Source organism: Phocoena phocoena, chromosome 16 (genome assembly GCF_963924675.1).
Source record: "Phocoena phocoena chromosome 16, mPhoPho1.1, whole genome shotgun sequence".
In the NCBI taxonomy this organism is placed as follows: Eukaryota; Metazoa; Chordata; class Mammalia; order Artiodactyla; family Phocoenidae; genus Phocoena; species Phocoena phocoena.
In genome coordinates this window covers 7364328-7472914 of record NC_089234.1, presented here as the reverse complement: position 1 = coordinate 7472914, position 108587 = coordinate 7364328, and the positions used below count along the sequence as shown (strand labels likewise).

Sequence of the window (108587 nt, the reverse complement as noted above, 5' to 3'; positions counted from 1 at the left end):
CCCCAGCGGAGGGACCCGAGCCCGGGCAGAAGCCCGGGCCGGGGGTCAGCACAAAGAGTGGGCCAGCCCTGCCGCAGCGCCACGGGACTGCCCAGCGGGGACGGTGGGACGCTTGCGCCGACATCCCACGGGAAAGAGGGGGAAGGAGACCGAAACCAAGAAGCTTCTCTCCCGGCCGTGGTAGCTCCACGGAGCGTGGGTGCGGTGCTGGTGAAAGGCTGAGACCCTGCACCGCAGGCCCGGCCAGGCGGCTGGTGCTGGGCCAGCACCCCGAGGGCGGGACGGCGTCTGGGGAGGTGGTGGGCTCGCTCCTGGGCCCCGAGACCGTCCAGGAAGCGCTGATCAGGCCCAGGCGTGGGGCTCCCCCGGGGGCCCTGCCCGGCGCCCGGCGGGAGAGGGGTGGGGGGAGAGGTGGCGGGAGGCCTATGGATTCTAGCGCACCCCCTGCCCTGCCCGCTCCGCCGCCAGCCGGGGCCTCTCAGTTGTTCTCTATCTGCTCAATGTCCAGCTCGCCGTCCAGGGAGCAGGGGCTATTGCGGACAGCCCCGCGGTCCCGCCAGGCCGTGCCCGGCTCCCCATGCCCACCACAGCCCTCGCCGAGGGCGCAGCCACCCGCCTCCTCGCAGCACGGCTCCTCCTGGCAGACGGGGTGGTCGTCCAGGGACGGGGGCAGAGGCTCGGGGATCGGGGTCCCGGCGGGGGTCCTGCCCCCCGTGCCGGAGGCCGAGAGCAAGGCGGTCCAGGACCTGGTGCTGCTGACGTGGAGGGCGAAGGGGCTGTGAGGGCCGCGGTCCTCCGTCCCTGCGCTCAGACAGCTGAGGCTGCTGAAGGTCTGACAGTTCTGTGGGGGAGACAGACACACACGTCACTCAGGGTCACGTTCCTGGAACCGAAGGCCCGCACGCCCCAGCCAGCCAGGCCCAGGCCCCTGGGGCTATCTGCTGGTGGGCCCACCGGGCAGCAGAAGACCACCCAAGTCCCGGCCTCTTCCCCGACCTGGACAAGGACAAGGATAATGTATGAAGAAATACCCCTGGCCGGTGAACACCATGCTAATAAAGAAAACGCGAGGTGCAGTTATTCGTCTGCAAATGGGCAAAGAGGACGAGCTTGCTAACACCCAGTTCTGGGGGCACTGTGGTGCGGGGGGGGGCAGGGGCATGCCCAGAGCCCCTCACACACAGCCTTCCTGAAAACGATCTGAACCCTTCATCAGGCAATTTCACTTCTAGAATTTCTATCTGAAGGAAACAATCCGGACGCATGCAGAAATTCAGTGACATGAACGTTCCTCGTCACGCTGTTAAATTGAAAAGAAGTGACCCAGATTCCCTGCGATAAGGGTTCCATAAAGCATGTCTTTTCAGACAAGGGAAGCCTCTTTAGCCATTAGAAGAACACGGCAGGAGTGGATTTACTGACGCAAACGGAAACACCGCCAGGCCGCACTGCTGCACAAAGCGGGCACGGTGCCCATGCCACCCTGTCGCCGTGATAGGAGGGGACATGGGCCAGGAGGGTTGGCTTGACGTCCGCGTGGTGCACATCACAGCCACCCAGGGGGCCGGTTTCCACGTGAGCCCTGGGCTCCTGTGCCCTCGACAGGCACTCAGGTGACGGATGCTGTAGCCCTGCTGGGGAAGGGGCCGGGCTCACAGCTGGGGGCTGCGGAGACACCCCTCAGCCTCCCTAGGCCTCGGCTGCCTCATCTGTAAGAGGCGAGTGATGGTCCCTGCCTGTCCCACAGGGCCCTTTGAGGCCCCCGTGAGAAAATGTGGCTGCCCAGGGCTCCGCACCCGTAGGCTCTGCCTCTGCAAGGGGCCAGCCTGGAGGAGGCAGCCTAGGGTCTGCCCGTGGCGGGCAGAGCTTGAACACGGCCCAAGGGTGCTTGGGGCCACCCACTCACAAAAGGGGGCAGGCCCGGCACTGCGCACCGACGGGTTCAGCTACACACCGGCTCTCCTGGCTGAGCACAGAGTCGGGACGGAGAGCTATGCAGACGAGGGTGCCCACGGCCCAGCCCCACCGGTCCCCAACAGGACCAGCAGCAATGCTGTGCCTTCTCGGGACAAGACAGGAGAGACGTGTGTCGAAGGCAGCAGGAGGGAGTCTGGGCTCTGGCTTCCTCCCTGCACACGCTGGGGACTTGGGGGCGTGGGGAGCACCACACGTCTGCCAATGCCAAGGTCACAGGCCTGTCCTGAGGGCCCCGGTCCTTTCACAGGCGGCAGTGTCCGTATGTCACTTTGAAATAAAGGTGACCACCGGCTGTCACAGCGAGCAAGCTGCTGCATCAGGCTTGGCAGATGGAAAACGAAAGGCGCTCTCTCTAGAGGGAAGTGTCCGGGCCTGCCGTGCGCGCGCTCACCGTCCCCACTGGCGCCACGGCGGAAACCGCTCTGATGGGTTTGCTCGTCTTGGAATCCTTCGATTAACTGAGAAAGGGAGGCTGGGGTACTGGCGGAGTGGGGGGCTCTGGGATTGAGGAAAGAAGGGCTGGGCCACCAATCAGACCTGAGATGCTGGCCCAGGTCGTGGTGGGAGCCAGACTGGGGACCCTCGCGGTGCCCCTCCTGGGCCACGTGGGGCTCGCTGAGGCCCCAGGCCTCACAGGGCACGTTCCCTCCGCTGCCACAGCAGAGCGCCGGAGGCAGGTCCTCGTGCAAAACGGCCCCCAAGAGCCTCTGTGTCCTCAGGTCAGAACACAAACCTAACGCTGTGTGTGGGCAGAGGCCCCAGATGCCTGCGCTGGGAGGGTCCCTGGGGCCCCTTCTGCCTCCCAGCCACTCTCCTGACTGGCCTAGACCTGAGCCAGGACGAAAGGAGAACTGGGTAGAGAGACAAGAAAGAGGGAGGATGGCTCAGCCCGGGCCTATAGAAGCAGCGGTGTGTAAGGGATTTCCGCGAATGGCAGTGTGACCCGTTACAAATAATAGCGCCCAGCGTAAACCCAACGTGCTGTGAATGGGTCACAGGGGATGCCGAGACCCTGATGCCCTCAGCCCCACGAACATGTGTTAACTAAGGTGCAGGCGGGTGCCTGACTTCATGGCAAACGTGACAGCGTGTGTCTGGGCACTAGTCATGTTAAACAGCAGCCAGCCAGCAGCAGGGTACCGGGGACCCCAGTTTGCGGGAACCTTTCAGAGATGCAGCTTTTGCCTCAAGTGTGCCCTGGCGAGGGCTGAGGTCAGAGAGGCTGTTACAGTCCTGGGTTCCGCCACACACAGGCCTGATGGCTTCAGACAAGACCTTCCAACCTCTGACAAATAAGGGCTGGGTCAAGGGCACGCGGGCGACCGCCGTTCTGAATGTCTGGAATAACTGGGTCCTTTTTGCTTTGCAGCAGGGCAAGAAGCTGCAAGGTTTGGTTGGTGAATGTTGTCACAAGCAAACCCCAGGATGCCACTGAACCCCACCCTCTGACAGTCCTCAAAGGCACCTACTCCTTGGCTACAAAGCCAGTGTCACGTTGAAAACGTTGTTGACTCAAAACTCAGCTGTTTCAGCCACAGTGAAAACCTGCTGAATGTCCCAGCCGGTGGCACGCCCCACCTGCCGGGGAGGAATGTGACCTGCACAAAGGGGCAGTGTGTGTGTCCTGCCCAGGCTCCATCCCAGGAGGGCCCATCCTGTGTTGGCATCCAGGGCGCAGCCCTGGGGGCAGGGTCCCGCCCAGCCTCTCCTGGCGGCTCGCGCTCCCCAAAGCCCAGCTCCCATGCAAGAATGCTGCACAGGCCTGCTGGAGGCCTGGAGGCCTGTGTGCCCTCAAAAATGTCTGGGCAAAGCTGCAAAGCTTCGAACAAGTTCAAAGCACTGTGTGAACATCTTTCCAGGGTGAAATGGCTGCTTTGGGACAGACAGTCCCCCCTATGCCAGACCCGGCCTTGGCCCAGGGATGGGCTGCCTACTTGGGCACGAGCCTGCCCAGGTAACAAATCTCAGAGAGGACCATCCATGTGGCCTCAGGCTAGTGGCTGGAGACACTGCTCAGCACCCCAGTCCTAGAGTCTGGAGCGACTTTGGAATGGAGCCCCTGAAAGTCAAGTTGCTTCCATCAGAACTGCCAGGCCTCAGGTACAGGCAGCAGTGTCTCAGCCCACCCACCCAGCCTCCCCAAGTCAGGAGCAACGGCCCCTTCTCTGCACAGCCCTTCTGTGCAGATATCTGCTCCCATCCCCTCCTTCTGGGTGGCAGGCCCCTGGCCAGACCCTGGGCTCAGCCCGGCTGGAACTCTGTGCAGCCCTCATTGCAGACAGAGGCCCACAAGACCCGGGTAGTGAGAGCACCCCGAGGGCCGGGCCCGGCTCCCGTCCACACCCGCTGTCCACACCCAGCCCCAAGCGCCCACACTGTGAAGAGGCCGAGGACGCAGCCCCTTGCCAGCTGAGGGCACCTCTGCCTTGAGCTGCAATCTGAAAACCAAATCCCCCCTCGGGAACCTCACATTAACTTAACGGACTTGGCCCCGTCCTTCTGTGCACGCCGGCCAACAGCCACCCCGCCGAGCCTTGGGCCATGAGCTCCGTCCCCTCCCCAAGTGCCAGCCCGGGGCAGGCAGCCCGGGGCCAAGGGCAAGGCAGACTGTGGGGTGCCGTGGCCGAGAGCAGGCAGCGGCAGCCCCCTTTCTCCTGGTCGTCTTGCCCTCAGGAGGACAGGCTGTTTTCCTCACTCCCGTCTCCCTGGGCCACATCCTGCCCTTGAACCGGGAAGGCCCAGGGAGCGTGGTGCGCGTGGCATAGGGTAGGAGCGCGGGACGCAGGGTCTGGGGTCAGAGGAACTCGCCCAAGACTGGCTCCTCCACCGACAAGAGTCGCCTCATTTGGGAAATGAACAGTCGTCACTGGCCTGGCTGCCTCCCTGGGCCATTGCAAGGGTCCCACGAGAAAATGGATGCGAAGCGGGGCTGCTGGGGCCCCACCCATGGAAGCCTGTTCCCCAGCGCCTGGCACAGCTCCCCTGCCCCTTCCTCCTGGGGCAACCCACAGCCAGTGACTGGCTGATACGGGTTCCGGAGCTGACCCGGGCCTGGGGGGGTCAAATCCCAGGTGCTCTTCACACTGCTGGGCCCCCCTGGGTTAGGCTGAGGGCTCCTTCCCTGGCCTGCTTCCCTCACTTCCTACAGGTTTCTCCCAAGGGCCTCCTAATCTCTGGGCCCCGATTCCCGGCTGAAGCTCTGCTTCCAAGGAACCGACCTAAGACGGGAGATGAAAGCACTCTGTGTCACCTGCTCATCGGTACTGCTGTTCCTTCCAGAAGAGGAACGCCAGGTGCCGCTCAGAGGCTGACCGTCAGATCCCGTCAGACGGAGTCCACCTGTCAGGACCAGCCTGCCTTGCGTTTACTGGGGATCAGTGGTTGCTGGGGACCTCTCCTCGCTCAGCCCGGGGCCTCATCGTCGTGCCCACGTGAAACTTCCTCTCAACATCGTGCTGGGACAGAACACGTCTCCCCAAGGCACACGTGTGCTTCCCCTTCTAGGACAAGAGGTGTGACAGAGTCCCCCAGCTCCCCTCTTCTGGCACCATCCTTCGAGGCTGGCTCATTTGCTTCTCCTCTTCCTAATGCTATCTCCCTCTTTGTAATCCAATTCATGGATCTCTCTGTGTTACTGATTTTTAGGGAACCACCTCAGATCCCTCTAGAAAGAGGGGCATAAACAAGCCCAACCAGCCAGGGAGAACGTGCAGACCGGGGTCCACGCCTGGCCCAGGCTTCTGGAGCCTTGCAGCCACTCTGCAAGCTGCTGGGCTAGGGCCCTGGCTAAGAGGAGGCACTTCCTCCCCCAAGCAGACACTTTCATGAGAACAGAATTCTCCAAGTATCAAGAAAACAGCAGGCCATGAGAGTGGCGAGGGGCCTGGAAATTTTCTAAGTCTCGCTTGTGCTGGAAGCTGGCACAGAGACAACCAGGGCGGTGAGGCGTGTGGTTTCCTGGGGTGGCGGTTCTGTTTTGTTTTTTAAACTATCTCAGGAAAGAGAAAAAGGCACCGGCTTATTTGGGGCCTATCTTTAATCCATCTTTGGTAAATCGGAGTTTCCCATGAAGGCTGGACTGTCTCTCATAGGAAGCCCCAGAGCCCAAGGGGTCAGGTGGTGGGCTGCCCCGGCTCGGAGCTGCGGGTCTGGTGGCGGGTGTCAGGCAGGTGCTGGAGGTGGCCCCTCGCCCCCGGCATCCCATCACCGTGCTCAGGCCCTGCCCAGCTTCACTTCCTGCTCGCTCGGCTCTGTGTCGGGCCCAGCCCGTTTCTGTGACATGCTCATTACCTTTGGACCCCACAAGACGCAGCCCTTTTAAGCCCGGACTGCTTCCCTACCTCAGGAAGAAGGGCAACGCTGGCCACTTACAACCCAGATAGGGAAGCTGGGTCGCCGAGGCCTGAAAGCAGAAAATGAAGTTGCCTGAAGGGAGGAGCCTCTGGGGCCCAGGGAGCACCTCGGACTTGGCACCGGACACTTGAGGTTCTTCCCAGATCACAGGTGCTAGAATCAAACAGCCAGGGGAGGGCAGGACGTATCTGAGGGGTGGAAGGATGGCCCTGGCAGTTACTAGGAAGCCCCTGCCTTCCTGGGCCTTTTCCCTCAGCTCACTGCTGCAGAGGCCACAACTGCTTCCTGAGCACCCGTCACCTGGCAGGCGTCACCTCATCCACTAGACCCCTGCAGGAGCATCATCCCCTGCAGAAGCAAGCCTGAGCCCAGGTGTCCCCTGCTGGTGCCCTGCGGCCCCGACCCCGCACCCCACCACCTGGCTCAGGGGCCGGCTCACGGAGGGCGCTAGTGCAGCCCGGTGGGGTGGGAAGGAAGGACCCACTGGGTTAGCCCCCGGGGGCTAGACTGTGTGTCCGCACCCTAAGGTCCCGGGACGCTGTGGGCATGTGCTCTGAATGGTGGCCAACCCCGTGGTCTGGAGCCCCCCTCTGCCCAGGCCACGCTGTGGCAAATGCTGTTTCTGCACCAGGCCCCGGGTGGCAGACGGCCCGCCTGGACACAGAAGGTGCGGAAGCCGATGAATGGCAGGGGGCCTCCCGGCAAGCTCACAGTTAGAAAACAAACATTTTCTTTCTGCAGCGTGCATCCTGGCCAGCACACACTCAGGACAGGGCTTGGAAGAACACCTCGCTCTCAGCTTGCCGTGGAGGGAATTCTCTGCCTGACAGAAGTCGAGGGACCTTTCCAAAGCACACAGGGCGCTGGCGGGGGGACCAAGGCTAACGCACTGCCGGGACGCATAGGGACCCTGGGGGCGGCTTCTGCACCAGGACTGGGGGCACTGAAGGTGGCTCCAAGGCCCCAGAGGGGACAGCGGGCCCTGGGTTTTGTTCAGCTGGCTGGAGCTGGGTGCTCCAAGGGCCATGTCAAGGCACAGGGAGACAGGATTGCAGAGTATTGGGACCCTCTCAGCCCAGCCCTCCATTCTCTGTTCGGATATTGGCTTCCAGAGAGAGGGGATGCTTTTTGGAAAAACGGGCAAATTGCCAATCAGTCTAACAGCCTTAACTGCAGATAGGCAGACGGAGGCCGAGAGAAGGGAAGAGACTTGCCACAAATCCCACAGCTGGTTGATGTGCAACCATTCCTCTTGACTTCCGGGTCGAGCTCAGGAGAACATTCGATCCTCAGGCAGGATAGCGGCCTAGAAGAGGCTGGACAAGCCTGGGCTGGAACCCTGGCCCTCTGGGGGCCCTGGGAAGTCCTGAAATTTCTCAGCCTCAGTTTCTCATTTGTACAATGAGGCTAATATGAGCCCCAAATGAAGCCACAGAATTGTTTGGAGGGTTAATTGCATTGGGACCATGTAGGAGGCCAAGGAGGCGCTTGGCTAACCTGAGCTCCCTCCTCCCCCCTGCGCCCACCCCGCCGTGCTCAGGCTAAGGTGGGGGGCCCGTGGCTCTCCGTGGACAGCGCTGCACAGCCAAGGGGTCAGGGGCTCGGCTTTGGGAACAGAATCTATACCCTAGATGGTCAAACCCACTGTCCTTTTTAACCAAAACCTGCTTTCAAAGGAGCCAGAAGACATGCCAGCAACACGAAAGGTGAAATCTCTAGGAATAAAAGTATAAGAGCTAGAGAAAAGAGATAGGAAGAAAACCTTACAGAGCACAAATGTGGGCTTGAACAAAGAGAGAGACATCCTGTCTGTGGACAGGAAGACTCAACCTCAAAAAGGTGTGAATTCTCCCCAAGTTAATTCAGAAGTCTAACACAATCCCAATCTACAATGTCTACAGCAGCCCTCCCCCATCTCCAGACAAGCTGATTCTCAAGTTTTCATTGGAAAAATAAACAGGTGAGAATAATCAGGAAGCCTCTGTGAAGAACAATTAGGACAGACTAGTCTTACCAGATGCTAAAACATACTACAAAGCCTCAAAATTAGGAGTATACTACTATATGAGGACACACAGAGACTAATGAAATAGAAGAGAATGTTCTGAAATAGCCTCAGGTTAGCATATGATAAAGGTGGAATCTCAAAGCAGAGAGAAAAAGATGGAATTTTCAATAGCTGGTAGAGAGACCAGTGGGTAGACATATTAAAAAAAGAAAAAAAGGGCTTCCCTGGTGGCGCAGTGGTTGAGAGTCCGCCCGCCGATGCAGGGGACACGGGTTCGTGCCCCGGTCCGGGAAGATCCCACATGCCGTGGAGCGGCTGGGCCCATCAGCCATGGCCGCCGAACCTGCGCATCCAGAGCCTGTGCTCCGCAACGGGAGAGGCCACAACAGTGAGAGCCCCGCGTACCACAAAAAAAAAAGAAAAAAAAATGTTGGCTCCATATTCATACCACATACAGGATAAGCTCCACATAAACCAAATACTGCAATATAAAACCATAAAAACACTAGAAGGAAACATAGGAGAATTCCTTTATAGCCTTTCTAAAATCCAACATTCAGAGCCATAAGAGAAAGAATTAATAAATTTGATAAAAAATGTATACACGTCAAAAAACGCTAAAAGCACTGGTGGGATTGTAAAATTGTGCAGTCGGTTTGGAGAACAGACTGGCAGTTTCTCAAAATGTTAAACACAGAGTTACCACAGGACCCAGCAATTCCACCCCTAGCTATGTACCCAAGAGAAATGGAAACACATGCCCATACAAAAACATGCACATCAACGTTCACAGCAGTATTATTCGTAATATCCAAAAAGAGGGAACAACCCAAATGTCTACCAATTAGCAAATGGATAAATAAAATATGGCAGGATTATTTTTCGGCCATTAAAAGGAATGGAGGGACTTCCCTGGTGGCGCGGTGGTTAAGAATCCTCCTGCCAATGCAGGGGACACAGGTTCAATTCCTGGTCCAGGAAGATCCCACATGCCGCGGAGCAACTGGGCCCGTGCGCCACAACTACTGAGCCTGAGCTCTAGAGCCCGTGAGCCACAACTACTGAGCCCACGTGCCACAACTACTGAGGCCCGTACGCCTAGAGCCCATGTTCCGCAACAAGAGAAGCCACCGCAGTGAGAAGCAGGCGTACTGCAAAGAAGGGTAGCCCCCGCTCGCCGCAACTAAAGAAAGCCCACGCGCAGCAACAAAGACCCAATGCCACCAAAAATATAAAATAAATTAAAAAAAAAAAAAAGGAACGGAGTTACTGACACATGCTACAACATGGACGAACCTTGAAAACATTACACTGCTCAGTGAAAGAAGCCAGTCAACGAGAGACCACATTACTGTATGACTCCATTTATATGAAATACCCAGGACAGGCAGATCCAGAGAGACAGAAAGTAGATTAGTGGCTGCCTGAGGCTGGGGTGGCTAAGGGTGAATAGTGACGGGCAATGGGTATGAGGTTTTTTTGGGGGGATGATGAAAATATTCCAAAATTGACTGTGGTGATGATTGCACAGTTCCGTGAACATACTAAAAACCACGAAAATTGTTTGCTTTCAATGGGTGAATTGCATATAGCATGTGAATTACAAAGCTGTTGAAGAACGCCAAAAGCAAAGTCAAAACACAAAGAACAAATTAGAAATAAACATTTGCAACTCATAGCAAGGCAAAAACGAATCTAATATAGAATCGAGAAAAAGAGTGACACCTCAATTTTTTTTTAAGGGCAAATGAATACAGCAGAGGACATACGAATGACCTTTAACTATGAGATGCTCAACTGACTAGAAAAATGCTAACTAAGATGACACAGAGAAACCATCCTTCACCTTCTGGTTGGCGAAATCCACATTTGACCAGAATCTGTCGAGGCGGCGGTGGGGAACCGGACTGCCTGAGGCACCCGTCGGTGGTGTGGGGCCCCCTCAGTGTCACCTGGGCAACATCCTCCAAGACGACAAGTGCGTACAACCTGCATGCAACCCGCCACCCTAGTGGCAGGATGTGCCCACAGAGGGTACACCTGCAAGTCTGAAAGGATCCACAGGCAACACAGTTCATAGCTGAGAGGACTGCCCCCGGCTTGGGAGTCCGCAGCCGGGGCCTGGGAATGAAAGTGGGCACGTCCACACAACAGACCCTCCTGGTGCTGGAAAAAAGGCGGCAGTGGCTCGGCTCTGACACAGAAACACTTCCAGGGTCTGTTATTTAAGGCAGCAAGTTTCAGAAAACTAGACGTTAACATGCTATCTTTCATATACGAAAGGTGAATAAAAGAAGAACCTTCTTATTTGCTTGTATTTTTATAAAGGATTTCTAGAAGGATCACAGGAAACAAATAAGGAGTTAACCTGAGGCCACAGGGGATGGGAGGGATGGGAGCAACACTTTCCCTGTATACTGTTTTAATTTTTGAACATGTGAATGTACTATCAAAAAATATGTGTGTGTGTTTATTTTAAAAGGAAAGGACACTCTAAGTTAGGAATGAAGAGGATGACTCACAGGCCAAAAACTCTTACTCAAATGGTCACTCAGATTTTCAAAAAGAGAAGTCCCCCTCCCACACCATCTGCATATTAAAATCATTGTAATGTTTCTCCACCAAAGTCCTTTTTGACTTCCCTTTTCTCCTATTGGCAGGAACAAGGCTTATGCATCACACAAAAAATGGCACTTTGCAAAACTGTGCAGACCAAAAAAAAAACCCCTCTACCGGGTTCCTGCATTTAATAATCACCAAATTAAATCTGAGTTACACACGAGCACAAGACGTGAAAATACCAGGCAGGGCCAACCCTTGAACGGCAAACAGGCCACACATGTGCCAGACATCTGCCTGTGGGCAGTCGGCTGTTCGGGCCTTTTCCCGGGGCTGGTAGGCGGGCTTATAAACACAGGCAGGGGGAAATCCCTGGGAAACATCTCGCTGTTCTAAAGGTTTGCAGGGCTCCCCGCCTGCCTGGTGGAGGCTGGCCTGGGGTCCTCGCTCCATGGGAGAACACTGCCGGGCCTTGTGGGTGACCCAAGGCGGGGCCGGGGCTGCTTTGCACCCAAAACCCCAGCTTTCCCCAAACAAGGCCCGTCTCTTGGAACGCACCCACCTTGCCCAAATGGGCCGGTGCCCGTCATTCAGAGCCGCTGCCCGGCCCTGCCCCAAGGCAGGGCAAGGTGGCTGCTTGTTTGTCAGAAACAGTCTGGGGGAACGGCCCCCCGCGTGTCTGCGAGAGGCTCGGTGCTGAGGACGGGCGTGTGGGCCAGGTGTCTGCAGTTGTGGTGCGTGTGGACACAGAGTCCCCACCTCCACCTGTCAGCATATTTCCACACCTGGTGAACACACGAAAAGCAGAGAATAAGCTCAAAGTGTCAGATTCAGCTGGATTTCCTTTCTATTTGGTGCGGGGGTGGGGAGGGGAGGATCTCTTCTCCCCTCCTTAACGATAAAATATAAATCATAAAGAAAGGCAGGCAAACACTGTGGAAACACGACTGATTTCTCTGCTCCAACAGGCCTCAGCACGGAAAACCCCTACATCTCCCAGTCCCCAGGCCCCTTACAGACTGACCCTCTTCATGGACAAAGTGCTCCCCTCCCGCTGGAAAGGACCACCCGGTGCCCTGGCCTCACTCCCACCCTCTCTGGTTTGCTTCCACCCCTTCCAAGCTCTGGACCTCCAGGCCCCCAGTCCCTGACTTCAGGGAGGACCGTGTCCGAGCAGGGCCCAGAGGCCAACTGCATAGCCGGGATCCAACCCACATCACTGGCTCCTGCGTCCACATTGACATCAACGCCACTGGAGGAGTGGGCTTCACGGCCAACGGCCACTTGGCACTGATTCCCAGCTAACCGGCCCAGGCCAGAGGGCCGGAGAGGAGAAAGAAACGCACGACGTCCCCATGTCTGCTGTCTGGAACCTCGGCCGTCTCCCAAGGCCAAATGCTGGAAAATCCAAGTAGAACTTGCCACAATCAGGCTGAACTCCAGGCAAACCCAAGGCCAAGAGAGCCTACACCAACCATCTTAGGATAATCCCAGCACCCCTCAGCTCCTGGGAGCCAGGACCCTGGCCGGTCCCAGACAGCACTCGCGCTCGGAGCCTGAGGACGTAGCCAGACTGGGAGGGCAGGCTCGGGGAACAGGGATGGGCTGGAGGCCCCAAGCGCGGGGGCCTGTCCCCACCGACTGGACCACCCACAGGGCACCCTGGTCTGTCCAGATCCGCTGAGAGGGATATGGCAGGGCCACTGGGACGAGGCCCCAGAGGGCCAGTACACAATGTCTGGCTGCCCTCACTTCCACAGCATCAAGGGGGGTTCCCCTGCCAATCCACAGGGGCTCCTCATTGGGCTACAAAGCTGGCCACGTCACAAGCCACAAGCCCCACTCCCTTGCTCTGTGACTTGGTCCAAGGGCGACGGCTCCCCCAGGGAGGCACTGGGCCCACGTGGGAGAGCGAGCCCCGCTGGGACATCAAACACAGGGTCTGGGTGCAGCTCCAGGGCCTCAGGCAAACCCTGCTCCCCTCGCGGCCTCCATCTGTCCTCTGTCCTGAGACAGGGTGGTCCCCAAGGACCCCGCAGCAGCCTCAAGCAGAAGGTGGGAGACGACAGGCAAGCCCCAAGGACAGTGTGGTATCCAGGACACCCCTGAGGGGGTGTGGTCACCTGGCTCCAGGCTCCAGCCTGTCACGTACTGGGTGTGTCCTAGGAAAGTCCTGGGTCCACGTACACAACGAGGGAGTTGTTAGTCCTGCATGAGCCTGGCTGTCCCTGCCCTGCCCTGCCCTGCCTGCGCCCTCCCTGCCCACTCAGCCTCCCTGGACGCACTAAGCTCTCCTGGGGGTGCCCTCCCTCAGCCAGGATTATCACCCCCTCGATAAGCCTCTCTCCCCTCACAGCCCAGCTAAAACCACTCCCCGCCCCTACAAAGCCCTCCTGGAGCCTCCCTGCTGCACAGGCTGGCTGGCAGGGTTCTGGAGGGCTCGGCCAGGGGAGAAGTCTGCTGGCCGCACCTCTGATGCCTGGAGGAACGGGGTTGGGTGGCTGAATGAAGGGTTGAAAATGGTGATCCATTTGGGGTGGAATCCTGCATCTGCCACTACGTGTTCCCTCGGCCTCCTTGTGCAACCTGAGTTTCTCTTTCCCCATCTGTAAAATGGAGAAATAAAACTGCCCTTGTGGGGCTGTAACGGGGCTGAAATGAGATCATAACAGGGCCCAGCTCAGCGGGATCTCCACACCACATTACAGCGTCCAGCTGTACCAAGACGAAGGAGGAGGGCCGGCCCTGCCCCGAGGGGCTCAGGCAGAAGACACAGAGGGAGAGCCCTTCACCCACAGCTGTCCCAAGCGGAAGTGACCCGTGAGAGCAGAAATCCCAGGCGTGCTGGGGAAAACAGAGGCCGCACTGGCCTGTCCTGGACACCAGAGTTCTGCGGGGGCGAGGAGGGGCGGCTGGACCCCGCCAGCGTGTCCCAGCGTGCCTGGGCAGGGCAGGTGGCCACGGACGTGCCCGCTGGCAGAGGGTGTGGCAGGACATTCCTGGGCACATTCCACCTCTGTGGGTTCGGCTGTCCCTCCTGCAGAACCAGGGCTGAGTGGCAGGGACACCATGTGGGGCTCTGGTGGTCCTGAGCCCCAGAGGCCCCATTAGAGGACTGCCTCTCCTGAGGCTCGATCTCGCCTGGGGCAGCCCGGACACTCAGTTACAGGACAGGGTGGGGGGCTCACCCCGGACTCTTGCCCACCAGGCACTTTTCCTGGGATGGCCTGTCCTCTCACCCGTCTAAGTCACGTCTCTCCAGCCAAATCCGTCACTGCAGCAGGGCAGGGGCCTAGCAGAGGCCCAGGATCCCTGGATGGAGTCCCAGCTCTGTCCAGAGCCCCAGGGGTGACCTGAGGTCTCATCCCCCTTGGAGCCCGGTTCCTCCAAGCTGCAGTGAGGGACGACAGGGGACAACCATGGGAGCCAGGGAGGTTGCAAAGACCTGGGAGCTTGCATGGTGCTTGCGAAGTTCTCTGGATGCTTGTGGCCACCAGCCCAAGACTCCTCAGTCTCTGCTGCCCAGGGAAACCCTGTCAGGGAACCCCTAGTGCAGGGGCTCTTGGGCTGAGGGGTAGGGGGAGCAGGCTCGGCATTCTCCACCAGGACCAGGACAAGCCCACCCCAGCAGGAGATCCAGATTCCAGGCCAGGAGCAGGCACCCAGGAGACTTTTTTTTTTTTTGCAGTACGTGGGCCTCTCACTGTTGTGGCCTCTCCCGTCGCGGAGCACAGGCTCCGGACGCGCAGGCTCAGCGGCCATGGCTCATGGGCTCAGCCGCTCCGCGGCACGTGGGATCCTCCCGGACCGGGGCACGAACCCGCGTCCCCTGCATCAGCCGGCGGACTCTCAACCACTGCGCCACCGGGGAAGCCCCCAGGAGACTTTTTAAAAAAATATATTTATTTATTCGTCTTTACCTGGTCTTAGTTGCGGCATGCAGGCTCTTAGTTGCGGCATGCTTGATCTAGTTCCCGGACCAGGGATCGAACCCAGGCCCCCTGCATTGGGAGCGCGGAGTCTTAGCCACTGGACCGCCAGGGAAATCCCTGGGAGACATTTTCACAAAGCGCACTGGAGATGCCAAAGAGGCTGTGCAGGGCACGTCCTGAGCGGCACAGGTGTGGCCCGGAGCATCACGCCCTGTGCCACCAGACAGACACAGGAGCGGAGTGTGTGCTGCTCTGAGTGAGTCTGGATAAGCCATTGCCACTTAGAGGCGTGATGGAATCACGATGCCTACCTCGTGGAAGACCCAGCTCAGGGCCTCAGTGTGCTGACAGAATGCACTTCCCACTTGGAGGCCTGACCGCAGGCTCCGGAAGGGCTGGCCAGGGTGGGTCCCTGTTTCTTTGACTTTCCCAGGGACACACCTCAACATAACCGAATTTCCCGACAGGCTTATTTTTTCCCTTTTGTTCGTTACTGTTTAAGTGCTTGACAGGACGTGCAAATACAGCACTGGCACCCTGAAGCGTCTAGAAGCCCTCGCAGTCACCTGCCAAGTGACTACACCTGAGGTGGATGCCCGGGGCCAAGCTGGGGGAGACTCTCGCTCCATTATCTCGTCATCTAATCCTGAGAGGCGGGCTCTGCCAGCACCTCTGCGTACAGGCAGAGAGACCCAGGTAACTGGGCAGAGTCCCACGGGGCCGGGGGTGGGCCAGGCTCAACCCCGGCTCTGTCTGTGCCCTTACCCGTCACTCTGCACCTCGTGGCTGTCAGAAACGCCTGAATCCGGGGTGGAAACCCAACCTAATTTCTACCCCCCAAGTACCCCAGCAAGGCTTGCCTACTACTTGGTGAGAATTCCCAACTACAAAAGCCAAAGGCCCTTATGACAGCAAGGGCTCCGAGATGGCCCCGAGGAATGTGCAGGGCCCAGAGAAGCCCTAAAGCATTCTTCCATCCAGACATTTCTTCACATAAAGAGAAAACCGACCCACAAGGTTGCGCTACCGTAAATTCCACCTGTCATCCCCTGGAATCCTGCCTTGTCCCAGGAACGAAGTCAAGGCATTTCTGGGGGTACTCATGTCCTAGCAGCCGTGGAGCCTCTGATGGTAGTAGAACTAACGTCTACTAAGCATGTTCCCTGAGCTTCCCGGGGTTATCCCACTGAACCCACACGACACCCCCGAATGGGAACGGGGGCACTCCTGTCACTGGAGGCTCAGGAACTTGCCAAGGCCACACAGGGAGTAAGTGGGGAGGATATGAACCCCGGCAGTCTGACCCTGAGACCAAGGGCCCGAGTGCCGGAAGGCGAGGCAGCGGGAAAGGACGCGGCCTCCCCGGTGCACACGCCAGCAAGGCAGCAGCCCCGCCAGGGGCCAGAGGGAGGGTGTGCCCAGCCTGGCCTCACACGGGCCAGGCCCTCAGCCAGATGGGAGAAAGGGGCAAAGGCCGCAAGTGTATAACTGCTGCCTGGAGTCACCCCCGTGATGACGTGTCAGGGGAAATGCTGAAAGTGCCAAGGAGGCAGACCCACGAGAGAAACCAGCCAGGGCCCAGTGACAGTGCCTGGGTGCATATAGAACCTGGCATCTTCCCAAGGGTCCCAGCTCAGCCCTTGCTCCCTTCTTCCCCTTAGATGTAAATTAGTTCACGTGTGTGTGCGTGCACACCGCACCCACAGACACACACAGCTCCGCCATCTTGCAATCACTTCAAGGTGCTGCTGTTCCGACAACGTCCGACGATCGCGTGGTCGATCTGACTCCGACCCCTTCGTGGCCGTCCTCGTCCAGACGGGTGAGGCGAGCTGTGATGGTGCCGAGATGGCAAATGAGGTGCCCACCGCCAGGAGACCAGCTTCCGGGCCTGGGCCCCAGCCTCTAGCTTCAGACCATCACTGGCTGAGCCCAAGCCAGGGGATGAGCCTACTTCTCTCTCGTAAAAGTGTCTGATGATTTGGGAAACGCATAGAACCCACGAGGAAGTCCTTCACTTTCCATCTGCAAGTGGCTACCACAAAAAGGAGCCGCCAGACTCTGTGTGTCAACAGCTGAAGCCCGGGTCCACTCAGAAAGGGGAGCCTCGGGAGAGAAGGTTCTAAAATCCCCATGGGAGCCACCACCAGGCCCTTAGGAGAAAAGCAGGCCCAGAGCCGGCCCACCCCCGGCAGGCTGGGTCACTGCCCCTCGGACCACAGGAAGAGGGCCCCGTCTCTACCCTCTGTCTTCCAAGCAGATAGGCAGGTCTTATTATGAAAAAGAGAGCTGATAACATACTCCCCTGACCTGGGCGCCTACCATGTGCAGGTTCCTCCAGAACCCCTAGGAGGCAAGTGTCAGGGCTCCTACCGTACAGATGAGGAAACTGAGGCCCGAGGAGCCTGCCAAGGTCACCGAGCGAGAGTGGGAACCTCAGGCCACGCTCTGCACAAAATGGCACAGGCACACAGGCATGCACACGTGCGTGCAACGTGCTCACGTACACACACACTGCCCTGCAAACCTGGAGGGAAAATGAGGCGTGGAGGCCCTCCTGGCGGGTCACTGCAGCCGCAGCCAGGGGTTGCTCCGAGCGGGCTCAGGGCAGAGAGCAGTCCTTCTTCTGTCCACCTCGAGGACACTGACGCTGCCTGGGCTTGTTAGCAATCGGCCGCGCAAGCAGGTCAGGGGATCTTAACGAGGCTGGGACTCCAGATGAGAGGAGATGAAAGCCGGAGCCACACTTGTGGACAAATCCACAGTGACGGGTCCCCCTCTCGTGCCAATGCCTCTCCTGGCTGTTGTGGCCAAAGCAGGCCAGCTTCAAGGGGCGGGGTGGGGGGGGGGTGGACGGGCAGAGTGATTCTGCCGCGACAGAAGGGCTGCCTGGCAGAACCCAGACAGCCCCAGATGCCACCTTCTCAAGCCTGGCACGTCCTCTCTGCAGGAGAACCGGCCTGGGGTAGTGGCCCCACCCTGGCAGCCCAGCAGGCTTGCAGGCATCCCCCGCAGTGCGACAGCAGCCAGGCTGACGCCCTGTGGTCGCAAAGTCCCCAGAGGGAACAAGGGCCCTGAGGCCCTGTGGGTCAGCAGCCCCCCCAAACACACCCACCCACACATACACACACTCACAGAAACCTGGGAGGAGGGCGGCCTTCTCTCTCCTCTGCACTTAAAATGGGTTCTCACTCCAAAACTAAGTATGAGCTACGAATTTTCCCCCAAATTGTTCTGGCAGGATCGGAGAACCCAGAACAAAACTCCCTTAAGGTGCGGCACAAAGCTCTCGGGCAGTCGGCGGAACTGCTTTTCTACTTCCCGCTTTCCCTCGCGCTGTCTCCCTCTTTCATCTCCGCCATTGTCCCCTCTAAGTGAGACCTCATGGTGTTTTCATGAAAGCAAGAAAAATTGACATTCCTGAAGGTATTGTGGGACCTGTCGAGGCAGAATCACTCACATATGCTTTTTTCTCACTGATCTTAGAGAAAGAGAGAGAGAGAGACACACACACACACACACACAAACAAAAAAGTCCGTTCCTCCACTGGCCAATGAGAAAGAAAGCCGCACTCTGTCTCTCAAGGGAGAGACATCAATGGTCGGAGGGCTCAGGTTAACGGAGACGCACAGAACTAAGCACCCCACTCACCCAGCTGAAAACAAGAGAGCAACTTCCAACCGATTGGGGGAAAAAATTAATTGCAGCTTTAGAAATATCCTTTCTCTCCCGTAGGACCCCGGAGCCATGGGAGGCCATGGGAGGCCCAGGCGCTCTGCAGGGCTCCCAGTGGTTACTGCTATTCACCACTCGCAGGTGGCTGATCAATTTCCCAGGGTTTATCAGCGTGGCGATGGTGCCGTGCTCTTTCAGCGAGGGCTGCGGGAACCCATACAGGGCCACTTAAATCAGTCTGAAGCTGTGAAAGGCTCCATCACTTGAAGCCCGGGCCTGGCCGCCCAAACAGAGCCCCGGGAGGGCTGGCGGGCGGGCGCAGGGCCGGGAGGATGGTGCCAATTAAAAACCCAAGCCGATGGGCCTTTCTCTTCCTCGTTTTCATTCCTACAGCTACATTGTGTCCACTGGCAGCAGATTCCAAAAGCAAGGCAGGGGCATTCACCTCCCAGGGCTTTAGAGCTTCCATTCCCAAACTAGGCTAATTAAAAGCACAGTCCCTCCCAGGCTGCTGCTCCTGGGGAGGAGTGAAGACGGAGGCCTCAGAAGACAAGGCCTGACTGTGAATGCTGGACTCTTCCGGGGACGGCTAGCAGTCTTGGGAGGATGGGTCCCCTTCAGACCGTCACCCCATCCTCAGAGGCAGAGGGCCTCTGGAAGGAAAGGGCCCACTCCGGCATCAGTCCCCAGAAGAGCCTGGCCCCTGGGGTCTCTGGAACATTCCAGCATTCCCTGCGTGTGCCAGAGGCTCCCAAACCTGCTCAGGAAGACAGGGCAAACCTGGTGTGGGTGGGACTGGGCCGGTCTGCAGCTTTCACAGCCCTGCTACAGGGCTGACGTGCCTCTGGGATAAATTCACCATCCCATGCCTGCTCCCAGGACGCCCAGCGGACAGCAAGCTGGCCAGCCAGGGGTCACTGACTATGGAGACAGTCGTAGTCTAGGGAAGATGGGGCCCAGGCCTCGCCACTTTCTAGCTGTTTATCCAAGGCTCAGCCACTCTGCCCCTCTGGGCCTGTTTCAACTGGAAAGCGGTGACAATGAAAGTGCCCTTGCAGAGTTGCTGGGCTAGCACAGTGCATGGCATACACACAGCCTCACCCAGGGACAGCCAGCACTGCGACCACTAACCACAGCACTACCAAGTGGCCACCACCCCTCAGAAGCTCTGCCAGCAAACCCAGGAGCTTTGGCTCCATGGGGGCAAGTCAGAACCCCCAGAAATGGGACAGAGGGTCCTCCGTGCCCCCCGCCCACCCCCCACCTCCAGTGCCCTTTAGAATTCCAGGACAGCTCCTAGCCCAGCAGTGGATGAAGATGTGGGTGGCAACTCTGTTCTTTGAACAAAGTGCACGTTAATTCCAGCTGACCTACGCAGCATTCAGCAGCCCTTCTCCAAATTACCCGGGTATGTGAGCTACTGAACGAGGTCCTCCCCCAAGAACGTCTCAGAAAGGCACCGCTCAAAGGTTGCTGCCGCAGAGGGAGGCCAGAGGCGACCTCCCTGGGCTGCTCAGAGAAGCTGCGGATGCCGGTTTCCCAGATGGCGGTGGGAGGGGACATCTGGAGAGCTCCGAGAGGCCCAAGAATTTGACCTGAGAGGGCAGGCGGCCGTGATGGGAAAGGGGGAGGGACGCAGAGGAAGGTAGCCTGGGCCGGCCTTTCCAGCCAGAGCCTCCCCTGGTCGGGAGGCCGGGAGACAGAGGGGATGGTGTGTGCGGCCCCTCTGCCGTGGGATCCGACACAGCCCGGAGCATCTGCCCCTGAATGGGGTGAAGGTGGCTCCCGCTGTACCCGGAACCCATGGGGCCTGCCCCTCACTTTCTTCCTCGAATGAGAGGAAAAGGAGCCGCGTGGGTGGGAGAAGCGGCCAGCCCTGCGAGGCAAGGACCCCAGCAGTGGTCCCCTGCCTCAGGGGCGGCAGCAGAACAAGGACCAGGCTTGGGTCTCACCAGGGGAGCCCCAGGGCGCGCTGTGGCCCTGCAAGGAGCTGGGCCGAGGCCGCCGTGCAGAAAGAGACGGCCAGCCCAGGGCTCCCTGGACACCTCCGCGCAATGTGGCTCTGTGGCCTCACCTCTCCAGCGCTCAACGTCTCCCTCAAGGGAATATCTGGGACTCTGGTCCAGCTTCCTTTTTCTCTTTCAAGTTTAAAAGAAATTGAGCATTGAGAATTATAATAAAAATAACACTAATTCCAAGCCAGTGCCCCCTCAGGCCCTGCTGAGAGATGCAGTCTTAGCTCCTGAGACAGGCTCTGAGGCCAGGGCTGGCCCTGGTGTGGCAGTGTGCTCTCCAGTCTCGCTCCCAGGAGGGGCAGAGGACGGGGCCAGCTCTGAGGGCCGACAGGTGATGGTAAATCAAGTCGGGCTCGTGCCAGGCAGTTGCTAAGATCTTCCCCGAGAACCCTGAAATACTGATTAATGGGGGAGATGGCTCTGGGCTTTGGCAGGGGACTCAGGCGCCTTTTCTGATGAAAAGCAGTGGCGCACACTGCTGGCGGCTGTCTGGCAAAATGCCTGTTTGCCTGGCCTCCCTGGAGGGGATCAGGAGAGACCCTGGCACTGCCCGGGAGACAGCAGGAGCAGTGGGCCAAGAAGCCATCAGCCAGTGTCACCATCCTTCGTAGCTCCTGGGGTCTCTCCCCGGGAATGGGGAGAACAAAACTAACAAACCCGTCTCAGGGGCGCAGGCCCCGCGCTGCCTGTGTCTTCAGGTAACAGGATGTCCCGCCACCCAGCCCTACCCAGCCTGCGTGGCACTTGAGCTGAGTAGGCACTGAGAAGGCACCTCTCCTTTGCCACTGCCCAGTTCCGAAGAATAAGATTTCCTGTCCGAGGCCAGACATGTAACAGGGCCCCAGGGGCGGCAGCCACCAGGGAGGTCAAGATCTTTCTTTCACTCCAGTCTGTAGCCTCACCTATACAGTGTCGCCTCTAGGTGACTGTCATGACCTGGGGGAGGGGGAACTTTGGGCAGCTGTGGGTAGAGGCAGGGATCCTCCAGTGCAGGGCAGCTCCTCTCCCTCCAGTCCCAGATGTAATGCAGCCAGAGCTGAGAAACTGCCCTGTCTCAACAGCACATCGTTTCTCCCTGTTCTGGAAGCTCGGTTTTCCTTCTCTTAGGCATTTGCTCAGTGCCTTAGAGAGTGTTCCCACTGCGGCTTCAGTGCTGACAATGGCCCTGCAGCAGGTTCAAACATCTTCCCCAGGTCTCCAGTGCCTGACAGGACAGGGGAGGAAAAACACGCAACTCTCCAGCCAAGCGGAGAAGAAATCCTGGAACGAACGGAACCTTTCTGACTGGCTACCCCAAAGCGGGGCTCTCCCACCGTCATGCCACCAACTCCATGTCCTTCCTCGGTTCTTTTCCTCCCAGCCCTGGGCCTGCCTTTGGGACCTTAGGCCAAGGGCTGAAGGCATAAGGTTGGGTTCGCCATGGACGCAGGGGTTTATGGTGACCCAACATCCCTTCCCTCCAGCCCAGGTGGCGATGGTTAGTCCCTCTCTATGGCTCATTTCCGCAAGTCTCCTCCTGCTACAGCGAGACCAGTCTGCACCCACCCCCCTCACGTGAACTCCGACTTCCCTTCCTTCTGAGTCGTCAGCCTGCAATACCGGGGTGACTCATATGCTTACAGAAGGCGGAAGCAGGCACGGTGGACGCCCAGGGGTTTGGGGAGATCTGCGGGCGTCTTTTCCCCACTGCAGGAGGAGGGCCTGTGACAAGCGAAGAGCCAAAGTGTGAAAGCACAGACGCCGTGCTCTCTGGGTCTAAAGGGAGGCCCCATCCACGGGATGCAAGGTGCCCAGGCACCCTTGGAATCAGCCCCAGGGGCCATGACAGGGCGACACGGCCCATCTGGCAGGCACCGAGCCCCACCTGGGGGCCCAGAGCAGGAGGAGACCAGCCCGGCCTCTGAGGAGTCCAGTCGGGAAGGGCTGAGGCTGCTGAAGGGGGCTCGGGGCCAGGTCTCGGGCCAGCGTTTGCTGAGCACTTGGCTGGGATACCATTTCATTTAACGTACACTTCGCTAAGAGACTCGACTTTACTATTAGAAATGGGGAATCTGAGCCCCGGTGACGGGAATGAATGGCTGGCAGAAAGCCACTGCAGGTCCCCCTCCAAGCAGCTGTCCAGGCCCCCAGGCCTCGGCCGTTTCTCCTACTCCCAGACCCGCACCGCGACAACCCAGTGCTCAGGGCCTCGAGCTGGATGCTGATTTGTCCGTCTCGAGGCCCCTGATTCACGGGGTGCCCTTCGGATGGACAGGCGAGAGAAGGAAGGGAAGGCAGCCTGCTGAGGGCCCACCAGGTGCTGGGTCCTGACTCCCGAGCCGGCTGTGAGAGGATGAGCGTGTCCCCACACACTGTCGTGGGCCGAGGGTATGTGCCCAGTGTCCCAGCTGGGGTGTGGCAGAGCCCCGGCACCCGGCTGCGCCTCCCGAGAGATGCAGAGCAAGAGCTTTTGAACTCTGATGGGACCGTACTGGGGTCAAGGTTCCCTGCAGCACCCGGACTGCCAGGGAGGCCAACACCGAGCGCATTGGTAGCTGCACTCAGCTACTTGCCAGCAGGGCATCAGGGTGGGGCGAGGGATGGAGAGGAAGTGGGTGTGGGTGAGAGAGCATCAACAGGAAATGCACGGGACGTGCCTGTGAGCCGGCTGCCACCCCCCGGACTCCTGCCTTGTCGGTTTTCCCTCAGATGCTGAAATCCACTTGCCTCTGCAGGGCAAAATGGCGCACTCCCCCTCCTTGGGAAGGCCCTCTCTCTGGGGTGGCCGGGGGCATTGAGGCTTCTGGAAAGCAGATACTGAAGGCTCTGGAAACGTTTGCAGGAAACCCCCGCGTGTGAGAGGGATGGATGGGCACGGCTGCCCACAGACCAGCGTGCCCAGCACCCACGAGCCCACACTGTCCATGGAGAGGAAAGCCTGGGGGAGTGGGTACCAGGGGGAGGGTGGATGAGCACCAGCCTGCTGGGTCCTGGCTGGGCTCCACACCACCTGCTGTAGAGTCATCAACCATCTCCATCCGCCCTCAACACCTCCATCTCCCCATCTGTGAAATGGCAATAATGGTCTCTGGCCAGCTCACCTGGCAGCACGACCGCGAGACCTCAAGGATCATTGTCACGAGGCTTTGGAAAAGAGAACCCACTGAAACAGCGGCGGCAGAGCCCTCGACTGAACCCCAAGCAGCAGCGAGCCCGGAAGTGCTCCTCTCATCCTCACTGTGCAGAGGAGCAAGCAGGCGTAGAGAGGCTCAGTACTGCCCGAGGTCCCAGAGCTGAAAGTCGCACCGCCAGAGCTTGGGTGCCCGCCCTGCCTGCTCAGGGCTCCTCTTGCCACTGAGAGCCTGGCCGGGGTTAGCGATCGTGGGCAGCTGCCCTGGGAAGAGAGGGCAGCATCCCAGCCCTTGAGGAATGCCACCGGAGGCCGGTGGGAAGTGCCTGCCACAGGAGAGGCACTTGGAGGCACAGGGTGTGGGCCAGGGCGGCAGGAGGAAACCAGTGGGAGAGGAGAGCCCCGTCCTGCCAACTTGCAGGAACAGCTGCAGGCCTGCTGGGGAAGGTGCCAAGCAGGGAGGGCAGGCGACAGAGTGCTAGAGGGCCAGGGGCTAGTTGCCGCCCTGTTGCCAACTGACTCACTGTGTGACCCTGGGCAAAGGGCCTCGCCTCTCTGGGCCTCAGTTTCCCCAGACGCGCAAGGACGGGATTAGATGAAGGTCCCTTCAAGCCCTGAGAATTATGGGTGCCAGCTAACACCTTTGGCATCTCTTCATCCTCAAAACTGGGAGCGAGGAATCCAGCCCTGATTACTGGAAGTTCCCATGTTGTCATCCTAGAAGAAAACAGTGTCGTCTCAGGAGACACCGGCACACCGACCTCGGCAGAGGCCCCCGCGTTGTTCTTGGACTGGCCTGGTACCCTCTGACCACCCACCTGACCAACCAAGATAGGGGGACGGGTGGAGAGGGCGCTGCCCGGCACGCTGGCCCAGGCATCAAAGGCAGCGGTGGGAAGCAGGACGTGCAGTCCCGGCAGCCCCGCCTCCACGGGAGTCAGCAGCTCTCTCCCAACACACTTCTGCTCCACAGCGCACCACAGGGCACTGCCAAACCCCCAACAACTGCACAGACGTGGACAATGCCAGTTCTAAACAAACTTCCACAGTTTAAGCCTGGGTCCGTGTTCACACAACTGTGTGCAGGACGCCTGCTGTGAGCGGCGCCCAGCTGGAAGACGGCAGGATTCAGGACCAGAGAGCTGCCCCCCACACCCCCAAACGTGGCCTGACGGCATCGCGCTCTCCCCGGCACGTGCTGGGAAGGGTGCGCTTCATCCCTCCCATTCCTTCAGGCTCCAAAAGCAACGAACACTTACTGGATGTATATTCGTCCCACAAACGATGCTACATATCTCCAGTCCTCACGCTGCCTCCACAAGGCAGGTATTGTTAGCCCCATTTTTCAGGAAAAACAAACCAAAACCAAAATCAATCCAAAAAAACCCCTGAGGCCCAAAGAAGTAACCTGCCCAGGATCATGCGGCTAGTGAACGACAGAGGTGGGGCTGACCCCCAGGCCTCTCCCCGGGCTACCTCCCTCTCCGCGTGTGCTCGGATCTCTAGTCACCTACTGAGGTATTTATAGCATCAAGAGCTAAAGTCATAACAAGATGATTTGGTGACACGCACAGATGACATAATTATCTACCAGACGACTTTTCTCCCTAATGGAGCCAGAATATTTTATTCTTAGTAATAGAATTAAGTACAGGGTAATTTTAAGGTACTGTAGGCTCTGGCTTGCTCCCAGAGTAGTGCTAAGAAGCCAGCAACTGAGAAGACCTCTCTCTACAAGGAAGAACTTTCTACCAGTTGGAAGAGGCCAAAGGTGAAAGAGCCTTCTTGAAGAGGCGGAAGCCCAGGTCACACTGCAGTACACAAGAGAGGATAGGTGTATTCCACTTAGATTCAGAGATCTAGGCATGAGACAATCTTCTAAGTGTTCTCATTGGGCTCTGTATGCTAGATAATGATGAAGAAGCTGACGGTGGTGGTGATGACAGAGGTGATACTGAAGGCAATGATGGTAGCAGTCGTGATGGAGACGGTGATGACATTAGTGGTGGTGACGACAGTAACAACGATGGTGGCGATACTGATGACAGTAGCTACCATTTGTTGAGCATCCCCAGTGTGGCCGGATGTGCTAGATGCTCTACACCCTTTGGCCCACTCCATACCCTCTGGTGTGTGATCCTCACACCAACCCTGTGAAGTAAGCTATCAACCCCGTTTGCCAAACGAAGAGCCTGAGGCTCAGGGTGGTGACCTGGCTACAGTGGTGAGGCCGGGATTCAAACACCAGTCCACTGAGTTCCCAAGGCATTGCTCCTCTACGTCATGCCTCCCCAAGGGACCTATTCCAGATAAGAAACCATTGCTCCTACTGATAACCAGTTTCCAGCCTCTATCTCCCCAGTATAAATGTCCCCAATCCCCCAATCAAGCTAACCTCCCTTAGCCGTTGGTGTTTGTTTTAAGAGGGGGAGGCTGATCTGAAAGGAAAAGGCTCACCCTAGAGTGGACCTTGTGTGTTCCAGACTCTGAGCCCTCTCCTGCCCTCAGCACTGAGTGCCGAGGAAGGAAGGACAGTGGGGACTGCTGAGGGCTGGGAGGGCGCTGAGGGGTGCTGCTGGGCTGCGTGCGCCTCCCTTCCCCGAGGGCTCCCCAACCTCCCTTCAGAGGCCGCTTCCCGCCCTTTTAGCCTCAGCTAAAAGGAGCCTTGGGGGCTGCCTGTCTGCACCTCAAGTACCCCAAACACTGTCCTGCTTTGCTCCTCGAAACTACAAAGCCAAAGCCGCAGCAGCGAAGGGGGCCGTGAGGCAGGGCGGCGAAGAGGCCAGGGCCAGGCACGTAGGCCAAGCAAAGGCTCTGTCCTGCCCAGCCAGCTTCTGCTGCTGCGCCACAGGGAGAGGAGACGAGGTCGCCCCTCAGCCCACACCCGGAGCCTCTGATGGCCTCGGTCAGCCTGAAACCAGGAGTCAAGGCCCAAGCGCCCGGCTCAGAGCCCCGAACTCCATCTCCCTCGGGCACTGAAGGGCAGGAGGCTTGAGGGCAGAGCTGCCAGAGGGCGCTGCCTGGAGTCCTGCTGGGTCTGCTGCAGCCTCCACGCTGCACGGGACAGGCAGGGGTGGAGCTGAGGAGGGTGGCCGAGGGGAGAAGTACAAGACCACGGCTGCGGCCCAGGCTTGCTCCTGACCCACAAGTACCTCGACAAAAGTCCAGCTGCTGAACAACAGCACAGGACCCCAGACAGGCCCCGGGGCCCAGAACGAGCACCCCACTCTCCCGCTGCCTCCTCTACCGGCCTCCCAGCCCGGCAGCTCCCTGGCTTCTTCCTCCGGGCAGTTCGGCGCAGTCAGCTAGCTGACTTCCTGCCCTGGGGCATGACCGCTCTGGAGAAGCGAGGCCACAGAGCCAGCTGGTGAGCCCCGCCGTGGACACGTGGCTCCGGCCCCTGGTCAGCAGACCCCGCGACCCAGCTCCTCCAACACCGACCCACAGTCCCTCAAGCAGCCCCTGCCGACCGAACCCAGAATGTGCCAGCCCCAGCGTCAGGATGACCTAAGCCTGGGGGCCATTCTCAACCCAGGGAGCCTTCACTCACTGGCTCCATTATTCACCCCCATCCGTGAAGCCCCCACTGTGTGCCGGGTGCTGTCCTGAGCTCCAGGGGCTCAGGGACCAGCAAGACAGGTCCCTGCCCTCCAGGATCCCCCTCCCAAAGGACATGGCTGGGAACTGCAAACCCAGCACAATTCAAAATACGGTAAGAATGAGAACTTTTCCTAAGCTTGGAACAGTTTCCCCAGTTTCTTCATTTCCAGGCCTCTTTTCCATTTAGGTTCCGAGACTTACCCAAGTTTGTCCCTACAGAGGGGAAAAGCATCCACTTCCCAAATGTTCCTACTCAGTAGGTCTGAGCCAAAACAGTGCTTAGAGGGCTCACCACTCACACAGCACATCCGCATCCAGCCCCGGGGGCCCTGGGCGGCACGAGGACGCGCCCTGCGCACACTGCTGCCCAGTGGCAGAGGCTGTGGCCATGCCCTCTCTGCCATGGGCTCTGGAGAGTTCTCAGAAGGTGCCTGGTCCAAAGCTGCCCTCAAATCTGGTCCCAGCCTGCCAGCCCTGGTGACAAGCTGCCGGGTGACTGCGGCACAGCCGCTTCCCTCCCCTGGGCCTCAGCGGCTTCGCCTGCAGTTAAGGGATTGAAGGCGGCGAGCGAGGTTTGTTGTCTCCGGGTGCCGACACGCCAGGCTTAACACCAGGAGTCTAGTGCTAGTGGGAAAGAGGGGTGTGTGTTCCCAGGGCCACGGGGAAGCACGGTGGTGCAGGGCTGGAGCTGCTGATTCCCAGCTCCGGGCCCCAAGTCCTTCAGCGTGGGGAGCAGCAGGACTCCCAGAGGAAGGCTCTGGAAGGACACATGCTCTTTCTAGATGAGACTTGCAGCCGAGTCCCCAGGACACAGGCCCCGCCTGTCTCCCCCCAGCCCACGGCTGCACACAGGCTCAGATGCCCTACGTGGGCACGGGCTCCACCAACCAAATACTTCAAGGGTCTGCAGACAGAAGGGCTCATCCTCCCTGGGGCGCCCAGTGCCCTGGCCACGAGCAGACTCTGACGACAGCCCTAAGAGGGAAGAGCTGCGTGCTCTTGAGGCCAGGACAGCACTTTCCAGTCAGGTCCCTCCGGGGGCCCTGCAGAGCACTCAGCTAAAAGGAGCCTTGGGGGCTGCCTGTCTGCACCTCAAGTACCCCAAACACTGTCCTGCTTTGCTCCTCGAAACTACTTAGGTCGATGATTTCTATGCCCACTTTGGGGAGCAGAGCCCCCTTCTAGCTCACACAGGCTTTGATGAGTTTCTCTGAGGAAGCCCCATACTCAAGGCCAGGAAGTGATGTCTTCTGGATTTCGGGAAGAGCTGTACCTGCGGCCGGGGCGGCTGGCTTCCTCTGCACCAGGAAGGTTGGGTACGGCAAGAAGGGCCCTGCTTGGGGCCTCTGATGCCCTCTAAACAGGGGCATCTACGGAGCCAAAAGCAGATGGGCACTGCCAGGGGTCCCGGCAGCCAGGCCTCCCTCTCCGCCCTCTACTTTCAAGCGGTTCTGCCAACAGCCAAGGAGGGATGGGCTGCTGGTCCGTCGCTAGGGTCCCAGTGGGGCGGCGGCATCAGGCTAGGGGACAGGCAGACCTGGGCGCTCAAGGTCCTCTCTGCAGCCACGTCCTTCCTGTGTGGCCTTGGGCAGGCCCTCCACCTGAGCCTCACTCTCCTCATCGGTAAGCTGGGCGAGCAGAGCCCATCTCAGAGGGGTCCCACGAGGAAGAAACAGGCAAGGCGTGCGAACGTACTTTGTGACTCTAATGTGCTGGTTGGATGGGAGGGGTCCACATCAGGCCAGGTCTGGGACACCTGTCGTCCAGTTCAGGGCCGGTGCCAGTTGGATTCTCCAGCTTATGTTTTTACATTAACCAGCACTGGCCAGAGGCTCAGGTGGCAAACCGCAGGGGCAGGGTTCCCCCTGGCAGGCTTCTGGTGGTTCCAGTCAGCACCCTTCCCAGGCTGAAGCCTGCCAGGTCACTCTGTGGACTCAGGAAGGATGGATGCTCAGAACCATTAAAGAAGCCACAGGAGGGGCTTCCCTGGTGGTGCAGTGGTTGAGAATCTGCCTTCCGATGCAGGGGACACGGGTGCGAGCCCTGGTCTGGGAGGATCCCACATGCCGCGGAGCAACTGGGCCCGTGAGCCACAACTACTGAGCCTGCGCGTCTGGAGCCTGTGCTCCGCAACAAGAGAGGCCGCGACAAGTGAGGCCCACGCACCGCGATGAAGAGTGGCCCCCGCTTGCTGCAACTAGAGAAAGCCCACGCGCAGAAACGAAGACCCAACATAGCCAAAAATAAAAAATAATTAAAAGAAGAGAAAAGAACCCACAGGACACCAGGCACCAGCTAGGCTGCCACACCTTCCTTATTTGGAAAGGATGGAAACTCTTGGGTGTAATCCTAAATAAAAAGGCTCATATCATCACTAAAGGAAATAATTACAAAGCATTAAATGATAAAAACACGCTGTGAGCTCAATGCTGTGCCTGTCACCCAACACTAAGGGGCTCAGAAAAAGATCTTAGAACAAAGGACCTTAAGCCTTGGGCCCGCCTGGCCCTCCCAACCCCTGGGTCTGAGCACTGATGTTCCCTCCACACTGGGACAAAACAGGACTGCAGTGGAACTTGGTCTCTGGGCGAGGGGCATTTCTGATCAGCTGCCACACAGGGACGATGGGAAGGAAGGGATGCTCCTGCAGACAGGGCTTCTGGTTCCCGGCAGCCATAAGGATGGTGGCCGGGGCGGCAGGGTGGTGAGGGCTCATTTTCCACTTAGAGCAGAACAAACAGAAGTGAGTTACTGGAAGGCAGACTCTCCCTGATTCATCTCCCCGAGGCCCCCCTCCAGGGCCGGGGCGGCGCAGCACATGCCTGGGGGAGAAAGCTCATCCTGTTACGTGCACGAGTGCCCTTCCCAACCGGGCACCGGAGCGATGGCAGGAACTCGCTCCCTTCCGTTACCGGCATGATCAGGGCTGACGAGGCACCGCATTTTGGGTGGGGCGGCAGGTGGCCCTGACGAGATGCTCTCCGCTCTGGAGGTCCTGGGTCTGCGAGCCAGCCACTTTGTAGGAGCCCTGTGGGCCTACCCACCCATCTACGTTTGGCCCAAGAAGCCCTGAGGGCAGGTTCACACCGGATCACCCTGGCTTCTTTTAAAAGCAAGACACACAGGAAGGGCACAGAGATCACTCTGACAACAGTCAAGACTGACGTGAGCCACAGGTCCCAAAACAGAGCCCAGGTTACATGAGCCCAAGGCACACAGGTCACAGGCTTCTGGGAAATCCCATGGTCACGGAGGGTGACATGGAATCTGAGCTCCAGGGCCTGGGACTGCTTCCCCAGTCCCTTAGTCCAGCAGCCCATTCATAACTTCAATGCCACACTGGACACTCCCAGCCAGACAGGCCACTGCGTCCTGCCACATTTAGGTGACAGGGCTGTTGAGAAGCTCAAGGGCACAGTCAGCCCCCATCTCCCACCCACACCCAACGACCATCCCATGATGACGCCCCCTCCCACACGGCAGACAGCCCATTCTGAGTTCAGCGTTTGGAGCAAGACCCGCTGGGCTGGTGGGGAGCCCGAAACTCACAGACCTCTTGGATGGCAACAGGAAAACCAGGGGCTCCGTGGACTTGACACATTTCCCCTCCCGTGCACTTTGAGGCCAACACCATGGGACAGCAGATGCTGAGGAAAGGGGAATGGCGAGAACCAGCCAGCGCTGGGATTCTCAGCGACAGCCCCCTCCGTGGGGGCACCTGGCCCTCCAGGTGATGACCCATCGCCAGCCAGGGCACCACTTAGCGGCAGAGCTGGGGCTGGGCCAGGTGCGAGCCACCCCCGGCCGCAGCCCCATCAGCTACTGCCCACACAGCCAGCTGCTGGGGTCGCTCAGGCCGCCTCCCCACGGAAGGCCCTTCTGCTTCTCTGCCCACCATCTCTGCCCTGCTACCCGTGCTTCTGAGCACTGACTGTGATGTGGTTTCTTCACCCCTGCTGACTGCCCACACGAGGGGAAGCTTCTGGAGAACAGGGCCACCTGCCCCATGCTGTATGCTCAGTGCTGAGAGCAGGGCCAGGAGATAGTAGGTACACAGCGAACAGCAACGGCCCCGGAATGAATGGGATCCATCTGAAGGGAACGGGGTCCCGCCTCTATTCTTCCTACTCTGCAGCACCAGCACGCTGCCCAGCGCACAACAGGTCCCCAGAGAGAGGTGCTGGACTGAACGGATGGTGAGAGAGATACCCTTGAACATGGATCCTACGTGGGAACAAACCAGCCCGAGACCCAGAGAAGCAGACACGACGGAGGCGGCACTTTTGGGTTTTCTCACATCAGACGCACACCCTGGCTCTACTGGGCCAGCGTGGAAGCAAAAGAGGCCCCACAAACAAGCAAGTCCTGAATGAGCGCAGGGGCCGGGGGCTCCAGGGAGCACGCTGTGGTGGGTGTGCAGGCGTTCCTGGGCACCGCGGCCCTGAAATGGAATGGTTCACTTAGAGAAAATTACACGGTCAAACCAGCTCCCCGGACTCATGTGCAAGCCATTCGTAAAGAACAAAACCGCAAGAGCAGCAGGGCCCTGCCCCGTCGGCAGCCCCGCTCCAAGTCCACGGTACTGGGCTCACACTGGAAATGATTCTTGAGCTTGGATGGGCTGGAGACATCTGGCCAAGTTATGCTCGGTGCAGCCAGGCCAGCTCAGCTCCTGCACTCAGGCCAACGAGCCCCCGGAATGGATGACAGGATTGATTAAATCCCATGAGGCGCGGTGTCCAAGCTGATGGAGAGCGTTCTGTGATGCCAAAGGGAGAACAGCATCATCACAAACTCATGGTACAAGAGAATCAACACGTTCACCACAGAGGTTGGACCGAACAACCCAAAAGAATTCCATTCCATTTTGCACAGGGCCAAGAATTTTGTGGTCACCTTTTTTTTTAAACCATGTCTGCTTCTCTTATTGGGTAGAGTGAAAAACCAGTACTAGGCTCGTATGTTTCCTGTCTTAGTAAGTGGTATTTCTTTCATTATTTCTCGTCATCATTCCCCACACGGTATATGTGAACCCGTGGAATCAATGGACTCCTGGGCTGGAAGGGGCATCAAGGGTCTCCATTCAGTGTTACAGCTGTTTAGAAAAAAGACTGCAAGGATCTACACCAAACACTCAGTGACGGTATGCCTGCGGGTGGATGTCAGAGGAATTTCACTTTCTGTGTTTTTATATTTCTGAACTGTAATTTTTTTACCTTCTGAACTTCAAATCTTTTACATGTATGCATTAACTTTGTAACCAGAAGAAACAATAAATAATGAATCTGGAAATTACCTGAGTTGATATGCAAGTGTTTGCCCCCATTCCAACAAGAATATTGCTGTATGCCATGAATTGACTGTTATGTGCCATTATGTCCTCAAAGTGAGACACACATCATCTAACTCCCTATCATCATACCTATTTTACAGATGAGGAAACTGAGGCTCAGGGTCCCACAGCCAGAGCCGCACCCGGCTCTGCCTGCTTCCAAAGGCCTTGCTCTCAGCCAGCCTGCTCCACAGCCTCCTGGCAGACTTGAGGGCTCCTGTCTCCCTGCCCCCTTTTCTACCAGGCCACTAAAAGCAGCTGCCATTCTAATCACAAATGATACAGAGACCACAGGACTGGCGGGGGGCACTCCGGAGGTGTCTTGGCCATGACTGGTGACTTCTCTCCCACAGGCGAAGAACCAGGTCAATCCCTGCCCTCATCCTCAGACTGTCCAGTGCAGGGGAAAGGGGCAGGCTGGCGGGAGCCAGGGGAGAGAGCTTTGCCAGATAGTAAACTGCAGAAAACACTGGTGTGTTTAGAGATGGAGCTCCTACGGGGCAAGCACGGAGACCTGGCCATCTTCTGTGCTACCCAGCACTGTGCCACCCCAGGAGGTCTCAGGACCAGAAGCCTGGGGTCACCTCTGCAAGGGTCCTGGGCCACAGATCCCAGAACAGATGTCAGCGGGTCCCCTCCTGCCCACTGCCACAGGCCCGGCCCTGATAACACGCTGATGGTGTTACCCTCTACAGAGGGTCGGCCCCACGCGGGCACGTATGTTCAGGCTCTGAGAAGCGCGCCTCAGCGAGACCTCCTCAACCGTGCAGGACCTTTGAAACCCTTCTGCACAAGCCCGGCAGGACAAGGGTCCACGCAGCCTACCTACCTCAGGAGAGAGGCACGAAGGTGCACGCGAGGCCCCAAGAGTGGGCCAGGGGCAGGGCTACGGGGCAGGGAGGCGAGAGGCGCAGGCTGCCTGCAGCGGGGCTCCAGGGCTGCGTCCCTCCCCTCTGCACCCACTCCCTGGCAGCACCCAAGACACCTCCAGCCTTCGGAGCCCGCTCCCTGCACCTCCTGAGTCTGCGTGCGCTGGCTCAGCACACACGCCCAGCCAAACCACCTGGGCTCAGATCCCACCCCCGCCAGGGCCTGGCTCTGCGGCAAGTTACTCATCAAGCCTTTGCTTCCGTGCCCGCAGCTGCAACGCGGTGTGAGCTAGCAGCACCTGTCTCCCGGGGCTGATGCGTTAGGTGAGCTCATACACGGACGGCATTTCGAGAGGTGCCCGGAGCACAGCGAGGGTCGGTGAAGTGCCGGCAATTTCATTATCATCACCCAGTGCCTCCTAGGGGCCCCAGAACGTTCCTGGGTCGTCAGCTGAGCACGTGCCTCATCCCAGCTAACTGCTGAGATGTCTGTCTCTCCCAGGCGGGCGCCGTCTGATGCCCACACGCTCACCCCCAGCAACCTATACACGGTGGGAGCGTAGCTTAGGTTGCGAAGACTTACAGACTCTGTACGGTCTGTGAAGCTGAACGCTTCTTTGGAAAATCGTGGCCCCGCACCCCAACCCCGGTCTTCCTGCTTCTCGGACATGGATACCCTTCAAGCGTGAGCAGAGTCGCCCACTGCACGGCCGCCCCTGTGGACGAGGTGGGGACGAGAGGCCTGCACGGAGCAGCTTCTTTAAGGAAGACGCATATCTTCTCATCCTCCTCCAGGCCTCATCTTCTCCTCGACGGCTTCACAGCAAGGCTGACGCCAACAGTGATGGTGGAAGTGGCTCCTGGTTGTACTAAGAACTTTCCGACCACATTCCTGGTCCCCGAAGGTGCTCCAGCCCTGGCCGCAGCCTCCTGGCTCCAGTTGCCTGTGGATTTCTTAGGCGTGGGGCGGCTCGGCCCTGGGATAGGCCGGCCTCTGTTGACTGAGACTGAGGCGGAGCGCAGGCTAGGAACCGCGGCCGTCTGAGGCTCTTAAACGTCAGAGCCAACCTTCCCACCCTTATTTTCACAATACTGTTCCAAACCCACCTCCCCGGGCCAAGTTCTATTACCACAAAGTTAATATCCTCTAGCAACTTCCGAGTTGGTTGTCTGCCTCGGGGGCCAGAACACATCTGGCCAGCAGAGAGATTTCTGGATCCCCACCAGGGTGAACTTTCTAGGCGTTTGTCTTGAGTGACGAGAACCTCTGCTGTCTGCATCTGAGTTTTGTTCTACCATCCTGGGTGGAACAGCCTCACCAAAATTCTTCGAGGGACGGGAGAAAATCGAGGGAGGGAGTGAAAGCAGGAGGAAATGAACAAGCCTCACTTTGGTCCACACTCTCCAAGCACGGCAGCGACAGAAGGGCAGCCTGGGAAAGACGGGAGTGCCGGGAGTGCACAGGCAACCCGGCCAACACTTCCAGAGCAAGGCTGCTGGGAGAACGCAGCCTTTTCATTTTTAAGAAGGAATCGTGATTTTGTGCGCTGACACAGGAGGAACAACTTGTTCTGACGCCAGCGCCCCAGTTAGCCAGAGCTCACCAGCTCCCGCAGCTCCTCTCTGAAGCTCCCTTGCCAGCGCCTCCTGCTTTTTTGTTTTGTTTTGGTTTTTTGGCCACGTGGCTTGCAGGATCTTAGTTCCCCAACCAGGGATTGAACGAGGGCCCTTGGTAGTGAAAGCGCAGAGTCCTAACCACTGGACCGCCAGGGAATTTCCAGCACCTCCTTCTTAGTTTCCACTTGAGGAGCACGGGAAAGGGCCGCGCAGGGGCCAAGTGTGGACCCAGCAGAGCCCGAGACAATTGGGTGGCCCACGTGACATGACTGCTGGGATCATGGTGCTGGGCCCCTTCTAGGACTTGCTCTCCTTGAGAAATCGCCAAACGAATTCCAGTCGCTTTCCCGATGGGGAAACTGAGGCACTGGGTCATCTACATTAGGGGCTGGTAAAATTCTCTTGAAGGGCCAGAGAGTAAACATTTTTGGCTTTGAGAACCATGCGGTCTTTCTTGGAACATGAAAGCAGCCACAGGCAATAGTAAGAAACCGGCATGGCTGTGTGCCATTCAGACTTTATTTGCAAAAACGCATAATGGTGGTTTGCTGACTCTGATCCACATGGTTTGAGGGGACGGCTGTCACCACTCCTGGAAGGCACTGGCCATAATTGCAGAGCACCGCTGAAGCCCACTTGGGAGGCCCCAGGGGTCCACTTGGTGGAGCTCTAATTAGAATATGACATCTATTATTATAAAATATTAAGTCACACATCCCATACAGAACTCAACAGGTCTCCGTCCCCTGGGGTCCTGATCTGTCACAAGGGTGGACCCTACAGCCCCTCCTGGCACAGGCTCAAGGGCTGAGGGTCAGGGGAGGCCCAGGCGCAGAGGGGCTCACGGCTGCCCTCTGTCCCACCTAACACCTCAAGGAAGAAGAGAAGGCACCAGCAGACTGGAACAGAGGCAGATCCAGCTGCTCTGGACACCCGGCCTCCAAAGAGGCTCAGCAGGGATTCTGAAAGCTGGGGTGAGGACCACATTCTGCCTGTGTCCTTCCTTCTCCCCACTGGCCAGCTCTGGGACAAGCCTCGTGGCCACCAGCCTGCACTGCAGGGTCTCTCTAGGGCCCGGGCAGTCAGGAAGGTCCGTGGAGGGAGGGGCCCTGCTTTTCCTCCACGCCAGCCCCTCATGCTGAGCCTCAGGTGCTGCTTCAGAAGCCCAGGGCTCTTTGTGTAGGTCCCTGGGCTTCATCAAGGCCACCACTGGTGCCCCAGCTCGGGCACTTACTCAGTGCCACCACTTCGATCTTAAGTTTCAGATTTCGGTAATAATTCAATTTGATCCTACTTCATCGAGAATGGTGACAACTGTCACCTTAGACCGTCTAGACAGCTCCAACAGCTGGCACAGTGGGGACCAGATCAGGCTTCCCTGGAGATGTCACGTGAGATCCCAGCTGCCACCCCGAGACTGGGCACTGACTCCTCAGCCTGGCCACTGTATCGTGCTCAAACAGAGCCCCAGGTGCCCAGGGCCGACGTGTCCCACCAAGGGCCCACCACAGCCGAGGAGGGAAGGCTCACTCCTAGCCGACCCTCAGCTCCTGACTCTGGCCTCCGCTGGCCCTGACCCCCCACTGTGGACACCTGAGATGATGGCATGGGCCTGGTGCCCCGAGCCCTGCCTGGCCCCCTGACGAGGAATGCAACAAGCCTGGATCGCACAGCCTTGCCACACCCAGCCTTGTGAGCCTGGCTGCCACTCGGAACCTCGGTTTCTTCTTCTGCAAAATGGGAACAGCAATTCTCACTTTCCGGGACTGTAATCAAGACAACATGTAACTACGTGAACGCAAGACTCATCTCTGTTCCACAGGGCGCAGTGGAGCACGAGGACACATGGGCACAGTGCAAGCACGCTGTCGCACATGGCAAGAGTCATCTGTGTTATCTTATCATTTACGTGTTGACCAAAGTTTCCAGGGGTGGGGCCCAGGCCACACAAGGTGCAGGGCTCCGGCTAAAGGTTCTCCACATGAACCAGGCTGTCCTCATTCCTGGGGAGAAGGATCAGCGTGGGCAGGAGAATGACTAGGCAGACGACCCAAGCCAAGGCAGAAGGCCCCGCTGCCTCACTCGCTCTGCGCAGGGGTGTTATCGCTGGCCTTCTCGGCTCCTAGGAGGAAAAGGAAGCCCTTTCTGACTCAGTTCATTTCCCTAAGGACAAACTTGGTCATCTTCCTTTTCCCCTGATGAACTTCCGTGTCTGGTGGGGGAGAGGAAGAACTCACCTGAGTGGCCTGGCAGAGGTCAACTCAGCCAGCTGCCCCCCGCTTCTGCACCAGGCCCTTGACCCTCAGGCCTAGAGGAACCAGGCAAGGAATTCCCCGAAGGCTCTGGGCCCAAGCCGCTCAGCCTGCATGGGTGGGACTCCTACAGCCCCCCTTCTCCACCGAGGACCACCGAATACATGGGCACAGCCTTCTCTCTCTGTCCTGGGGGTGGGGGGCCCCCTGCAAACCTACCCCCAGCCCGACTGGGGTTCAAAACCCCACCATCATGTTCAAAACTATCCTTGGCTCCCCACGGCACACAGAATAAGGTCCCAACTCTCCGGACGGCTCTCGAGCCCCTCCACGCTGCATTCCAACCATTGCTCCAGCCCAACGGGCTGGTTTCCGGTCTGGGGAGCATCTCTGTGCCATGTCTCTCCTCTCCACTCCAGCTGAGGCGCAGCCTGAGTGGCAGCTGGGGCACCATGCCTGGGCCCACCAGAGAGCACCTCTCCCTTTCCAAGGAGCTGAGCCCTGCACACGTCACGGTGAACCCGCCATGTGCCCCTGGTCCCTCCTGCTGATTCCCGGAGCGCTCTCGTGAGTGTACCAACTGCCGGTAAGTGTCTGTCCTGCAGTCATCGTCTTATGTAACCCCGACAACAGCCACTATGGATCCTATGGAACAGGTAAAAAGACCAAGGCTCAGAGGGAAGAGCTGCGAGCGCTGGTCATACTCTCCGGGTTTCCGCGTGATGATGTGTTTGCTGCTGTGACCTCCAGAAGGTTGGGGCCGAGTGTCCTGTCTACTGCCGCACCCCTGGAGCCTACAGGGACCCGACACACAGCAGCTGCTTGCTAAGTGATGGCTGAATGAAGGGATGAGTCCAGAACTTGAATCCAAACCCTCAGAGGACACGGCTACCTCAGCAGCTCGCAGCTGGCTGCAGAGACACAGCTGCTCCCACCCGACCCCTCTGCAGCCTGCAAACTCCTTAAAGGTAAGGCCGGGGTCTTAAGCATGCTGGTCTCCCCTGAGCCCCTGGTCCAGGCACTCGTACATAGCTGGCATTCAGTCAATGCATGCTGGTTTGAACCAGCTCACGGGGTTGTTGCTGCTTGGAGTCGGAGGGCCCAGAAGGTTCCCATGGAGGGCGGGGCCGTGTCTGAAGTTCCCAGGCTGCTGAAACTGTAGACCCCACCTTCCTGTAAGTCCCTCCTGGCAGGGGGTGCAAACTAGAACCACAGATACAATTTCCAGGAAAACTGTGGTCAGGAGGCTGCCAAGCCCCAGGGACAGGACTGCTCGGGAACCACATTCTACCCCTGGGCCATTTCCCACCTGCCCTTGCACCCGCTGCTTGAGTGCTGGGGGCTGTGCAGCCCGCCCCCAGGGACAGGCCTAGAGCTGGTCAGCTGTGCAGAGCCTGGCTCGTGCTGTGCTCGGGGGGGCGGGGGGAGCAAATACACAGCCCAGCCCGGTCATCAGAGAGCAGGACGGCAGCACAGAGACGTGACCCAGGGCGGGTGGCACCGCAAAGCCTACCTCGGCATTCCCACCCGGACCCCACGGGAAGGGCCCGCCTGGCCAGCCCGTCAGGCCCCGTCTGCTGCCGTTCCCCAGCTCTCCCCCAGCTCTGCCCTGGCCACGTATCAGACCGAGCGGGGCTGCACAGGCACGATAACTCCAACAGAAAAAACACCTCGGAGAAGAAGGCAGGATCTCCCCCTCCCCACAGACCTGCTCCACGGGGCACAGCACGGGAGCCTATGATGTCCCTGGGCCATGACGGAGTGGTACCTCGAGCATCCGAATGCTCCGTGGCTCCGGGTCCCCTGGTAGAGAGAGCACAGCCCCAGGGAACTTGCACGTCAGAGCAGGGCCTCTTGCCAGCCCTTCCTTTACCAGCTGGTGCCTGGGGCCTCGCGAAGGACAGGGTTTCTGAGTGGGTGGCAGAGCCGAGCCCCTTAAACCACGGCTGAGTCCCAGTCGCATCCCTCACGTCCCCATCCCAAAGCCTTCCTGCCTACCTAGGCCATGAGCTCCGGAGGCTGACGGCTCGGCCACCTACTTTGGTGTGGCCTTGAGCAAATGCATGGTCCGCTACAGGAGCCACCTTCTGCCTGTGGCCGCTGAGCACTGGACAAGCGGCCAGTCCGAGTTGAGATGTACTGTAAACGTGACACACATCCTGAGCTTGGAAACTCGGTGTTAGAAAAAGGAAAGAAAAGCACACATCTCCACTAACGACTGATTCCTATCGACTGCACGCTGTTTTGGATATACTGGGTTAAATAAAATGTATTATTAAGTTAATTTCACCTGTTCCTTTTTTCTTTTTAACTGTGGTTCCTAGAAGATTTAAAATCATCTCTGTGGCTCCTGTTCTGTTTCTGCTGTGCGGAGCTGAGACTCAGTTACGGCCCTTAAACCGGATAAGATGCGTCGACCGCACAGGGCTATTCTGAGGAGAAAGTTCGATGGGTGAGTCTCCTCTGCAAACCCGCTCCCACCCCACTGGCCAGCAGTCAGCAGCCCCGCAGCTGCTGCCTCTCACTCCACCTGTGTGGTCACAGGCTGCCCTCTGAGGTCCCTGCGGCCCCATCCTCCGCCCCAGCCTCCCGGCCCCTCTCAGGCCTCCGGGCGGCGGGCTAGGCGGCCTGCTGCTTCCTTCACTGGGCTGCCCATCCAGCTAGTGACAATGACTTCAAGGCCACAAGAAGTAATAAGTCAAAGAAATAATAACGATGACAGTGGTGACGACACTGATCCCAGGGTCAACATTTCCTGAGGGCGTCTGTGCACCAGGCCTGCTGCAGGCGCTCCCACAAGCTCAAACCCCACATCACACAGAAGAGGACACGAGGGCCCAGAGCGGGACAGTGACTCGCCCAGGGCCACCTGGCTGGCGAGTGGTACACCAACACTCCACGCCAGGCCCAACTGGCCCCGGAGCCCAGAACCCACCCTTCCTCTCCTGCCATCCTAGGTGAGGGGCAGATGCGGGCGGGGGTACTTGCTCACAGCTTCCCCACGTGCGTCAGGCTGAAGCTCTGGTGTCTCTGCCGAGGGACAGCTAACATCACACCAGTGCACATGCCATCTCCCTTCTCTTGCCAAATACTTAATGCTGCACCATCGGCCCACGTCTGCTGAAATGCTCGCCCAAAACCCACTGCATCGTGCCGCTCCTCTTCTGGCCGTTTCTGAGCGCAACGAAAAGGGGTCTTTTCTGCCGCTGGTCCCCGGCCTGCATACTTGTTCCCATTTTTACTTGCCACCAATTCTTGGAAAATTCCATTGTCCAAGGCTGTTCCAGATTAAAGTGAGATGGAATCCCTCTAGGTGGATTAGACTTGTTTAAAGCTGGTCCCTGCTATCAAGGGGCTACGGGAGGGTGCGCTGGCCCAGAGTTGGAATGCAGTTAGGACCCTCTGCAAGACTGGACCATGGCACTGAGTCCCAGGCAGGATCCGTCCTTCCACAGGGGACACATGACGCTCCAAGACAGAACGGCATGACGGGGGAGACCACCCAGATGGCCCACGAGGGCCCTCCCTCGGTCTCAGTATCTTCCTGGGGAACCCACATGAGAAAGGGGCAGACAAGAAATTTGGGGTGATAGGGTGAGAAGAGCCCCTCGTGTGAGTGTGATCACAGCCCCCGGCCTGGCTGAGCCACTGGCACAGCAAACCCTCAACGCCCCCTTGCGCCTTGTTTGCCAAGTCAGCTCAGTAAGGGGTTTGCTAGGATTTTTTTTTTTTTTTTTTTTTTTTTTTAGGATTTTTCCTTGTGGTACACAGAAGGCCCATTTCTCATGCCTCTTTTCCCCATGTCCAGCCGTGCCCACCATTTCAGAGGGAGAGCAGGACTCCAGGAGGGAAGGGAGACGAGTGCCCGAGGGCTGCACCCAGAACAGCCTGGCTGGGGGTCAGAGGGGAGGCCGAGCAGGCCCTGGGCTCGGGCAAGTGCAGGACTGGCTGCGACCCCCTTCCCTCCCACAAGACGAGCCACTCTGGGGATGAGGCAGATGGCAGCGGCCAAGGGCTTAAGAGATCTTCTGGCAAATCACAAAAATGGGTAACGAAGGCTCTGCTTTGGGGGCTAAGAGGATTATTAGACTGTGATGTGTCCACCTGCAGGACAACTGACGTTTTCTGGGCGCCTCCCCTCGGTATGGCAGAGCCAGACTGCAGGGCCAGTCTCCCTTGTGCTCCAGCCTTGTACTATGGAAGGACCTGGAACAGGACAGCTGGGCCGCACTGCTTGGGCAGAGCGGAAACACCTTCCTAGGGAGGCCCTGGTGCCGAAACACGGGACCTCTTCAAGTCTCCGGTGCCCTGGTTTACCAACCAGAAAACTCACAGCTCAAGAAATGCAAAGCCTGCCCAGGGGCTGGGAGGATGAGTCTGTTAGATGGTCTGATATTAGAATTTCGATGCTACTTCATCAGTGCATGGGCCTAGTGGATATGATAAATAACAGTCATGCTTCCTGACAACGTCCCGAGGCCCTGGGCCAAAGCAGTCTGTGGTGAGAATGTCACCACCTCCACCTGACCTTCAGGAAACCCGAAGCCTAGTCCCAGCCTCGCCCAGGCCCATGGTTCCCCGGTGGTGGCAGGACCCACCCCAGCAGGGGTCCTCTGGAGAGGCCGTGGCCCATGGGCCGTGGGCGGCTGAAGAGTGGCTGGGGCTCCTGTCACTGCTCTGTCACTCGGCAAGCGAGCAGGCAGCCCACACTCAATTTTTCCCCCTGAAGAGGGAGGGGAGGAGCCCTCCCAGGGTGGATGAGGGAGACGGCACCCTGGAGGGGTGCCCAGAACAACCAATTCCCTCCCACCCGGGCTGCAAACACAGGCTAGTACTGTTAGGAGTGAGGACCCCGCTCCCCAGGGCCTGAGCGAGGCTGATGTGTGAAGATGTGGCAGCTGAACGCATCCCCCTCAGGGAGGCCTCTCTATCCCTCCAGTCTGAAGCCGGCCACCTCCATCTCCTGTCCCCCACCCGGCGTTACAAACCACACCAGCCTGCTTTAGTTTCCTTATGGCACACAAATCGCCGTTGGAAATTATCTGGTCTGTGGTCTGCTTGCTCATTAACCCCCCTTTCTAGAAAGTAGCGGCGATTGTGTGTGTCTTGCAGAAATACCTCTGGGCCTGCGTGCGTGCCACCCAGCAGTCACCAGGGAAGTACCTCTGAGTGCAGACGAGGTGGTGGGGAGTGGAGAGGAGAGCAGAGCGGGCCCCTAGCGTCCTGGCCCAGGACACCAGATGGTACCGAGAGCAGCGGGCTCGCCTCGGTCTGCACAGCGTGGCCCACGGCCAGGGCCTAGGACGCGGGAGCTGCGTGGAGGTGGGAGGGCAGGGGTTCCCCCAGGTGGCGAGGGTCAGCTCAGAGCGCGGAGCTGCCCATCGGCTCGGCTCCAGGCCACTCCCGCTCTGCACTCTGCTCTGGAACCAGGGCTCTGCCATCTGCCCACTGCAAGGCTATGTCCATGGGAGGGCTGGAGGAGGGGGCACGGCCGGGCATCGTCCTGTCAGCTTCCCGCGTCACTGCCCCCCAGCCCCGCTCCTCGCCCGCGGGAGCAGTGTGGTCCCTTCACAGACTTGCTGCTGGTCTGTGGCTTTTCCAGCATCCACAGAGCCAACTTCTTCGCCCTCCCTCTCCTCAGCCCCACGGGCCTGCGGACTCCCAGCTGCCGGGCCTTCCAAAGGGCAGCCTCTTCCCGGGCGGGAGCAGCTGCCGGCCGTAGCTGCCTCCGTGATACCCGGCGTTCACGCCTCGGCTTCTCGGTTCTTCAGGAACCTGGTCAACAACCGTCCACGGCGACCTCTCTGGACACACGGGCTGGTTTCTGGCCCCGCCAGGAAGGCCCTGGCTAACCCAGGCAGCCGGCCCCACTCTCCACGCACGGGCTCTGTCAAGGGAACCGCTGCGGCACGGCCACCACCCTCTCCACCAAGATGAAACGCGTTACAGGCCCCTGCGCTGTTTCAGGGAAGGCTCTGGGCCTGGTGGCCTCAGTGACATATTATGATGTGAGCTCACTGCTACTGCTCACAAATGAAGCTTCTGGTGGTTGCCTTGTATTTCAGAACCAACCATTTCTTTTGTTCTCCAAGACAGAAAAAAAAGCCGCCCCTCGCCCTCCCCAAAAGGAATTATCCAAGAGTTCTACTACGCCCAACTTTCAAAGGAGGCCTTGTTAATCTTCTCGCCATAAATAGGCAATTAACACCCACTCCGAGTCCAGTCAAACCAAGTTCCTGCCGGCTTGGGGACGTGGCAAAGGGCTCGCTGGCCCTCCTGCATGGCATTTGCTTTCTTTAGTTCTCGACTGTGGCCTGAAGCTGCAAGAAAAAGGCCAGGAATTCAGGACGGCTGATTCCGCAAAAATTTTACAGATAAATGGCTCATGTCAACGGGGATTCTATGTCGATGCCACGCCTGGGACAACGGAGGACTATGTTACAAAAGGCAAAACGGGCATAATTTCACCCTGTGCGGGTCCCCATGAAAGCCAGCGGCCTGTACAGGATAAAAGCACAGGTGCGTCACCTCAGGCCCGGCTCATAATTAGTCACACGTCCGTTCTCAGCGACCCCGCTCCGTGCTTCCCTGTCTCCGACCCTCCCAGGGGCAGACCCACAGGCTCACCGAGGGCTTGGAGCTCCTTCCGGGGAGGCGTTATCCCGCCAGCCCCAGTAAGGACGCAGGGATAAGACAGGGAGCGCTGAAATCCTTCCGGGTTTCTCTCAAGCGGCCCCTTGCCCTGCATCCTTCCAGGCTGGACTGAGGTCACTGCGCTCTGTTAGTGGATTCACAAAGGCCACCGCAGGCCCCTCGTTTTCCAGAGACTCTGCCTCAGCTGATGTAAACAGACCAGATGCGGCACAGCTTCGACGCGACCCAGTGTGACGAGCCTTCAGAGCTGTGAGGGCATCCTCCTGCGGCCCGGAGCTGCCCCGCATTCTCCAGCCAAGTCCAGAAGAGGGGACCCAGTTTCAAGCGGACAAGGACGGAGAAGCTTCAGCAAAGGAGTCGGAGGCCTGGAGGCAGGCGTGACGAGAAAGGGTAGGAATCGGTTTCCTCAGGGTGGGAAAGGGCAGCCTGGGCTGGCAAAGCACTGATACATAAGGGTTCGGGGGCGGGATGGTCTCAAGGACACTTGTGGAAACAAAATGAATCATGGTGATCAGCTACACTTCACTTCTACTGAGAACAGATCATGAAGAAATACAGCCAAAGTGAGGGCTGCAGGTGAGATAACAAAAGGGACTTATGATCAGCAAACTCTAAACACGATAGCTTAAAGACAGTTATCTCTGGGGATTAGGGTGACTGATTCTCGGCCCAGTGAGGTCTGTGACTTGGAAGCTTAATGACAAGATCAACGCCCTGGCTGGGCCTGTTGGTCGCGCCTCCAGAACATTTCAGCCCCTAACCGGAATCAGCGTGGCCCCTGCCCTGGTCTAGCCCACGGTCCTATCTGCCAACAGCTCCCTGCCTCCCCCACCCCTCAGTCCACGCTGCTCCCCGCAGCCAGGAGCGTGAGGGCGGGGCTGTCACTCCCCTGCTTAAAACTCTCGGACGCTTCCCCCTGCGCTCAGAATAAAAGACAAACATCTTCAGAGGACCTACAGAGAAGGCCCTGCACTCGGGTCCCCTGCCCCCATCATCCGCTCTGCTCCAGCCACACGGGGCTCCTCCCAGCCCCCTCCTGACTCCGACCTTGGCGCACACACTCGTGCCAGCCCCCGTAGCCACCCCACCTGCACTCTTCCAGGGCCGCCTCAGGGCTTATTTCCATGGTCACACGATTCTAAGGCACTATGAGAACACTCTGGAAGCCTGGCCTCTTTTAAATGCTACCGGGGACCACAGATGCCCAATGCACACAGCAGGTGGACAGGGCACTGACAGCCACACCGAGTTCCTGGCCATTCACTCTGCCGCCCAACACAAGACTTCAGCAGGGACGCGGAACCACCATGCGTGGGGACTTGCCTTGGAAACATCCAACACAACACAGTAGACGTTTTCCAGACGTTCCGCACAAAGCAGGGCCGGAGATGTCCTCAGATGTGCCTCCCACAGGCCCACAGGCTGTGGGCTCCTGGGGCAGGGCGTCCGCCTCCTGCCTCCATGTCTGGCACGGGAGAGCAGGGCCTAGCCAGTCGAGGGTGCCCCAAGCTCATGCGGGGAGCTGGAGGGGCTCCCACCTGGGCACCTGGGTTATGAAGCAGAGGCCCCATCCAGAAAGCCCCGGGCACCCCCAGAGCTCTGTTGCCTCAAGCACCCTTCGGCTCAGAGAGGCTCTCAATTAAAGCATGGAAAATCACCAAGTGGCGTTAAAAGCTGCCTCCCTGGCATGTCCCCAGTTGAACTCCTTCTATTTTTCTTTTCCCCAGGAGATCAAAGCTATTGTGTCAACACTCGGCCCTGATCCGAGTGACCTTAAGCAGATTGCTTATGCAACCTGGTGGCTGTGCCTGGGACACAAGGAAGGATCCAGGGGTCTGAATAGGGGTTTCCTCAAATTATGAGACCCCCATCAGGAGAGGAAGGAAGGACTAGAGAGAGCTGAAACTATTCTCCCGCCCCGGCCCTGCCCTGCTCCACGGCGGCAGGATCACGACGCCCCTGTGCCAGAAGCAGCAAGCCCAGCTGGCCGGCTGGAGCCCATGAGACAGGCCGCAGGGTGCGGCTCTGACGTGAAGGCATCATCCCTGGCTGGATGCACGCCACGTGAGTCCTGCCCACACCCATGAGAAACAGGAACTGTCATTCCCATTTTACAGACAAGAACATGGAGGCTTACAGAGGGTGACCTGCCCAAGGGCACACAGCTCAAAACAGTAGCAGAGTGGGGAACTGAGCCCCACCTGACACCAGAGCTCACACTTTCTCCTCTACGCCGCCCTCTGTGTCCCGCGAGCGTCAGCTACCTGGAAGGGGCACCTGGGGGCAGATCACAGCACAGGAAGAGCACTGAACCCGGTCTTCCCAGCCTCCTCAGGAGCCGCGTGGCTCTGCGCACATCACCAACTGTCCCGGACTCTCGAGTGAGGGGTGAACGAGAGCAGAGGTGGCAGATCACTTAGCAGTGGCTGCCAAGGTCACGGAGGGGAAGATTCTAGACTTCCTCTGAGTTCAACCAGAAGGACCACCGCAACTGACCAGCAATGTCTGTCAAGAGCATGGAAGGAGCTGCCACCCTTGGCATCCACTGCTCTGATGGCCTGGGTCTTAAAGGCTCTCTTCCTTTGTTCAAGCCCATCCTGTTTCCTCACAGGAAGCAACTATTCCCATGTGCCCACAGTGGTTCTGCCTTTACTTTCATTTAGCATTTATGTCATCCCAGTTGGAATCCCAGGGCTTTCCACGACTATTCCTCAAAGAGCTTAACACCCATCTGCATTCTGTGCTGTGAAGGGCGACCCACCTCTCAACTCCTCTGCTTGCTGTCAGCGCAGTTCCCCAGGCCAGCAGGAAGGATGCTAAGGGTGCAAAGGGGCAGGAAACTGGAGCCAGTGAGGTGGCCGGCCGCTGGCAGAGGGGACAGAAGGCCACAGAGGCTCAGGCAAGCCAGGCCTGAGCCCAGGACTCCGCCAAGAGAAAGCACAGCTGGCCTGCAGCTGCCAGGGTGTGAGGGCCACCCCTCGTTACAGGCAGGCCCCGCCAGCACACAGGCCAGAGCGGGCCTCTCCCAGGGACGACCCTGCCAGCAAAGAGGCACGAGTTACCGATGAGTGTCACCCTTCAGAGCCCACGCGGCCCTGGCCAACCTCCTCTCCTGGACTCATCCGCAGGACCACGGCTCTCAGCGTAGTTTCTACCTCACGCTTCTTTCCTACCCCAAACTGCCCCCGGCCAGCTTTCACCGGCCCCTCCAACATCTGCTAACACAACAGTTGCTGCCTGTTCTGAGGCCTGCTCTGGGAGCTTCGGGGGCTCAGTGTGTGGGCAGCTGCAGTCAATCAAACCTCTGTTCCAGCATCCTGACCCCTCCTCACAAACGTCTCCCTTCTGCTGGAAGCACTGCTGAGAAATACAATTTGTTGCTCTTTCAAGCTGACCAGCTCAGAGTTAAAAATACAGCAGGGCCTATGACAGCCCGGGCATGGCGTTCAGCGGGTAATCCTTGATTGTCGCTTTTTTGCTGAAATCTTTGCTCACACACACGCGATCCGTGTCTAAATGGCCACGCACAGCCCGGGTCGCACTGGGAGTCAACCAATGCTTGGTGGTCAAACCAGGTCTCAAAAAAGCAGTAATAAATAATGTCAGCACAAGTCCCGCTAATAAACAACTCACAGGCTCAGGCTGGGCCCTGCCCTCAATGGCACACACTGTCATTTTGCAAAGAGGAGGCTGCAGCTTCACACAGAACACCGGGCAGAAGGCGCCTCGACAGACCACGTGAGGAAAGCTGCGTGCGGAGGTCAGCAGGACCGGCCCTGGCATGCACGAGGCAAGACTGACCCCCGGGCCACCTCTGAGCACCTGGCTCTGTGGAACGAGTGGCTGCAGTCACGGTTACAGGGAGGGAGGGCCTTTCGGGGCCAGGTCCTTGCGCCATCCCTCCCCGAGGGGGCCTCCTCTCTACAGTCGCCCTCCCTCACTCAGGACCCAGCTCCCTGCCTGAGAGCCGGGCACTCAGGCTTTAAGAAGCGAAGACAATCTGAACGCAATTCTCACCAACCCCCTCCCCCACTGCTGCGAAGGACAAGAGCCACCGCTGCTGCCAGCTGGGAGCTGTGCCCGGAGACCTGGCTGGGAGGGCAGGGCACCTGCAGGGGCGTCGGGTGGGCTCCTGGGGTCCCTTCCATCCTGGTACCATGGGTGACAGACATGAGACAAGAACGCTCACACATGCCAGCCTCCTCTGGCAGGTGGCGATTCTGATTCTCTCCCCATTTCACAACCCCCAGCTCCAAAACATGGAGTTTACCGCAGGCTGCGCAGGGCTGCAGGGCAGGCCTCCTTCCCATTTTCAAAAGAGAAGGATGAGGCAAGAAGAGGAACCAGCAAGAAGAAATAAGTGGCAAGGACAGAGAAGGGAGGGTAAAATCAGAAGGAAGGAGACGTCAGATAAAGAAAAGGGGAGTCTTCAGAACGTCACCCTCCAGGCCTAGTTCTGCCTCTGGAGATGCCCAGAACGAGCCCACGCCTTCCCTCCCAAGCCCTGCCATCCAACAACCAGTATCTGTCAGCGCTCCCTGGGCCCACATGCAGGTGATGTGTGTGCAGATAAAGACTCACACGTGTATCAAAAGATATCGCAGATACACACATTTATACACAGACATCCATACATAGCTACACACGTGCACACACACTGACACATTTACACAGCATACACACACACACGCACACATGCGCACATATGTGACTTCCCCTATTCCTCCCAACAGTCCTGTGTTGGTGGTGGTGGCAGTGCCGGTATTACCTGCTGCACAGAGATATTAAGCAATCTGCCCAGGGCTGCCAGCCTCCTGCCCATCCCTGAGGCCTTCTGATTTGTCAATGCCCCGCCCCCCCAAGTGAGGCCCTAAAGGTGAACACCGTGTTCCGGAAGGGTCTGGGAAGGACACAGCCCAAGGTCACATCTACCTCTCAAGGCCTCAGCTTCTAGCTCAGAGCCCGTACCTCAGAGCGGTGCCCACCCCAGGGCCTCCCTGTGTGCACGAGGACCTCAGGGCGCTTGGCCTCTCCGGCCCGCCTGACTCTCCCGGGGTCCCTCCCCGGCCCCTTTTCTGTGGCAGCCTGGAGAGGCTCTGGCTACCATCCTTGCTCTGGGCACTGCTGGTGCTCACACAGACCCCAGGGAGGTCCCAGCCCCGGTCAGCGCCTCTGGTGGCCGGGCTTTATCAGAGCTGCCCGTTGCTCCAAAGGTCTGACCGCAATGCACTCCCTCTGTACCTTCAGCCCGAGTCTCTCATGCACCTGGGCCCAGAGCCCACTCACACAGGGGCTCCTTGACAATGGTGCTCACGCGGAACCCCTCCCGCCGGGGAGGCGAACGTATAAAGCAAGATCAAAAGACCCACGAGACAGAGTCTGCGATCCGGCTGCAGGAAAGGGTAGCAGGACACAGAGAGCAGCGCTGACCCTCGGCACAAGCCAGCTTTCCCACGGTCGTGCAGACCCGCTCGCTTCCCGGCAGCTACAGATGTGGGTAAGAGCACGCGGAGGCCAGCGTGTGGGGGCAGTAAGTCCTGCACCAACCACTGCCTGGCTGCGAGCAGGTTCCCCCCCACCCCCACCCCTGCACCCTCCTGCCCAGCAACACCACCACTCACAGGGCGCCGGCTGCAGGGCCCTACATGCTCCAGGCTGCATCCAGGGCTCTTCAAATGCATAGAGGGGGCCCTAGGCCTGGCTTTCAAGGCTCCGGGAGGAGGAAGGCCCACCTCCCGAGGCCATGAATCACCTGGTGGGGGAGCCCAAGCAGGCGGCGCCCCAGGGGAAGAGGGCTGGCTGGGTCTAGAGGCTTGGTGGGGGGCGGCTCAGGGCCCATCCATCCCCAGGGCTCTGGCCGCAGCCCCTCGGCCCACACGCTTCCCAGGGGCCCCTTCTCCGCTTTTCCGGGACCCTGCCCTCTCCAGGCCTTGGCTGGGGAAAGACAGGCAGAATGAGGGCAGACTCCTCAGGACCTTGGAGGGCTGCCTGGAGCCAGTGAAGCAGTCCATACATCTGGGCACAGTCCCACGGGGCAAAATAGCTTCAAATGGTTTCTACCCAAGTGAGGACGGGAAATGTCTCCAGTGATGCCAGTGGTGGTATTCCAACTTGTGGCTAGTAAAATACAATTACACCTGCACGTTGTTTTTATTACCTATCTAGCTTATTAGCTAATAAAATAAGCTCGGCATTGAAAATTTAACTGAAGCCATTTATCGTACCCATAACTCAGGGCTCTGGGTTTCCTTCAGCAGTCACCCAAATCTGTTACCTTTCCAGCCTTTTTGCCTATTTACATTTCTCCAGGAAGGAAAATTCCACCTGCCTGTCCAACGTGAATGAATGTGTTCGATCGTTGTCTAGCTTGGACACCCCTGGAGAGGCACTGGGAGGAAGGGAAACTGACCACGAGGGCAGGGCCTGGGATCTTGGACAAAGGTGACCAGAAAGGCTGGACTCAGGGGTCAGGTGGGTGGTCTAGACCAGAGATACCTGCACTTCTTCTTTTGGGGGGACCTCTAGGCTTAGAGGGAGAACTAGAGGAGAAGGAAACGCCATAAACAGAAGCTGTATTTTCATTCTGAAATGAAAGGAGGCCCGGCTGAAAAAGCAGCACTGGCCACTGAAGGAAGGCAGTGGTGCCCGCCTGGGAAGGGGTGGACACGACGAGCCTGCCTGCACAGACGTGGCCGTACGCTCACGAGAGAGGCCAACCTCTCAGCGCCAAGCTAGTCCCCACTCCCTCAAGCCCAGCCGTGACAGATGCTCACATAACAAGACTAGAAAAGATAATGCTCAAACCGTGGCTCTGAGCACCCGAGGAACCCCTGGACACAGAAGCTAGAGCGCCGCGTTCTACCTACCACATCCATCTGTCCTCGAGTGGACAGGTGGTCACAAGGACCAGGGCCTGCTCCCTGGGCCTCACTGTCACGCTCTGATCCTTGGGACTCTGCAGTGAGAACCAAACGCAGGCAGCCCTCAGGCTTGGAGACTGTCCTGATGATGGTGTATTACCTCCAAGTTCATCTCATTCAAACCCATACCCAAGATCGGTGCTAGCACGAGGCAGGGCTCTGAGACTCGGAGGATAAAGCACAAGCGACGGGGTGTCGCCTACAGCGAACAGAGGCCTCGCCTACAGCGAACAGCAAGGATGATTACACAGGTGGCACAGAGCAGAGTGATCACAATTTCTGGATGGTCTCACACTGTTGGCAGTTTAATCAAAAGAGTAAGTGCCTCCCCCCATTTCTCGTTCTTTAAAACTAACACCCACGGCCCTGATCTCAGGATCAACATGATCTGAGTGACTCTGAATCCCGGCCTGTGCCAGCAGTTCCTACGGCGGCTGCAGGGATGGGCCCCTGGGAGAGGCTCCAGAGAAGTGCCAGGAGGGGGACCACCAGTGTCTGGTGACGCTGGACTGCCCGATGCCCTGCCTCTCGCCATCTGTCTGCTCCTGTACCGCTAGCACGTGTGCAGAGGGAAAGAGCATTTCTGATTTTAAATGGAAAGAAATAGATGTTTAAAAACAACAAAAAAGGGAGGCTTGATTTCATCTTTCACTGTATAGAATTTTTAAAATGAGGAAATTAACCCACTTCCTGGGCATTTCTGACACTGGCACCCTGCAGGTGCCCGGGACGGGCCAGGAGCCGTGGAGGCTCCGATGAGCACCTGGGTGATTCTGCAGCATCTTCCAGCACCTTCCGGGGCTCTTACCTGCGCCATCTTGGCCAGGTCCAGGGAGGGCCTCTGCTCCTGCGCCTCCTCGGGGCGACGCCGCTTAACGCCGACCTTCTTGTCGTTAAGGACACACGGCTGGGAGCGGCTGCGGGAGAGCCCACTGGAGCGTCTGGCCAGCTCCGGCGTCGAGGCAGGGGTGCTGCTGGCTGAAGGCGGACAGTACTCCGCAAAGGAGAACTGCTCGTGCGAGCAGGAGAGGGACCGCTGCATGTCCAGTCGGGCCCCGCCCACGGGGCTCGGGTCGGGGCCCCAGATGTCGCCTGCCTGTCTGCAGGTGGCCGAGCCCGGCGCCCCCTGGCAGGGCTGACCGCCAAATCGGTGGTGAAGTCCCGCCTGGTCGTAGGGCGAGGAGAGCACGTTGGCGCGGGACGGGAGGCTGAAGCTGGAGCTCCTCTGCATGGTGCTGAAGCCGTTGGAGTAGCGCTGGACGCTGCCCCCGCTGTAACAGCGCCTCTTTTCAACAGGAGTCCAGACTTTGGACCCCAAGGGCCTCCACGATGTTCGGCAGCTGGACATCTCGTCGGAGAAGGACAGCGACCGGCACTGGCGCTTGCTGGGGGGCGCTGAGGGGTTCCCGTTGTGGTCACTGAGGCTGAGGTCTTTGATCAGGTTGGTGACCGCGCAGGCAGTCGCGGCCTCCCGGTGCCACAGAGCGCTGTCCTGACACTTGTCGGGCAGGCACTCCCAGATGCTGGCGCTCGGCTGGTCGATCTGAAGAGGGCACTTCCTGTCCAGGTCTCGCCATCTGTCATTTTCTGGTTCGTAAATGACAAAGAGAAACAGGATTTGAGAAGGCCTTCGCGCCAGCCCTCTATCTCCTCACCAAGAACCCGTCTTGAACAGGATGTTAGAGCCAGAAAGGCCCTTAAAAGCCATCCAGTCCAACCTCGCTTTACAGATGAGAAACTGAGGCTCAGAGAGGGGACATGAGTCCCACGGTGCTGAGTCAGAAGCAGGGCAAGGTCTAGGATCCAGGCAGCCCCCAGGACTCCTGAGACGGTTTCCTTTCCAACATACCGTACTGCCTCCCAGGGAAGTCCAAAGCACTACTGTTCACCCCAAAGGCTTCTCATTTTCTAGAAGGGAAACTGACTTGCCTCACCCCTGCCCTGGCCGGCAGCAGAGTGGGGGCAACGTGTCTGTTACGTCCCATCTTAGGGCTCTGCTGCTCTGGGGCTGGGACTCGACGCCCTGGCGGGAAGACCACAACCAAAGATGAGTCTATCAGAACTTCAGAGGGGCTGGAGGTGCTGCCAGGTTAGTGCATCTGAATTCCACCTTCAAAATACTTGCCGACAATAGAAACTGGGTATTTCACGGATTTACATCCCCTCCACCAAAATGTTCCACAACCAACATTAGCTGCCAATCACTGAGGACTTTCCTTGTGTTCACTCGCTCTCTGGCTGAAATCGAGGACAAAGTGGCTAAAATCTATAGAAGTCAGTCTCGGGCTGCAGAGACGTAAGGGTACAGTTTCAACTTACACATTCGGGTCTCTCCACGAATGCATGGATAAACAAGCTAACCCTGCTAGGAAATGCGGACTTTTGCACTTGAACCCTTACTTTAGAGAAATATTCAAGAACTATTTGTTATTTTTCTACTACGGAAACAGGCACTGTGCGGAGAATTTTAGGAGAACAAACTTGACACAGTTCTTGTATTCAAGTTCACGATACAAAAGCAAAGTTAAGAAATACGCTGTCAAACATGCTACCACGTTTCTATGTTTTTCTAATCTACACATATTTACAAACTGTGCAAATGTGAATATGGAGAAAAGTACGACCGAGTCAGTCAGTAGAAGGAGAGAAGTAAAACCTGAAACGACTTTCAGTAGCTATTTCACACACACAGATTCTCAGCACTGCAATCAGTTACTGCGCATCCACGTGGGTGGTGTAACCCGGCACAGTGCCCTGCACGGCTACCACGGCTGCCCAGATGGGGAGACCCAGCTTGGCGGGGGCTGAGTAAGTGGCCCCGAGCCACACACCTAACAAGTAACGAGATGCAAGCCCAGGCTGACCCAACCCAAAGCCCTTTGCTCTTTTCGCTACACTGCAGCACTGAGGGAACCACAAGGCAGTCTGACCTTGGCCCTGCCCTCAAGGAGTTTACTAGTCGTTCAGGATGAGCCATCACTCAGAAAATTGTGACGTCCTTGCTCCAGGCAGCAAGGACTGTAGGACCATCTTCTCTACCAGTGGCCACTTCTCAAAGGGCCCCGAGAGACACACCTGAGGGACTCACTCCATGCTGAGTGCCACAAGCAGCAACTACTGGACAGGTTCAAAGGGAAAGACCAGTGAGGCCCAAAGGGAGCTTCACGAGCCAAAGGAAAAGCCAAATCAGGGCTAAATGTGACGCTCCTTCCTCCAGGGCACCCTGTGCACCCATAAGACGCAGAGCCTGAGGCGCTGGGACCCTGGACAGGGGACATGGCAGGAATCGTCCAGAGGCTGTTCCCACAGGAGGGCTTAGAAGCTGGAGAGACAGGAGAGAGATCTGCCAAGTTAGGCCAGCTGGGAACAAAGCAGGACTGACGTTAAACGTCCAGTTCATCCCATCCCTGAAATCTGCCCGGGCCCTGATACGTGGCAAGTCTCGATAAGTGTTCCTGTAACTTAATCATTACTAAAAACTGACAAATCATTACCAAAAATTACTTTTTGCAAATAGCATTTATGTTGTTCAAAATAGGTCCTCACTACCTACCACTCCTCAAATATTCACCATTCTTTTTTTTTTTGGCCACACCGTGCAGTACGTGGGATCTTAGTTCCCCAACCAGGGATCAAACCCACGCCCCCTGCAGCGGAACCACAGAATCTTACGCACTGGACCGCCAGGGAAGTCCCTCACCATTCTTTTAAAAGAGTTTCAATTTGACATTTGTCAGCAGTTGAAAGTTCAGTAAACTAATACTGGAGTCAAATTTTTAAAAATACAAACTAACCTTGACTGAATCACGACCATCTCTGATTTAGAAGAAGAAAAGTTATCCTCAGAAACAAGTGAAGATTTATGTATGACGATGTTCTTCAAAATGATATGAGTGATGATGGCAAAATGGTAAACACACCTAAAACGTCCTACAGTAGGGGGCTGGTTAAATAAAGTACCGAGGAATACCATGGAGCATGAAAAAATCAGTTTCAAAGAATACTAATGATGTGGAAAAATGTTAATGATGCAATACTAAACATAAAGAAAGGATACAAAACTGTAGAGACAGCGTGATTCCTATTTAGTAAAATACCTATGTTATATATATATATATGGGAAGATAAAAAGGAAATAAACGAAAACGTTCACAGTTGATTGGCAGAGAGCTAGCTGATTTTTCTCATTTTTGTCTCCCTGGAGCTTCTACGTTTTCTATAAGGACAAATACATGGAGGACCAGGGCCTATGACCCCACCCTCCTCTGGGTTTGCTCCTTTGGTCTTTTAGGAAGTTCCCATCAAACGACGCTCGCCACCGACTCCCCTTTTGGGACAAGGCATTGAGGCGCCACATGGGCCACAAATGTGGTCGATGAGGAAGGAACCAAGGACCCAACCGAGGGCAGTGAGGGCCCCAAGATGGCGCCATAGTGGTCCCAACTTAAGGAGCCTAGAGCCCACTGGAGACGGTCTCTGTCCCAGGCCGTGGGAAACCTGGGAAATTTAAAAGAGATTGGTCCTATCCTCAGAAGATACCACTTTCTGTTCCATTTTTCTTTCACTGCCCTGGAGTTTTCCCCATCTCTAGGGAGATCATGAGACAAAGGGCAAGTGGGAGCCAGTTAAGCATGAACGTCCTGTCTCTCCAGTGGCTACCTTGTGATCTTGGTGCTTCCTGACTCGGGCCTCCCTACTCCAGTCCCATTTCCTTTCTGCCCCCAGAGAACTTTCTGAGGCCCACACACGTCGTGGGCCCCGTCTACTTGTGGTCTCCCCAGTAGGCCCTGTGCTTCCAGGCACGCCGGACTTCCTGTGACAGCAGAAGTCAGACAAGAGTCAGGGAGAGCCAAGATCATCCTTGAAAACCCCTGAAACAGCCCATAAAGCCCACTCCTCCTGCTTTTGTGTACAAAGCCCTGAAGAGCACATAAAACTGAAGTTTAATCAGTCGACTGCAGGAACGGGCACAGGCGACATCTCTGTGCAGAGGGCTGTGCATTCTACTTGCTTTGCGGTTTAACTATCAAATCCCCAGTGGGAACTGGGGTTGGATGGCTAACTCTCGCGTGCTCCTACCTGCCTACGGGAACTACCTGTCTCTGTTTTGAAGAGTAAGCCTCTATTGACCTTAATACATAGATGTCTTTGTTGTAGGGAGGAGTAAAAAGAGTCAGCTCTCAACTCAATCCACCGGTTAAATGCGGGTACAGCATGACCGACCGCCATGGACCTGCAGCTTCCCCTCCCACGTGAGTTCTTCCATGTTTTCACACCTTTGCAGAGACCTGCACCAGTCTCTTACTTCCCATTGCAGAGCCAACTCAAACATCACCTCCTCTGCAGATACGCCCTCTCATACAAGCCCTTGGGCACCTGCAGCTCTCTGCCTAGACTTTCAATCACGTGGCTCATGTTAACTGAACTTTAATGATCTGTTTACGGGTCTACATCATCTATGGAGCTAGAAGTTCTGGAGCACAGTCCCAGCATGACTCTCCCGTGCCCAGTACACAGCGTGGCACACAGCAGACCTCAGCCGGTGGTGGGTGGAAGAAGGAGGGTATGACAAAATGCAGATAAAAACTACAGAGCAGACCATGGTGTTCACTTGGTCTCGCTTATCCTCTGTCCCTGGCACAGGTAACCGTTCCTTGGCCAGGCAGGTCCAACCTGGGCTATGCCTTGAACTCCCCACCCCACCGCGGCCAGGGATGGTTGTGTATGAACTAGCCAGGGCCCTGGCTGGCACCGCAACAGCTAAGATACTTTGAAAACACGAAGCCCTGCCCGATACCGAGCACTGCTGCTGTGTGTCAACACCAGCCAGGTGGCCACTTGTCCTGTCTGCGGAGCAGATAATATTTTAATTGTTTCTATCTTTATCGCTTCAAGAAGTACAATATAAGAAAAGTAAAAACAATCGAGGCTATGTTTAGCCCTTGTGTTTTCCCCCTTCGCTCGGGGAACAGAAGGCGATTTGTTGGGTCAGGTCACCAGACAAAAGAAACAAGAATAGAAGCTAATTTTTCATGGCAAACCGCCCTGAGCGTTAGGCCCAACGTCATGGTGTACAAAAGGCCTCGGTTCGGCTCCAAGGAGAGGATACCGGACACCCCCGCCCTCCATTCAATACCACTTCTGCACAAACAACTATAACTCTTCCAGAGGTGACAATGGCCGTGGACGTGGGGATTCCACTGAGCAGGGCTCACTTGGTGTGGTGGGAAGGGTGTGGACTTGGGTTCGAGCCTCAGCTCTGCAAGTGACTTAATTAATCTCTCAGAGCCTCAGTTTCTTCATCTATAAAACGAGGGGACTGGTGATAACCACCCTGCAGAGCTATTCTGAGAGCCGAACAGTTGCCTCGCACAGGGCCTGCGAGGACGGAACAGGCTCTCGAGACGGCAGCCGTGACTGTGACCACACCGCAGAAGGCTCGGGCAGTGGAGCCTCGGCCCTTCTGCAACCGGGGACCCATCTCTGTGGGGTCTGGTTGGAACGGGAACCTGGACGCTCTGCACGAGGAGGTCTCAAAGTGTGGTTGCAGGACCACCTGCAGGGGCATCCTCTGGGCTGTTAAAATGCAGATTCCCAGGCCCAGATTCTGATACACAGAAGCTCTAGGGGTAGAAGCCTGCATTTTAATAAACTCCCCAGGTTATTTTCACACGAAGTTGTTGAGAACCGCTGCTCCGGACTGCAGGCTACACAGGGGCCTGGGTTCTCAAACACCTCTGCGGCAGCCCAGTCAGACCATCCAGACACACCAGGAAGCTTCTGCAGGGCTGACCATCCCAGTCTCCAAAAATCTGCATTTAGAACGTCACTGAACACTGGTGTTCTGGTGTTTGTTTTGTTTGGGGCCAACAACAGAAGGTAGAATTACGGAGAAGGGTGACTCTGCCCTTCAAGTTCCTCAAGGTCCCTTTTCACAGGAGGGGGTGGGGATCCCAAGCTGCACGGCATGTTCTGGATGGAGGGCCAGTGGGAAAGGCCTGAGAGGCCCACCATTCACGTGAAGGGGATAGCGTGAGCCCCCCTCCCGCCGAGACACACCGTGGCCTAGAGCTTCTCAGGGAGGTTCCCGGCACCACGCCTCCAGCAGATGGGGCACAGCCCCGGGACACAGGCACCGGCCACTCAGGCTCTCGGCGAAACCCCTGCCTTCAACCCTCAGGGGCAGCTCCAGTTCCTTCACTTCCCTGCTGAGCTTGCCCTCACAAGGCTGAGGTCGCACCCAGGAGCGGCGTAAGCGCACACGGCGCTCCTCCTACGGATGTGGGGCAAACTACGCAAAACACATGAGCCACGTAAGCATCTAGCTCTCTCGCAGATGGCCTGACTAGGTGGCCTCCACGGTGTCTGTCCAAGCTGAGGCGCCACGACCGAGCCGGACACTCCCCGAGGCACAGAGGCCGACGGGCACACACGCGGGGACAGGAGCTCAGATCCCCAGCCGCATTACAGGCTTTGGTCCCGAAACCACCCCGTGACTAAGGAGAGCAGAAGGCTGCTGCGTGCACAGATCCAGGGCTCAAAGAAAGAAAACACCCGGAGGAACACAAATAGCATCTGACCTCAGATGTTCTTGTTTCCATTTCTGCCCTTAAACTTGAAGGGAGATTCCCAGGGGCCCAGGTTCTGAGCGGACTACAAGCCTTCTTGCGTCCAAAAGACAGAAGAGATTTACCGCCTTGGATATCTTCATCCTGTGTTTGGAGGCTACCTTACGGTGACATGGTTAAACACTGAAGCAGATCCGAGGGACGGAAGGCTCTTGCCGCCGCCCAGGCTGGGGCAGCAGGCCTCAGTCAGATCGAGGTTGGCTGACTCATTCCTGGATTTCACACCTGTCTATTGTGCTGACATCAGTCTCCTGCCCTGCCCTGCCCTGTGGGTTGGGCTGTGCTAACTTGGTCTCGGGGCTGCAAGGACTCTATGCTTGATTTGGGGGTAGAAGTTCACCAACCCTTTCAAGGGGAAACTCAAGAGAATTGAGGTGTCTCTCTGAAACCGGCTTTATTAAACCGGTCTCATGAAAAGAACACAGGTGGAAAGACATAAAGGGCAATGACATGAGCTATCCGTCAATGGCGGCATCTACTTTTAAATGAACTTTTAGAGGCCCCGGCCCACGGGTGCGCCTCTTTCCCTGTATCACCAGAATGAAGACTCAATTCAGAGCTGTGTCAGAAAGAAAAGGTTCCTGGGCTCTGCCCACCTAAGCTTCAGCCTCTGGTTGTGGCCCCTCACCTGCAATAAATCATAAAATGTCAGTGGCATTTTGGGCTCAGGGACAACAACAACACAGGATGCCAAGCTCCTCAGCCAAGGCCTGAGGACAAGGGACAAGGATGGCTGGAGATAACTAACGCTCCACTGGTCCCACCACGTGGCAGGCTGGCTCAAGGGGCACTGGGAGATGCCCGAGAGGCTGGTGGGTTCGGAGTGGTTACCGGGGGCCCTGCCGTCACCAGCCAGGTTGGGGTGGCGCATGGCAGCTGCCACTGCTTCTGGGAAGTCTTTGCTCTCGCAAAAAGAGGCCCAGTGGGATCCCCAGACAGTACAGAGGTGTAAATAAAACCCCCCAGACTGGCCACTGGGAGCCACTGGGCCTCAGCCTCCCCATCTGTAGGAGGAAGTGCGGACGAGGGCCCTGTGACGGCCCCTTTCAGCTCTGAATGGACCTCCTGCTCCACCCCCGACCTCTAGAAATATGCTGGGAAAAGCTAATGGCAACAAAAACTCTGAAGAGACAGAAAGGCTGGTTTCATCCCTCTCCGTCAGATTCCCACCCCGGCTGTGGGTATGCACGGAGCATGGGATGTACAGCAAAGCTGGGCGCCGCTATACAGACAGAAAACTGACAGCTGGCAGAAATTTTCAGGAAACTGTCGATAAACTCACATTCACTGTTAATTAGCTGACTCCCCACTGGGACCCTTGCTGAAGCTGGGAAAAAGCGTGAGCGCATATCCCAAGCACAATGCTCATCCCGCGGGGTGCCACAGCACTGCCCGTGTGACGGCGGGGACACTGAACTTCAAGGCGGCATCACGTCTCACCTATGGACACAGAGCCAGCAAACAGCGGCCGTGCTCTTGCAGTTGGGCCAGGCTGCCTCCTAACGACCATTTCTGCACGTGGAAGGCAACCTGGCGATGCACCACACTGCGGGTGCCCAAGGCCGGTCCGGCAGCTGCCAGCCCCTGTCCTCTGGGGCTCCTCTCCAGCCCATGTCAGACCAGCACGGGTGAGAAGGCAGCCTGGGAGGCTCCCTTTTCACTGTAAACAGCCACCATGTGCCAACTACACTTCGCACCTACTTCCATTCTGTACGTTATTCCAGAAACACTGTCTGAAACCAATAAACGGTGCAAGGAAAAACTGAAAGCACTCTGTATGGACAAACCTTACACTATTTTAGAGATGGAAAGGTCACACCCATGACCACAATAAATAAAAATAGTCATTAAAAGTAAGTTTTAAAAAATCACGCATAGGGGCTTCCCCGGTGGCGCAGTGGTTAAGAATCCACCTGCCAATGCAGGGGACACGGGTTCAAGCCCTGGTCCGGGAAGATCCCACATGCCGCGGAGCAACTAAGCCCGTGCGCCACAACTACTGAGCCTGCGCTCTAGAGCCCGCACGCAGCAATGAAGACCTAACGCGGCCAAAAAAAAAATCATGCATATGCACTTTTGTATATGGATATACTAGCCTATTTTGGTTAATAATCAGTTTCTTATAGGAGACCCTGGTCCAGTGATGATATGCAGCATGGCCATCTCTGAGAGACGGAAAAAGCCACAGAGACCAGAAATTCTGGCTTTGTTATCACTGTTGTTCATTTTGTTTCAGTCATGTGTGTGTTTGTTCTCGGAAACCTGAAATGCTCAGCCTCTGAATGCTGGCTTTTTCCTGCATGGTGCAATCACATCCCACTTTCAGTGACAAACAGTGGTGGAGTGAAAAGACCAAAAGCGACCAAATCTCGAAGGGATATCTTTTCAACCTGCACAGCTCAACACAGCCAAATGATTTACCCTGTAGAAATTAGTACAGAGGGTGCCCCAGGGAGAAACCCTTTTATGCACAGAGCAGACTTTAACAGCCACGTAATTAAACAAAGAAAATAAGGGCTTATAATTAAAATGCTGCAAACGTGAACCGGAGTGGCACAAGCGGGGCTGCTATGATATTTTTACAATTCCTTTTTATACATCATGTATGATCCTTCTGCTCAAGTTTCCTCTATGTTCTTTGCCTGTGAAGTAATTTACATTAATAAATAATTTATTACCGTAACTCCTAAAGTAATTACGGGTTTCCGCCCAATTTTCTTTTTTTTTTTTTTAGCATCTGAATTGTTTTGTTTTCTGTCCACTGACTTGTATTTACACAACTTTTCCCAGTGGCCTTTCGGATAATTGGTGTCTCATGCACTTTCTCACGTTATTTGATTTCCGGTCTTCTCCTGGCCTGAGCGAGGAGGAAAATGGAGTGTGTAGTGTCCAGTGTCCCTGCAACACGGAACTCGTTCAAGGGGTGCAATTAGCCAAGGCGAGGGTGGTGAGTGGAGGCCCCTCTCACCCCACCCCCAGCCACTTGCCCTGTTTCACCAAAAGAGATTCAACTAGTACACGGGTGACCCTGGGTTAGCGTGAAGAAGCATCTCCCACGGCAAACGCTGGAGGAGCCGGAGGGAGGGAGCCAGCCGCGCCCTGAGGCTGCCCGGGCAGCCCCCGCCTTCCCCAGCACTGAAAGGTTCTCTCGGGAGCAGCCAGGGCCCTGTCCACACCCACTAGAAATCACGGCCAGGAATGGGGGCTGGCTCGCCGCTCAGGCCAGCTAACCAGTGGGCGGGCCACACCCAAGAAACTGCCACCTGACCAAGGTTTCCTGTGTCAAGAACGCAATAACCGGGCAGACATGGCTCTTCCTCAGAGAAGCTCGTTGCAGAGGAAATTCCAGTTCAGCACAGGTGTGCTGAGGACGGTCTGGGAGGTGAGAAAAGAAACCAAGAGGCACAGCACCGTCTCTGCTAGAAGGGGCCCTGAGGTAACCAGGCTAGGCGGGCAGCCTGATGATGGGCACCCAGCCCCGGCCTGCCGGTGGCCTGGCTCCACTCTGCCCTGCTTCTCTCATCCACACGTCACACTGCCTCTGTCCCCCCACAGCCCCACTTTGGAAAAGAACAAAACCACTTCTTTGTATGAAGTCCCCAAACTTGGGGCAAGGGGTGGGGGCGGGGCAGACAAAGTTGGGGAGGGGCCTGTAATCCAGCTCACAGTAACTGAGCATGAAGTACTTCAAAACAAAACATTGTTGTGAGGGCCGATTATATTAGTAAAGCATTTTATCTCAGTGGGTGCAGAGGAGGCTGAGCTACTTGCAAGGGTGGTTTTTTAAGAGGAAGCAAACAGGCACTCCCTACCCGAATACACTTGCCTGGTTTTTCTTAAGAACATTTATGAAACTCTAACTCATCCTGGTGTCCAGCTAGGACCCTTGCATGGGGGCTTAGGAGGGAAATGCCCCGAGTCACAGGGCCAAGCTGTCCCCAGCTCCTACGGGAGAATTCCACTGATCAGGGCCAGAATGTGAGTCCTTTTTCTTCAGGAGACAGGCAGGGGGGTTTGGTGATTATAATACTATGATTTTTTTTTTTTTTTTTTGGCTGCATTGGGTCTTCATTGCTGTTCACAGGCTTTCTCTAGTTACAGCAAGCAGGGGCTACTCTTCTCCGTGGTACGCGGGCTTCTCAACGCAGTGGCTTCTCTTCTCTGTGGTACGCGGGCTTCTCATCGCAGTGGCTTCTCTTGTTGCAGAGCATGGGCTCTAGGCGCGTGGACTCAGTAGCTGTGGCTCATGGGCACAGTAGTTGCCGCACGTGGGCCCTTGAGTGCACAGGCTTTGGCAGTTGTGGTGCGTGGACTCAGCAGTTGTGGCTCGCAGGCTCTAGAGCGCAGTAGTTGTGGGGCACGGGCTCAGCTGCTCCGCGGCATGTGGGATCTTCCCCGACCAGGGCTCGAACCCATGTCCCCTGCATTGGCCGGCGGATTCTTAACCGCTGCGCCACCAGGGAAGTCCCAGTGCTATGATGTGTTATCTTTGCTGAGCATTGACCATCCCAGGAAGGGCCCAAAACCCTCTGGAGAAGTCTGGTTCAACCCACTGGGTGTCCTCTTCCCTGCTACGGAAAAGCAGGCACAGCTAGGATGAAGTCTCACTGCTACTCAGGTCACAGGGCGAGGCCACACCTCGAGTCCCAGGTTCACTGGGCTGGAGCAGCCACCGGAGTCTCCACGAGTACACAGCCAGGAAGGCCTTGGACCGCTGACTTTCCCGCCTCAGCAAGTGCAGAAAAGGGATGGAGGTGGGAGGGGCTGAGCCGGCACCTCCTGGGTGCCACTGTCTCTTTAAATCCCACAAACACCTGCCACGTACCCGATGAGGAAAGTGAGGCTCAGGAAGACGCGCTACCCGCCTACAGTGCCGAAGGCCCACTTCAGGCGCGAATCGTGGAAGTCGGCCTAATCCATGGGAATCCACTGCTCCCTGGCCTTCCTCCTCCGCCGGATAGAAACCCCCTTGAGGGCAGGGGCTGATTCGCTCTATCCCCGCCCCAAGCGCCTGACACAGAGTAGGTATTCAATAAATACCTACCAGACAAGCCACTGAAACGAACTGTGGTGAACTTTTCTAAAAAGCCCTGGTAGTGCGTGCTGTCAGGTGGGTCGGGGTCTCCCGAACCAAGAAGGGGCTGAGAACAGAAAGACGAGCATGTGGGAGAGAGAGAAACTGAGGAGAGGGTGGGGGTAACTGCGCAGACCCCACAGAGTGGCTGCCCCACTGCCCCTCCACTGCCTGGCAGTGCCCTAGTGCCAGCCAGCAGAGCAGGAGGGGGAGAGACCCCACGGAAGGGAAGAGCCCGAGGGCGAGGGGAGCACTGCAAAGCCCTTCCTGAAGAGCCACCCGACAACAAGAGCCCGGAGGAGCAGTGGCACAGGCCATCCTGGAAACCCCGGCCAGAGACGCCCCCCCCCCACCGCCCGCCAGCGAAAAGCAGGCCTCTGGGCTCTGCGGGCTCAGACCAGCTCTGCTGCGAATCTGGGAAAAGGCCTCTCCCCACACGCCTCTGCCTTGGTCCCTGGGCCTGAGCATCTTCCCCCGCAAGGGCGACTCTCACTCACACACCCTCCCCAAGGAGACCAAGGCGGTCCCTTGGGCATGGAGGCCCCCTGCAGGAGCAGGATTCTCACTTTAGGCCTCAGCCTCTCCACCTACTGTGTATGGAGCTCACGCTGTGCCAACCTCCTTACAAACGTCTCCGAGTGCTCGAGGCGCACCCACGAGGCAAGTGCTGTCCTAACAGCCATTTTACAGATGAAGGAAACTGAGGCTTAGAAAAGGTAAATAGTTCAGAGTGACTATGTGAGTGCCAACACCACCATCACGAACCCACAGGAGCTCCAACTTATTCTGACGCACTTGGAGCAAAGGCCAAGGAAGCCCGACGCACGACACGGCCTTGAAATAAAGTCCAACATCTCCACAGTCCAGGTCACTAGTCTGGCCCAATTCAGAGCTGACGTCCTGGCTGGGCTGAGGGGCTGGCGTACCCAGGAGCCCCTCTCTCCTTCCTGGACACGACAGAGGAAGGCAGCCCAGCCACAGCTCAACTGTGAGTCTGACCAGGAAGCAGGCAATGAGGCAGGCTTCTGGGCCACGTGGATGGGTCGCTGAGGGTTTGTCGAAAGCCGTTAACCACCACCACCGAGGTGTTCAGTCAAGCCCCATGTGGGGACAGGCCTCAGAAGCGTGTCACGCGGGTAAACCAAGGCCAGGTGAGCTCCCTGTTTCCACTTCCTCTGGGCGGCAGCACCAAGAGGGCGGCCCAGGGCTCTCCCACAGAGCTGTGGCTCGTGAGTGAGAAGAAAACAATCCTCACCCGCTCCGGGTCCAACTCTACCCACCTCATGAGGCCTCCGTTTCCCCAGATGTGAGTGGGCGCCCCTGCCCGCCCCCCGAAGCAGCTGCAGAGTCCAGGAGGTCCTGCACGTGAGGCGCGTGGCACAGCACCATGCTCACTGTGACACCCCCAGCACCGCCCCCATCACCCACCTATGGGAACTGAGTCTAAAGAAGAAACCGCCGTGCCCAGAGGCAAAGGGCCGAGACAAAAGGCAACGGAGACTTTACACAGTCCCGCGGAGACAAACTTGAAACCCCAAAGAGAGGACCCATCGTGCAAGCCTGGTTTACAGAAACTCATCTGGCGAGGTGTCTCCGCAGGGGGCAGGAGCCCAGGGGAGAGCACGCAAGGAGAGACTGCCCAATCAACCGGAGCAGAGAGAAATCAATACAGTCGATACAGTCCTCTTTTTGGCCCCCTTATACAAACGGTAATTAACACTCGCGTGGGAACGGGGTACCGAGGCAACCTTTCTGGAAAGCATGTCAGAAATATGAAGCAAGAGCCTTAAAAATGAAAATGTTCCCGCTCTCCAGCCACTCTGCTCCATACCTGGGAACGATCCTAAGGAACAATCCAAACGGCAGAGCGAGATTCAGACGCTGAGCCACTGTTAAACAGAAAACAGAACGGTCCTTCTACCCAACTACCAAGAAACAGTTACATCGTTAGATACATTTTGAATCATCCACACAGTGCAGTACCATAGCCTCATTAAAATGCATGGAATGGGCAATTGTAGCGCTGCGGGGAAACGGTGGTAATTATTACTAAGCGAGAAAAGCGGAAAAAACATTTTGTAAATAATTTTGTACAATCGTATGTTCGTCATGGACTTGGCTATGTAAAAAATGCAATGGACATAAACTACACCAAAATATTAACAGTAGTTGTAACTGTGTATCGGGGCTGTGAGAGATTTTTATTTTATACGTTACACTATGGTGCATTTTCTGAATTAAAATAAAATGAACATGATTACTTTAATAATCAGACAGAAACTCTGAGTATCACTGTTGGAGATTAGATTCGTAAACCACACACCAGCGCCCGGCCCCTCAGTCAGCCGCAGCAGCCCCTGCACCACTCGAGCACAGCTGAGACCGGAACAGTTCAAACACACAGAAGAGAGTCCCCACGGCTGCTCCTTGTGCCTGTGTCCCGCAAGTGCTTTTAGCGTCTCACCTGGAGCACTCAGGCCCTGGTGGAAGGGCTAGAGAAGGACTGACCGTTCACAGCCACCTTGGTTACTCACCCATAATTCCACAAGAGAAAAGTGTCGGTCCTTGACTCATCTTCTTTGGCGTGTGCTGAAAACAACCAGAAAAGCTATCACTCTTCAAGTCATAAGAAGCACGTTTGCACATGACCCTGCACTGATCCCTCGCTAAAGGCACAATCAAAGGGGCAACGTCAGACTAGGGAAAGGAGAAAAAAAGTATTAAAAGAGACATTTGCCCGTAATTAGGTCTGGGCTCTCTGTCCGGAGCCTTCGGTGAGTTATGGAGTCCATCAAGTTAATGGGCTTTAAAAACACACAAGAGAGACCCGTGACTTCTGACACTAGGGGATTTTTCCATGTGAGTGATAGGGAGGAGGGTGCAGGAGGAGCTGTGATGTGAACGGTTCACCCAGCTGAGCTGGAGACGGGCCTCCCCACAACCCAGGCTAGGAGGACAGGGGACCTCTTCCTGTCCATGGTGACAGGAAGAACCTTGAGTGAAGGGCCACCTCCAGAGCCCTCCCTTCGAGACACAAGGAGGACAGCTCTTCCGTCTCTGTGAAGAAGCAACGGGTAAAGCTCAGGAGTGTGGCCCTGGCTCTGCAGGCTGCTAGGCAGCCAGGAGGCCCCCCGAGGCATCCTGACGAACTGAAACAGAAACTCAAAGGTTATGTTTGGCCTCAACACACAGCTACGGCTTTGGACTCCTCGGCACCGCATTTCCACAGTGGTGTCCCTGTCTACCGTGAACACTGCACATCTGCTCTCTCACCCCACACCTAGCCTCAGCCGAACACTATGATGACTGGGTGAAAAGCCAGTGAGGCCTAGAAGAACCCCAAGCCCAGGCACTTGCCCCACGGCTACACAGTAACCCGAGCGTGGACCCTTCCAGGGGTTCCTTGTGCTGGCCGAGGCCCAGGTCAAGAGGCCTGTTCTGACCTCTGATGAGGAGGACACCATCTATGCCCGTCGGGGCCCCGGGAAGAAGGGTCTCACTCATTCCTGCCTTCCTTCCTTCCTTCCTCCACTCATTCAGCAAATATGTACCGGTAATTCGTTACGTGCAGGCTGTGCTGGGGTTGAGCGTGCGATGGTGAAAGAAGCTCTCAGCTCCAGGGGGGTCAGCGGTCACAGAGGGCTCTAGCCTCTGAGAGGAGCCCCAAGTGACAGGGACGCGCAAGGCTACCAGTCCAAGAAGTGGGCAGAGAGCCAGGCCCTGGCTCTTTCAGGCCTGGAAGGAGGATGGGGTGCTGACCAGGAACACCCGGCCCACCCAGATAGGAGGGTAGCCAGTGTCTGGCAGCAGCTGCCCCAGCGAGTCAGGGACCTTTGCCCTCGGTCAGCAATGTGCTCATCCATCAGGTTATCAAGGGTCCGTCCTGACCAGTCTGGAACACGGAGGTGAAGGACGCCCACCTCAGCCCTAAGGAAGCTCACACGTCACAGATGCCACAGTCACACAAACCCCTGAGCTACAGAGAGTGGGACTGGAGGGAGATGGGCCAGGCCGTGGGTGCTGGGGTGCTGGAGGTCAGGGCTGGCTTCCGGGGGGGCAAACAGAGCTGCTTCTAAAGGACCAGAAGGAACTTAACGGGCCGGGGGGGAAGGCGGGCGGGGCCGCCCTCCTCCAGTCCCCCATCTTGGGTTTAAAACAATCCTTATGTGTTCAGGATAGGTCCCCCTCCTGGAGTCCACCCGGGGAAATATCTGGAAAATGTTACAGACGGCTGCCCCTGCCTCCCTCCCAGCTCACACCAAAGTCACTGACGGGAGAGCAGGTGACAGACACTCAGAGCCCTGCCTCCGGGCAGCGCCACCTGCGGAAGCCAGACAGGCCCCACGGCCCAGAGAAGGTTCGGAGAGAGAGAAGCTGGGCCTGGCTGGTGCCACAGGCTCGGCTGTTCGAGGGAAGCGGCCCCGACGCTGCAGGAGCCCCAGCACAAAGCAGACACCCCCCGGGAAGCAAAGACCCCTCCCCTCCCCACCCCACCACCGCGCCTGGTGGCGAGGGCAGCCACCCAGGCTGGGAGCCCACAGACGCCCAAACCAGGACCGGGCCAGGGCAAGCAGGAGGGCGCGAGGCACAGGGGCCGCGTGTCGCTGCACTGGGGCCACCGAGGAAGGCCTGGGTTTACAGACACGGCGGGAAGCGAACTGACTGCTGATGGTCAGGGGGGCACTGCTCACCGGCCCCTCCTCCCCCGCAAGCCGCCGTGCTCCAGACAGAGGGGCAGCTGGGAGCCCTCCCAGGAATGGGGGCCGGCGAGTGGGCGCCAGAGATGCTGGGAGGGTCTGTGCCCAGGGACGGGAGCCACCGGGCCAGCGCGCAGGACTCCCCCGCCCTCACTCACTCACTCATTCATTCACTTAGCGAGGACCTGTCCGTGTTTGCCGCAGACGCGCTCGCCAGGCTGGAGAACACACGCTCGGAACGACTGCTTCTCATGCCCCACGCCGCCCGGCTCGAGCCTCCGCCGAGGGACCAAACGAACCCCCGACCTGGTCCCCACCCTGCGCCCCGGCCCGTCCTCCATCCTCCATCCTCCACACAGACCCACGGGGACCAGGCCACGTGGCTGCTCTGCTCACAACCCTCCAACCGCTCCCCACGGCAACCGGGATGAAACCCGGCTGCGCCCCCCCCTCCGCAGCCCACCAGAGCCAAACCTCCGTCCATCCCGGCCTCACTCACGCAGCTTGGGACCGGCCCAGCTCGCTGCCGCCTCAGGGTTTTCGCTCTGTGGCTGGTTCCCGTCACGTGGCCTCCCTGGCGGCCTCCCCCCACCATCCCGGCCGAAGGCTGGGGCTTTCTGGGGCTTCGTTCACCAACTCCTCTCCCATACTTCTCTCAATCGCTCCAGGGAATTCTCTTCTGGTGTAAATCAGTGGGAGACAGTCTCAGCTGCTTACAACTGAGGAACGCTGGCCAATTCCACGCCTGACTTCACGAGGCTAACGGTGAAGTAGGCCGTGGCTCGGCTACTTGAAGGAATACCATGCAACTGCTCAAAGTGATGTCTGCGCAGAGGCTTCTAGTGCCAGGAGGAAATGTAATTTACAAGTTAAACCTGCTTAACTAAAAAGATGTAAGAAAACCTGCCAAACTATGTATAGTGCAGTGTAGTTCCCCCCCCACCCCGCCTGAAATGCAGCTTTTTCCTCTTTCTTTTCCTTCATCCGCTTCATGATGCTCAATTCACACTGGTCTGTGTGTGTAGACAAATTCCATCAAAATAATTATGGAGAAATGCTGACTGATAGGACAGCAGCAATTTTAGGGTCAAACATAAGGCCTGAAATAGTCATGAGCTAACTACTTCCCCCTGGGGCTTTCTGCCTCCTGTTGGGGTAAAGAGGAAAAAAAAAAAAAAAAAGATGGGATCAGGCCCCCGTCTTGCTTTCTGAGTCCCGTCCATGAGCCGGGCTGGCCGTGGGCAGGCCAGAACATCACGTAGTCAACAGCTTCCCAGGGTGTTAGGCCCCAGGCACACTCTGACTGCTGGCCAGTTTCCCTGGGCCCAACAGCGAGGTTCCCACTGGGCACCAAGTTGTCCAGGGCTGCTCTATCCCCACTGGTTTGTGCCATTCTGCAGCCAGCCTCCCCGACCCTTTGAGCCCTCTGCACTCCCAGTGGGAAGGATGAGCCAATCACTACGTGGACGATGTGGTGAAGCCAACAGGCCTCGGGAGAAACTCTCACCATCTGAGGTTTCACGAGACACTCAGCATTCGCACACCAGTACACGCCCAGGCCCTGGCTGGGGTCTGCAGGGCAACAGAGCAATACGCTCGGCTCCCCGGGGTACTTCTCCTACTCCAGAGCCTCTGTTCCTGAGCCTCCCCCAGGGCAGAGCTTGGTGTCTGGGAGACTCCTTGGATCACCAGAGAACGTTTTGGAATCAGATCTTCCATAGGAAAGGCAAAAGCTGGAAATCAAATTGAGGCTCCAGGGGCCATCTGTCTGACTAAGTAACGCAAGAAACCCTGACTTAAATAAAGACACAGTTCAGGTCATTATTTAATGAGGAACTAGCTCAGACAGAAAACAGCCGAGCTCATCTCTGGCCACAATCATGCTTCTTCATAACTTTCTTCCATAGACTACTGACTAAAGCAGTCACGTCACTTTTCCTTCTCCTTATGCGGCGCCACAGGGAAGCACAGGGCCACGCAGAACAGGCCCACGCTCACGCACTTGAGGGGAACAAGTGGGGCACCCCAGCCTCTGGAAGGGAATAGGGTGAGACCTTGGCAGTAGGACGCCGGAGGCAGAGCCAGGCCCGAGGAGGAAGAGAAGCTGAGGAGGGAGAGGCGCCCTTAGGTGGAGACCCTCGAAGGCGCCGATGGAGACAGGACAGGCAGCCCGGCTCCCCAGGCTGCAGGGTTAGCCACGGCAGGGTGGGCCCTGGTGCCCCTGCTCGCCCGGGATGCGGGGGTGGGGGGAGGGGCCGGGAACTGCCTCGGGCTCTGTGCGCTTCTGGATTCCGGCCAGGGACCCTGGCCGGGGCCGTCGGGCCCAGTGCCGACTCCGGGTGCGCGGGAAGATGAAGACCCTGGGTGCCCAGGCAGCTGGGTGCCAGGCCGGACGTAGTCACTGAACTCTTCTGCCGGGCAAGTCACTTAGCCTCGGCGTCCTAATCTGACAAGCGTGGAAGGAAGGACCTGCTCCCAAAACGGGTGTCTGCTGTGGCCGGAAATACCTTGAGGCTGAGCAAAGTGAGGCAGCCTGGAGCCTCGCTCCGGCCTCCGCCCCCCGCCCTCCCGGGAGCGGTGCACCCCAGCGCCCGCTGGTCTCCAGACTTGAGAGAGGCTGGGAGGCTCGCCGGGGAGAGGAGGCTGGGCCTGGCCGGGAAGGAGGGAGAACAGGCCCTTGGCCGGAGCGTGGGCGGGCGGGACAGAGCTGGGGGAACACAGCCCCGAGGTCAGATGTCCGGGCGGCCTTCCAGCGGCAGCAGCTAATGTTAGCACACTCAGAGGAAGAGCTGCTCACAGGGGAAAGGAAGGCGGCGGCTCGGAGTGGGGGAAAGGGGAACCGAGTCACTGCACTCCCCACCCCACCCCCGTCCCCCCGGGGGAAGGCATACTGAGTGCTTGTCAGTCCCCTTTCTGTCTGCCCACCTCTCTCTCGGGAGTAGGGGCAGTCACGTTGTCACCAGCATTTAGCTTTTAGGGAAAGGAGAACAAGAGAACCATGACGGGGACCTTCAGCAGGCAGGGAGGGGCGGCCAGGGCCCAGGGGGGCCCAAGCCTCTCCTCTCCCAGTGTTTCCAAGCCCCCAGGGGACCTTCACCTGCAGTTTTAGGCTCTGTCCTCACTGCGGGGCCTCTCACTTCCCTAATTCCAAAGCGGCCTGTGGTGATTCATGATTTCTTTTTTAATCTGAACCCCCAACTTCTGTTATCGTCTTAGTCTGATTAGAAAACAAAAGAGAAAAGCTTTTCCATCTTTCCTGTTATTATCTTGATGGTATTTACATGAGGATGATGTTACCCGGTTAGGAAGCTTAGGCAAAACCCCCATCTTCCTCTCAAACTTGCTGGCTGTTCAGAGCAAATTCTAATCAGTTTATCTTACATTCTGTGGATGTCATCACTAGGCTGGTCTTATTTAGGGTCTTTTTTTGGTTGTTTACAGCCGTGCCTCTCCCCAAGGCCTAGCGGATTCCAGGACCACAGCCTCAGGAGCCGGGTAGGGGCGGGCGTGAGGGCCTTGGTGGGTGAACAGGGCCTGGACTTGAAGCCTGCGTCCTGGCACCCTGCTCGCCAGCTGTGTGACCTGGGCCCTCCGTCGCCTGGGCTCTCTGTTTCCTGCCTGTATAGCAGGTAGACATGGACGAGTCCCCACCCCTCAGCAGGTTGGGGGAGGCTCCAGGAGAGGCAGGGGTGACGGCAATTCCGCAGGCCCCACACAGACTACGCTCCCATCCTCCTGCTTGCCTTCATTGTGCTTCCACCTGCACCGTGAGAGCAGAACCAGGCCAGACCTGTAATGTGCTGACAACCTGTGATGCACCCACCAACTGACACAGGAGAAGGCCGCTCTCCGAAGGTGGCTGCTGCCCATAGCTGGGCTGCCCATCCGGGAGTCCAGGGGAGGCAAGGAGAGAAGGAACACAGAAGGCGATGACTTTCCAAGAAGGGGAGGGGTGTGGGAAGAAAGGCCAGACCCCGACCTGTGAAGCCACCGAGCCCCCTTCAATGGCCATTTGCTTCCCTTGGCTTCCTCTCCTTTTTTTTTTTTCTGAGAAGATGAGTTTTCCTTCCCTGGCTGGGGCTGGGAGGCCGCACTCCTCCTGGCGAGGGCTCAGGCCCTGTCTCTTTGAAGACTGGCTCAGCTGACCACGGGCCCACGGGCCCTGGACCCAGCTCCACGGCCAAGCCCAGGCAGGCCCACCCCCAGATGGAACCAAGTTCAGCGGCGGCAACTGAGGCAAACAGCACAGCTGGAGCCAGAGGGGGCCTCCCTTGGGCCCTCCAGGAGGCCCTCACCCTGAGAGCCGTTGCTTTTTGGTCAGAGCTACTCTACACGAGTGCTTTAATTTCAGCGGGAAAACACCCACCAACCACAGAAAACAGAGCAACTCATCCCTGCACCCCCTCAGCCGTGAACTTGAGCAGCAGAGAAGGGACTGAACGATGACGAGCTGAGAAGCTGGGCTACAGGGACCCGCATTCGCTCGCTCCAAAATATCCCCTGAACACCTGCCACGCACTAGGTCCCAGGGTCAGGCACTGGGTATTCGGCAAGGAGCGAGAGTGACAAAGGTCCTTTGCCTTGTGAAGCTCACACTCTGGGGCAGGAGTCATTCAGTGAACGAGATCAAGATGTTAGAAAAGTGGTTAAGCGCCTTGGAAAGAAAAGGACAGGGAAAAGGGGACAGGCAGTACATGGAGGTTAGGAGGTAGGGGAGGTAGTGGAATTAGATTTTAGGCCAAGTGGCCAAAGAAAAGGAGGGAGGGAGAGAGTCCTGCTAACGGGGAGCGTTCCAGGCCAGGGGAGAAGTGCACAAGCCCTGAGGCATGTAGAACAGGGAGGCCGGCGTGGCTTGAACAGAGTCAGTGGCGGAGAGCAGCGGAGAGAGAGCACAGCGGTCACGGGGGCCAGAGTACACCGGACCTCATACATCCCAGCAGGAGTCTGGCGTTTGCTCAGCCTGAGACGGGAAGCCTGTGGAAGGCTCTGAGCAGAGGTGGGACGGTCTGACTTGCATTCCCTCTGGCTGCTGGGTAATGCAAACGGGCTACAGGAGCCAGAGTGGGGGCCAGTTCCCAAAAGAATCCAGATGAGAGAGTACACAGGAAGGACCAGAGCAGCAGCAGTGGGGATGATGAGAGGGAATCTACTGACAGATATATATTCAACACAAATTGGAAAGGAAGGAGTGATGGGCAAAGACCCTACTTGTCTTACGGAATTCCTTCAGCCCAAGGTGCTCCGTGAAGGCCTGAGGAGTGGACACAGGTCTTGGTGGCTTTCACAAGCTCTTATGAGGACCTAAGACCCACCTGCCTGCTCTCGACCTGGGTGGTAGGGTAAGACTAGGGGAGAAAGCCCACTAGGTGCTAGCGTGGGGTCTCACGAGGGGCTGTGAAGGGCGCCAGGAGGGGCGCTGGGTGACATGACCCCGGACAGTGCCCCCATCCCTGACCATAGAAGCAGCAGAATCCCTGGGACGTACCCACGTGCAAAACCCCCCACAAGAGTGTTTGTGCCCGAGCGGGACTGCTTTCAGCTCCCCCTGCAGGGGAGCAGCCCACCCACTTCCGAGGAATTAGGGCTATAGAAGGAGGGTGAGGAGACCGTTTTGTTCGTGGCCTAAGAAGGCCGGCTGTCTGCCTCTCTGGCCAGGCTCACCGGGCCACTTGGTCCGATGACCAGCCCTGCGGGGGGCGGCCGCCACCAGGCCCACCACCTTGGCCGCCAGGCCACGCCTTCTTTCTCCACCGCCCCCCACTCTGGACATTGCTGAGGCGGCAGCTCTCACTCGCACTGACCACCCCGCCTTTTGGAAACTACCTCCCTGACCGGGCGGAGACCAGAAGGAATGTGGGGCTCAGCCCGGCAGGGGCGGCAGAAGCACGCTCGGTATTATTTACCAGGGTGCTGGTCTGCCCTCCCCGCTCGCCAGAGGACTCAAATCTGGGTTGGCTACTTCCTTCTTGTGAGGGCGAAGCCGGGCTCTGGGTGACTCTGCTCCACTGCCCCTCCTGCCACGGCTCCCAGAGCTCTGCTCGCGGGCCCTCTGGGCACATCTGCTAAGGCCTCTTCCTCAGTCCACAGCCCCACCTGGATATCGGGCCTCAAAAGGGTCACCAGAGAAGCCAGGCCACCAGGTCCTTACCAGCTCAGGGGTGAAGGTCCTGCACGCTACGGGGTCAGCTCCCTGCTTGTCGAGGCTTTGACTTAGGATCGTCACCATCGTAAGGACCTCAGGCACTGGGCGCCAGCCCAGGGTGGGCACGAGCCATCTTCGGGTGGGCAGACTTGGGCAGAGGCGACCTCCTGGGCACCCCCCGGATGACGATGTCAGCAGAAACAGCTCCCCATCGGCTGCTCACCCTCAGGGTGGGGCTCTTCCAGGAAATGGCCAAGTGTGGTCAACTCCCTGGAAAGATAAAAGAAACGCAGAGGGATTCAGGACTGGGGCAGACCAGGGCCCCGAGAGAGCCGCGCCCTCCCCTGCACGCTGGGACCCTGCTGGGGAATAGAACCGCCTCTCCGCTGCAGGAGAGGTAACCTGGCGGGGGCCAGGAAGGCCGGAATGGCCTTCCCGGAGTCCTCACCCACCCCCAGGCCAGCCTTAGGGTGTCCCTGGAGCCAACACCTGGTGGGCACAACAGTGACCCAGCTCAGCCTTGTGGCACCTTTAAGACAGATCTCGGGGTCTGGGCTGCTCACAGACTGCTGTCCCCGAAGTGCGCTCAAGCCGTGTGACCTCCTACACTGAGCTAGCCCTACAGACAGCCCAAGGTCGGCTGAGGTCAGACATGGGCCGACCCTGCAGCCGCAGCTGGCAAGGTGGCTCCTGTTCTCCACCCAGGTCTGAAGGAAACCACTGGAAGAACTAGGAGGGTCCATTTAAAGGCACATACTTCCCATCCTTGGAAGCACCACGATTCTGAAATGACACATTTGCAACACGGGGCGCCTCCGTCCCCTTCCTCAGAATGAGCCAAACCAAGTCCCGGCCTGCACTCACCCCTCTGAGCTCCCAGCAGTGATGGGACCCTCTCTCATCATCGTTCTACACAGCCCGGAGCATCTCCCCGACCCACCCTCATCTCTCACCAAGCAAAAGCCCAAAGAGTGCAGCCAGCCTTCAGTCCAGGTTGGGAAAATCGCTCCTTACAAATTAATTTCTCTGATCCTATTTCCATCCCACCCCTCCGTGGTTACACCTTCAGAGGAAGTCACAGAGGTCCAAGGAACCTGAAGATCATCAGGTTCCATCAAAAAGTAAAAAGTAACGATAACAACAGTAAAAAAATAAAAAGCAGCTCCTAATCTGTAATTAAAATCAAACTGGTCAGTGCAGGAAAATGTTTTAGAATCTGCTGCTCTGTGTAAAAATTAATCGCACCCTGGTATTTACTTGCCGTCCAGATTGTAAATCATATTTTCCTGTTTACTTCGATTAGACTTTACAGTGGGTGTTATTGAAATTGCTCAATTACGGGCCAGCTGGCGAGCACGGGAAAATTACCTTCTACTGTTCTTCGAAAACAAGGTTCATCCAAAGTGCAAAAGCAGGGAAGTGAAGGAGGGAAATCAATACATTTTCAAAGGACTGACTGTTCAGGAGGGAGGGCCGGTGGAGTCTCCAGGCTCCCAGGTCACACTGGGAGACCTGATGCAGAGTTCCAAAGCCACATCAATCTAGAAGTGAAACGTTCTGACCAAGTATGATCTGCCCCAGCAAAGAATTTCAGATCACTCCTCCGAGTCTGGCCAGAAAGCCGAGCCAGGAATGCCAGCCAGCCCCCTGGACGCTTGGCTTGGGAGCAGGGCGGGCCATGTGAGCAGGGGAGTGCCCGGAGTGGTGCCGTGGACTCTCCCTTCAAGAGACGGAGATGAGGCCTGATGGAGGCCGTCTTCTCTCTAGGCGCAACCTCGATTCAGTTCCGGAGCTGCCAGCCATCACCCCAGGCCCAGGGGTGACCCACCCTCCCCATTCCCTTCTTCCCTAACAAGGCAGGAGGGTTCGCTGGTTACAAGCTCAGGTCCTGAGCCAAGCACACCTGAGCTGGAATCCCAGCTGTTGAAACGTATCGTCTGAGTGACCTTTGCCAAGTTACTTACTCTCTGAGCCCTGGTTTGCCTTTCCATACAATAGGGACAACAGTGCCTGCCTCAGAAGATGACTCTGTATCATAAGAAAAGAGAGCTTGGCTTGCTCGGTGAGAAGCCCTAGCTCATGTGAAGAACTCAATAAACAAGTAGCTACTGCCTCTAGTTTCATGGGGGAGCCCGTGAGTCCCGATCTTTTCTCAGCAATGGACACCCAAGCACCTGTCCTCTCAAATTTTTTTAAAAGGGAAATTCCATCAAAACCTTTCAAAGCTAAATTCCATCAAGAGGAGACTAGCTGGGCTTCCTGGGTGGCAGAGTGGTTACAAATCCGCCCGCCAATGCAGGGGACAAGGGTTTGAGCCCTGGTCCAGGAAGATCCCACATGCCACGGAGCAACTAAGCCCGTGTGCTACAACTGAGCCTGCACTCTGGAGCCCACGAGCCACAACTACTGAAGCTTGCACGCCTAGAGTCTGTGCTCTGCAACAAGAAGCCACCGCAATGAGAAGCCCGCACACCACAACGAAGAGTAGCCCCCGCTCGCAACAACTAGAGAAAGCCCGCGTGCAGCAACGAAGACCCAACACAGCCAAAAATAAAAATAAATAAATAATTTTTTTAAAAAAGGGGGGGGGCTGGCTGTATTATGGCCCATGCCTCTGGTGGAACCGTAGGCGGCCAGTAAGAACGATGCTGTAGAAGTCTTATCGCCACGGAAACACGTTAGCCCATCCCATGCAGCCGCTGTGTACCCAGCACGAAGCTGGATGGAGGAAGCGGTGCAGGTGTCCCGGCTCTCGCGGCTCTGCTCCTGCTGGAGCCCCTACAAAAGGCCAGGTCACACAGAGGCAGCATGACTGGTGAATACCAGAGCACCATATGCTCCTGGAAACTGGGCAGTCAGTAAACACGGCAGGCACTGGAAGGAGGAGGAAGGTCCTGCACGAGCCCTGTCTTCAGGAGTTGTGGCAAGACAGTACTGTGAACACAGGTACCACAGCTATGGAAGGCAGATGGAGGAGGGGGTCCCTGGGGCTGAGTCATAAACAGACCCCTTTGCACTGGGACCAATGACATGCAGCACTGCCTGGAAGAGCCCAGGAATGGGGACAACCCAGACGGCCATCAGCAGATGACTGGTAACAGAAATCACAGTGTAGCTATGTAAACAAATACCACGTCACCTCCACTGCAGTGTTAATGAGGCAGTTTTAATGGTACAGATACGAAGCACTCTCTAAGATAACACTGTAAATGAAAACAGCAAGAAGAGGAGTACAGCATGGTCCCATAACCACGCGGCCCTGGAGTGGGAGAAGGCACTTTGAGTGTATAGCCTTCCACACGGACACGTGCTATTTGAGGATTTCATCCAGTGCATATAACGCCTTTCTGATTAAAAAGAAAACAGGCAAGATTTCAACATGAAGGGAAGAGGCACCTGGGAAGGGGGAAGCGTGAGCGTATGGCAGCCTGGCCTGTACAGGCGGGGGCAGGCGGGGGGCAGTGAGCACACTATTGGCAGGCACACAGGGCACGTGGAGAGGGGGCAGCAGCAGGACAAGGGGCTGGAAAGACAGAGTCGCCCCAGACCAAAGGCTCCAAATGCCAGACTTTATCATGCGGCCATAGGATGCTCCCAAAGGAGCTGGAGTTGGCTGGGTTGATCTGCTGAAAGAGAATGATTTTTTTTTGAACCCTTTGCAGCACCTAGGTCGGTGCCTTGACTACAGCAAGAGCTCCACACGTTTCTGGAATCCGGCTAAATCGTAGCAACATTTGAAATGATCCGGGCACATTCTCAGACCCTGTGAGGCAAATCCAGACCATCAGAGCCTGGCACAATCTGGAATTCCCTGGGATTCCTTTGATCCATGGCATGGGCCGGGCCAAGCTCACTGGGGAATGCCAGTGCCCGTCCAGAGACTCGGAGCCCAGTCTGAGGACGGGGCCAGTTACTTCTCAGGGAGAAGCCAGGAACTCGGCCTTTGAGGGATGACTGGGTGCACAGCTCTGCCCAAGGTAAGAAGGAGGTGCCCCAGGGCCCACAGGGGGCAAGGGAAAGGCCTCCTGAGATCACCTCTGGGGCACAGATCCTGCTCTGGCCTGGTGGGTCTTCTCTTAACCCATGTTAAGAACAGCTTCTATCTACTGAGCACCTACTGTGTACCGGGTGCTTTATATATCAATACACAACAGATGTAAGTAGTAACAGTGTACAGACAGATGAATCAACTCACCTAGGGTATCAGGGGTGAGCTCCCGGGCTGTGCTTCCCACTGGTGTCCACCTGCAGCAAAGCCCCCACCCCTACCTGCCTCTCCATACCAGGTGCATCCTTCAAAGCCCCATCGAGCAACTACCACGCAACCCAGCAAGTGCACTCCTTGGCATTTATCCCGGAGAAATGCAAGCTTGTGTTCACACAAAACCCTGCACATGACTGTTCATAACAGCCAAAACCAGAAAACCACCCAGATGTCCTTCAACGGGTGACTAGCTAAACAAATTGTGGAACAGCATCCCATGGAACCCTCCTCAGCACTAAAAAGGGACGAACTATTGATATCTACCTGGACGAATCTCCAGGGAATCGTGCTGAGTGGAAAACCCCAGTCCCCGAAGGTTAATTACTGCATGACTCCATCTACATAACATTCTTGACATGACGAAACTACAGAAATGAAGACTAGATTAGTAGTTGCTGGGCATTTGAATGGGCGCTTGGGATGGGGGTGAGGGAGCTGGGGGTGGTTATGAAAAGACACCGGCAGGGATCCTTGGGATGGAGATGCTCTGTATCTCGACTGTATCGCATGGGTGTCAATTTCCTGCTTGTGACTTGGACTATAGTTTTGCAACATGTCACTGCTGGGGAAAACTGAGTAAACGGTACACAGGACTTCTATGATTTCTTACAACTACCTGTGGATTTACAATGATCTCAAAAGTTAAACATTACTTTTCTTCCAGTTTTTTTGAGATACAATGGACATACAGCCTTGTGTGAGCTGCAGGTGTGTAGCATCATGAAACGATGATCTCAATAAGTTTAGTGAACGTCCATCACCTCATAGAGATACAAAGTGAAACAGAAAAATATTTTTTTCTTACATCAAAATTTTAAATTTAAAAAGCCCACTCCGTCTATGCATTTGCCAAAACTCACGGAAGTAAACACCAAAGAGTGAACTGTACTGCATATACGTATAAAATTCTTTTTAAAGAAGGCCACGTGGCAGCCACTGCCTGTAGGGGATCCGATGCAGCGTGAGGCCAGGAGGCGTGCTAAGGGACTGGGCAGCCTCCCCCTCACCTCCCAAGCCCCTTAACTTCAGTTTCCTCATCTTTAAAATGAAAGTGAGAACACCTTTGCTCTGGGGGCTGCTGGAAGAGTCAGGTAAGAAAATGTGTATAAAAGGATGCAGCACAGAGAAGGCCCCAGACACCGGTGCCCACTCCCCAGGGTACACACGGATGGTCAGCGGGCACCAAGCGACACTGCCCGCGGTTAGCAAGAGGCCTCAACCCAGCCCCGTGGCACCCTGGCCCCAGAGCCCCCTCCGCCCCCTCCCAGCTGCACTGCCAGCCCCCGCCTCCCTGAGGACCAACTATGGGCTGGGCTCTTCTCATTTCATCTCTCGAATTCCTGTGAACAGGCATTGCTATTAACAGTATTCCCATTTTCCAGATGAGAAGACCAAGGCTCCAGGAAAATGAATCAAGCATTTGCCCAAGATCCTACAGCTAGCGGGGGTGAGGGTAAGATCTGAATCCAGGTCTGTCTCCTCAGGACACCGCAGGGACAGGGGGCAACTTTACTTTCTCACACGGGTCCTTCCTAACATGAAACTTTCTTGCTTTTGTTCTGCAGTCTTCAGTGTGCCTTCGGGCGTCTGCAACCCTCGAACCCAGCTGTCTGATATCACTGTGGTTGAGACTCTCGGCTTCTGGCAAATGGGAACCCTGCCCGGTGCGCGCTGAACGCCTTTATATATGCAAAAAAGTTGTGCAAACTCTAAGAGTCTATATAACTCTTCAGAAGATTACAGGAGTTTACCAAACGTTTCTGTCATGCATTTTGAAGAGCCACCCTTTAAAGAAAAGAAACTGACCACGCTGGAACTCGCCCAATTAAATGTTTCCTTCTTTTAATATCCTTATCCTATGTTTCCTACTTGTCCAAGTTGGTTTTATAGCAGAAGAATATCTCACCACCCCAACACAGGACTCAGAGCAAAACCTAAACATAACCTTGGCCGCTGACAGTGATTTTCCTGATGGCCCAAGCAAGTCATTCCTTTCAGAGCTTCCACTTCCCCCTCCCATTAAGCAAAGGAAATGGGAGACAAACAGCAATTCTACAAGGTCTTTGGGAAGGCTGCATGCACTTTTAAACTTTCGTAACTTCAGCTGTTGGTGTGACAAAAGCAATCTGTGGGCAGGATCTAGAAGCAAATTTATGAACATATGGGGAAGGGCATCTTTCAGAGGGTCATGCTGCCTTCTGCCAGATCCTGTGACAAACCCATGGAAGGGCGGAGCGGGTAGAAGAATCCTCTGGTCGCAGTCAAGGCTCACATCTGCCACGAGCAGGGAATTAAATCTGTCCGGGGACGCCTTCTGCTTGCTGCTAAGGCATCTGAGTTTAAAGGATACAAGTTAAAAGCTGCCTAGGAACTTTATCAACAGCCCGGACTTTCCCAGACCGAGTTGACATTGGAAAGACAGCCTGGAGTTTCAATAAGAGAACATGCCCGGAGAATGTGTTTCCCAGACGGCAGTGGAACATTTAAACTAATTCCCTCGGCCCAGGTTCCCAAGTCTTCAGGCCCTCCTGAAAAATAACTGATCAAAGACAGCTATGCCTTCACCGCCTGCACTACACCGACAGAAAAAGAGAGACAGATGAAACCTCTTAAGTCAATACTTTAACACCAAGGACATGTTTGATACCAAACATCACTGATTTAAGGAAACTCCACAATAGAGGCAACAGCCAGGAAAAAAATACGTTTTTGTTCACCATTTTCCTAGTACCTTCCTGGTCTGTACTTGTGGAAGTAACAGGGGACACGGAGTCTACCTTTTAACAGAGCATGAATAAAATAAGAACAGCCACGGCGGCAGTGCCAGGCCCCAGGCTTACTGTATCCTCAGAGGAGCCCTACGAGCGGGCACTACTGTTATTCCGTTTTACAGAGGGACAAGCTGAGGTCCAGGCCCAAGGTCACCCAGTTGTAAAGGGTGAAACAGGACTCAAGCCACATCTGCTGAATTCCAAAGTCTTTGAACCACCAAGACTTCTACTCCAGGATCCGTAAACTGTGTCCTAATTATCCCGTAAGTATTCGATTTCTCAAACTGACCAAAAGCTGAAGCACAGATGCTGGGTTTGCAAGACACCCCTTCCCTATAAGCTCTTCCTGTGGTGCCCCAGGCCACACACCTCAACCTTCTGGACTTAATGATGAACTGGCACTAGGCGTTCCACTGAGGCAGGGAGTGGGGAAGTGAAAGGGTAGGGGTGAAACATAAAGGCACTGATCTCCATCCCTAACCACAGGGAGGGGCAGCCGTGCCGGGTGCCGTGCAGAGGTGAAGTGCCTTCCGGGAAAGCCAGGGTGCCCCCAGGCCTGGGGGATGGTGCTGGCTCCTCACTACATCAGCCGGAATCTGTGTCCATAGGCCCCGCTCTCCCTGGGGCTCTGCTGCCCCTCCCCCATAGCTCCCCCCCAAGCCCATTTCCAGGGTGTTCACGGGGAGCCCGTCCTCCACACATGTTGTCTGGGTGTGGCCCTGCCTCAGGCCTCCTCTGGTCTCAGCACAGAGCCTGTCACAGCAGGAACCTGAGTCAACAACACACCTGGGGACGAGCACTGAACTCGAGGCCCGGAAGTCACACTTCCCCTCCAGCTCAATCCTGGATGAGCTGTGGTACCCTGGGCGAGTGATAGAACTTTGCTGAGCTTCGTGATCTGTAAGAAGTAAGCCTTGTTCTGCCCCCGCGAGTGGGAAGTTCAGGAAGGAAAGGTCTGCAGAGTGGGGCACCTGAAGAGGGGCCAGGGGTACTGAGGTGAGTCCTTCGGTGAGCACAGTTCGAACAGAGAGCAGGCCCTTACTCAGCCCGTGCGAACTGGCTAACACAGACCACGTCTTCACAGCCACAGCACGGGTGGCTGGGCAGGCGAACGGAACATGCTTGTGACTCCTCTGAGCACCTCGCTGGGAGATGTAGCTGCTGGACAATCAAATCCATTATTGAGTCTCATGTTCACCCGGGTTCCTGTCTGCACGTGACACGTGAGGAAACTGGGCTCAGAGAGGCAGTACAACCTGGCTAAACCACACAGCTGACATGCGGCTGCATCAGACTCTCAAGGGGGCTATGCTACACTTTCTTGCTGCAAGGATAAAGCATCTGCCGTCCTTACAGACAGCACGCTTACCCCACCCCTGATTCCTCGCCCCAGAGGAAGGTGTGTCCTTGGAGGTGTCTTCTTCAGTGACTGGGGTGAATATACATTCCCTGGACTAGACCCTCAGGTAATCAAAGGCCACCGAAGGCCCACACTCAGGAAAGGACTGGCAGTCACATTACCTGGCTGGAAAGGGACCCACCCTGTGCCCCGGGCTGAACAAAGTGGCCCAGCATCCCTTATGAGACTGTCTTAATGGAGGGGAAACAAAACAAAACAGCAAATGAGCTGTTGAACCAAACTGGGAGTCTGTTCTCTGGGACTTTACACAGTCACTCTCCCAGTGTTGTAGGGATTTGCTGTGTTTTTAAGCAAATAACATTTCAAGAGGAGGGGGAGGAAGAACGTTATTCAGGGACATGAAAGTGTTGAGACCCAGAGCCAAAACAAATGTGAACATGGGAACGAGGCAGCCTGTGTTGCTTCTTGAAACTCAAGCCAACTGCATGCGTGACGTGTCAAGAACTCATTCATCAATGAGAACTAACTGACAGGCAAGTTTCCTACATGCAGCCCCGCAGTCCTCGCTACCATTCAAGTCCTTTTAACCTGCCAAACCCTACAAGAGAAGAGCGTCCTATGGACTAGGATCTGCAGAGCAAACTCAAAAGGAAGGAAATGAGGGGTTGGGGGGAGAAGAACCAGTACTTACTGAGGGAGCACAGACTAGACCCCGCCTTGTCCTCCAGACCAGGATGAGGGAGAGAAGGGGAGAGAACAGGGGACGGTGAGACACAGCAGGGGCCCCAGAGATAATCTACTGAAATGTTAAGCCACTTATAGCCTAAGACGACCATGACCCCTTCTTCAGTCAGACCTATTTACAAGTACAGTGAATTTAATCAAACCATGATTTGAAACCAAAAGAGATGAGGGGTTAAAAAACAATTAAAGAAGAACAAAAATAGAGAAGCCCAAACAAGAGGCAGTGTGGCCTGTGTGAAGACAGCAGGACTTGGGAAACATGGGTTCTGGCCCTGCCTCTGCCACCGAGCAGCTCTGGCCCGTTTGCCAAGTCACTTCCCCTGTCTGGCCTCAGACCCCTCACCCGACGAATGGAAGACCGGGTCAGACGGGCTCTGTTTCTGCCAAGTGAGCATCCACGTGCAGCCATGCATCAGCTGTGTGGCTCAGCCAGGTCACACTGCCTCTATGAGCCTCAGTTTCCTCACCTGTGACATGCAAACGGGAACCCGAGGGAGCACGAGACTCAGTCACGGAAGGTGCTGCGTGAGCTGCGAGAGGGTGTGAAGGGCTGGTGATGCCCGTCCTGCAGCCACTGCTCTGGTGGCCATGTGTCAGCTGGCCTTCCCAGTCCTGCCCAGACCTGACCTCCAGTGTTCAAGGTCGCAGGAGACCGGACAACAGCAAAGGCCAAATTCTCACTGGCTGCCATCCTGAGCCTCAGCCGTGGCCTCCATACGGCCGAGTGGAGAGTGGGAAGCCACCCTCATATTCCTTCGGGGCAGGTAACCGGGAGGTGGGGTTGCCCCCCTCCCTTACGTACCTACAGGCGCGAGTGGGGATGTTTGCACAGGTGCGTTCTCCAAACTCAGTCCTTAAGCATACCAGGGTACCTTGGTGTCTTTCAGTGACATTAACAACATTCAGAATTAAGGAGTTTCTTGGAAGGCGAGGAAGTTAGTCACTTACCGGGTTTCACACCTTCATCTCCTACCTCCTGCTACAAAAACAGCCCCTTCCTTTGCAAAATGTTTATGCACTTTAGGGCCCAGAGACAGCAACGTTCTCTCCCTCCTGCGGGATGACCTACCCTCACCCAGGCTGCACGCACGCTTCATGCCAGTGTGGTCCCAGGAGCCCCTCGGGCAGGGGGAGCGTCCCCGTTCCTGCCCAGCCACACACCAGCACTGCCCTCACAGAAGCCCCGGGCCGCTGCACAGAGCAAATGGAGCCTCCCAGCAGCTGGCACCGGGGACACAGCTGGGAGGCAGCCTCTCTTCATCTCAGGGACCTGGGGGCTGGTGGCCTCACACGGTGACACAAGCATCACACTGAAACACGGGCGGTGACGCAGGAGGGGACCAGGAGCTCTGTAAGAACTGTGAGGGACACGAGAACCAGGTTTCCCATCTGCCACCCACTTGGAGGTCACACCCTGACCTCACCTCGCAGACCAGGACTTCACCCTCCTGACCCGACCGATTTTACAGGGTATGGTATAGAAATTAATCAGCCGGGCTAACCAATCTACACCGAGGCTTCCGCCTTCTCCCCTGCCCCCCACACGGCCAGCTGCACCGCACGGTCAAGAACGCTGTCATCTGCCAAAACAAAACTCTTCAGAGAGACTGCCAGACAGGTCCGTCATAACGACAGGTGCCCTTGAGCTCCGGGGCACCTCTCAGTCAAATTCCCAAAGCCATCTCTCTGGTGCCTCCCAGAGGGCTTCCGAAGGGCGGGACAAACTCTACTAAGATGACTCTGACGTCAGCTGCAGCATGGTGGCGAGGGAGCCATTCTATGTGTAACAGCGGCCATCTGCCTGCAGAAGGACCTCAACGGCACCAGACTGTTGACTCTTCAGGAGGAGAAAGAGGCTCCTGTAAGAAGGGCCGCCCTGAGGTCCTAACGCAAAGCAAAGCCCAGAGATTCGGCTCTGAATTACTGAGCACTGTTCAGGGACCGAACAGAAGGAGGCTGGGAGCAGCTGCGTGTGGGTCTCGAGCTCCTGCTTTACCTTCTGGCAGAGTGTGCAGGCAGGAGAAGGGAGGGGCGCCTCATTTGCAAACCCATCTCCACTTCCTCTAAGCATCCTGGATATGACAACCCTGGGCCTCCCGTGCTCAGAGCAAAGACCTCGAGGGGGTTAAAGAGGAAACGATATGGCCAACCAGATTCAAGCCCTGCTGTACTCTTCCAGAGCCTTGGCAGGGTGGTGGGGTGGTGATCTTGACAGCTCTAAGTGAGACTCAAAACACCCTCAGAGAGTTTTACCTTCCAGAGGTGAGCAGATCATCGTCATCAGAAATGGCCCAGGCCCCGGAAGAAACAGAGGTTCACTCCGCTGTTTGTCCACAACATATCCCGAAGTACCTGAAAAAGCAGCAAATGTGCCCGCGGCCGCTGTAACTGTCGTGTTATTCTCATCGTCCTCTAGGGGAGCCATCGGAACCGAGGTTTGGTGCCAGCTTGTCCTGCCCTCAGGAAGCTCATTTCACTAAGTCAGCAGCAAAACTCTACAGCTAGGCCTCGGAGCACCTCCCAAACCCACCAGCGAGCTGGCCTTCGCCTCGCCTGGAAGGGGCCTCACCCTGGTCAGGAGCCTCATCTGGAGGAGTTACCAAACGTGCGAGAGCAGGAAGGCTACATCTGAAACGGGTAACACCAGCCTCCTCGACCAAGAGTAAGCCCAGGGGAGGCAGGCATACATCATCAACCTTCTCAGAGTTAACAATAACGATAATAAAGTTAAAAAAAAAAAGAAAAAAACTGTCAGACTGAATAAGGGGACAAGATGAGAATGGATGAAATGTAACAGGTACTGGTCAGGGGCCAGCATTTAGACACCAAAACCAAGTTTCAGGTGTGCTAGGTGAATAGTTAATAGCAGGCTGTCCTCCCTGAAAAGCCTGATAGGACAGGAGTTGTGCACAAAAGCATATGTAAGTCACAGGCCCTCTGCCCAAGGAAGTAAAAATTATTAACTGATGCATGAGTGAACTGAAAAGTAAAATAAAACGCACTAAGAGGCAGAGTACATTTTAAAAGACAAATTACACGATATCATAACAGGGCCTTCTACGGTTCACAAATGAGCACTGCAGGGCTTCCCTGGTGGCGCAGTGGTTCAGAGTCCGCCAGCCGATGCAGTCGGCATCGGTCCGGGAAGATCCCACATGCTGCGGAGTGGCTGGGCCCGTGAGCCATTCCCGCTGAGCCTGCGCGTCCAGAGGCCCACGTACCGCCAAAAAAAAAAAAAAAAAAAAAAATTGCATCGCAACCTTGATGGGGTGGGTGCAAAGCCATGCTGGGATCTCCTCCTCCCAGTCCGTGGTGGGTGTTCTTCCCAGGCAAATTCTTGTTCACATCAATTATGAATAAATCGACAAAACATTTGCTACAGCCATGATGTTCACGAAGCACATAGCCTGGCAAGTGCCTGGAAGTGGCATCCACGTCCGCCAGGCCCCAGCAGATAGGGCTGGCAAAGCTGCTCTGCAGGCCCCTGGTCTGGCCTTGCCTGGCCGCTGTGAGTGGTAGCAGGGTCAGAGTCTGCCCAAGGAGCAGTCCCTCCGAGCGATGTTGACCACACCTCTGGGTGAGTGGTGTTTCACGAGCCCACAGAGGGTCCGCTTTCTTAGAGGGGTCAGTGATGGGAGGCAGCACCAGAACGAAACAGTTTCTCCCCCAAATTCTCAGCAGAACCCAATTCAAAAGTCACTTGCCTTCCACAAAGAGGAACAGGGCAACTTCTAGAGCAAGGAAGCAAAATATAAACTGGGCAAATGTCTCTGTGCCATTCTACTGCCATCCTGGCGGCTCTCCTCCTGAACCTCAGGACCCTCAGATGCCAAGTTCACCTGCCCTACAGATAAGCCTGCTTGGGTGCAAAAAAAAATATGCACCTTCAGCACAGATAGGACAGAAAGCAACTTAACTGCCTAACAGTAAGGACAGGATAAACAAATGTCCCGACATCCACGCAAAGGACAAAATGCAGCTTTTCAAAAGACCTGATAGGCGCCAACAGGAAACCATCTTCCAGTCTAGCGTTAAGTGAAAGAGCAAAGACACACAGTGGACACAGTAAGCTCCTATTTGGGTAAAACTAAATAAATGTAACAATAATACAGAAGAAACTTAATATCAAGAGTCTTCAGGGAGAGGAAGTGGGTTGCTGAGAACAAAGGGGAGAGGAGACTCTTCAAGGAATACCATTTTGTACGTTTTGAATTTTGAAGGTACGACCTATGCAAAAAATATCTAAATTTTTAAGAATCAAAATTGTATATATACATATACATACTTGCACATCAATGGAATCTCTCTGGGAGAACAAAGAAAAAGACAACAGAGACAGAAGTCGAGGTATATATGAGGGACAGGGATGGGGGGAGAGTTACTTTTCACAGCCGAGTTTGTAACAAGCGCATATATTGCCTATTCTTAAAAATTAATTCACACACACAGAGCTGCTTATAGCTCCCCAAACACCCCACGCCGTTCCACGTGCCCAGACCTTCGCTCACACTGGGCCCTCTGGCTAGAACTTGCTCCCTGCTTCCCCCTGCTCCCCTCTCAGCCTCTTCAGCCTCCAGCTGAGCTAACTACTCTCAGCTTTTAGACTCCGCTCAGGTGTCTCCTCCTCCAGGAAGGCCTCGCCCACACTGCAGAGTACGAACCAAAGGATCACGAAATGAACTGGCAGCGTGTCCGTCCCCCCCATTGACTGCGGCCTTCGGGAGGGCACGAGCCCAACCACGGTCCCCGGAGTCCCAGGACCTGGCACGAAGAACAGCTCTCAGGGAATGTTTGCTGAACCAAAGAACACATTCACCACATTAAGTCAGTTCTCAACTTTCCTGACGCCAGAAGCTATCGAAAGCTCTCTTGCTTGTGGGGTTTCCTGCAGCTATCAAAATTGTGTTAACACTAATTCAAAGCATTACACCTCCTGGTCCACAGAGGGGCTGGGCTCAAAGCTGTCTGGGTTCCACAGCAGCAGAGCACAAGCAGAATCTGTGGCTGGCACAAAATCACTCTGTCTGATACCACTCACCTCCTGGAAACTTGCAAATACTCATCAGAGGCTCCTTGCTTGGGCAGGCGAGCAGGCAGGTGGCCGGCCCTTCGCACTCCCAATCCCAGGAAAATCGCGGCCCCGGGTGTTCCCTATGGTTTTGTTTCCCAAGTTCGGCCTTTAGGAGAAAGCACCTGGCTGCCCTCAGGGCTTGCTGGGAGGCAGCACCCCTACAGGCCAGTGTCTCCTGAGAAGGAGGGGGGCCTGCACAGTGAGCACGATGGGGTCGAGGGGCAAGATTATCCGGGAGAAGTCAAACGTGCACGTGATGCTGTGCTCCTGAACGAAGGGCATCTTCTCTGAGGGACTTTAAATCAACAGGCAGATCCTGTGCACACCCTGCGCTGTGTTTCTCTCGTCATTTCCTCATGGTACGAGAGCCCCAACCCAAGTCCAACATCCCCCGGGCTGGCTGTACCAGGGGCTGAGGCAAGAAGGCAGGTAGGTGTACCAACCGAGTTCACACAAACCAAGTGTTCAAACAGGTTTACCGCGAGGCACGACGAGTGCCGGGGGGGGATGCAGGCTACGGGACAGGAGTGAGCTGTGACCCAAGCAGGGAGGTAAAGGTCTGGGGAGGGGTCCTAGAGAAGGTGGCATGAGCGTCGGACTTTGCGGGCAGATAGGAGTTCAACAGCCGGAGACAGAGCGAGGGGCTCCCCAGAGGAAGCCCATCAGTGACGCGTCCAGCACCCCAGGGAGCTGGGGAGCCAGGAGGTGAGGCCCCTTCCCAGATTCGGGTGGAAGCAGCCCCGTGCCGCCCAGTCGGGCACGTGTCCGGCTGATGCGCGCGCCCCTCACAAGGCCTTGGGCGGTGGTGGGTGGGGGGGGCTCCGCCATCCAGGGCAGCCTCAGCGGCACCAGCCTCCCCACTCCTGGCCCGGCCCCACCTCGCCCGGCTCCCCTCTAGCTCTTGGGGGTCTGCCCCGCCACACCTGTCCTGCTCTGCCTTGTGCCGTTGAGAGCACCAGGCCAACAAGCTGAGCCATAAGGGGCACGAGCGAGTGCTTTACTCAGCCGAACGGAGCCAGGCGACCCAGGGGATCCTCACAGGGGATCAGAAACCACCCCCCTTCATAAAACGGCAGCCTCAAGGTACACAGCCGCAAGACAGTTATTTCCAACTCCCAGTGCACCAACAGCCCCGGCGCTGACCCACACCGCTAACCCAGAATGCCGACAGACAATACAGCAATTGTGTCCTCCCTTGGGAAGGGGGAGTGGCCACGTCCAGCCCCACATGAGAATGTCACGATCGTCTCGGACTCCCGAGCTACAAATATGTGATCAAGGCATGTGCCGAGCACGCGCTCACCACGTGTTTGCGTGGCTATGAAAGCACAAGGGCCGATGTGCTTCAGCTGCCGGGGACTGGGTCTGGGGGCGGCAGAGGACAGGGTAACGAAAGGAGTCAGAAAAACAGCACAGAAACGCTTCATTCAAAACCATGACTGCTTTATTGTCCCCTAGTTTTTGAGGAGTGGGAGTGGAAGGGGGGATACTCCTTTACAAAACAAAACTGCAAAGCAAAGCAACATTGCTGACTGCCGTCGCCTCCCAGCTATTCCATCCTAGGCTAAAGACAGGAGAGAGGCAGTGATTTCAGATTCACTCTGGACAACTGAAAACCGAAAATGAGATGCAATCAATCTTCGCAGGCAGGCAACCACCACTGACAGCTCAGATCCGTACAGCCTCCAGCTGACGCTGTATGGAAGTGGGCACATCACTTCCGGGCTCTGGGCCTCAGGTGCCCAGTTGTAACAAGAGCTCTTTCACTTCCAGAAGCCCAAGCTGGGCTCATCTGTTGGCAGGTAAGAGAAAGAAGGGATAGAGCACTTGATTCTGGGCATGGTTGGTGCCCCAGTTCCCATCACTACATGCGGACACGCATTTCAGGACACCTGAGTCAAAGGGCACCTCAGCCTCAGGACTGATACCTGGAAAGTCGAGCAACATGAAGGGAACAAGCTGCCCAGGAGGAGGCAGGGTTACCCAGCACCTCCATGCCAGATGTTAGCTCAGCCAAATGCAGCCTCTCTTTGATGAGAATGGGTAAAATAAACCTATGTGGGAAACCAAAGTTCAAAACTCAAAATCATCAATGTTGCCTCCTCTGGTATCCAGGGTCCAGATTAAGGGGGTTGGAGGCAGGGGCAGAGAGTGGGTTAGAAAAAAGAATTACCTAAAGGTAGGAAATAAATGTTTCTCCAACTATTACAGTGAGAGTCTAAAGATAAACAGCTTCCATAAAAGTGGTTGGTGTCTTACTCTGCTGGGGCTGCTGCAACAAAACACCATCAACTGGGTAGCTCATAAACAACATTTATTTCTTGAGGTTCGGGAGACTGGGAAGTCCAAGATCATGGTGCCAACAGACTCAGAGCTGACAGGCTCTTCTTCATTGACGGTCATCTTCTCATGCATCCTCACATGGCAGAAGGTCTGAGGCCTCTCTCTGGGGTCCCTTTCGTAAGGGTCTAACCCCATTCGCGAGGGCTCCAACTTCATGACTTGGTCACCTTCCCAAAGGCCCCACCTCCTAATACCATCACTTTGGGCTTTAGGTTTCAACATACAAACTTGGGGGGGATATAGACATTCGGTCCATAGCAACTGGAAAATGAAACATCTTTGGACATCTAGGGTCCAGTTTCCCAGAAGATAAGATGCAAAGCTTTGTAAGCATGTACGTCTGCACAGCAGGAAGTAAAAAGGGAGAGCAGGCTCATACGCAGGGCAGGCATTCGAGTCGCCAGCTAGGACCCAAACCCTTGCCGGGGTAAACACTGGAGCATTTGGCGCCTGCTTCAACAACGTGGTTCCAGTGCAGTGGTTCTCAAAGTGTGGTCCCGGAACCAGCGGCTAGCAGCCTCACCTGGGAGCCTGTTAGAGATGCACAGTTTCACTCTCCACTCCACACTGACTGAAGCAGAGACTCTCTGGGTGGAGTCCGGCAATCAGTGTTTTAACAAGCCCTCCAGGTGAGTCTGGTGCCCCCAAAAGTTTGAAAACCAATGTTTTAGTGGATTTGGTACTTAGAACCCTGATACTTGGGGGGACAATTCTGCAGATGAAAACACTGGGGTCCATCAAGGTTGAGTCTCTTGCAAAAGACCATGAGGTCAGAATCAGGTGGAAGCCCTAGGCCCCACCCCCAGCCCTTCATCTAGGCCGGGACGCGGGGACCTAGATAAAGATGACCCAGTGCTTGTCCTTAAGGAGTTCCCAGCACCCCCTAGAATGCACTCAAGAACACCAGTGGGGCGGGGCCTTCGGGGTCCTTCTCAGGAGTCTCAGCCCAGTGGAATCAGGGGGCGGACAAAGCCTCCGGGCATGGAATGGACTGGCTGGGGGGGGGGGGTGAGGAAGCAGATGAGGATGCCACGTTTCTGCTGCAGGTCAGGGGGGCAGGAGGGCTTTCAGGCAGTGGGACTTGTGGCCCACATTTCTCAAATTCAGCCAACAACCCAGAATGACACTAAGAAGCCCAAAGGTTGACAGTGTAGTGAAATGTGTGAGAATCAGAAGAAGAAAAAAATTGTTTGCAGAATATCTGCCACAAGAGGAGGAAAAAATGGGGTTGAGGAAAAAAAGTAAACGAAAGGAGTGACTGATGTTAAATATTTGGAGGAATCTGGGAAGAAAAACTCAATTCCTGAAAAAATATAAATTGCCATTTGGAGGCTCTTTACTTCCACTTGCTTCATTGAGTCTCTGTCGGAAAGAATAAGCTAAGAGGCTCTGAGAAGCGTGTTCTCATTTACCCTAATTTTTCTCTTTCAACCACCAGCAGAAGTTATCTACTTGATATGTGGCAGCTAGACTGCCTGTCAAGATAATTTAGAGATTAAATCTTTGTTTAAAAAGAAAAAATCTCGCAGCACCTGTTAAAATCATGGAAGCACTTTTGGACTAAGAAGATTAAACTGGGTGAAGCACCTGAGTGACTTTAGCGGGGCTGGGGGACAAAAAGGATCCCCAAGTCACCTGTCATTGCAGGGCAACCGGAATGAACTCTGGGGTGGAGACCGGCTTCCAAGGAGTCAGGCACCTTGTTCGAGGAGCTGACCCCGAGCCGCATCAGGGGTTACATCGGGAACAGCAAGGGGAAAGCTCCACGCAGATGAACGAATCACTTCCCCTGCTCTGAGCCCGGCTCATCTCTGTCAGTTTCCTTGCAGGTGGAACAACAGGCCGGATAACGGAGGGAATGACCCTGTGCAAGGGGCGTTTCCACCACAGCCCCGCCTTGCACCATACAACCTGAGGGGCCAGAAAACCTGAATCTACCTTCTGAACGTCTTGTCCACTCCAGAGATCTCCAACTCAAATGCCTTCTAGAGCCAAGCAGGGAACAGAAACGAGTGAAACGCGCCGGGTGGAAACTGTGACGCAGAAGCGGGGACGTGGCCCGGGGAGGGTGGACGGCTAACGCTGCGCGGCTGCAGGGGAAGGCAGGCCCAGGATGATATGAAAGATGTGACGCGTCAGGAAAAGCTGAAAATCTAGACTTCTGTGTACAATCCCACTTTTTAAATGTTGTCAATACATCCAAAAATGCATAAAGCATCATGGGGGCCAAACAAATCTTGCCCAAGGACCACATCTGGCCCCCAGACCACGAGTGCACAACCTCTGGTCTAACGGACACTGATTATTCAAGCTCTGAAATCGCCCAGACAATTGCATTACGTTTGAAGGGCCCTGTGGATTCGCCCATCCTGAGCACCCCACAGTCACGCATATCATCTGCATCACTCCTGGCTCCTTCTGAGCTCGAGCAAGGCCTAAAAAGGACTAGAAAGCGCAGACTGTCTGAAATCCTGAGCACATCAAAGCAGCACCACGATACTCCCAATCCCGGACAATGGAGGCCTGCCTTCCCACGCACATGCCTGCAGAGGTGGGCGAGCTGCGGCACCACCGGGGGCAGAGGAGGGCCTGGGACCTGCCCCTGTCCCCACCAGGAGAGCTCCCTTCAGACCTCGCCCACAATGGGGGATCGGGGAAGGAAGGCGTTTCCATGCCAAATTCTTTAAACAAATCCAAGTAAAGCCAGCAGATGGAAGAGACGATTCTGGATCTCTGACGCCTACAGATGGCTGGCTTTGGTCGGGTCATCGTGAACAGAACAGATGCTTCCTCCATCACAACTCCTGCACAGAACACAGGATTCTGTTTTGATGACATCTGTGCAAGATATAGAAATGAGAGGGGGGTTTCCTGCCTTTTATTTCATAACAGCCCTGGACAAACGAAGACTTCTTGTACCATAACAACACAGTCAAAGGAAAGCTCCACGAAGTAGGTTTTCTTAAATGTCAAGCCGCAGAGCAACCTACTTCTCTGCCCACAGGCCATGATAAAAATGCGAGTAGGGAGCCCAGCCAGAGGAGGAAAAGATTCCTCTTTCAAATGGCAGCATGGTCCATGATGGGGGTAACGCCGGGTATGGAGGAGATGAACTGGGGTCCAAGCCAGGCTCTAGCCTGTTAGGACCTGTCCTCTCAGGGATATGCCGGGGAGCCCAGTTCCTCCCGGTGGGGCGGAGCTCATTATCCAACAGCCGACTGTATGATGATCAGATGAAATACAGGCACAGTGCTTGGCACATAGCAGGTACTCAACGAACACCAGCTCTCTAAGTAATAAACAACTTCCACTGTAAACTTCTTTGTGCCAGGGTTCTTTCCAGGCACACGCAACGTATCCCCTTTTCTGGGTGTTGAGACAGCAGTGAGCAATTCTGCGCACAGCCCAATCTGCCGTGCTCTCAGGTCCCCACCGGCTACAGAAGGCAGACCCAGGAGACCATTCTGAGTGGCTGGCTAAAGACAAGAAGAGTGTCAGAGGGGGGCGCACAATCAAGTCTGGGCTTCCAGTGCTATTCTTTCCCTTTTTAAAGCAAGAGCAGGGGGGAAAAAAAAAAAAAAAGCAAGAGCGGAAAAAAAAAAAAAAAACCTCTCTGGGTGCATCCTTTTAACTCCAACTTCCTCCTTACCAAGCACTTCTTTCATGCAACTGTTCTATGGCTAAATGCAGCAGACTTATCTGGTTTTCTCCCTTTTTCACTCTTGCCCAAGGTCCTGAAAGCTCCGCCTGATATCTTAGGCTTGCATTTTGGAAAAGTTTCCATCCTGACTGTAAAGGGAGTGTGCACTGTCTAAGCGGGGAAGATTCGTGCAGACTGGACCCATGTAAACCCAACATGGAGAGGTCTAGCCGTTCCCAAGAGCAGGAATGGACTGGACCCCTGACAAAATGCAGCATCTCATTAATGCAGCTAGCCCGGGGCCAGGACAGCCCAGCGGTAAACAACCACGCAGCTTTTCTCCACACTCAGAGTCTATCAGCACGCACCAATGGCAAGGAGATGGTTCCAGCACCGATGCATTATTTACAGTCAGGCCCAATGAACAGAATTCAAATCTATGTTCTCCACATTTGCCTTCACACCTCAAAATGACTCCACCACTAATTATAGCTTCCAAAGAGACTCCCATTAGGTAACATGGGAACGAAGCAAGACACGAGCTACAGTTCAGCCCAGCTCCCAGCTGGTCAACAGACTGTCCCAGTGTTGCAGCTGATGTCATTTCAAGGAGAAAGCCATGTGATGTTGGCTGGCAGAGGGGCCTGGAACTTGTCTTCCTTCCTCATGCTACACAGTAGCCACCATTCTGAATGAATAAAGTAGTTCCTTATCTGTCGCCCATGGAAAACATGGCCATATCATCAAAACAAAAATGTTCCCATCCCAGCACAGTAGGAACAGTGGTACAACCCATCGGGTCCAGATGATCCAGAACAGAGCACGATCCGAAGACAGGGAAGTTTGGATTTCTGTGGCTGTCCGCAGGGCCCGGCGTGCGCACGCACCCACACACGCACACGCACACGCACACACGGGGTGGGACGGGGGAGTGCTGGGCACAGCAGAGCTGACGCGGCCGCGGGTCCAGGTGAGTCAGGAGCTGGGGTCACAGGCTGGAGGGTAGCAGGGCTGAGGGGGTCCTCAGGCAGCAACTGGTCACCTGCAGTTGGGGACCACGGCCTGCACAGTGTGGCTGGCTTGCCCACGGTCACATGGAAGGTGTGGGGCAGCTTCTTCACTCCAGGCCCAGGCCCCCTCTGTCATGTCACACATTTCCCATCACCTCTGAGTCAACGGACTCATTATCCATTCTGTGCTCTGGGGCCAGGAAAGTCGGTGTCCTTTCTTTCACTGGAATGCCTCCTCTACACTTCTGCTTCCCTCAGATCTGGATTTTTCCACACACTGAGAGACAGTCTAGCACACCTCTGCCCCCCGGAACTTTCTGTGATGCTGGCTAAGTTTTATACCTGTGCCGTCCAACCTGACAGTGAAAAGCTGCACGTGGCTACTGAGCACGTGACGAGTGGCTAATGCAAGTGAAGAACTGAACTTTCTATTCCATTCTGTCTTAAATTTAAAGAATCACAATTGTGTCAATTATCCCTCAATAAATCTGGAAAAAAAATTTAAGCCGTTACATGTGGCGAGCGGCTACCATATTGAACAGCACAGGTCTGGAGTACAGAGCATCCTGATAGGGAAGCGGTCAGCACATTTTTTTCTGTAAAAGGCCAGACAGTAAATATCTTAAGCTTTGTAGACCATATGGTCTGTCACCACTGCTCAGCTCTGCTGTGGCAGCACAAAGGCAGCCACAGACACCACGTACACAAATGAGTGTGGCTGTGTGCCAACAAAACTTTATTTACAGGAACAAGCCATGGGCCAGATTTGGCCTGTGGGCTTAGTGTGCCAACCCTGATCTAGAGTAGAGGGATGACGTTCAAATCCCAGGACGACTGCCCAGCAGCTGGATGATCTTGGGCATCTTTATCTTATTAAACCTCAATTTCTTCATCTAGAAAAAGGGAACATAGTATCCACTTCTCCAGGTGGTTATAAGAATTAAATGGGAAGCTGGTAACACACTTAGCACAGGGCCAACACAGATGGGCGTTCAAAAAGCCCTTGAGGGTGAATGGAAACTGGATACGTACTGGGTGCTCTGACTTAAAAATATCCTACTGCTTCCTCCCTTTCCTGTGAAGTGGACACTACTACCCCCCAGCCTACAGAGAAGTGGCTGGTTCAAAGTCAAAGACAATAAAGTGGCAGGACTAGAACCCAGGGCGCCCATTTCCTGGTTCCTTGCCCTGGTCTCCCTTCCTCTCAGGCTCTTCCAGCTGACATGAGCTCTGCCCAAGGTTCCGCTTGACTGGGCTCACGTGAACCACCTTGTACTGTAAGAGGTTGGAATCCTTTACAAAGGAAATTGTTAAAAAAAACAAAGTCAATGACTTCCTGAGGGCTCTACGATGTCGTGCTCTACTGGTTCCTGTTCTGTCCACTGTTCTGAGGGCCCTGTCACCACCAGTGACCAGAGACCCCTCATCTAAGGCTGTCAATTACCAGTACACCATGGGAACGCCCTCACAAGGTGGCTCCCCTTTACTGGGCAGGGTCAGAATGAGGTTCGGGTGCTGCAGGTCCATGTGAAGATCTGGCTGTCGCCCTTCACAGCCCCGCCTCCCCACAAGTCCTCCAAAGTTGAAAAACGCTATCCCTACCCTGGTGATGGGGTCACACAGAGACGCCCTCTGCGATTCCTTAGAGAACGGCACGATCTGACGTGAGCAGGCCCAGCCCAAACACGAACTCGGCGCTGGCTTCCGCCTTCCTCTTGGCTTCCTCCCGAGCAGAACGAGGCGCCGGGTCTTCTCCCCCATCTCCTTAGCAGAGTCAGCCAGGACCATTCCCGAGCAGAGGAGCCGGCGCTCAGGATCACCATCTTCTTCCCCAAGGGCCCTAAGTAAGACACCATCGGCTGTGCCCGCCGTGCTGGCTTAACTGCAACAACCAGGGCATGGGGCCAAAACCCCGAACAGAGGCCAAATCGGAGACGGGCAGCCAGCTGGATGGGGGCGGGCCCCTGGGCCCCAGCTCTCTCCTCCTGCCACGGAGAGGGGCTGAAAATCAGGCCCCCGTCCCCCAGAGCACCGGAAGCCTGGCCGTGATGCTCACGGCCTTCCACGAGGGACCTCACCTGGTCTCCCCACAGACCCGCCCAGAAACTGTGCAGAAGAGGCCTGCTCAGCCTTTCTCTCCCAAGCGCAGGGAAAGGGCTGGCCAGGCATCTAAGCCGAGGAGGATGCTAGCAGCCCAGGAGCTCCTCAGGCCAACACAGAGCAGGTGCCAAGCTGGCCCTGCTCCTCCATGGCCAAGCGGAGGGCTCTGTGCCACGTCCTAGAGCAGAGATGTCCTGGGGTCTTTTCTGCAACACTCAAGGACGTGCCCGAACCTTACAAAAGTTTAAAAACCTGATTTTTTTCTTAAAAAGCAAATGAGAACCCATTCACCTGTAGACAGAGCATCCACTACCCGCCTCAGCTAGCAGCCCAGGCACCCGACGGGCACAGCTCTTCCGCTCCAGGCTGCAGTTCACCTTCCGGCCTACTTAGCCTCAGCCAGGCCTCACCTCTCTCTTACTTTTCTAACAGGTGAGGGTGTTTGCTAACCGCCCTAGGAATCAGAGGAACAGGAGGCTGACTGCCAAACTTCCGGCCACTTGCAGCTAACTTACCTACTTCTCTCCTCAAGACTAAATGCTGATGAGCAAAACCCCCACAGGGCTCGGAAAAGACACCCCGAAAGCTGACGTGGGCAGCCCGTCTCCGTGGATTCACTATTTTCCTTCACTATTGTCCTTCAGGCCCGCGTCACACGCCCCACAGCCACCGGGGCCTGGAATCCTGGCTGGCATCTGAGGGTGCGGCGTCCCCAGGAGCGCCAGGAGTCAGGTGACCCAGGCAGAACGGTCTCGCGTGTTTGTGTCAGCGACTCCCCCACCCTCTGAGATCACCAGCGAAAACACGCTAAGACAGAGCCCAAAGGGCACCCAGACCCCCTTTTCAATCACGCCAACATGGTCACTTTCTTTTCCTTTAAGGGGTGGGGGAAAAAAAGTAGGTTTACACCGAATCAGACTTTTCCAACTCATCCAATGCCAGAAGGTTTTGTTCGTTTTGATTCCTTTAGTTCCAGTGCAGGCACAGGCAAGGAATTTTGGAAGTTCTTGGGAATCCCAAGTGCCCCCACTGAAAGCAAGAGCTTCAACTAAAATAAACACAGACCACATGCCTCTGGCCAAGTAGATGACACTTGATGAAAATTCCGTGTGTAGGGCGCTAGTCTAGTGCCCTCCAAGGAGGTCACTCCAAGGTCAAAAGGATGGGGCCCCTGAGCAGTCTCCCTGGAAGGGGGCCCCTAGTGAGGGCCGCTGGAGAAGGCCGTTCCCTTCTCCTCCGGCTTCCTCACCAGCATCCAACTGGTGACCAACCAACCAACCGCTACCCCCTTCAGCCCTCGCCCTGCCCTGGTTTGCCCCTCTCTCCTGGGTCACTCTGTGGTCTCCCGGTGTCTGCTCCAACCCTGTCCGCAGTGCCACTCCCCAAGGGCAAGCATCAGCATGTCCTCCCCAGCTCCCAGCCCTCGGGCGATAAAGTCGGGACTCCTCCGTCTGGCGCCCACTGCTGTCCTGACCTCGACCAGCTTAGCTGCCAGCCCAGCAGTGCGCTTCCCGCCCTCGAGCCTAGGCTATCCTCCACCACCCGAGGCAGTCTCCGGTGCCCCTGCGCACACTGCTCCCTGGTCTGGGGCACCTCCTCCTCCCAATTCTGCGTCTGTCTAAACTCCTGCTCATTCTTCAAGCCTCAGGAAGCCTTCTCAGCCCTCCTCCCTTCGGCTTGGTTTAAATGACCCTCCCGTCACTCCCACAGGACTGTGGACTCCCCAGAACCCTGTGGACCCACACCTCCGCTACACTTACTACACACAGCACATGGCAGGAAGTGGATAAAAACAACTGCAGTCTGAGTGTTCACGACACGAGCCGAGGAGCTCCTCAAAGACGGATTTGGTTTACTCATGTGCGAATTCTTCAGGGCCTGACACGTATGGTAGGCGTTTACTAGACGTGAACTGGATCGCGCCTGGGGCACCATCAGCACGGCAGAGTGTTCCGTGGTCACCACAGAAACAGCGACACGTCCGAAGAGGTACAGAGGGCAAGGAAGATGAGTTCTGTCACACCCGCCAAGAGCAGAGGCAGCCCAGACGCCTTGGTCACCTCCCTCACACGGCCCCTCGGTCACCAAGCTTCGTGATGTCCGGGAAGAGGATCTGTGTCAAGGCCACCCAAGGCCAGACACCTTGGTGGGTCCTCTGGGGAGAGCTCTCTAAAGAGCTCCCAACCGGCTGTACCAGCCTCTGAGGGCACCTGCCCAGAACCTAGCGAATAATAGTCTTCGCACCCCTGTACGAAAGGCTCTCCCGCAAAGCTGCCCGAAGTACGGCAGCGATCTCTCAGGCCCAGACTGTCCACCCTGCTCACCCCATAGGACGCCAGGCTGGGGCTGACAAGGGGTGACACTTAGAAGACACAGGGAGTGGAGATCTACGCCCACCAAGGAGGGGATGGCCTTTCCCTCCATCATCCCAGTCAAGGACTCATTTCAAAAGCTTTCATGGAGGGGCTTCCCTGGTGGTGCAGTGGTTGAGAGTCTGCCTGCCGATGCAGGGGACATGGGTTTGTGCCCCGGTCCAGGAAGATCCCACATGCCGCGGAGCGGCTGGGCCCGTGAGCCATGGCCACCGAGCCTGCGCGTCCGGAGTCTGTGCTCCGCAACAGGAGAGGCCACAACGGTGAGAGGCCCGTGTACCGCAAAAAAAAAAAAAAAAGCTTTCATGGAGCTTAGATGAGCTCTTGCTCCTGGAGAAACTGCCACCACGTTCAGGTGGCAGGGGGTCCAGAGACAGCAGAATCAGACCCCAGTAGTCGGTGAAAGGTGGCCAGGCTGGGGGCAAGGGCCACAGCTGCGACCCCGCAACCTGCACCAAGAGGATGCGGGCCACAGCTGTGAAAGGCAGCTCGCCAACTTAAAAGAAGCGGCAAGGTGAAAGAAAGACATCACATGTGGAGCGTCTAAAAGGAATCTTAAAGTAAATGGGCCTCCCACTCTCAGTCCAGATAGGTGTGCAGCCACCGAGGTTTCCAAAGAATCCGTTCACAGAAGTTGGTGAGAGCAGAGCCAAGATTCCAGGGCCGCGTCATGACACTTGCATTTAAATCTTCTATGTTTAGGACCAAATTAAATCACTTTTGGTAAACAGAGATTTTGTTTCCTGAAGAGAAAGCTTAAAAGATTTCACTCACCTTATCTCTTGTTAAGAGACACACTGCAAACTGAATTGTAACATGTGCTCTCAACCCTTCTTCCCCCCAAAATCACATCTGCGAACAGAGAATGTGGGTGAAGAAAAGGCTCTACCTGGCCTTATCCAGCCAAGCCCAGCTCCGAGTTAAGTCCCCTCTGCTCTGTCCCTCATCCTGTCACCCACTGGGGCCATGGGGACAGTTGCCCTGGTCCTTCCTCTTGAACTCCCAGCCCTCCATCTGTCCTCCCAACAGCACGTGCCTGCCACGGGCTGCACACCAACATTCGCTGGGCTCCAAGTGTCCCCAGCAGCCACGGTCTCACTTAGTGCCCGCAACCCATGGGCTGGGTGCTGTCGGCACGGCCATACTCCAGAGGAGGGAAGCCAGGTGGGAGAGGCAGTCAACGGCGTAAGAGCAAACAGAGGGCAGACCTGGGATTCGAACCTAGGCACTGATGCCACAGCTGAATGCTGCCCTTGCAGTAAACGACACAGACCGGGGTTTCACCTCCTCTCTGCCCAGAGTTCCCCCGTGCACGTTCTTCTCTTGCTGACACGCAGCCCGCCCTGGACCGCCTGGCAGAACTTCTGCCCACCCAGTCCAGCTCAAGTCCCACCGGCGGCACTGCACCTTCGCCAGGGGCTTCTCAGACAGGCTCTCACCCAATCCTCCCGAAACCACTGGGAGGCAAGGCCAGCAAGATGAGAAACCTGAGGCTGCGAGGGTCACACAGCAAACTGGGTCCAGCAAGTGAGCAGTCGTGTGCCCGCTGCTTTCCCCCTGGGGAATCCCACTGTCTGACTGCTCCGGGGCCTTCGGGGGAGGGGGGCTCCCAGGACCACGCCACAGAGGGGGCCCCTGCATTCCACACCCCGTCCGGAGTCTCAGAACCACAGACACCCCCGGCCCCCTCTCCTCACCCAGAGCGCAGAGGCGGCTGGCTGCCGAGGACGGTGTCATTCCACCTCCGAACATGCAGAGGCTGCTCACAGGCGGCACACGGAACGTCCCTCCACTCCCAGGCCCCCGGCCAACATGAAGGCCAGAGCAAGGGGAATTCCAGGCACGGCGGAGGCCTCTCCCAACTGGGCTGTGTCCATCAGGGCACTTCAGCCAGAGGGCAGCCGGGAAGGAGGGTGGCCTCCGTGGGGTGAGCAACCTCCTCCCGCAAGGCCCTGCTCCCACTGCCAGGACACAGAGGGGCCCCGGACAGACACTGCTCCCTGGGTCCCCTCAGGGCCCCCCAAGCAGGCTCTGCCACGTGGCCACCCCAGCCCCTCCTGGAAGTGGCAGCGTGGTCCCCAGTCCGTAATCGCCGGGAACCACCCCCTGGATGATACCCCCTGCTCATGGCAGGAAGCGCACCTCCACTGCCCCAGGGAAGCCGCTGGACCAAGAGGGAGCGTATGGAGGCCCGCCACAAAGAGCTAAAATGCCACTGTCCCGCCCACCAGAGGCGAGGAATTTCTCTGAGCAGGAGCGAGTTCCTCAGCCATGGGCTCGTGCTGAGGAGTCAATGAACTAATGAAGTAAAGTGGCCAGCTCGGCGCGGGACACCCAGCAGGTGCCCAATCGGTGCCTGCTAAGTGAATGCAGGAAGAACAATCCCCCTCCTCCCCACCTCATTAGGCCCAAACCCAACTCCGAGCGGAGGAGAAAGAGCCCTTATTTACCCACCACCACCAATGCGCAGAAGAGCAGATGGACAAACCTTTGCCAAGGCGACCAAAAAGGCCTTTTCATCAAGCTCAAGGTTTCAGCACTTCCCAACAGGACTCAGTTTCCCCGGCTGCAAGTCTCACGAGCCTACGCGTTCAGTAACTGAAGGGATGCCTGCTGCACACGCATCGGGGAGGAAGTGAAAAATGGGACGGACCGTCAAAGTCAACCAAGAGCTTCGGAGGGCATGTTTCACTAGGCTAAAGACCTCTGGACAATGACCATGCTGCCTGTGGGCCTGCTACAGTGTGCTGTCCTGCAAGCAAGAATGTGTCCTGGGACTTCCCTGGTGGCGCAGCGGTTAAGAGCCCGCCTGCCAAGGCAGGGGACACGGGTTCGAGCCCTGGTCCGGGAGGATCCCACAAGCCGCAGAGCAACTAGGCCCATGCACCACAGCTACTGAGCCTGCGCTCTAGAGCCCACGAGCCACAACTACGGAGCCCGTGTGCCACAACTACTGAAGCCCACGCACCTAGAGCCCGTGCTCCGCAACTAGAGAGGCCACCGCAATGAGAAGCCCGCACACCTCAATGAAGAGTGGCCCCCGCTCGCCACAACTAGAGAAAAAGCCTGTGTGCGGCAACCAAGACCCAACGCAGCCAAAAATGAATAAATTAAAAAAAAAAAAAAAAAAAAAGACTGTGTCCCAGAGTCTCGCAGGAGAGAATGCAGCACTTGAGCAGGGCACCCAGGAGACGCAGGTTCTGGTCCCTCTGTGCCCTGGCCCACGTGACCTTGGGAAAGTCACCGCATCTCTCGGCGTGGGATTTCCCTTCTGTAATCTTACATTCTGTAAAAGCAGGCCACAGTAGCTCCTGCTCTCCCAGCCCCTGGTCATCCTAAAATAATTCTATGAAACGTAATCCCAAGCATGTAGAAGGACAGGTTCCCAGCAGTCAGGTACAGCCAGGTGGCTGACAGTATGACACTCACTGCAAACCAAGGTGAAACAGACCAACGGCTTACTGAGAATCACCAAGATACGCCCTGAACCCCAAGTGCATCTTCCCACCCCTGAGCGCCAGAGGGATACTATGTGCCAAACCTCCAGAAGGAACAAGAAGCTGAAAAGACCAGCAGGATGGTGGGGATGCATGGCCTGCATGAGAACTACCCTGAGACAACAGATTGAATAAAACCTGCCCTCTTCGTTCCAGAAAGGAGGTGGCTCAGAGGGGCTGTACCGAATCCTGTGTGGGGAAGCGCACGCAACGCCTGGCCCAGCAGAAACAGGAGCTACCTGGATGATGTCTGCAGCAGGCACTTGGCCCAGGGATGGGTACCTTTCAGATTCTCCTTCACTGAGACATGGCAGCGGTGGAAAATTCCAATAGGTTTATTCCACTCCTGAACAGGAAGGTCCCTAATCCCTGCTAAGGGAAGAGAGGTATACGTGGGGTCTATTCCAGCCCTCGTTCCTCAGTCTTAGATGCACAACAGAATCAACTCAGAAGCTTTAAAAGTACCAACACTGAGTCCCATCCCTTCTCTCCAAGATTCTGATGTAATTGGTCCTGGATGCTGTCTGGGCATCCAGATTTTTTTTTTTTTTTTAAACTTCCCCAGGTGATTCTAGTACGCAGCCAAGGTTGAGGAACACTGCTGTAAAGTCTAAAAACTTGGTGACAGGGGCTCCCAGCCCTCTCCCACAAACTCTCTAGGAGCAGGAAGGCCAGCAGATCCAGCCAGGCAGCCCTTGCTGAAGATGTGGGTATACTTACCCCACCTCCACACACAAACCACGATCAACCTGCACGAGCCATCTGTCTGAGACAGAATGCAGGGCCTCTGCCCAGCCCTGGCTGGGGCGTACCAAGTGCCCACACGCTGGAGGATGTACAGTTGTGTTCAGTTATTTGATGACTTCAGGCATGTAAACAAAATGTGATATTGTACAAACCTGAGGTGGCAAGGACCACAAAATGATTTACTATGAGACATCTAACTTACAAATGCAAAAAAAAAAAAAAACAAAGCTGTAAACCCTTTTAATAATCTCTTTGAGTGGAAAATGGGATCTGCATAAATGTGATGCTCCTAGTGGGCTGTCAGATTTATTTCCCATTTCCCCCATAAGGTCACTGGGAATATATTATTTTCTTATGAATCTGTCTTTTGTGAGGACGAAGCAAAACATTTCAGTCTTCCCAACTGAGGCACTGTCTTTGGTCCTATGGTAGATACAGAATCCAATTACTCCTTCAAAGAAAACAAAAAAAGGCCGTAGGAAACAGAGGAGCAAGGAAAAAAGGCAGTTAAAATTTCTGAGTTTCCCTGTCGTGTTAACAAGACTAAACAATATTTATGCTTTGAGATAAAACAGAACCCAGTGCCTCTGTCTTATGAGCACACCCACCAACAGCACAGTGTATGGAGAGCAAGCAGGCTCTGAAGCCAGACAGACTGGAACAGAGCTACCAGATGCTCAGCCTTCCAGCTGTGTGGCTCTGGGCCAGTTACTTGGCCTCTCTGAGCCTCAGTTTCTTCAGCTGTAACTGCAGGACTTCTTTGAGAATTAGAGACAGTGTATACAAAGCCCCTGGCCAAGGGTGAGCCTTCAACAACCAGTGGGCACTGCTATTATTCTTTGAATAATCCACACCCATTTCAGCTAAATCCCGCTGCACCCAACTTTTCACGGGCCTGGATCTTGGGAACCACACTATATCACTACAGGAGGAGAATCTGTTTCTTTGTTTCAAGGGAGAGCGAGAACGGCCAGGAGTTGGCCTGCTCCTGCATTCTGGGGTCAAATGGGCTGTTTACCGACATGATTTGCTTTCGCCTCCTGAGAGGGGCCCAGTGGAAAAAGTCCCTCCAGGGACTACAGATACCTAAGGGGAGCTGTTGTTTCCGTGATATTCCTGCACAGTCTGGCCAGGCTGCCCCCATCCCCCCTGCAAAAGGCAGCTTCCCATACAGCCCCCGCAGCAGGAGAGGAGAACCGTAAAGAAGCAGGGTGCCTGTCACATTTCTCCGTAACCCCTGACGTGATGTGAAATTCTACAAGGTAGACCCTTTGAAATGCAAAATCTTCCCGAGTCCTTCAAATGTGTTTTTATTTTCTTGGGTTCCTAAAGGCTGCTTTCAGACCCACCCATCAGCATTTCCCCCTCTCAATCAACCCACACTTAACAAAAAAAGGAACAAGAAGAAGATGAGGAAAAAGCAGGAGGAGGAGAAGGCAGCTGCAGCAAAGACGTCTCTGTTTTCTGAAAACGCTCAAGTATCTCCAGTCACTGCAAGGGGGGGGGGGGGGGAAACTTGTCCTCTGCTCCAGCCTCCCTGTATCCCTCCTCCAAGACACCCTGAAGCCAAGTTTCCTCTGGAAGATTTCCTCCCATCCTAACCAGCACAGCACTAACTGCCGCTTCTCAGGATCTCAGAGAACTTTCTTAAGAATCCGGATGCCCCCTGACCAGGGTTCGGGAGGGTTAAGACCGGCACCACCAAAACCACAACCTGCAATTTTCGAAGCCCAAACCTTGATCCAAAACTGTGTGCACAGGAGGTTTGGATTAAACATCAAAGAAGAAGTTACCTTAAAACAAAGTTGTTTGGCAAAGAAAATTACTTCACCATAAGAAGAACCCTAGGGAATGGTAAATAGCTTTTGAATATAGACTTTTCAGTGGCAAGGTCATTAATCATGTTAATGTAAACTGCGCTAAAACAAAAATTTTCTAAGCCAGTCTCCAGGGCACATCAGCATATCTAAGCCTCTAGGTTTGTTTCCAGAGTTCACATCCCGGCAGGCAATGAAACTGTTGTTAATGGGGTCAGCTATTACAGTGCAGTCCCCGACCTTGGGCCATAATAAAGGTGACTCAGTCCTGTAGAAAGAACCCTTCTAAAGTTAGGCAGGAAACAAACACAAATTAATCAGAGAAGGAGAGTCAATGATTTCAGAAAGTTTATCCATTGGGCAAGTTTAAACAGCAACTCTCCCTGGATGATCACACATTTCAGAATAGAGTTGAGGGAGACCAGTCAACATTCCTTACGGCACCCAAGTCCCTCAGCCAGGCCCTGTTTTGTAGGGTGGAGGGCAGGACAGCAGCTGGACAAGGCGAGGAGAGTGGAGCCCAGCAGAGTTAAGCTGTGCTGAGCCCCACCAGACCCAGCCATGTGCTTCATGTTGGCAACAAACCGGTTCTTTCAAGAGAGGAAGAGTCTGACAAAAAGGACAGCTGCAGCGAGAAGCTGAGAGGCAAAAACTTCGAAAAAGCTCTGGGTTTGGGATTCTCCCTCCCCTCAAGTCAAAAAAAAAAAAAAAAATCACCTTTGGGGTTTACAAGGGCTAGTTAATCTATGAAAGTGTCTCCCTTGCTGGATCAATTAGAGAGAGCCCCTCCACATCTGGTTTCCACCTAAAACCGAAACTTGTATTATCAGCATATTACATAACAAATTATGCCTGCAGGTTTCTTTTATTACACATCAGAGAGGTGTGTGTAGTGGTGGTAATGATGGGGGTTGTGCTGATCTGAGTATCTGCTTATTTCAGTCTTTTTTTTTTTTTTTTTAGGGCAAGAGCAAAGTTTTCCACTCAGTGTGCAATCCAAAGAAGTCACACTGACTGGGTGAAACATCCACTGAACAACCCGACAGTGCGTCCGGGGCTCAGTCTTGAGGGCCTACGGCATCAAGCAGTGGGTCAGAAGGGTGCGCTTTTTCAAAGAGCAACGCAAAGGTACACCAAATTGCTCCGAGGCGTCCTCTGCTGCTAGCTCCCAGATTTTACACAAGGCTCCCTCCTCTCCAGCCTCCTGCAGGGGAGGAGAGCTGGCTGGCCTTTCCTGAGCTTCGATCATGGGTCAGGCGCCTGCTCCCTGAACCCACTTAAAGGACACCCAGCCCACTAGGCTCCTACAGAACCAGGGAGATGGAGAGGCCGGGCAATGGGGAAGGAATCAGCAGGGGAATAAAGGCTAAAAGGAGTGGTGGGAAAGAATCTAAGAAGTAACAACAGGGCTTCCGATAAAATGTCAGTTAAGTGTTGCCACCGTGATTACAAGAAGGTACCTTAAAGCTCTTCTTCCTCAAAAAACTTTATGAACTTCCAAAATGCTACTACATGCAGCATACCCTAAGTTCAAAACAGAAGGGAGAAACTGACTAAAAATATCATCAATCAAAACAGTGGAATGCTCTATGTGTCCTGCCGGCCTTAGAACATTCAAGTCCATTTCTGTAGCAACTATACTGCTAGCTTTTATTTAAAACTTGTCTTCGATGTTAAAACGATTGCACAGCAATAATCACCTTCTCAGGGGAAAAGTCGTCCTTGGGCAAAATTATCTGAACTGGTCTTAAAACCGCCTTGTTCTCTGGAGGGGCATTTGGGAGAAAGAAACAGACCTGCCACAGGCCTCTCCTTCATTTTCTGGCCTGGAACAGCACCCTGGGAGGTGAATCAGCAGGCTCTTAGGTCCGTACCATGGCTGGCAGCATCCAGACCCTTGCCAAGCACAGACACAACGTCAAGGGCTACCAACCCTGAACTTAAGACCCAAACCTTCTCCCACTAACATGGGCCTATCAACTGGGACAAGAGGCTGTTTTCTGTTTATCTAGTTGTCCATAGCTAAGGAAAAAGGGAGGAAAAGAAAACAAAAAAAAAAACCACACTACAGATCTGCAATTCAGTATCAAAACTGTAACGGAGACAAGTTACTGTTAAGTGGATAAATTAAAATGAAACCAAAACCTGGCGAAGTCAGGAACAGTGAGTTTCACCCAGTCTACTAACTCCATTCCTTTCCAAGTCCTCAAACCTGATGGCATATTTTAACCCAGAGTCCAGGATCTGGAGAAAGAAGGGATCCCCTTCCAGCCGGTGGGAACTGCTGGGAACACATATGCTAGTATGTCATTTGGAAGTCTGCTAATATGTTGTAAGCAGCACAAGGCGCTTGCCTGGCTTCCCAGGCCCATAAACAATGCCATTCCAACTCCTGCAGCAGTCAGTAGAAAACAGTCCCTTGTCTCCACCATGCAAC

At 56.0% G+C, this 108587-nt stretch overlaps 1 protein-coding gene across 1 annotated transcript; it reads right to left on the bottom strand.

Annotated features, from left to right (window-relative positions):
* Positions 1-478: 478 nt before the first annotated feature.
* FAM53B (family with sequence similarity 53 member B) lies at positions 479-74498 on the bottom strand. Its single transcript, XM_065894869.1, has 4 exons — positions 74421-74498; positions 66110-66164; positions 51682-52460; positions 479-841 (listed from the first exon to the last, which is right to left on the bottom strand). Exons 1-4 carry the CDS (start codon positions 74496-74498, stop codon positions 479-481), a joined length of 1275 nt encoding a protein of 424 aa, XP_065750941.1.
* Positions 74499-108587: the final 34089 nt, after the last annotated feature.

Bases quoted from the DNA above. Each gene is read 5' to 3' on its own strand.
- FAM53B (XM_065894869.1), bottom strand. From the start codon at position 74,498: ATGGTGACGATCCTAAGTCAAAGCCTCGACAAGCAGGGAGCTGACCCC. The intron at 52,461-66,109 runs GTGAGTAACCAA...TTTACGAACCAG, and splicing joins TTTCTCTTGTGGAATTATGG to AAAATGACAGATGGCGAGAC. The intron at 842-51,681 runs GTAAGAGCCCCG...TCTCCCCCACAG, and splicing joins ACCTGGCCAAGATGGCGCAG to AACTGTCAGACCTTCAGCAG.